The sequence below is a fragment of the Narcine bancroftii genome, chromosome 3 (assembly GCF_036971445.1).
Source record: "Narcine bancroftii isolate sNarBan1 chromosome 3, sNarBan1.hap1, whole genome shotgun sequence".
Lineage (NCBI taxonomy): Eukaryota > Metazoa > Chordata > Chondrichthyes > Torpediniformes > Narcinidae > Narcine > Narcine bancroftii.
Genome location: NC_091471.1, coordinates 300270643 through 300414821, shown reverse-complemented (window position 1 = coordinate 300414821; position 144179 = coordinate 300270643). Strand labels below are relative to the sequence as shown.

Here is a 144179-nt window from a genome sequence, read left to right as displayed (position 1 = left end):
CCCTGCCCTTTCCATTCACAGAGCCAGCCCTCATCTCCCTGCTGGTTGGTGAGCCCTCCCTCATCCACCTATTATGTCCTGCCTTTGGGACCCACCATTTTGTTCAGGTGCCTGCCAACATTTTGTCCATATCTTGATGAAGGGCTCAAGCATGAAACATTGGTTATGTATCTTTATCTTTGCTACATAAAGTACATTGTTTGACCTGCTGAGTTTCTCTAAGTAAAAAACACAATACACCTCTACCCACAATCACAGCACACTAATAACAGGAACAAATAAGCAAGTGTTTAACTTCCACAGTACCCATCCACTCTACTGACACAGCCCGCTAATAAACAGCAAATTAATTCAACTAACAATCAAACCAAATGAACCTAGTTTCCAGCTTCAACCATAGCTTGGGATCTAAGACAGACCCATCACAGTCAGCCCTCAGTGCAGTCTTGACTTCAGTAATGGTCTCAAGGTAACAGCAAAAGAGGACAAGTTGGCGCTACATGTGGCTTTTCAATTCAAGGCCTGTTCACGTGACTTGCTTGGACCAATTGTGTAGCAGCCTCACCTGAGGGCCGATCTAACAATTGATTGACACCCAAAGGACCAATCGCACTTCAGTTGCATGTGTCAGCCTCATAGATCTAACCCTTGAATGACAGATGAGGTCGCTTCCAATCTCAGGACCAATGGAGAGTTCACATGACCCTCCACAATCCACATTCCAACCAAGAGGTCATATGACCTCTTGGTCAAACCACACCATACATGCTGTTCTTGCTTGGTACAAATTGATCATTTACTTTTCATTATAACTTTATAATCTGTAAGTTGTCCTCTTCTGCTTTAATTAAGCAGTATTAATGTTAGGACTAACCTGTGAGACTGCTCACAGAAGAATTGTTCTCACTGTACCAAGTATAATGTGACAAATAAACTTAACATATATTGAAATGCATTTCCAGTAATGGTTGTGGCAAAGTAATATTATTTTCTGCTGGGGTCTTGTGCAGTATATAAAAGTACTGGAGAAACCCAGCAGGTCACACAGAAAGCACAAGGTGGTTGATGTTTTGGGCCTGAGCAGATGCCCGAATATAAAAGATGGATTTGGAATCATTGGTAATGCATGAAGACGAATAGACAAGGTGCCAAATACCAAAGTAAGACTGGAAAATTCCTCAGAGATTCTCCCATTCCACAAAGGCTAAACAAGGTTTCTATTGCACTTCCAGAGAAGGAATACACTGCAATGCTATGAGCCATTTCTTAACCTTAGCTTTTAAACAGAGTTCAAAGTACTTTGAACAAGTATTCAAAAAATGTCTACTTCTTATTGTGGTTTCCTTTACTGAGAATTGTTCAATCCCACAGTAATATTTTTAACCAAAAAATCACATGGGCATCCTCTGTTAAAAATATTGCTAGTTTTGTTAATATTTTAGTTGATCTAATTTCAATAATTAAGTAATAATCATAACGTATTTTGCAACGAGTATGATTTTAAACTCATTGTGGTATGAAACGGAATTCTAATTTCCATTAAATTATGCTCAAATAATTGATCCCACAACAAATGTTTTAAGGATCCATAAAAGGTACCATAGTCTGAAGATGGCAGGTTCTTTGGCAAGATACGACTGTGTTCCAGAGTGCTGATAAGTCATGCTTCTGTGGAAGGTACCATCGGTGCCTCCACCAAGCAGGTCAATGACGCAATTGTCTTTAAAATAGTACTTTGGAGCATATTAAACTTTGCGGAGATTCTGCCATAGAGTTAAACATCTTGCCATGCTGACCAAAATGCCTCATCCATAGCAATCTCACCTGCCTGCGTTTGCCCCATATCCCTCTAACCCTGTCCTATCCACCCAATTTTTTACTACCTGCATTGACCATCTCCTCTGGCAGCCCGTTCCATACCCCCACAGCACCCTCTGTGTAAAATAGTTATTCCTCAGGTTCCTGTTAAATCTCTCCTCCCACACACTGAACTCATGTCCTGGGTAGAAGACTCTCTGCCTTCACCTCCTCCCCAATAATTTCTTGAAAGACACTTTCTGAAGACATGTACCCAACATTAGATAAACAGATCCTTCCTCTCCGTCATCAGATTTCTGAATAAACACTGAACCTATTAATGCTACCTCACTTTTTTCTCTCTTTTGCACTAATTATTTATCTCATTTATGGAACTGTAATTATAGCAATTTTGCACCTGTAATACTGAATTAGAATCATAATATATTGTCATGAACATGTCACAAAATTCATTGCTTTTGTGGCCGCATCACAGTGCAAAGATTGATATAAACCACTTTACAAAATTTTAAAAAGTAGTGCAAGAAAAAGACAGTGTCTGAGGTTCATTGTTCCTTCAGGAATCTGATGGCAGAGGGAAAGGAGATGTCCTTGTGTTGCTGAGCTGTCGTCTTCAGGCTCCTGAACCTTTATCCCGATGACAGCAGAGTGAAGAGGGCAAAATGTCAAATTTCGTGGCACACGTTCATGACAATAAACCAGATTCTGAATCTGAAAATGGTGTCACAGGTAGTTCAGGTCGTAAAGAGACCTTTTGGCATATTGGCCTTCACAAACCAAAGTATTGAATATAGGAGTTGGGATATATTGGAAAAGTTATATAAGACATTAGTGAGGCCAAATTTGGAGTATTGTGAGCAGATTTTTAAATTTAAATTTAGAGATACAGGAGACAAAAGTCAAAGAATTTCATGTATGTTACATTCTTAAATGTAGTAGTGCATGACAAATAACGGAATATTAATCTCTATGTCCTATGTTCTGTGTTACCTTCCAAGTCACACAGCATGTGAACTTGGAAGTCGGTCAGCACTCTGTCGTCATCACTGTTCTCTCAGGATTATAGAACACCATTCTGCGAGCACCTTCCCTACAGGGACTACATCAGTAGAAGGAGGTGTCTCACCATTGACTGCTGACGGCCTATCCAGGTGGACAAGAAATGCTGGCGTCTTGGGCCCTTTCGACCCAAGAGCCTGTGCAACCCAAATACACCTAATTGAACAGTGAAAGGGAACTGGAACATCCAGAGGAAACACATCACAGAGGGAGAACATACAAAGTCCTTACAGACAGCAGGAGATTCAAACCGTGGTACCAGTCACAGGCACTGTAACAGCGTGGCGCTAACCGCGATGCTAACCGTGCTATTCTTGGCCACCTACCTACAGGAAAGATATCAATAAGATTGAAAGGATGCAGAAAAGATTTACAAGGGTGTTGCAGGAACTTGAGAAAGTGAGTTACAGGGAAAGGTTAAACATGTTAGGGCTTTATTCCCTGGAGAGCAGAAGAACGAGGGGAGATTTGATAAAGGTATTTAAAATTTTGATGGGTATAGACAGAGTAAATGCAAGTAGGCCTTTTTCCACTGGGGTTAGGTGAGCTACAAATCACAGGACATGGGTTAAGGGTGAAAGTGGAGAAGATTAGGGGAAACATTCAGGGGTTTAGTGCGGCGGAGTGCTACTCTGGCACGTCAGCGGGCAGCTTCAGGCACCTCGTGGGGGTGTCTCTGGCACTCCCTTGTCACTGTTTTTGGTGAGCTCCGACACCAAAAAAAAATTAGCACTGCCCCCCTGGAAACATTAGGGGAATTTCTTCACCCAGAGAGTGGGAACGTGCTGCCAGCAAGTGATGAAAGTGGGCTCAATTTTAATTTAAGAAAAATTTGAATAGGTATATGGATGCCAGGGGTATGGACGGATATGGAGTGGGTTCAGGCCAATGGGACAAAGCAGAATAATAGTTTGACACAAAGGGCCAAAGGCCCTGTTTTCTATGCTGTCATGTTCTATGGTTCTATAATTCTAAATATTAAAGGTCTGGTGGAGACTGGCCAAACACATTTAGTTCCTCTCCAGGACTCTCTCAGCAAGGAAGTACATTTCTCGGGAGGTTTTAATTCAGTTCATTAACCAATTTTCTATCCTGCTTCTCACACCTTTCATTTAGTAGATTGCATCTGGAATAATAGTAGAGAGTGTACTTTTATTGGAAATGCATGTTGCCAAGGCAATAGACTGATTAGCTTGAGCAGGTTCTCTCACTGTATGCAGCTGTGTGTCAGATAACTGATAAATCATATTTCAGTGGTATCTGCTGAAAAGCTTTATTGCCATTAGAATACTAACACTAAATATGTGACTCTGCGCTCCCCTGCCTACTCCAGAGGCTCTGGCGATGTGGTTTTATGTCCCCAAGACTTTCACCAACCAGCTGGAAACTGAATCCTTCACATTCAGCCTTTTCCCCGGTTGTCACGCCACCTCTCCCAATCTGCCTTCTCTTAGTCTTCTTCCAACTTTATCTTTTTTGTTCAACGATACTCACCATTTTTCTACTTTGGGTCCAATTAGCAAAGGCCCACCTCTGACACACAGACTATTGACCCATGGCAATCCATACAACATTAACGGAATAATGTTTACTTCCCAAATCCACGATCACCACAATTGATATATGAACAAACCTACCTACAAGGAAGATATCAATAAAATTGGAAAGAGTACAGACAAGATTTACCAGGATGTTGCAGGGACTTGAGGAACCGAGTGACAGGGAAAGGTTAAACAGGTTAGGATTTTGTTCCCTGGAGCATAGAAGAATGAGGGGAGATTTGATAGAAGTATACAAAATGATGATGGGTATAGATAGACTAAATGTAAGTAGGCTTTTTTCTTACTTGTGGACACTTAGATTGAGAGCAGACACATGGAATGCTGTACATTACTGTACGTTACAGAGCCAATACCTCTTTCCCGGGGCGGGGGTAGCAAACACTGGAGGAGATCTGTACAAAGTGAAGGGAGGAATGCTTAGGGGAGACATCAGGGTATTTTCTTTTTACACAGAGTTGTAGGAAATCATTGCCAGGGGTGGTGGTGGAGGCTGAAACATTAGGTGCATTGAAGAAACTCTTAGGCAAATTGATAAAAGAAAAAATAGAGGGTTGCAAAGTAGGGGTTTAGTTTTTTTTTTAGTGGGAATATATAAGTCGGCGCAACATCAACTAATAGCCTGAATACACTTGGGATTGTCTGATCTTGGAAGTTGAGCAGGCTCAGGACTGGTCAATACTTGGAGGGGAGACCACAGAAGAACATCAGGTGCTGTAGGTTTCTGTGAGGGGCGCTGAACAAAGTGACGACTCTCTGTCTGCCCTTACAGGAGATAAAAGTCAAAGAATTTCATGTATGTTACATTCTTAAATGTAGTAGTACATGATAAATAACAGAATATTTACCTCTATGTCCTATGTTTTGTGTTACCTTCCAATTCACACAGTATGTAAACTTGGAAGTCGGTCAGCACTCTGTCATCATCATTGTTCTCTCAGGGTTATAGAACACCATTCTGGGAGCACCTTCCCTACAGGGACTACATCAGTGGAAGGAGGTGTCTCACCATTGACTGCTGACGGCCTATCCAGGTGGACAAGAAATGCTGGCGTCATTGAGTTACATAATTTTTTTGGAAAAAAAATCATGAGTCACCCCACCTCTGCAGCAAAAGAGAGTCAATGGATCTTAAAACAAGGTAATTAATGCTGCATCTTAAACTAACACTCCAGTGGGCGAAATGGAAGGAAAATACACCAACCACTTCCCTTCATGGATGCTGCCTGACTGGCTGAGCCCCTCCAACCTCTCTTTGTTCACTCATGGAAAATGCATATCATGGATCTCACCTAACACGGGATCACAATGTTCAAGCAGCTGCTCGTCCGTGCCTTTGCCCTGTCAGATATTCCTGTAATTCATCGTCTCCTGCCTCCACTTTGTTCTATAGACTGGTTGCCACAAAGCCTGTGACTATAGGCAGTGCTACTTGTAATTTTTTTTCTCTGCAATCAATAAGTTGAAACCTATGTCATTTTATATGGAAAATAACAAATGGCTGAGAAGATCTTACGAGGCTGTGACACACTCGACTGGCTGAAAATTATAACTTAAACCACGCTTGAGCTGTTTATACAGCAGTTCAAACCCATGAAGTGTTCTACAGTATTAAAAAATGTACAATCATCACTGATATTTCATAATGCTGCTCTTCCTTTTGTTAAGAAGCAGCTTTTCCTGGTCACTCTTGCCAGTTGAGCTGGCTGAATGGTGTTAGATTATTTAAAAAATACCCGATAAACCAATATAAATTAATAGCAAAGATTTCAGTATGATTCAAACATTGGAAATGTCTGTTTATATGGTACTCAGCAGCACCGATATCTGACCCTGAAGTACACTTTATAATTTCTCTCTGGATGGAGCCTGGATGAACTGCACCATTCACATCCACAGCTGCACAGGGCTGAAACACGTGTCATACCAACACAGTGTGAAGATCTACCCCGAGGCTACCAAGTCAGAGGCAATAATGTTTAGCTCCTGGATTGTCTTCCCTTGACGTTCTACCAGCTGAGCCATTCAAGTTGAAAGTGATGAGAGCTGGAACTAAAAACAGGAGCTTTTGTGAATGCTAGAATCAGAAGCATGGGACACAGAAACAGACCCTCTTGGCCCTGATAGCTGTGGTACCCACCTTCACGGCTGCCTGCATAATCTCTCTACCCCTCCACAAGCAAACAATGAGAAGTTGAAAGGACTCAGCAGGTCAGACAGGAATCTTAGAGAAAAATGGTCAGTCAATGTTCTGGGTCAGGACTCTTTATCAGGAACACTCAGATTCCAGCATGGGCAGTCAGGTTACAGAGAGATTCAAGACAGAAACTGATCCTTTACCCCAATGGTACCACATTGACCATCAATCACTCATCTACACCAATCTAACATTAATCTCATTTTATTTATTCCTTTCCCCCCCCCCCCCCCCCCATTCCTCTTAACACCACCAGGGTCTGCCATTCACCAACACACTAATTTACAGTGGCCAGTTATCCCACCAGCTCACATGCACAGCAAGATGCGGGAGGCTCCCAGTTCCCTTGTCAGGTATAGAATTAGAGCTGAAATGCTGATTGGACATGTTTCTTCCAGTATGTGCATTAGACAGGCGAGTCAGCGGTGAATAGGCCTTAAATTCAGCTTCTTACATCAGTTTCACTGAAAGTCAGCAGAAACTTTCTTATTTGATGTATTTTTGCATTTTCCCCCAGAATTTAACAGTGATTCCGTTGGAGGGGTCAAAGAGTGAATGGTGCAGAAACCTCATTCTTACTGCCTTGAAGAACATAAACATAAAGCACAAGAAAAGGCCCTTCAGCCTATCATGTCAGTGCTGACCAATCTAAGTAATTCTATCTGATTGTAACAATCTGCCTCACACGAATCCCTCTATGGCTTTCCTATTAAAGTTCAAAAGTTCAGATTTATTGACAGAATACATGCATGACATCGCATATAACCCTGAGATTCTTTTTCCCTGCAAGCCAGGCAGAATTTCTACTTATTGGTAGAACAAAAAAACTGTACTCAAGTATACAGAAGAGAGAAATAAAAACTAAGAAAGAAATGTAAACAAACTGACTTGCAATACAGAAAATAAATATTGAATAATAAATAATGTGCAAAATGAGAATCCTTAAATGAGTCCCTGAATGAGTTTGTCATTTAGGAGTCTGATCGAGGAGTAGCAACTGTTCCTGAACCCGGCGGTGTGAGTCTTATGGCACCTGTACCACTTTCCCATCCAAGCACCTGTCCAAATGCCTTTGAAACATTTCTTATTAGATATTTGATATTTTTGAAAAAAATATTCTCTTTGTTTCTCTCTCTACAGTATTTGGTGTTGAAATTGCCCACCATAATGCAATTCTCTTTGTTCAGACCCCATACTGTTCAGTTCATATTGTTTCAATCCAATGGAGTATGACATTCAGCTCGCACCCTGTGAATAAATGTAAAAATCAACAAGGAGGCTGTGTTATTAGGTTAAAGAATTGGATCTGAGCATGAGCTCAAATTAAAAGCATATCTCTAATGAAATGTTTATCTGCTGTACAAGTGCTGTTAGATTTCTTAGACTTTGTTTCTTCCATCGAATTAAAATTTTTTTTTATACATATATTTCAATATGAAGCGTGGTGACAGGCCATGAGCCTGAGCCGCCCAATCCCAATTGACCAACCACCCCCAATACATTTTGAATGATGGGGAGAAACAGGAACACCCAGATGAAACCCACACAGACTCGAGGAGAATGTACAAACCCCTTACAGACCACACGCGATTCGAACCCAAGTCCCGATCGCTGGCACTTTAATCGTGTTGAACCAACTGTGCTGCCAAATTAGCTACTTTTAGCTAACCTAATTAGCTAACCTAAAATGCTCTCATCTACTTGATACCTCGAAGACAAAGGACATTTAGCGAGAAATAGAGTGTTACAGTTGATATGTAAATTTATTTGATGATTTTTCTTTTTAATGGCTGAGCTAAGAGTGAGGATCATGGAACAATGTTTAGCATTTCATTAACGCCGTGTTGTTTAAGGCATTTGTAGATGTGAGAATCTAAATGTTCATTATAACAAGTGTACAACGGCAGTAATTATGAAGATACAAGAGACTGCAGACATTGGAATCTGGTGCCAAAAAAAGAGAAATCATCTGCTGGAGGAAATCAGTGGGGGGTCAGTCAGCATCTGGGATGGGTGGGGGGGGGGGAATAAATGGTTGATACTTTGGGTCAAAACCCTTCATCAAGACTTGTCATGTTTTATGCATGACAAGAGTTAAACATGACTGCCTACATTTTGCTCACACCTTGATGAAGGGCTCAAGCCCGAAAAGTTGGTTACGCATCTTTATCTTTGCTATATAATGCACACTGAATTTCTGCAGCATTGTGTTTTACTTCACGCATTACAATCTGAAATCTGATTTAGTTATACATTCCAAAATGGGTTAATTGTACAATACATTGGCGGCTATCCGACTTCAATGTTTCAGATTCCTGAAGAGCTTGAAAGGACTTGAAAAACTGTGGGCTAATTGAATACTTCAGACCAAGACCTTAAAATTTCCCACCCTGCTATCATATCTCCATCACCCTGTTATTGTTTTATATGTTCAGTGGGACTGAATGCTCTGGATATTATCCTTCTGTGTAATTATCACACAATTGTTTTATGGAGGCAGAATGCCCAGCAGATTAAAGTTTCCAGCTCAATGGGTCCAAGGTTGAAGGAAGACTAGTATCTTCTCATCGGTTAAAGAACAAAACAGAAAAAGGTATTAGTTCAGCCTCAAGACTCTCTTTAGGGAGCACACACAGCTTCAGTGACTGGAGTAACTTGAATCATATTCATGGTAAATCAGGCAAAAAATCCCCAGCAGCAGAATACATGTGAGACTGTGTTTGTGAGAAGGGGAGTAGACATCTGATTATTCACTGTGATGTTACAAGCAAATTGCGGGGGATGACAACATCTGATTCGCTTTTCAGGATGAAACTAATGGATGTGAAAGAGCTGATTCAAGGAAGGTGCAGCACTGTTGTCCCTTTGGAAACTAAAGTGCCTGTGTTTCGCAACAAAAAAACTCATCTGAAGTGTGGAAAAGGGAAATATTATAGACAGGAGTTCCTCAGACACAATTACAAAATGAAAAGCGAGTGTTTCTTGGCAGAGTAAAACCTTTCCAATGAACCATAACCATATAACAATTACAGTACGGAAACAGGCCAATTTGGCCCTTCTAGTCCGCACTGATCCAAGTACCCTTCTCTAATCCCACTTACCAGCACTCTGCCCAAATCCCTCCATCCCCCTCCCATCCATATACTTATCCAACTCTTTCTTAAATGACAAAATTGACCCTGCCTCCACCACCTTTCCTGGAAGCCCATTCCACACAGTAACCACTCTCTGAGTAAAGAAGTTCCCCCTCATGTTACTCCTAAACCTTTGCCTGTCAACTCTCAACCCATGACCTCTTGTATCCATCTATCCTACTCTCAGTGGGAAAAGCCTTTCCACATCAACTCTATCTATCCCTCTCATTATCTTAAACACCTCTATCAAATCCCCTCTCAGCCTTCTATGCTCTAAGGAATAAAGACCTAATTTGCTCAATCTTCCTTGTATTCCAGATGCAGAAACCCAGGCAACATTTTTGTAAATCTTCTCTGCATTCTCTCTATCTTGTTACTATCTTTCCTATAAATCGGTGACCAGAACTGCACACAATACTCTAAATCTGGCCTCACCAATGCCTTGTACAGTTTCATCATTACTCCCAACTCCTATATTCTATGCACTGATTTATATAGGCAAGCATACTAAAGGCCTTCTTCACCACCCTATCCACATGCGCTCCTACCTTCAGGGAACAATGCACCGTTATTCCTAGATCTTTCTACTCCACTGCATTCTTCAATGCCCTCCCATTTACCAAATATGTCTTGCTTTGATTATTCTTTCCAAAATGAAGCACCTTCCACTTATCAGCATTAAACTCCATCTGCCATCTTTCTGCCCACTCCTCTAAGCAGTTTAAATCCCTCTGTAATCTTTGAAAACCCTCTTCATCATCCACAATTCTCCCTATTTTAGTATCATCTGCATATTTACTCATCCAATTTACTGCCCCATCCTCCAGATCATTAACATATATGACAAACAGCAACAGTCCCAATACTGAACCCTGAAGTACACCGCTTGACACCGGCCTCCATCCTGACAAACAATTATCTACTACTACTCTCTGGCACCTTCATTCCAGCCACTGTTGAATCCATTTGACTATCTCCAAATTAATACCCAGGGACTTAGCCTTCCTAACTAACCTCCCATACGGAACCTTATCGAAGGCCTTACTGAAGTCTGTATAGGCAACATCCACTGCTCTACCCTCATCAACATTCCTAGTCAGCTCTTCAAAAAATTCAACAAGATTGGTCAAAAACAACCTTCCATGCACAAATCCATGTTGAGTGTCCTTGATCAGACCCTGTCCCTCCATATACTTATATATTCTAACTCTAAGAAAACTTTCCATCAATTTACCAACCACAGACATCAAACTTACAGGCCGATAATTGTTAGGCTTGCTCCTCAAACCCTTTTTAAACAAAGGAACCACATGCACAACACGCCAATCCTCCGGCACTATACCCATCTCTAATGACATTTGAAAAATCACTACCAGAGCCTCCGCTACTTCCTCACTAACTTCTCTCAAGGTCCTGGGGAAGATCCTGTCAGGACCTAGAGACTTATCCACCTTTATATGTTTCAAAAGCTCCAGTACTACCTCTTTCTTAAACACTATAGTCCCTTTGCTTCCTTTACCCTGCACAGTTCAATGTCCTTCTCCTCAGTAAATACTGAAGAAAATAAATTGTTCAAGTCCTCTCCCATCTCTTGGCTCCACACACATTTGTCCGTACTGATTCTCTATTGGACCAATTTTATCTCTCATTTTCCTTTTGCTGTTTACAAATTTGTAGAAACCCTTTGGATCTATTTTCACCCTGCTTGCTATAACCACCTCATACCTCTTTTAGCTTTTCTAATTTCTTTCTTAAGATTCTTTTTACATTCAATATACTACCCAAACATCTCCTTTTTTCCCTGTTTCTTATATTTATTGTAGTACTCCCTCTTCTTTCAAACCAAGTTTCCAATATCCCTTGAGAACCATGGCTCTCTAAAACTTTTGACCTTACCTTTCAACCTCACAGGTATATAAAGATTTTGTACTCTTTAAAAGTCCTCCATTTCTCTATTACATCCTTCCCAGAAAACAAATTGTCCCAATCCACCCCTTGTAAATCCTTTTGCATCTCTTCAAACCTGGCTTTTCCCCTCTCAAAAACTTTCACTCTAGGCCCAGACCTATCCTTTTCCATAATTCTTCTTTTCTTCTTTGGCTTGGCTTCGCGGACGAAGATTTATGGAGGGGGTAAAAAGTCCACGTCAGCTGCAGGCTCGTTTGTGGCTGACAAGTCCGATGCGGGACAGGCAGACACGATTGCAGCGGTTGCAGGGGAAAATTGGTTGGTTGGGGTTGGGTGTTGGGTTTTTCCTCCTTTGCCTTTTGTCAGTGAGGTGGGCTCTGCGGTCTTCTTCAAAGGAGGTTGCTGCCCGCCAAACTGTGAGGCGCCAAGATGCACGGTTTGAGGCGTTATCAGCCCACTGGCGGTGGTCAATGTGGCAGGCACCAAGAGATTTCTTTAGGCAGTCCTTGTACCTTTTCTTTGGTGCACCTCTGTCACGGTGGCCAGTGGAGAGCTCGCCATATAACACGATCTTGGGAAGGCGATGGTCCTCCATTCTGGAGACGTGACCCATCCAGCGCAGCTGGATCTTCAGCAGCGTGGACTCGATGCTGTCGACCTCTGCCATCTCGAGTACTTCGACGTTAGGGATGTAAGCGCTCCAATGGATGTTGAGGATGGAGCGGAGACAACGCTGGTGGAAGCGTTCTAGGAGCCGTAGGTGGTGCCGGTAGAGGACCCATGATTCGGAGCCGAACAGGAGTGTAGGTATGACAACGGCTCTGTATACGCTTATCTTTGTGAGGTTTTTCAGTTGGTTGTTTTTCCAGACTCTTTTGTGTAGTCTTCCAAAGGCGCTATTTGCCTTGGCGAGTCTGTTGTCTATCTCATTGTCGATCCTTGCATCTGATGAAATGGTGCAGCCGAGATAGGTAAACTGGCTGACCGTTTTGAGTTTTGTGTGCCCGATGGAGATGTGGGGGGGCTGGTAGTCATGGTGGGGAGCTGGCTGATGGAGGACTTCAGTTTTCTTCAGGCTGACTTCCAGGCCAAACATTTTGGCAGTTTCCGCAAAGCAGGACGTCAAGCGCTGAAGAGCTGGCTCTGAATTACCTTGAAGCTAATGGCACTATGATCACTGGACCCGAAGTGCTCCCCCACACATACCTCTGTCACGTGACCCATCTCATTCCCCAACAGTAAATCCAACACAGCTCCCTCTCTAGTTGGTACCTCCACGTATTGATGTAAAAACCTATCCTGCACACATTTTACAAACTCCAACCCATCCAATCCTTTCACGGAATGGGTTTCCCAATCAATATTCAGAAAATTTATTACAAATATCTGCTATCTCCCTACTAATTTGTTCCTCTAATTCACATTCCCCATTTGGTGGTCTATAATACACCCCTATAATTGTAACTTCCCCTTTCCCATTCCTCAATTCCATCCAAATAGCCTCCTTGGATGAGCCTTCTATTCTATCGCACCTAAGGACCACTGTAATATATTCTCTAACAAGTAGTGCAACCCCAAAGCAACTAAATCCAGGAATATTTATCTGCCAGTCACATCCCTCCTGTAACTATGTTTCACTAATCACTACCATGTCATACTTCCAAGTGTCAATCCATACCTTCACCTCATCCACCTTCCTTACAATGCTCCTAGCATTAAAATATATGCATTTTAGAGATTTCTCACTCTACTTCCTTTATGCCCCTATCTTTACCAATACCTCTCTTATGATCTTTTGCAATCGACCTCTGTCCATCTTTGTATAAAGCATCCCCCTTTTCTAACACCTGCCTTTCCCCCATCAAACACTGTCTACACGCTTTTTCTGATTGCACTCTAACCTTCTCCTTGCTGTTCTCCTTCATTTGGTTCCCTCCCCCCAGCCTCTCTAGTTTAAAGTCTCCTGAGTAACCCTAGCAAATATCACTGCCAGAATCCTGGTCCCCCTAGGATTCAAATGCAACCCACCCTTTTTGTACAGGTCACACCTACCCCAAAAATGGTCCCAGTGATCCACAAACTTGAATCCCTGACCTCTGCTCCACCCCTTCAGCCATGCGTTCATCCTCAATCTCATTCTCTTCCTGCTCTCACTGTCGCGTGGCACAGGCAGTAATCCCAAGATTACTCCATTTGCGGTCCTTCTTTTTAACTCTCTACCTAACTCCCTGTACTCATTTTTTAGGACCTCTTCTCTATTCCTCCCTATGACGTATCTTCATGTACCATGACTTCTGTCTCATCTCCCTCCCCCTTTAGGATGTCCTGGACTCGAGCAGCAACATCCTGGACCCTGGCACCAGGGAGGAAAACCACCATCCGCTTCTCCTTGCTCTGTCCACAGAATCCCCTGTCTATACTCCTGACTATCGAGTCCCCTATGACTATTGCCCTCCTCTTCCTTTCCCTACTCTTCTGAGCCTCAGAGGCCGACCCAGTGCCAGAGGCACAGCCACTGACGCTTTCACCAGCTGGGCTGTTTCCCCCAACAGTACCCAAAGAAGAGTACCTGTTGTTGAGGGCCACAGCCATAGGGGTCTCCTCTACCACATCACTATTCCTCTTCCCTCTCCTAACTGTGTCCTACCTGTCCTCCTCCTGTGGACCTGGTGTGACCACCTGGCTGTAACTCCTATCTCTGACGACCTCACTCTCCCTGACCACAGCGAGGTCATCAAGCTGCAGCTCTAGTTCCCTAATGTGGTTCCTGAGGAGCTGCAGCTCAGCACACCTGGTGCAGATATGGATGTCAGGGATGCTAGAAGACTCCATGACTTCCCACATCTGACCCAGAGAACAAAACTGCTCTCACACTCATCCCTTCTCTCTCCTCCTTCCTCAAATAAGTAGAATTACTAAAGAATATGAAAGCAATTAAACAGTCTTACCTTAACTTGACAAGCTCGACCTTAGCCTCTGCTCACTGAGCCTGAATTCCCCACTCCTTCCCTGTCCACTCCTTGCTGGCCACTCCTCACTAGCCGCTCCTCGCTGGCCGCTCTTTTACCTTACCCTCTTTTTATTCACCCTCTACCAGTTAACCCTGTCAGTCACTCCTCACCCCGCCTCTCCTGGACGCCTCTGAGCCTGACTCCAATGGCTCCCTGCTCAACCTGCTAGGCCCAAGCCCTGGTAAGTTCATTAATACTGCAGGGGGCAACCTCTGTACCTGTAGGAGTGTAAGGGGACAGGACAACACCTGGCCGACTGTCAATCACCTTCCGGGATATAAGCTTGCGCCGGCCTCACTCAGAGTTGCTGCAGCCACAGCTAGCCTAGCTCTGTGGAAGTCTTTATGGATTAAAGCCTTTATCTTTGTGTGTGTCTGATTCTGACTAACAGTGCACCATAATTTAATCCACAAAATTTTTCCTCAGTAGCTATGGAAAAACTCCTGAGCGCAGGGAGCCTCGAGCTCGACCCATGCCACCTGGAAGCCCAGACATGCTTCAAGATCTAGCAGCACGCGGTCGAGGCAATCATCGAGGCACACGAGGGCGACACCCTGGACTCCGATCGGAAGAGATTGGTCCTACTCCGGTCAAAGATGGGTCCCTGCGCCTTCCAGGTAACCAAAGGCTGCTCCACATATAAGAGCGCATGGACACTCTCGAGAACTTGTACAAGCCCCCCATGAATGTGGTCTGTGCAAGGTACCTCCTCAACACCCGAGCTCAGCAACCTGGGGAGACGGCTGAGTCTTACCTGGGACACTTGCGAGAGTTGGCCCGACCGTGTCTGGCTGAACCCAGGGTAGGTGTAGAGGAGGTCGAGAGGCTGATCTGGGACGCCTTCATTTGAGGGCTATGTTTGAGGGCCATCCGGCAGAAGCTGCTGGAAGTCAACATCTATGGCCTAACCAGGACTATGGAAGTGGTCCAAAGCCTGGAAGCAGCAGTCCTGCACGTCGAAGCCTTCGATTCCAAGGTCCCCCAGGCTCCCTCATGGCCCTCTCACACTGCAGCTGCAGCCCCAGGCCGAGCTGGGGAGGAGAACATTGCTGCAGCAGGCATCCGGCGTCCCTGTAAGTATTGTGGGTCCTGGTGTGGGTCAAATTGACGATCGTGCCAAAACTGCCCAGCTAGGAACCAGTATTGTTCCCGATGTGGCAAGAAAGGCCACTTTGCAAAAGTGTGCCTCTCTAAACCTGCTGGCAGCTCAGCGGTCCTCTATGACCTCCCCACCTCCGCCGCGGACACCCCACCAACGTACGCGTGTGCGGCAGCGCCCTTGTCCCCGTGACAACTTCCCCTTCCCCGACTTCAACCGCGCAATATCCGGCCCCGCCAGTGACTGAGCATCTGTACCAGCCCCCGCCCTCGCTGCTCACTGAGAACTACAGCGACGTCACTTCCAGCTCATGGTGTGACATCACTTCTGGCTGATGTAACTACGTCACTGCCACTGGCCTTGATGACATCACTTCCCCGGCGCAGCGGACACGACTGGGGAAGGAGGCCAGCCATGCAACATCCCCCTCACTTACCGCCGCCATCTTGGGCCAGGCAGCGCCCGCAATGACATTGAGAACGACGTGGTCAACATGGGCAATGACCAGGCCGCCCTACCGATGCTCCCAATGCCTCCGGGTGCCATCAGCTGCTGCATGCCGCACCCAGTGACCGACGGCAACGTGGTCAACATGAGTGATGACCAGGATGCCCTATCGACGCTCCCCACGCCTCCAGATGCCATTGGCTACTGATGCTGCACCTCACGACCTATGTCGATGTGGTCAACATAGGCGATCACCAGGCTGCCCTATCAATGCTCCCCATCCCTCCGGATAGCGACGACTCCGACTCTGTTACTGTCCTGGCCGCCACCACACTGACCAGGGACATCCCCCATGATCTCGGGTACTCAATGTTGGACGTGCGAGTCAACAGGCAGTTAACAATGTGCCTGTTGGACAGTGGCAGCACCGAGAGCTTCATTCAACCGAGCTCCACTAGGGCTTCGGCCTTGTGTGTCAGTACATGCTTATGCAGAAGCACCGGTCCCGGGGACATGCTGCCCCAAGAAGCTCATGTTCTATCGCAGAATTGTATGTGACTATTTATTAATGAAATTCACTGGACGTGGTGTGGTGAATGCTCCTGCTGGTGCCAGGTCCCTGGTTGAGATGGTTTCCTCCCTGCCACTGCCGAACCTAATGTAAGCATAGTTATGGTTTAGCATGAAGGAGGAAAACTTGCTCCACCAGGGCTTCGGCCTTGTGTGTCAGTACATGCTTATGCAAAAGCACTGGTCCTGGGGACATGACCCATGCTGGGAGTGACATTCCAGTCGCCGAGTGGCATGGAGCGCCTCGGGCAGGGCATCCTGCCAGTACTCAACAACCCAGAGAACCAGGAGGACTGCCTTCCGAACCACCCCATTCTTGTGTTCCACTTGCCTGTTGCCTCTCGGGTTATAGCTTGTTGTGCGACTGGTCGCGATGCCACTCGCTGTCAGGTGCTGGCACAGCTCGTTGCTCATGAAACTAGACCCCCAGTTACTGTGGATGAAGGCGGGGTAGCCAAACATAGTGAAAATCTGCCCCAAGGCCCCGATGACGGTGGCCGTGGAGGTGTCCAGACAAGGGATGGTGAAAGGTAAGCGTGAGTACTTGTCCACTACCGTGAGGAAGTAAACGTTTCGGTTCGTGGAAGGCAGGGGCCCTTTGAAGTTCACGCTGAGATGCTCGAAAGGCCGAGTAGCCTTTATAACGTGAGCCTGGGTGGGGGGGGGGTGGGGCGGAAGAAACGGGGTTTACACTCCGCACAGACCCGACATGCCTCCGTCATGTTCCTGTTGTCCCTGATGGTGTACGGCAGATTTCAGGACTTAACAAAATGGAACAACTGGGTAATGCCTGGATGGCAGAGGGATTCATGCAATGCCTACAATCTGTCATCATGCATAGACGCGCAGGTGCGAGAGAGTGCCTCGGGGGAGTTGTTAAACTTCCTGGGACGGTACTGGATGTCGTAGCTGTAGGTTGGCAGCTCACCTTGAGCATTGCTAGAAGTTATGGCATGATGAGGAGTGAATTGGAGTGAAAAGGAAAATGGAATTGACCCTAATTCCAACCTTTACCCAACCGCAACCCAAATGTTAACCCCAACGCTAAACTCAACATTAATCCCAAACCCAATGCCAACCCTAACCCCAACTCCAACCTAACCCTAACACAACTCCAATCTGAACCCAACATTAACCCCCAATGCAAACCCCAACCCCAACCCTTTCCCAACCCCAATCCCAAACTCAACACTAATCTTAACACCAACCCAAACCAAAACTCTAATCCCAACCTCAACCCTTACCCCAACCCAACCCCTGAGCCCAAATCCAACTCTAACCTGAACCCCAAACCCAATTCCAACCCCAATCCTAATCCAACTTTGCCCATCTTAACCCCATCCCTAAACTCATTCCTAACACCAACCCAAATCCAAAACCTAATCCCAAACTTAACCCCAACCCCAACCCCACCCTTAACCCAAGTCCACCTCTCTTCTAAGGAGCTTTACCAGGATGTTGTCTGGATTGGAAAATAATCTTATGAAGCAAGGTTAGCAGAACTCAGACATCTCTTTTGAACATAGAAGGATGAGAGAGACTTAATAGAGGTCTACAAGATTATGAGAGGCAAAGTTAGAGTGGGCAGCCAGCACCTTTTCCCCAGAGCAGGAAAAGCAAACATCAGAGGACACATGAAGGGAGGGAAATTTAGGGAAGACATCAGGGGTGAGTTTTTCTTTACACAGAGAGTTGTGGGTGCCTTGAATGCCTTGCCAGGGATGGTGGTGGAGGCTGAAACATTAGAGTCATTAGGGGCGGACCAGTGAGCGGGTTCTGCAGCTGAGAGATCAGTGCATTTGGCAGGCTGCTGGCAATTTGAGGCGAGGACTCAAATTTGAGACAGCTATCAGGTGACTTGATCCAGGCTACAGGCTGCTGGAGACTGGCTCGAACTGGCTGGATGGGTACCAGATGTTGGAACCGAGATGTGAGGTGATTCTGAGGGTGCTGAAGGGTTCCTGACCATGTCAGAGGTTCAGATCTGGAGCTTGGGTTGTCATTGCTTGGACTGGACTCTATGTAGCTCGGGGGGTGCGGAAGCACTGGAGGCAAATTTACAGACATTCGGTGACTCTGGGGGGACTCTCTTTTGCTTCTCTCTGACTCTAAATCTGACTGTATGACTATAAGAGATGCTGAGGCAATTCCTGCCAGTGGCAAATCTTTCTAGGCAAAAAGATATTTAATGTAATATGACACTGTTTTATTAGTAAGAAAATAAATTGAATCTTGTATCTTAAATTTAAGAGATTCTTAGACAGGCACATGAATGGAAGAAAAATAGAGGGCTATGGGGTAGGGAGGGTTCAGTACATTTTTTTAAGGAATATATGGGTCGGCAAAATATCAAGGGATGATGGGCCTGTACTGTGCTGTAGTGTTCTATGTTCTATCTCTGTTCCATGTTCTATGTTTAGAAATTTATATTATTTCACTGTTCAACCTCAAGAGGCATTCACTGTACAATTAATATCTTGGAAAAAGGCCTTTCAACTTTTTGATAGTCCCTTTGCATGTGGCCTAAACTGACCAGATGATAATCTCCCCAGCACCCAAGTTGATGTTCGCCTTGGGTGCTGGGGAGATTACTTTTCAAGTGAAAGGATATACAGTGTAAAATTATCCACATGCTGGCAGTGCCATTTGAAGAAGTATTGGCATAGTTAAAACAAATCCATAATGATTTAGTTGTAAAAGTAGGAGGTTAATACTCCTTGTTGTGACCGAATAGACAAAGATTCATAGCATACCTGTTTGTAACTCATTATGTGTCACATGAGCTTATGAAGATAAATAGCTTATTGGTTCAGTTGGAAAAGTTGACCACTGAGATCTATATCTCATCCCTAACCAACCTGCTGAATGTTTGCTGCATGCTGTCTGGACTTCCAGGAATCTCACCATGATTCCCTTTTCCTCTGCACTGAGTGCATGATCATCCTCTTGCTCCTCCGTCTGCTTTGGGTATGTATGAACTAATCTATACTTCAATGGGAGAACAATAGTTAAAAAGAGAGACATCCTCACTGACCACTGGATCCCCTCCTCTCTGAAAGGAAAGGATTAGTAATACAAGGAGGACACCCCAGCCACTATGATTAATATTTAACATGGATACATTTTTAACATGATGAAAATCTAAAATATGTGTAGTGGATGCTGTTGCCAGCCTAGGCAAGGTTGATCTATCTCTTTTTGGAGATGGTGAAAGAAGTAAACAAACAGTCAGCTTGTTAGAAAGGCTGGCATTGCTTTAGTCTCTATGATTGCATCTTGACCTGTCCTCCAGCTTTTAGCAATTGATCTACCAGGATTTGTAAATCCCATTTTTTTCTGGACAGCCCTTAATCTCTCACTGCTTTGAAAATGTTCCAGTTTTTCTTTTTTTCTGCTCCAAGCACATGACTCTTGACAACAACATTTCCATTACCATGAAGGGGGCTGTATTCCCGAACTGCTGTCAGGAAGCTGTTTTAAATTGCATTGAATTATCTAAAGACATTGATACTGATGACTGCCTACTGTTAAGGAAAATAGTGATAATAATTGTCTGTTTCTACTCATGTTGTGTCTCTAATATCAACCAAATATGTAAGCAAAATGTGTAAGATGAATGTGATAGTCCAGATTCTATCACCTATGTGTATATGTACATATGTACAGATGGTAATGTAGGATGACTGTGATTGGCTGAGAGGTCTGGCAGGTCTTAGCCAGACGAGGTCATACTGGACTGATTGACCTACTTGTGATATGCTCCAGTCTTTTAGTTAATAAAAGCCTTGGTTTGGATCAACAAGTCTTTGGTTCTTTTGACGCGCATTACAAATATCGTCAAAGAGATAGACAACAGACTCGCCAAGGCAAATAGAACCTTTGGAAGACTACACAAAAGAGTCTGGAAAAACAACCACCTGAAGAAACACACAAAGATCAGCGTGTACAGAGCCGTTGTCATACCCACGCTCCTGTTCGGCTCCGAATCATGGGTCCTCTACCGGCATCACCTATGGCTCCTAGAATGCTTCCATCAGTGCTGTCTCCGCTCCATCCTCAACATTCATTGGAATGACTTCATCACCAACATTGAAGTACTCGAGCTGGCAGAGTCCGCAAGCATCGAATCCATGCTGCTGAAGACCCAACTGCGCTGGGTGGGTCACGTCTCCAGAATGGAGGACCATCGCCTTCCCAAGATCGTGTTCCAAGGTGAGCTCTCCATTGGCCACCGAGACAGAGGTGCACCAAAGAAGAGGTACAAGGACTGCTTAAAGAAATCTCTTGGTGCCTGCCACATTGACTACCGCCAGTGGGCTGATATCGCCTCCAACCGTGCATCTTGGCGCCTCACAGTTCGGCGGGCAGCAACCTCCTTTGAAGAAGACCGCAGAGCCCACCTCACTGACAAAAGACAAAGGAGGAAAAACCCAACACCCAACCCCAACCAACCAATTTTCCCTTGCAACCGCTGCAACCGTGCCTGCCTGTCCCGCATCGGACTTGTCAGTCACCAACGAGCCTGCAGCAGATGTGGACATACCCCTCCATAAATCTTCGTCCCTGAAGCCAAGCCAAATACAAAGAAAGACAAATATACTATTTAAAAATAAATAAATTAGTGCAAAAGAAGTGAAAGCAAGTAATATCTTTGGTCCACCGGTCATTCAGAAATCTGATGGCCAAGGGGAAGAAGCTATTTTTGTAACTTTGTGTGTTTGTCTTCGGGCTCCTGCACCTCCTTCCTGATGGCATGGCCTGGGGAGTGATGGTCCTTGAGGAATTAGGCTACGTTTTTGTCGGTGGCCCTAATGGAGTGAAGACTGACACCCATGATGGTGTTGGCCAAGTTCACAACTCTCGATAGTTTTTATCTGTCCTGTGCATTGGCACCTCCATATCTGACAATGATGCGACCAATCAGAATGCTCTCCAGGGTACATCTGTAGACAGTCTTTTGTGACATACCAAATCTCCTTATGAAATATATCCACTGGCGAGCCTATGTAAAACACATACATACTCTATATCATTTCCTCATTGTAGTGCACGTTGAAAGAACCTTTGGATGAGAGCTCTGAGGAAGAAGAGTTTGAAATGGAGAGTGGTGATTGGGCTTCACACGAGGCACTGTGTTTGATGGCAGCCATTTTGGAGTGACAGCAAAGTGGCCATTTTTAAGGCACTTCTGGCACCTGGCTTTTCTCGCCGGGCACTGGGACCTGCTGTGCTGGTTCCTCCCACAGAAATAACACTTTGGGGTTGCATCAGCCTGGGTAGCAGCAGTATTAGAGGGAGGGCATCCTACTTACATCAGAGTGTGGGGTCCAGCCCCAAGAGTGCACGTCCATACTTAAGACCGCAACCTCCATCGTTTCTGCGATCCGGATCACGTCCTCTAGGTTTTCTCCCTCATGCTCTAGCAGGTGCTGCCTCACCTCATTCAATTGAACCCCGGCCAGATAGACATCCCGAATCAGATCGTCTGTGGTCTCCGCAGTAGTTCTGTCTGTGCAGGCACAGTCCCTGCCCATTGCCCTTAGTGCCTGAATATGAGCTCTACAGAACTCATTGGGCTGTTGCCTCCTTGAGGCAAGCTTGTACCGAGCATAGACACTGTTCACCGGACGCTCGTAGAGCCCTTTCAGCACCTTCATGGCTGCGGCGTAAGTGGTCGCGTCCTGGACACTCTGGTAGACTCTCTGGGACACCATAGTCCTCAATATTAGTAGTTGATGGCTGTCCTCTATCACGGCAGGGTCAGAGAGCTGTAAGTATGTTTCGAAGCATCTCACCCAGTGCTTAAAGTCATTCGAGGCTGTAGCTGACTGTGGGTCGATGTCGAGGCGTTCCAGCCGTAGCATATGCTCCATCCCTTCAAAATTTTTAAGTTAATAAAATTGTAGAGCGCGTTGAAAGAACCAAAGACTTGTTGATCCAAACCAAGGCTTTTATTAACTAAAAGACTGGAGCATATCACAAGTAGGTCGACCAATCCAGAATGACCTGGTCAGGCTAGGAGCAATCCTTTAAGACCTGCCAGTAGGTGTGGCTATGCTCTCAACCAATCACAGTCATCCTACACTACCATCTCTACATATACACATTGGTGATAGGATCTGTACTATCACAATATTTACGGAAATGTAATTTATAGACATTTTTGCACCTGTAGTGCCCAATACTGCTGCCGCATAACCACAAATTTTGTGAATCGTGTTCATACCAATAAACCTGATACTTATTCAAAGGAGCAATTCTCCCCTATTAGTTAATTTCAATCATTTCAAAAAAGGCCTTAATTTTTCTGACATTGAGCTTAAAGTTGTTGTTGTTACAACGTTCAACAAGCTGATCTATCTCCCTCCTGTATGTTTACTCATTGCCATCTATGTTTCTGCCATCAACTGTGGTGTCATCGGCAACTTTGTTGACAACAATGCATACAGGCAGATATTGGTAGATAATATATGGTTTTTTGCTTAATATTCTGAAAGAGTTCACTCAATTGCATAGGATATTTTTATTTTTGAAGTACCAAGTCATGAAATCTGGTGTTTTGTGTCAGCATCATCGTGCAAACATACATATTATTACCATCTTATAACATTACTATAAAGAATAAATAAAATAAAATAATAAGAAGAATATAAGTGCACGAACAGCAAGGCAGTGTCCTTGGTTCATCGATCATTCAGGAATCTGATGGCAGCGGGGAAGAAGCTGTCCTTGTTCCACTGAGTGCTCATCTTTAGGCTCCTGTACCTTTTTCCCGATGGTAGAAGAGTGAAGAGGGCATGGCCTGGCTGGTGGGGGTCTTTGAGGATAGAGCTGCTTTTTTAAGACAATGTCTCATGGAGATGTCCTTGATGGAGTGAAGTCTGTTGCCTGTGATGTCGTAGGCCGAGTTAACAACCCTCTAGAAATTTATTCTGGTCCTGAGAGATGTCTCCTCCATTCTAGGCAGTGATGCAACCAGCCAGAATGCTGTCCACTGTACGCATGTAGAAGTTTACGAGAATATTCGGTGACATACTAAATCTTATCAGACACCTCACAAAGTATTGCCACTGACGAGCCTTCTTTGTGATGGCATCAACATGGAGGCTTCAGGATAGATCCTCGGAGATGTTCACACCCAGGAATTTGAAGTCCTTGTCCCTCTCCACTACTGAGCCATCGATGAGGACTGGGCTATGTTCCCCTAACTCCCTCCTGAAGTCTACAATCATCTCCTCAATTTTGCTGACATTGAGCATAAGGTTGTTGTTACAACGTTCAACAAGCTGATCTATCTCCCTCCTGTATGTTTCCTCATTGCCATCTATGTTTCTGCCGTCAACTGTGGTGTCATCGGCAAACTTGTAGACAGCATTGGAATTGTGCCTGGCCATACAGTCATAGGTGTATAATGAGTAGAGCAGTGGGCTAAGCACGCAAGCATTAACCAGCAATGAGAGAATAATGGTATTGAAGGCCAAGCTGTAGTCTATGAAGAGCAGCTGTATGTATGAATTGCTGCTTTTGAGGTGATTAAGGGCTGAGTGGAGAGCCAACGATATTGCATCTGCTGTGGAGTAATTATGACGATAGGCAAGTTGCACTGGGTACAGATCTTTACTTTGGTTCGTTAATTCTGGACATGACTAGCCTCTCCAAACATTTCATTGCAGTAGAAGTTAGTGCTACTGGGTGATAGTCGTTAAGGCAGCCCACACTACTCTTCTTAGGCACCGTGATCATTGATGCCCTTTTGAAGCAGGTGGGAATCTCTGACTGCCACAATGAGAGGTTAAAAATGTCCATGAACACTCCAGCAAGGTGGTTGGTGCAGATTTTCAATACCCTGCCAGGTACATCATCAGGGCCTGATGCCTTGCGGGATGTGGATGGCTAAAATCACTTATCTTGTAAAAGTGAAAAAGAAACTGCTGGAAATAGGAAAACAAAATGTGGGCAACAGCTTACCAGGCCCGAAAGTAAATGTAGAAAAAGAAATGGCTAATTTTTCTACTCAAAGGGCCCAACGAGAGGTCTTTGAACTGAAAAGTTAACACTGTTCCTACAAATGCTGTCTGGTCAACAGTTTTTACTTTTCTCAACAGTCTTGTTATAGTTTCCAAATCCATGCTTTGATTAGCCAGGGAATCAAAGGTTGTGGGGAAAAGGACAGACAGTGGGGCTGAGTTGTTCTGATCTTCAGGATTGAAGGATATCAGCTTGGAACAGAATTGCAGAGGAATTTCTTTTGCCAGAGGGTGGTAAATCTGTGGAATTTGTTGCCACCTAGGGTTGCTGATGCCAGGTCATTGGGTATATTTAAGGCAGAGATTGATGCAGTTTTGAATAGCCAGAGCATCAAAGGTTATAGGGGGAAGGCCGGGGAGTTGGTAAAGGGATCAGCTCATGATTAAATGGTGGGCGACTCGATGGGCTGAATAGCCTGTTTCTGGTCTTATGTCTTATGGTCTTATGACTGGTGAAAATCTATGCAAATGCACCGAGTGAGCAAAATTGGAAATACACTTACACTATAATGTACTTCGTAGCATCAGCAAATTTGAAAACCTCACACCAAGTCATTTATGCAAATTACAATCATTCTAATTCTTAGCACCACTGATCGTTTTCTGCTTTTCAAGCAATTTCACATGCTGTCCTCTGTCCTTTTCCGTGGCTTTTAACTTAATTAGCCCTATGGAACCATGTCAAGGGCTTTCTGAGGTACATTAAGCCAGCTTTATTTGTGGGGCCTTCAGAAAAAAGTCAAGGAAGTGTTTAAATGGCAAAATCCATGCCAGCTGTTCTTAAGCTGCTCATTTACTTTTAAAAATAGTTTATGTTTAGATGATTGAATCATGGAGGCAGCCAAGAGTCAACAATGCTAATAGAACTGGGTAAGGGTGGCAGATTTTCATTCCTTGTAGACAACTAGATTTGTTTCTTCTTTATGGCCCTGGTCACTATTACTGTTAATATATTTTTAATTCCAGAATTATTTAATTGCATGGATTTAAATTATTCAGCAGTTAGATTGTGATTTAAGTTTATGTCACTGAATTTGTCCTGTTAGATGTTAGAGGACACATGAATCTCCACATTTCCACCAGGTTCCAGAAGGAGCGGCTACATGACCCTCCACAATCCAAATTCCCACCAGGTTCCAGACGGAGAGGTCAAATGACCCTCCACAATCCTCATTCCCACCAGGTTCCAGACGGAGAGGTCACATGACCCTCCACAATCCTCATTCCCACCAGGTTCCAGTCAGAGAGGCCACATGACCCTCCAAAATCCACATTCCCACCAGGTTCCAGACAAAGAAGCCACATGACCCTCCACAATCCACACTACAGCAAGTCAAGGCTTTTTTTCACTGTAATCATATTTCTTCCGGAATATGGAAACTGAGAGGTTCCTTAAGTTACACACGAGTAAACTAATTATCATCTTTCAAAGTTCTGTTAGAGTGTGTTTCCACAACCACACCCAACGACTTTGCTGTAATCATTTCCAAATCTCCAAGGATGGGTTTTGACTTGTATTTCCCCTTCAGTATTTCCAGAAAATAACAATCCATTCATTTTAGTATCTTAAGTCTTTGCTACCAACATTGTGACTATATTTTTTGATTCTTAAGTTTGCCAATTTATTAACTTTCCCTACATCTCGATAAAGGGTTTCACATTCACCTTTTTCGATTTTTATTGCTGTTACATAATTAATTCACTATTCAAAGGCTCCTCCTTGGCTCATATATTTTTCTTCTTGGGTGTATCTTGCTTATTCAGCATTCTGATGTGAAAAACATTCCTTTATTTTCCCAATGGAAAACCTTTCCTGCAGCAATTCCCTACCAGTTGCTTTCTTCCTCCCTCCTGCAATTAAGGTTCACCTTTTCTACAATTGCAGATCCCCTTCTGCCAAATGCTGGATAATTTTAACCATACTTTGGCTACTGACACCTACAGGTTCTATTTTTTCCTAGAAGAGGACTTGTGTCTTGATTTCTTGCTCAGTAGACCAGGATGCTCCCACAGAACCTTGCACTTCAGAAATTAGTTGATCTCCCTATGTTTCACGTTGGTTGAAGGTCACATCAGGGCCACAAATTCAGTACACAATGATGACAATATACACTAAAATACCCCAGTATCCAGCACCTATGGGGATTGGTAGATACCGGATAAGTGAATTTTCCGGTTGCTTGAGGCCATGTGTTGCATGATTAGTGAACTGACTGCTAGTGTTGCCAATTTTAACTGTTGGTATTTTTTTTTACCTATTTATTTTCCATGATTTGTTTGCTGGTTGCTTGAGGCTGAATTGGGGAAAAAGGGGATTTTTGGCATCGTGCTCTTTTTCCAGTGTTCTCCTCAACCATCTGCTTCCACTGGTCAATGAACTGCCCCCGAAATACAGTGAGTGTTCCACGCATCATCTCCAAGGAGAGCACCAATTAGTATTAGGGGTCTTTGAGAAGGAATTTGCAGTTGAGAAGGAACTTGGGGCATCCTCTCCAAATAGGGCTGCCCCACACCAATAAATTTGTTTCTATCTTACAGCAGTTCAAAGCCATAATCTTTCTCATTGGATCCAAAATGGACCAATCCCAATATGAACTATTGTAAAGCAGGGATACCTCACAGTTCCAACACTTTACTCAATCTTCCTAATAGCAATTCTATGCTTTATATTTAAGAAACATAAAGGCATAGATAAGGCCCATTCGCTCTTCAGCATGCATTGTCATTCAATACAATCATGGACAGATCATACAACTTCAGTACCCTATTCTTTATTTCTCACCACACCCCTTGACCTCTAAGACAATAGGGGCATATCCAACTCCCTTTTGAACATAACACTAAGCTGCCTCAACAACTTTTTGTGGAGGGAGTTCCACAAGGTTATAAGTCTGAGTGAAGAACTTTCTCCTTATTTCAGTTCTAAATGGCTTTACCCCTCGTTCTGAGGTTGTGACCTCTCGCTTTGGACTTCTCTAACATCCGGAACATTTTTCTTGCATTTAATCTGTCTAGTCCTCTTCAGATTTTATCCCCTCTCATTCTTCTAAATTCCACTGAGTATCTGGAACATCAAACATGAAATTTGTTGTGTTAGTCTTTAAATCATTTGTGATTGACCCTTTCAGGCCTTTTTCCTTCCTTGATTATATTTTGACATCTAATGGAGGTGGGGGTGGGGGGGGGGGGTGGGCTGGGGCTTAAGTTTGAATGATTTACCTCTGTGATCTGTGTTCACACCATGGCCTTCTGAACCATGCCTGGCAGATACTACGGTTGCGTTATCATTTAATGTTGCCTCATGCAGCCATGATTAGCTCATCAACTTTAACCACTATGTTGCAAATTCCACCCTGACCTCAAATTCAATTTCTCCATCTCAAGCAACACTCTCCCTTTTCTCAGTCTCTCTGTCTCCATTTAAGGAGACATCTTCAACAACCCACCAACTGCCACAGGTACACCCCTTGATACACTGTCCCCTGTAAGGATTCCATTCCTTTCTCCCACTTCCTCCATCTGATCGCAAGATGAGGTCTTCCATGCTAAGGTATCAGAGATGTCCTCCTTCTTCATACCACATAGCTTTCCATCTACCACCATCAACTTGGCCCTCACCTGCATATCTTCCATTACCTGCACATCTGCTCTGGCCGCCTGCGTCCCCACATGCAACAAGACCTGTCCTCGCATATCTTGCCACCAGTCTCCATCTCCAACATATCCTCCTCCACTATTTCCGCTACCTGCCATGTGATTCCACCACCAGACATATACTCCCCCCTCCTTCCTTCTCTGGCTTCCACAGGGACTGGTCCCCTGTCCACTCCTCCCTCTGCACCAACTGTCTCCATGGCACCTACCTCTGTGACTGCAGGAGATGCTCTACTAGCACCCATACCTCCTCCCTCATCACCATTCAGGGTCCTAAACAGTCCTTTAAAGTGAAGCAACACTTTGCTTGTGAATCTGCAAGGGTCATCTACTGCATTTGGGGCTCCTGTTGTGTTCTCCTCTACATCGAAGAGACTGAGCGCAGACTGGGAGATCACTTCATTGAGACTTTGGCTCTGTCCACTGCAATATCATGTATCTCCCTGTGGCCACCCATTTCAATTCCCTGTTCCATTCCCTTGCTGGCATGTCTGTCCATGGTCTCATGCACTGCCAGACTGGGACCACCCCACAAAATGGAAGAACAACACCTCATTTTCCATCTGAGCACTCTCCAACCGGATGGCATTATCATTAACCTCTTCAGTTTCCACTAAACCTCTTCTTCTTCCCCCATTGTCTTTCACCCAGCTCGCTCTCTCTCTCTCCCCCTTTTTTCTTCTGTCTCAGAACCAAAATAAATTTGCAGCTTTCCTCATTATATCCAATAAACACCTTTTGGCAGTTGGTCTGGATTCCGTCCCCTCCCATTCTTCCTCCTTTCTCTCTCCATTCTTTAATTCAAGTGCCCTGATGAAGGGCTCAGGCCCAACACATCAGTTTTATATATATATATATATTTATCTCCCATGGACGCTGCGAGACCATTTGAGTTCCTCCAGCATTTCAATGTGTTGCTACGAGAAAATACTGTTAAAGTGTTTGATATCAATTATACTTTTGGATTCATAAATAGGAGCTAATTACTCTTTCAGATAAAGGTTTTTTTAAATACACAATTTACAGTCCAACAATGGTGTAAATTAGTCTGGAAATTTTTTTTTAAAAACTGCCGATGTGGAGATCCAAACTAAAACCAGAAAATAGTGGAAACACTCAGCAGGTCATGCAGCACCTGTGGAGAGGGAAATCGTTAATGTTTCAGGTCAAAGATCCTCTGTGAACTCTGTTTCTCATGAGGAGTGCTCAGGACCTACTGAGTGCTTCCAGAATATTCTCTTTTTATTTGAAGTAGTTAGATTGAAATGTGATATTCACAGAATATATTAAAATATAATCACATGCAGCCCAAGAGCAAATGCCCTCTGTATATTAATATTAATTCAGTTAGACAATGTTGTCATTCACCAAAAATACACCAGAAATTCTACTGAGTCCATTCTTTTCTTTTCTTCTCCTTCCATCAACTTAGGTAATGTTTGTTCCCGGTAGGTTTTCGCTATTGTATTTAATGTAAGGCTCCCATACTTGTTCGAATATTTCAATATTATTTCTTAACCAATATGTTATTTTTTCTAATGGAATACATTTATTCATTTCTATATACCATTGTTGTATTTTCAAACATGTAAGAGAATTAAAACCAAACCAGCTTCCTGTATTCTAGATTCCTTTTTTCTGGAGCAAGTCATTGGGAGGAGGGGGGTGGGGAGAGGGGGGTTGATGAGAGCATAAAACAAGCCTAAATGATCTCAACTTGATTTACAAATTAGCAGCTGTACCAAGGGTTAAAATCAGCAATGTTTATATCTTGTGTTTTTCCTACACCAATGTTCCTCTGTCTTACATTTGTACCCGCAGAACATGAATGAAAAGTGCCCCGAATTCTGTGTATTCATTCAATAATTAATCAGCTCCTTTCCAATAAAACATCAAGATCAAATCATAATAGGGGCTCTGGTATTAAATTTAGATAGATGATTTCCTCCACTTATCTTCCTCCATTTATCTCCTGAATTTTACTGGGAATGTTTGGTTAACTCGACAGGGATTAAATCAACAGAACAGACAATATTTATCATGTTTATATTAAAATAGTTTTGTGTGCCCGATGGAGATGTGGGGGGGCTGGTAGTCATGGTGGGGAGCTGGCTGATGGAGGACCTCAGTTTTCTTCAGGCTGACTTCCAGGCCAAACATTTTGGCAGTTTCCGCAAAGCAGGACGTCAAGCGCTGAAGAGCTGGCTCTGAATGGGCAACTAAAGCGGCATCATCTGCAAAGAGTAGTTCACGGACAAGTTTCTCTTGTGTCTTGGTGTGAGCTTGCAGGCGCCTCAGATTGAAGAGACTGCCATCCGTGCGGTACCGGATGTAAACAGCGTCTTCATTGTTGGGGTCTTTCATGGATTGGTTCAGCATCATGCTGAAGAAGATTGAAAAGAGGGTTGGTGCGAGAACACAGCCTTGCTTCACGCCATTGTTAATGGAGAAGGGTTCAGAGAGCTCATTGCTGTATCTGACCTGACCTTGTTGGTTTTCGTGCAGTTGGATAATCATGTTGAGGAAATTTGGGGGACATCCGATGCGCTCTAGTATTTGCCAAAGCCCTTTCCTGCTCACGGTGTCGAAGGCTTTGGTGAGGTCAACAAAGGTGATGTAGAGTCCTTTGTTTTGTTCTCTGCACTTTTCTTGGAGCTGTCTGAGGGCAAAGACCATGTCAGTGGTTCCTCTGTTTGCGCGAAAGCCGCACTGTGATTCTGGGAGAATATTCTCAGCGACACTAGGTATTATTCTATTTAGTAGAATCCTAGCGAAGATTTTGCCTGCAATGGAGAGCAACGTGATTCCCCTGTAGTTTGAGCAGTCTGATTTCTCGCCTTTGTTTTTGTACAGGGTGATGATGGTGGCATCACGAAGATCCTGAGGCAGTTTACCTTGGTCCCAACAAAGCTTGAAAAACGGTCAACCAGTTTACCTATCTCGGCTGCACCATTTCATCAGATGCAAGGATCGACAATGAGATAGACAACAGACTCGCCAAGGCAAATAGCGCCTTTGGAAGACTACACAAAAGAGTCTGGAAAAACAACCAACTGAAAAACCTCACAAAGATAAGCGTATACAGAGCCGTTGTCATACCCACACTCCTGTTCGGCTCCGAATCATGGGTCCTCTACCGGCACCACCTACGGCTCCTAGAACGCTTCCACCAGCGTTGTCTCCGCTCCATCCTCAACATCCATTGGAGCGCTCACACCCCTAACGTCGAGGTACTCGAGATGGCAGAGGTCGACAGCATCGAGTCCACGCTGCTGAAGATCCAGCTGCGCTGGATGGGTCACGTCTCCAGAATGGAGGACCATCGCCTTCCCAAGATCGTATTATATGGCGAGCTCTCCACTGGCCACCGTGACAGAGGTGCACCAAAGAAAAGGTACAAGGACTGCCTAAAGAAATCTCTTGGTGCCTGCCACATTGACCACCGCCAGTGGGCTGATAACGCCTCAAACCGTGCATCTTGGCGCCTCACAGTTTGGCGGGCAGCAGCCTCCTTTGAAGAAGACCGCAGAGCCCACCTCACTGACAAAAGGCAAAGGAGGAAAAACCCAACACCCAACCCCAACCAACCAATTTTCCCTTGCAACCGCTGCAATCGTGTCTGCCTGTCCCGCATCGGACTGGTCAGCCACAAACGAGCCTGCAGCTGACGTGGACTTTTTACCCCCTCCATAAATCTTCGTCCGCGAAGCCAAGCCAAAGAAAAAGAAGATTAAAATAGTTGAGGAGTTTTTATTTATTGACCTATCACAAATGGGAACCAAACATGATTGTATCATTTAATTGGGGACTAAATATTTTATAGAAATTTTTTAAAGTAAGGTTTAATCTTTGTGGTTCTGTGAAAACACGTCATTTGCAAAAAATATGGACTAGTAAGGTGGAATGCAGTATTTTGAATAAATCAGGTAAGACAAAATATTGGCTTCCAAACTTTTGGCTGATTTAATTATTGTTGTTTTATATTCTGATTTGATTTAAAATTCTCCACATCCAGCGTGCTCCAAGGTATTTTTTAATAAGTATGGGCAAGGTCATCTCAATGTAGTCCCTGTTTGTAAAGCGTATGACGCTGCAGAAAATCAGCTCGTGCGGACAATTTATACAAAAACAAAAACATGCACATTTTAATCTGATTTAATACTCATAAATATATGTGAACCTCTCCCTGGTCTTTTCATTAGATCATCTGGATTCAGTTTTCTGAATATTTCATCTTAAACTGGAAATCATTTATAACAATAGAGTCAAAAAAATGTTGAGGCGTTTTATTTATCTCGTCAATCCACTCAGATGTGTAAATCAGTTTTACAATTTTGTGATTAATTTCTAACATTTACATAGTTCACAAAATCAAAACGAGTTCTGCTTGAATTCATTCACTGATGCAATGTGACATTTTGCAAATACTCAGAAGGCCCTTTAATTAGAGCAACCGCGTGCATTTCTTTTAAAGGACAGTCTCCAATCTAGCCATCAGTGATAAAAACCTCTGGGACATAAGGTCATGAATGAGCAAATGTTTGAGCAGCCAACCCCATGTAAATGAGGGAGAAATGACAAGAACAGGCCCACGGGGAGTGGTAAATTAAAATATTTCAAAGAAATAGCTCAATTATATTGAAACGTCCAGTTGCTTGGAAGTTTATACCTTGGCTCTTACAAATTTTTCTCCAACCAGTTGAATGAGTTTACCATGAATGCGGTCTTCTCTCATTATCCAGGAGTATGCAGCATCATAATGGCAGAACATCTGAGGTGGATGGTGCAGTGAGAAGTTTGCAGAATCTTCTTGTGACATTGTGAGGTTCTACCTGACCAAGGACTCAGGCCCAAAACGCTAGTTACCCTTTACTCTGGATGCTGCATGACCTGCTGAGTTTCTCCAGTACGTTTGTGTGATGTACTTGGTGCTCTGGTTTTTTCCTGCACCCCAAAGGCCTGTGGTTTGATGGGTAAATTGACCATTATAAATTACCCCTCTTGTGCAGGCAATTTGGGGTGAGACGAGGATAAAAATTTGGGATTGGCATAGAATGGGTGCAGATGGGTGCTTGATAGCACATACATGATAGGCTGAAGGGCCTGTTTCTGTTCGATATGACTCCAAGAGCCTCTTACTGAGATGTGATGCTTTTTCTATCAGCTGCATGCTTTATTTTTCCAGAGGTGTTGCTTGGTATCCTGAGGAGAAAATATTTTCAATATCAAGGACTTTAGGCAGTACATGAAAGGAATTTCCTGGCAACAGTGGGCAGTCCCATCTGATGCAAGAACATCAGATGGAATTTGTGACCAATGATTCAAGTCATATTGCTCATCAAGAAGAAATCTGCAGATGCTGCGGTCTAGTACAGCATTCAATAGCGCTGGTGAAACTCTTCAGGTCATGCTGCGTCCATGGAAAGGAATAGACAGTCAAAATTTCTACCTGAGCCCTTCATCAGGATTCACCCAAATAAGAAGGTGGAGCGAGGGATGGAGGGGGAGGGGGAGGAGCACTGGCTCTCCCTATCACCTCTCAACTCCTTTCTCCTTCCCCATCCACCTGTATCCACCCATCACCAGTGCTCCTCTCACTTTCCCTCTCACCCACTTTTTATTCGGGCAGCTGTCTGATTTTTGGCACTCCTGATGAAGGGCTCAGGCCCTAAATATTGACCACCTTTAATTTTCCATGGATCCTGAGAGACCTGCTGAATTTTCCATCACTTCCATGTACCCCGGGTAGTTTTGCCAGTTTTATTACGAGGACAGCAATACTTCTTCTGTCGTAATCTATCAGATGATTCACCCCTCAATAACTGAGCAACAACCCCACAATTATCAACACATTCACACAAATAACATTCAGCACAAAACTGCAGAGCATAAAGGTCAATAAACAATTAATTCTTTCACGCTGGAATATTATTGCTTCTTTGATTGGAAATCTGACAAATATTTCAAATAGATTTAACCACTTTCAGAAAAACCCTCATTTAGTGAGTGGGTTTGGTCATTATGAGGCTATTGTGTATTTAGGGCTTCCTTGTTAAATTAGATAATCTTAGCACATAATTGCAAAGTTTTTTCTAAGCAGCACTGCAGAGGTTAATAGACCTGTGACTACTGTGGACCTGTGGCGCAAGATGGCAGTGCCTGTGCATGGCAGTGGCGACGAGGTGCTGTGGACTATGGGGGAGTAGCAAACTGGGGCAGGGCACCAGTAACAGGGAGAATAAGCTCCATTGAGAAGCAGAAGCAGAGGAGATGTCCATAGGCGGAAACAACGAGGGGCTCTCGCGCGCGCGCACACACACACACACACACACACACACATACATACATATACACACACACACACACACACACACACACACACACACACACACACACACACACACACACACACACGTCAACTGTGGGGAAATAACTCACACAGGCGAAAGGCTGCTGGTGACTTGAGGTCAGAGGGCACACCAGCCTGTGGGCTGCTGGAGACTGAGAACCAAGGGCCAGAACTGGGATTCGAGAGTGCGCTGAGGGCAAGAAGGCCTCTAGGTGCTGGCTTCCTCAGGGAATGATCTGCAAGGAGGAGTGTTACCAAAGCAAGATGGGCTCTGGATGCTGGCTTCCTCGGGGAATGATCTGCAAGGAGGAGTGTTACCAAAGCAAGATGGGCTCTGGATGCTGGCTTCCTCGGGGAATGATCTGCAAGGAGGAGTGTTACCAAAGCAAAGGGCAGGGAATAGAGAAACGTCCAGTGAAAAAAGTGCCAGGGCAGCATCTTTTATCAATGAGAGGTGCTTTCAAGAGACTGATAACAGCAGGAAAGAAATTGTACTTGGATCCAGAGTGTTTTCATGGTCATGTATCCTCACCCTCGAAGTGGAACTCTTTGAGGTTGTCAAATGGAAATGTATGATGGGTATTAATTTAAGCTTAAACTGGAATGAACAGTTTCAAAATATAGAAGAGCACTTAGAAATGTTAATTTAAATTAGTTTAATTTATTTAATTTAGTCATACGGTACAGTAACAGGCCCTTCTGGTCCATGAGCCCGTGTCGCCCAAATACACCCAATTAACCTAGCACCCCTCCACGTTTTGAAGGGTGGGAGGAAACTGGAGCACCCGGACACAGGGAGAACATATAAACTCCTTACAGTCAGTGCCGGTTTGAACCAGGTCGCTGGTGCTGGTAAAAGGATTGAGCCAACCGTTATGTTAAATCTTCCATTAAACCAGATGAGGAGAGCATGCTGTGAGAGAGGGTCTATCCGGCATTTTTTTTAAGCAGGCACACAGCATCCAGTATTTCTGTGTTAGTTGATTATGGGAGAGGAGTGGGAACTGGAGCAAAGCAGAGGAGGGTGCCAGACAGGACAGAATGAACTGGATCACCAAGCTTGCCTCAAATAGCTCGTGCTCATCTTAAAGCATGGTCACCTGCCGTTGGTCAGGAAGCTTGAGTGTCCTGTTGCCAAATAAGCCTACTTTTGTCCTGGATGCTTACTGAGTAGGCTGCCACCTGCAGGCCGCACAAGCTGCATCGGACTTTTTGGAAGTACCACAGATTCCATCTGGTTTTCCAAAACAATCAAAACAATGTGCGACACCCTGGAAATTTGAGGCCAAGCACTTTCAGGAGGTACAGGAGGGTGTCCATCGGAAAAAGGTGATGGAATAAAATAGGGAACAAAACAATAAAGGACATGAACCTGGAATTATTTCAGAAATAACAGGCTGCAGCAAGTTTAATGAGGGGAAGGGAGGATATTGGGATCTCCATGGAGGAATCAATCAGGATGGGCTTCCTCATCTATAATTGACCGGCGATTTTGTAATTATCATTAGATAATTCCCTTCAGCTAAAGGGAATATTTCTGTTAAAGGCACCCATATATTTCCAGAAAAATCTTTATACAATTTACAAGTGGTGCAGTGAATATAACTCTTACGGAATTAATTAGTTTTCTTTTCTCAATTTTCAGTTTTATTGCTTGTTGATGAGTTGTTCTGATCTTGTGAATTGAAGGATGTCCACTTAGAACAGAGAAGCAGAGAGATACCTGAGGGTGGTGAGACTTGTGGAATTTGTTGCCACAGGCAGTTGTGGGGGCCAGGTTATTGGGTGTATTTCAGGCAGAGATGGATAGATTCTTGACAGGGCATCGAAGGTTATGGGGAGAAGGCCAGGCAGTGGGGCTGTGTGGGAAAATGGATCAGCTCATGATTAAATGTTGGGGCAGACTTGATGGGCAGAATGGCCTAATTCTGCTCCTATGTCTTATTGTCTTAAATCCTGTCAGAATTTGGATCTGAGCTGGGGTTGCCAATGGTTTGAACTGAGGAGCCTTGTGCGGTTACAAAAGGTGTGGGGGAACTGGAGGTGAATCCACGAGAACTCAGTGACCCTGGGCCGACTCTCATTTGCTTCTCTTTCTCTGACTCTAAGGGGTGTCAGGCAATGCTAATGGCGAATCTTTGTCTTTGTGTAATATTACATTTCTATTTATTACGTGACAATAAATAGTATCTGATCTGATCTAATCCGTAGAACTGTAGCATCAAGAAACTGCAATAATAGAAAAATTGAAATAATTTACTACAAACAAAAGTGGATTGTGGACAGTAACATTAGAATCAACAGTTGAAAGTTGAATTGGAGAAGGATGTAAATGTTTATAGATTTTCTCATCACAAACACCTAATCCCATGAGCTCGGAATCCTATCAGCATCTTACAGACCAAGCTGTGTATAGCCACCAGACAGGAAAGACTTACCTCAATAAGATCAATAAATGTTACCTGCATCAACTTCAAAACCTTTAAGCCAATATTCTGACACCACCCCTCTTTTCTTACTTTGTTTCCAAAATAAGAAGCACCATTATTGAGCATAAGTCAAGTTTATTGTTATCTGATCGTACACCGATGAAACAGTATTCTCCAGCCCTTGGAGCAAAATACACAGACATACAATCAGACGCAACATACATACAGACAGATAATCTACATGCAGGGCAAGTATTTCATCTATACCAGTGGTTTTCAACCTTTTTCTCACTTACTACTTTAAATATTCCCTATGCCATAGGTGTTCTGTGATTAGCAAGGGATTGCTTAAGGTGGTATGTGAGTGGAAAGAAAAAGGTTGAAAAGCGCTGTTTTAATTGGACCTCATTGACTCGTTATGTGCACGGTTTCATAACTCCAAAGAAAATGGGCCAATGACAATTTTTCTCAAGCAAAATATTTGAGTAACAATTGGGTTTAGAGCAGGGGTCCTCAATCTTTTTCCCCACTCACATTCCATCTTAAATAATCCCTTAATTACAGAACACCTATGGCACAGGGATTACTTAAGGTGGTGTGTGAGTGAAAAAACTTTGAAAACCACCTATCTATGCAAATAAATAAATAAATATTGTTTCCTGAATATGAGACTCTTGAATGGTTAGAGTGAGCAGTTCCTTTCAGCATTCTCACTGCCCGTGGGAAAAATCTGTTCCTCAGCCTGATGGTACTGGCTCTGATACTCCTGAATTTCTTTCCTGTGTGCAGGGTGGACGGGGTCTTCAATGATCCTCTTCAGACAACGATCCCCAGAGATCACATCTATGGGGGGGGGGGGGGGCGAGGAGACTCCAGTGATCTTCTCTTGCGGTCCTGTGGATTGACCTCTGATCCATTTCAATGCAGAAACCGTACCACACTGTGATTCAGCCAGCCAGGACACTCTATAACCAGATAAAAGGGGGATTTTCCACCCTGTTTAATTCATTGAAGCCAGTAGGGTAACAGAAATGAGTGAGCTGTGGCAGAAGCATGGGGAGCATGGATTATAGGACAATGGGAGATTGCTGTGGTTGAATTTATTACACTGGTGAGTGGCTGAGCTGTGGTAAGCAGCATGTGACCTGGCCTCATCTCTGGGTAGTGCTAGGACACTCTGATGCTACCGTCCACCTTACTGCTCCTCTGGGACAGAGCAGACTGAATAATGAGCTCTGCTTTCAACATTATTAGGTTCTGCATGATGATGGGCTGAGAAATGTTGGAACATTAGGAAAAATACATACTCTGAATTGAGCAATTCAGAATGCTATTTCCTTCATAGCAGCCCAAGCTGAGCTAAGTTGCTTATTTTTAAATACTCCAGCATATGTCTGGGGTGGTGGTTCACTCTTACCATAACAACATCCATTTATTCATTTAATCATTGCTGATATCTGAATATATCAACTGCAAATTTCACTCTGGTGAACATTTTTTTTATATCAGTTTAGTGGGCAGGTTCCGATTACTTTATTCTACTTAATCAGACGTTCAATTCAAATGAAACTGACAAAGAGATACTGTAAATAGATAAACGATTGAATGGTGGTGTCACACAGTGTTTCACGGTGACACATCAAGGGATCAGCCACAAAATGAATTGAAATACCAAGCTCAGTTTGTCAAAGTCTCCTGAAGGGTTGGATGTGTTACTCCATGAAGTCGGACACCAATCATATAATTGATTCTTAGCTTTCTTTGCAAATTGGCAGGAAGAAATCTGGAAATCTGCATTCACAAACAATAGTTCCTTCACAAGTAAACCAGGTCCTGTTCTCACAAATTCACCTAACCATGCATACAGAGGTTTAATGCTGTTTTGTTGGAACAGTGGAGGAAATTAGAGGATTGTTGATGCAGTGTGTATTTTGTAACCTTAAGGTGGATTTTATTTCTATTTCTGTGCATATTGGAGCCAATAGTTTGTCCCCATTTACTCTGCTGGCAATGTGGGTTGAACATACTGGCCTTATATCACACAACACCATAGGCGCAGGGGTGGCCAACCCTTTAATTTTTAATTTAAACATTCAGCACAGTAACAGGCCACTTTGGCCCATGAGTCCATGCCACCCAATTAACCTACAACCCTAGTATGGACTCGTGAGCTGAAATGGCCTGTTACCGTGCTGTATGTCTCAATTAAAAATTAAAAGGTTGGCCTCCCCTGCTAGGGAGATGGGGGAGATTCTTTGGTAAAATAAATGCTTCTGGACCAGCTCCTCGGGATTTTGAACGACCTGATATTTTATTACATTACAGTCCCTGGCATTAAATCTTAGCCACTGTGAGGTAAACTGATATCAACACCACAACCGTGGACCAATTTCAGATTTCAGATTATTGTCAGAGAACACACAACACCACATACCACCCTGAGATTGGTTTCCCTGAAGGCAAGGCAAAATTACCACTTGTTGGTCATGCAAAAAAAAGGACTCATTGTAAACATATAAAGAAACGTAAACAAACTGACTGTGCAATACAGAGAGAAAAAAAATCAATAATGTGCAAAAGTAAGAGTCCTTAAATGAGTCTCTGATTGAGCTTGTCTGATGGTAGAGGGGGAGCAGCTGTTCCTGAGCCAGGTGGTGCGAGTCTTGTGGCACCTGCACCTCTTTCCTAATGGCAGCAGCGAGAACAGAACGTGAGCTGGGTGATATGGATCTTGGATGATTGCTGCTGCTCTTTTTAAATTGGACAATGATCCTAAATAAAACTTTGCTGTAATGCCTGGTTTGGTTACATGCAAAACTGTGTGTAAAAAGTAAAAAAAATGTTTGCTCCTACAATAGCTGAATGTCTATTGGAAAAAGATTGAGAACAATAAATAACACCACATTCAGGTTGCCAAAGGAGGTAAAATCAATATTGAAATGAAACTCTCAGCTGATCCTTTGAGTGAGGTTTTTTTTTATCCATCACCTCTTCCTTTTTATGCTGGCACAAATAATTTCTTAGCAACTGGCAGTTCGTATTTCACATGAAGTAAAATGACAGAAGTCAACAGCCTCCATGAAGAAAAAGATGCTCAGAACATAAAAGAACTGAAGCTGGCCAGCACGTTACCCGGAGCAGGTTCATTGGCATACAGATTCCATGGTTGGAGACTACATTGTATGGTAGCAAGCATTTCTGAATTTTTTGTGGATAGATATTTACAATCAGAAAATGAAAAGGGGGTCAGTCAAGGAAAGCATGGGAGACACAGTTAGTGCAGCAGTTAGCGCAACGCTATTACATCCAGGTTCGAGTCTGAGGCTGTCTGAAAGGACAGGATTGCATGTTATTTGGGTGTAGTTGTGTGGCATGGGTTCAATTGGCCAGATTCAGCTTCTACCATGTGGTAAATAAAAATCAAAAAATAATGGACCGACTTGCCTGGGTAGCACGCAAAACGACGTTTCCCATTGCATGTTGGAGCACGTGACAATAAGCAATTCAATTGAATTTATAAAAGAGACACATTAGAATAGCAAGTCTAACCTTTATGAACCAGTAAGGGTCCAAACTCTGAAAATGGGCATTCATGTAAATGTCAGACCATTGAGGTAAAGAGATCATTGCATAAAGCTGTAACAGGAAATCTAATAGAAGTAAAACCTTTGAAACTAAAACAAATCAATTCAAACAATTTTTTTTTCTACTTAACGTAAAATGCATGATTACTGGAATAGTCTGTAGGGGTGCATCCCAACCTCTGACTGCAGATACTTCCTTCTGTTGATTAAAAACATCTCCATAAACCTTTAAAATCAATAGGGTGTAGCTTTAAGGGAAGTGTGCTATTCAGCAGCAGATAACAGGGTTGTGTGGTAATTGGATCACATCCCTTCTGCAAATTAATTCAATTTTTTCTTTTCACATGTACCCATTTAATGCAAATACTGGTGCCTGTTGTATGTTTATGTCGTTTGCATACAACAATTAACAAAAACCTAAATCAAACTGCAATGCCAGGTTTTAAAATCATAACTTTGTCAAAAAATTAGTGCTGTGGCAATATCAATGAGTACTTAACCTGCCAATTCTTCATCAATAGAGAAATTAACTGATTTTTTTTTTGCGATATTAATATTTGAAGCAGTATTTTCCAAATCTGAATTAAACTTTGGTTGATCAATGCAAACCAGTGGAAGTAAAAAGTGAAATCAGAATGATACCAGTGTAATTTTAACCATGTCCAATGGTGTAAAGAGGACATGATTGGATAGGGTACCATCCCACCTAAACCTGGATTGGGGCGCATTAATACAGATGGTTTAACAGTGAAACCAGCTTCATATCACTGGCGAAAACTAGTTTGCAGTTGCAGCAGGTAATCAAGAAGGAAAATGGGATGTTGGCTTTCATTACTAGAGAGATTCATTTGACAGCAGGGAGATTCACCTGTGACTGTACTGGTGAGGTCACACCTGGAATATTGTGTGCAGTTCTGGTCTTCTGACTTGAGAAATGATATACTGGTATTTGGAGGCAGTGCACAGGAAGTTCACCAGGAGGATTCCAAAAACGAAGGGTGATTTGATGGAGAGAATTTTGAGTAGCTAGGGACTGTACTCTGGAATTTAGAGGGAGCATCTTACAGAGACAAAAAAATTATCTATAGACAGAAGCAGGGAGGCTGTTTTCAGTGGCAGGGGTTTCTACTAGAACTGATGTTTCAGCCTTAAGATTCAGGGGAGTAAATTTAAGACAGAGTTGAGGAGGAACTGCTCACCCAGACATAAGTGAATCTGTGGAATTCTCTGCCTATGGAAGCAATAGAGGCTGCCTTATTGAAGGGTGAAGCTGTGGGCAAGGGTCCCTTAAAATCAATACTAAGCCCTTCCATAGGTTTTGTTGCTTTGATAAGAGTCCCTCCGTGGGTGGTAGAACTGAGGCTTCAGTTCAGCACAGACTGCATGAAGCACAAATCTTCTAGACATCATCTCTAGAAAAGAGGAGATTCTTTGCTCTAACAAAATGCAGCAGCCAAGTTATTCCTGGATGACAAAGTCTGTTGTGAATGTCAGTGAGTGTGGACGTATTAAAGGCTGAACAAGTGTATGCCCGACTAACTGCGTCAGGGACCACATTCTCTTTCCCAGGATGGTGTAACTAAATGGTGCAAATTCCAGCCTCCAGTCTTGAATTTTTGCGTTCTTTATCTTTGTACGCTTTTTAACCATCAAACATAAAGGCCATTGACCTCCGATCAGTAACCAAGCTAAAGTGGCACCGTGCCAGGTAGTAGCTCCATTTACGCACAGCCTCAATGATGGCAGTCACTTCTCTCTCAACAATGTGGTAGTGCAATTCACTTCCTTGACATGAATGCAATGGGCCATCTTCCTTGGTTAAGGACAGCAGAAACAGCCACATCAGATGCATCACACTCTACCTCAATCTACCGAGTGCAGGGTGGCTTCCTCCAACTCTCTCTTTAGTAAGTTAAAGGTGTTCAGGGCCTTTTCCTCCATTGGATACTTCTCTGAATCTACCATCAGTTGAATCTTGCTAGAATCCACGTGGCGTAAAAAGCAAACATCCCGAGGGCCCTTTGTGAGGATCACAAGTTTTCACATGGAGGAGGCTCTTGTAGTGGGCGAAGTCTCTCAGGATCTGGCTTAATGAGACCCTTCCCCACACAGCATCCAAGGGTATTAATGGAATTCACAGACTCCACAGTCTTTGAATCACTTAGTGTTAGATACCTCTGACTGATGGTCTTTACATTTACATTTTGATCATGTCCCTCTTGTGTATGCCCAGCAATAATATTATCAAGGTAAGGGAAGGCACCGTGCAGTTTTTCTTCTCTAACTAACTTATTCATAGCTTGCTGGAAGGTGGCTACCCCATTTATGACTCTAAATGGAGTCCTAGAAAATTAGTATAAACGTCCATTTGTTTCAAAAGTCATATACTCCTTATCTGACTCCTTCAGTGACACTTGGTGGTAGGCACTTTTCAGGTCAAAGGTAGAGAACATACTATATTTTGTCCGTTCTTGTAAGGGGTAAACATCCAATTCCTGTATTGATTGATTGTCTGTGAATAATCCACACATATTCGCTTCTTGTATCGGTGGGTAGGATCCTTCACCACTACCTTGGGCTCGCCATGGTGATATGCATGTCTCAATTATGCCTTCTGAAAGTAATTGGAGAATTTCCTCTGCAATGAAGTCCTGATCATCTTTTCTATTGGTTTGCAGCTTGGTGATCAGTTTGGGAAAAGGGATGGCTCTTCTATTGTTGCTGCCGTCAGTGTACAGTAATGATCAGCACCATTCACCGTTAGCTCAGACAAGGGTCCTCCGCATTCATATTTCACACTCAGATGCTGACAGTGGAAGTCCTGGCCAAGTATTAAGACAGAACAATAGGCCCTTCAATACACCAAGTAGTGTATTGACTGGCTATTAAGACTAAGAGTTAGATCAACAAAACGTATCCCTGGGAACAGGTGTTTAAAGTTTTCTGAGCCAATAGTGTAATGACTTTACTGGATTGGTGAACCTTTAGTTTTAGTTCCCACGTGACTTTCTTGCTAACGTAACTATCAGTGGTGCCTGGATCCAACAGAGCACTTAACCTTTTACCACTCAGTCACAAAGGTTGCAACTTGAGCAAGGCCTTATGGCATATTAGTAAGTGTAGCCAGTACCTGAGAATTGGCCACTGTTGCCACTGAACTTGGTGAGGCCTTGGATTTGCACATCATGTCCCTTCTTGGCAGATTTATTACAAGTATCCTCGCCTGCTGGACACTTATCCTGTGACTGGTAAGAGAAACCACAGAAGAAACATTTCCTTTTTGTGTTGTAAGTGGTAGCCACAGCTGGTTTCTCAAGAGCAAATGGAAGGTTATCAGGCAGCCCTGATAAAGAATCCTTCTCACATACCTGCGATACCTGTGATGGTTCAAGCTTCACCACTGCAGCTGTATCGGCCGCCGGGGTAGCGTATGCATCATTATTTTGTTGAGCTACGTCTAACGCAGTAGCTTGGTTTTAAGGAGATTGTAAGTCCAGTGCTTTGTTTTCTAAGATACGCTGGCGTATTGCAAGTGAGGAAATGCCAGCGATGAATGTGTCATACATTGCCTCGTTTCCACACTGGTCCGCACGAAGATCTCGAAAATTGCATTTCTCTTTAACTTTTCCCACTCCCTGAAGAAATCATCTCATGATTCTCCTAGCTTCTGCCTGGTAGCCAGTAAATGTCTGGCAAAAATTTCATTGGGAGTCTTAGAGATAGCTGAGTCAAAATTTTCACATCCTTCCATGTACTCTAAAGTCTTCCAATTCACACAGCTTAATGGTGTTCTGTACTTGTTTGATATCTTGTCCCCATAACGTCGACATATTTCACGAAAATTGTATGCCAGTGTTGCCACTCCTTGGCAGCTGTCAGTGAACTGGGGTTGATGTCTAAGTACATGGGGCACCACGCCGTCTCCATGCTTGTCAATTAAGTTGAGTAGATTGTTGTGAGAATGAAGAACTTGGTAGCTGCTTTCCAAGCTTTACTCAACGGAATTGTACAGTTACAATTGGAATTTAAAAGAAAGGTGCGAGGTAGCACCTTTGGAGGAAGATGAACAATTAAGAATAACTTTGTAATATTACACGCAGATAGATGAAAGGGTTCTGGGAAACAGTCAAGGAAGTGGAGCTGAGTCCACTGCCAGATCAGCCTTGATCTACTTGTAAGGTGGAGCAGATTCAATGGGCCCAAAGAACTCCTAGTTCTTGTGCTCTGATGTTTTAAATCAGCCATTCTCAACCTTTATTTTTGGCTATGGCCCCCTGAGGACTCTGCTTAAAGTTTATAGCCCCTCTTTCCTGTGAAGCAACCTATTTTAGTTGGTTTCTTCTGTACTTCTCTCCTACCAACTACGGAAAAATTATTTAATGATTTCAAACTGTGCCCTCCTTTAAATGTGCTGTGGCCCCCAGGGGGGCTGTATGGCTCCTCTTGAAAATGGCTGTTTTAAAGCAATAAGTGACGTGTGTAGATCTTGCCAACTTTTGTTTCCAGAAACAAGTTTAAAGCTATCACACAGCACTGAAATGGCAGCACCAACCCTTCCATGAAAGCTTTGTCAAAGAGCATTGATTGACTGTTTTGGTGGTTCACTGGGTGTACAGATTTGCCTGCTCCAACAATCACGTTCAGGAACGAACCTAGGAGAACATTTCAACTTGCTTTTTTTTATTATTGATGACCAGCAGTCCTTAGTGGGGTCACTTTGGGGGTATTGCGTTGAATCAGAGTACTCTTTTTACAAGAGAATGCTGTTCAAAATGCAACGTTAACACAAGTTGTGTTATGATCTGGGACTAAAACAAGGAACTTGACCACAAAATTTAAAAAAAATTAAACTCCACCCAAAAACAAACAAAATCTCATTTGACTTCCACCACATTTTCAGTCAACATAAATGTAGATTCAAAACTTCAAAACTGAACATCATTTCAGGAGTCATGTTGCTGAATTTTTCTCTCAGCTTGTTTTAATTCAAATGTCAAAGACAGGGAGTAACTTTGCTCAGATTACTTAACAATGGAACATTTAGAAAGAAGGCAGAACAATAATCCCTCCCCAACTCTACAGAGACTCAAGTAGAATCAAAGATGAAATGGTTTTTAACCAATCTTTCATCAACAGAAGTAAACATTGCAATGTTCCCATCAGATTCCCATAGGTAAGGGTTAATTAAGGAGCTAATTGTTGGTTTCGATGGAAAAACATCTAGACTTGGAACTGAGGTTCCTGCATAAGACACAAGAGTAGATGTGGCAAAGTTGTTTCCCAAGGGAGGGAGTCTGGGTCAAGAGGACACAATTTCAGGATTGAAGAGCACCCATTTAAAAGAGAGATATGGAGGTATTTCTTTAACCAGAGATGGTAAAGCTCTCAAATCAGCTACCATAGGTGGCTGTGGAGGCCAGGTCATTGGGTGCATTAAAGGCAGAGCTTTATGGGTATCTGAATCATCAGGGTATCAAAAGTTATGAGGAGAAGGCAGGGGAGTGGGGCTGAGTGGGAGACTGGATCAGCTCATGATGGAATGGCAGAACAGATCAACGGGCCAAATGACCTACTGCTGCTTCTATATCTTATGGTCTTGTGTATGACCAAGATATCTTAAGAAGGTAGAAATAACTTATGATAGCTTTTGAAGATACATTCGAAAATCAAGTTCTCTTGCTTAACTTGGCTTAACAGAACTTTCTTAAATATAACTAACTTTGAAAATCAACAAAGAAACCAAGAGCAATATTTTTCTGCCTATTACTGTTGTTTTAAATCTATTTTAAGGAATGGTTTTTGATTTTCTTTTTGCTTGTTTGGGCACCTACCTACATTTTGCTCATACCTTGATGAAAGGCTCGAGCCTGAAACATTGGTTATGTTTCTTTATCTTCGCTATATAAAGTACATTGTCTGACCTGCTGGGTTTCTCCAGCCCTGCATTTTTACTTTTATATGTTACTGTTTGGAGGCTCTGAGACTATAATGGATGGAGAGACATGATCACCCACGCCGAATGGCAAGGCATCTGAATGAATGATGCAACTGTTATCGGTTTTGCAGAAAATCATCTTCTAAACTTGGGTCAAGCTTAAAGTTACACAGGTGTAAATTTGGCACACAAAGGTTCTGCAGATCATAGAAATTGGACCAAAAAAAATAAGCTGCTGGAAGAACTCAGTGAGCTGAGTAGTATCTGTGGAGGCAAAGGGATGGTGAACATTTTGGGTCTTCATTGCATGAGAAAGTCCCAAGGCAAGCCCTTGACCCAAAATGTCAACCAGCGCCTTGCCTCCGCAGATACTGGTTGAACACTGGCAGGATCAGTTGTAGTACAGTCTTTCTCATGGCCAATGGTGCCGAACAAATACAGAATAAAGCAACACACTGTGTCCCTTGCTCTGTTCAACTCATTCGTGAATGATGGGTGTAGACCTCTTTCCTAATTACCCTTACTTATAATGATGCACCAACTGTGTATCAGGCCTAATGAGCACAATTAGTAAATATGTTATCCCTAATAGTTTTCTGATTACACCTTTGTTAAAAAAAAGGACTTGCTGCGTATGAGTTATCGAAGAAAGTTTACTTTCTATTTTCATTTGTATTTGTGCAATTAGTGTAATTGGTTAATATATTACAATCGCAAATGTTTTATCTATTGGTGGTATCTAGATGGATAACATTTTAATACAGCAGGTAAATTAGTTGCAACCACTGCCTCCCAATTCTTCTTTATTCAAAAAGCCTGTAAAAGTTTGTGCCAGACTACAGCAGGTGCAGAAAGGAACAATATTATCCTGACTTTCAGAAACTTCTGTTCAGTGTAGTGAGAATAAAAAGTGGTTTCACCCATTATATCAATTGACAACTATTTTGTCATAAAGCATCCATGTGATTGGATCTCAGGGGTGTTTTCAATCTTCTGGATCTCGAACATTTCAGGGAAAATGAAGCATTAATATGCTCATCTCTTCCTCCCATCAGCAGCGCTTGCTGCTCCTCAGTTTAATTGTTTCCTCTCTGGGACTTTATCAATACATATGGCTCCCTCCATTTTCATTATTCCCCTTGATTACTGGAATCTATCATGGTGGAGACAAATCAACAGCTTAAATTAGAGAAGCACAATTTCTTCTGTTTCAGCTGCTGACCTGCCGTTCTCAATGACTCAGAGAGATGAACATAGAGTGCATCCTCCTCCAGTTAACTCAGTGTGACATGGGGAAAGGACTGCTTTCACTCGCCGCATTTCTTGCCGGCATGAAATCGCTGAAGAATTCCTCTATGTAAGCCAGCAGCGGGTGGTCATACGATGCATTCGGACACAATGGAAAAGAGAAAGGAATCCAAAAACGATGACTGGTCCCCTCCAATCATTCCCATTCCTCATTGGTTAACGACAGAAGAGATTATTGAAGGTTCGATTGGGCTCAGACTCAATACTCATTCTCTCGTTCAACTTGCCCATTGCCAAACTCCTTCCTGACTTCAAGAGGTGAAAATTTATACTGTACTTCCACCACCATCCACACCACTTTGTCACTGTTGTCTCTTCCTCTGTTAGCCAGGGAGAATAACCTGGCTAAGAAGTGCATGATCAAAGCTCCTTGAACTGACTCTTGCTGCCACCAGCATAGGATCAGACTCCAGGTATTGTTTGAACCTGACCGAATGGCTGAAAGTGTAAGATCATGTAGCTTTGGTCAGGAGTTTCCCCTTCCCCCTACCCCCCACCCCAGGTCACGATGAGAGAAAGAAGCAACAGCAGGGCTGTGGTGAATTTCAGACTCTCACGAGTTTGGAGGTAGGATCTGCACGTAGTGGAGCACAGGGTAAGTCCTGCCTGGAGCCACGCAGCAGCGAGGGCTTAGGTCAACTTCCAGGAGGGGAAAGATGAGGCCTGGGCTTTGGGGGAAGACAGAATGTGCAGCGTTTTGGAGAAACATTTGGTGCAATGGCAGACTTGCAGAAAGCATGCCCTCAAGGTCAAAGAGCATGAGTGTCTCCAAACAAGATGACCTCCTTACTTCGGTACTTAGTGCCCTGCCCAATGAAAGCAAGTGTGTATATGTCAATGTGGAAGTGCTGACCAGTTCCATTTGAACAGTTGCAAACCCAAGCCTGGTGTTGGTCAATGTCTCAGACCCAACCGCAGCACCGGCAGAACGCGCACAACGTGGGAATGTTTCTGCAGAGCATCTCCTACAGCCATGTATCCTCAGACCACAGTCATCCAGTCAAAGTGACGTGGATGCCATGCAGACAGTTCTCCTCCAACAGATTCTGTGTCCTTGCGTCCCACCAGGAGAGCCACCACAGGATGAGAAACCAGGCACCATTGGTATTTGTGGGAGCATTCCACGTGAAAACTGACAGCAATGTTCCCCTAAATTTACCACAATGATCACACAAAAATATGCGTAATTGGATGTAATGCAGTTATTTCTAAGTGGGAATCTCATCCACTATACTTCAAAGTTCAAAGTTCAGATTTATTGTCAGAGTACACACATAACATCACATACAACCCTGAGATTATATTTCCTGAGGGCCAAGAAGAATTTCTACTTATCAGTATTGCAACAAACTGTACTCAAAAAACGAGAGAAATGCAAACAGAAAATAAATATTTGATAATAAATAATAAGAAAGTAAAAGTCCTTAAATGAGTTTCTGATTGAGTTTGTTCTTTATACTTATACCTGTGACCGTCTGTTCCCACAGAAACAATGTACTCAGAGTTGGAGGAACGAATGAGCCATTGAATGGAAGCAGACAAAAATAGAAGAGGCAACCATTGTTAAAATTCATGGCAGTGATCAGATCAGTTCTCAAACGTTCTAAATAAAATTCTCCTGTCTCGGAATAACATTTCATGTGCCACATAGGTCAGTTTTATAGACTCCATTTGCTTGTTCACTTGGAATAAACTGAAAGTGTGGTCATCAACAAAGAAATAATTTCATTAGAATTCAAAATCAATAAAGAGCAGTGGCTTAGTCTCACTCTCCAGTAAACAGCATCACAATGTCCTCAAAATATGTACCAGCATTCTGACGTTAACAAATGTGCCTCCTGCCAGCTTCAGAGAGCAGGATATCACCAGCATTGCCATTCCACACACACACATTCCAGGCACCCCCATCTCAACACATCCCCCTACTACTACACACATACACACACACACAGACACACTCACAGACACACACACATGCATATGCACACACAAGCACACATAAACAAAAATGCATGCACAAATATACATGCCCACATATGTACATATTTGCATCATATCTGTACATACATGGACACACACACACACACTCACACACAAAACACAAGCATTTGCACAAACACCTACACAAATAGCCCTGAGTTTTCTTCTGTGTTTTAAACCTCCCCTCCCATCGATGTAATCTACCGGGATCATTGTCCAAAGAGGGCGTGCAAAATCATTGAGGACCCTTTTGTAGCGTGATCAATAACCACAAGCAGATGAAGAGAGTGATTAAAGGCTTTAATAGCCTAAAACACAGGCAAGTCAAAAGTTGCTGGCCTGGTTCCAAGCTGGTATGAAGGGAGGAGATTAGGATGGCTCAGCCTTTATTGGGGAATCTTATGGGAAGGAGTTACAGAGTTGGAGGCAGTTCAGCCTGTACAGTGTACATGCAATGCTGTGTTCCACCACATTCACTCCTTTTTAAATAAAGTCCGATGGGGTGAAGTCCAGCCAATCCAGTGGCTTCATCTGCCACTGTGATCGCCGCAGCGCTGGTCATGTAGTTGTTTGCTCCTCTGAGAACTGAACTGTATTAGTCCAAACAGGTTCAGGGGGCATGGGGGGTGTTTGGGGTTCAGTTCGTGGTTGCAGGGGTGGTGGGGGCGGAGGCTCGAGGGGTAGTGTTGGTGAGTTCAAACACTTGTTTCTCAGCCAGATACAAGGGACTGGCTCGTTGGTGGCTCGGGCTCCCGGGTGTGCTTCCGCTGCATGAGCCAGGTCCCGGACGGATACTGTGACTTCCCGCCCATCCTTCACATATAGGACATGGACTTCCTCAACCAGCATGTCTGCCTTGTGGTTCCTAATAGCCTGCGGAGTAGCATCAGCCCCAGGGTCGTCAACCAGACCAGCAGTGTGGTTCCTGACACTGACCTCCTGGGGAAGGAGAACAGATTTTCTTGTGGGGTGGTATTCAGAGCTGAAAACAGCAGGGACCTGGGGGCATGTAGAGCTTCTGGAAAGACCTCTTGCCAATGGGAGACGGGTAGGTACCCCTTTTGACTTTAGGACCAAGAGGATTGCCCTCCAGATCGTGCCATTCTCCCTTTCTACTTGCTCATTTCCATGGGGGTTGTAACTGGTGGACTTGCTTATGGCTATGCCCTTGGCACAACACCTCACTCATGAATGAGAACCCCAGATCAATGTGAATGTAACTGGAGTATCTGAAAAAGGTGAAGAGGTTGCAGAAGACTTTAATGACCGTGGGCATGGGCATATCCGGACAGGGAATAGAAGCGTGAATACTCATCCACGATGTTGAGGAAGTACACGTTCTGATTCATGGAGGGCCCTTGAAGTCCATACTGAGACATTTGAAGGGGTGGGAGGCATTGATCAGTTGAGCCTTCTCCAGCGGTAGAAGTGAAGCTGACACTCTGCACAGACCGAGCAGGTACGGGCCAGCTCCCTGATCTCCTCCACTGAATAAGGGAGGTTGCAGGCCCTCACAAAGTGGTAGACCCAGTGACTCTGGGGTGACAGAAGCTATCATGGAGGGCCTGGAGGCAATCTGCTTGAGCCTTGGTGCAAATAACCCGGGACAGGGCATCGGGTGACTTGTTGAGCTTCCCAGGCGAGTACAAGATCTTGTAATTATAGGTGAGCAGATTGTCATTTTTGATCTTACCCTGCTGTCCATTATTAAACATGAATGTGACGGCTCTCTGGTTCATCAGCAGGGTGAATGGTCTGCTGGCCAAATAGTGCCTCCAGTGGTGCACAGCTTCCACTATGACTTGGGCCTCATTATCTATGGGCAAGTGCCTGAGTTCAGGGCCCTGGAGGGTCTGGGTAAAGAATGCCATGGTCCTGCCTTTTTGGTTCAGCATGGCGGCCAGGGAAGTTGGAGGCATCCCTCTTCATGTGGAAAGGAATGGATTCATCTATGGCGTGCATCGCCGTCTTGGCAATCTCATCTTTGATGCCCTTAAAAGCCTTCTGGGCCTCCACTGATGGGGGAAATGTGGAGGTCTTTAGCAGGTTGTAGGCCTTGTCTGCATAATTGGGGACCTACTGGACATAGTATGATAAGAACCCCAGGTCACTTTTCAAGGTCTTGAGATTTTGGAGCAGTGGGAGTACTAGGAGCCAGCGCAAATGGTCAGGATCAGGGGCAATAACACCATGCTAGTATCGCCATATGTGAAGTGAGGAACACACACTTCTGATTATAGGCCAAATTCAGGGCTTTGGCCATAGGAACTTCTGCAGGTTTGTATTATGTTCCTTCTGGTTATGGCTGCAGATGGTGACGTTGTCCAAATACGGAAATATTGCTTTCAATTTATGGTCATCCACTATGCAGTCCATCTCCCTCTGGAACATGGACACGCCATTCATGAGGCCGAATAGGACCCGCAGGAGATAGTAGAGGCAGCTTTCAGCTTTCAAAGCTGTGTTCGAGCGGTCCTCAGGGCAGATCGGGATTTGGTGATAAGCCAACTTGAGGTCAGTGGTAGAGAAGACCCTGTTCACCATGTAGGATATGTGTGGAAGCGAACTGGTTGATGGTCTGGCAGTAATCAATGAACATCCGATGTTTCTCCAAACTGTTCATCCCCCTCGTTCCCTCCAGGGGCTTTTACTGGGCTCTATAATGCCCTCTGCTAGCAGATCCCCTACTTCTGCTTTTATAAACTCTCTGACCCAGGGCTGTATTGCTTAATTTTTGTGGTGACTGGTTTACAGTCTGAGGTGAGATTCTGGAACAAAGGGTGTGTAGGCACCAAGAGGGTGGCCAGATTGCAGGTCAGGCGGCCCGGGCGGCATTCTGGCATCTGATTGCCCATGTGCGGAATGAGGGGCAGGCTCTCCAGGAATTGGTTGTTTTGGACCATGAGGGGAGGATAGAGCCAGTCAAACTGCAACTGGCACTGGAAATCCAGTCCCAGTATGACTGGCATGCAGGGGTAGGGCATGACGAGTAGCTTGAAGTTTGTGCCCCTCACGGTTAGGTTCACTGTGCAGCACCTGTGGATTGGGATTTTGACATTAGCGCTACTTTTCACCTCGCACAGTGCCCGAGTGTATGAAACTTTCGTGCACCCCATGTCGAAAAGGCAGCCCATGGCACGACTGTTTACCTCTATGTCCGTAATGGATTGCATTCGTTGATGTGGCTTGTCTTCCTTCCATGGAGGGGTCCAGAATGCACAACCAATGTTTCAGGCTTAAGTCCTTCCTCATGGTTGATGAAGAACTCAAGCCCAAAATGTTGGTTTTGTATCTTTATCTTTGCTATATAAAGAACACTGTTTGACCTGCTGAGTTTCCACAGTGTTGTGTTTTTACTTAGACCCAAGGTGGAATGTGCGTACACAGTCCTGAGCTGAGGTACGTACATACAGAATATATATTGTTGAAATGGAATTCACTTTGAAGTCCCCAAAGACCAAGTAATTTTAATAAATTACTCCAGGTTAAACCTATTTAGTTGTCAGGTATGACACAAGGATTCCAATGAAGTAATGGAAGCTGTTTGCTGATTTAAAACACATTGTTTTAAAAATGCATGAGCATTATGACAGAATATTTAGTTGGATATTAATTTTGAGTGAGATTGCTCTCTGAGTGACTGAGAGCCTTCACATTTCTTCATGCAGTTGGCCTTAGTGTTGAAGCAGGAGAATGCTAAAAGCACTGCCTGCCGTAAACCATTGAGATTAATGTTATTCACACAGTAATTTCCTTAAGATATAGGAGCAGAAACATGCTCTTCAGTCCATTGAGTCTGCCCCACCATAACCTTTGATGTCCTGGCTAATCAAGAACCTTTCAACCTCTGCCTCTTCAACCCAATGACACCCTCCACCACCACCTGTGGCCAACAAGTTCCACAGATTCACCACCCTCAAGCTAAAGAAATTCCTCTGCATCTCTGTTCATTCCCCGAGATCAGAAAACTTATCAACAAACAATAAAATTGAGAGTTGGGAAAACAAAAGTTATTAATTTACACTTCTCCACGTGTAAATTACATAAAAAATTTTCTGGAAATGTATCTGCTCCTCTAACAGAAATATTCTCTTTTGTTGAAGGGAGTATCCAAAATCACAAGGTAATTTTTTTTTAGTTATAATTTTTAATTTAGACACACAGTTATAGGCCCTTACGGCCCACAAACCCGTGCCACCCAATTATACCCGATCGACCTTACGGTCGATTATACCCAATGTACCCTCGGCACATTTTGAATGGAGGGAGGAAAGCAGAGCACTCAGAGGAAACATGTGCAGACACAGGGAGAACATACAAACTCCTGACAGACAGCATGGGCTTCAAACCCTGGTCGTTGGGGCTGCAACAAAGTTGCGCTAACCGCTGCTCCAACCATGCCGTAATTTTAGATGAGGAAGCCCGTCCTGATGAATCCCAATATCCTTTCTTTCCCTCATTAAACTTGCTGCAGCCAATTATTTCTGAAATAATTCCAGGATCATTTCTTTTACTGTTTTGTTCCTAACTTCATTCCATCGCCTTTATCTTGTGGGCCCCCTGAAATTGCTTGGCCTGGAATTTCCAGGGTGTCACGCATTGTTTTGATTGGCAGCTTGGTGGTATCCCTTTTGAAAACCACACGGAAGCCGTAGTACTTGCAGGAAATCCGAAGTAGCTTGTGTGACCTGCAGGTAACAGCCTACTCAGTAACCTGTAAGTAACAGAGGCAGGCTTGTCTTGGGAACAGGTCACGCAAGCTTCCTGATCGACTCCGAGCAGGACTCTCTGATCTACACGCTGTTCCCAGGGACACGCTCTGAGCCTGACAACCAGAACCACTGGAAAACCATCAACTCAGTGAAAGAAGCCTGAAACCAGTTGGTCTTTCAGCACACTGAAATGTTGGTCCGGGGACGCTGCCCAGTGGCGCATTCCAAACTAGAAGTTTACATGCTGAGGGATGCACTGAGCCAACACGAGGGTGCTGTGGGGAAGGACTAAGGGGCTGAGACTGAAGGGAAGCTCCTCAACTAATGTGGTGTTGGGGGGGGGGGTAGAAACAACAAGGTGCCACAGTGGAAGTACTGAGGTGTTGAGAAACAAGGTAATAATATGACAATGTCCATTGATGAGAATGTATAGATATGACTGACATTATGAGGGTAAAAAGACTAATTCCTTGTTTATAAAAAATGTTTTCTAGACAAGATATGTCAAAGGACAATATATAAAAAGACAAGGTGCCACAGTGGTGGTGGTGGGGCATTGAGAGAACAATGTAAAATATACACTTATGAGAATGTATATAACTGACTATGAATATAAAACATCACGAATGTTTTTTTCTGTTTTTTAAGTAATTTACTGTGAATAAAGTATATTTATGTTAAAAAAATCTCTGTGCCCAATGTAATAACTACCGCTTTAAGATGAGCACCTGCTGCTTGAGCTAAGTTTCACTTGGTGATCCAGTCCCAACACTTTTCCCAGAAAACCTCAACATCCTGCCCTGTCTGACTCACTGTCCGCAGGGTCTGCTTTGCTCTGGTTCCCACTTTTCTCCCACAATCCATTACTTGGATCTTAACTCAGAAACACTGAATATTGTGTGTCTGTTGAAAAAAACATACCAGTTAGTCCTTCTCTCACAACATGCTCTCCTCATCCTGTTTAATGGAAGAGTTAGCTTCGTGGTTAGTGCAATGCTATTACTGCATCATTGACCGGGGTTTGAATCCAATGCTGTTGTGAAGGCTTTGGATGTTCTCCCCATGTCTGCATGGGTTTCCTCCGGGTGCTCCAGTTTCCTCCCACCCTTCAAAGCATACTGGGATTTTTGGTTCATTGGGGTATTTGGGCAGTACAGACTATTGGGCAGAAGGGCCAGTTATTGTGGTGTATGTCTAAAGTAAATTGAACTAAATTAAAGTTTCTAAGTGCTCTTCTCTAGATTGAACCTGTTCATTCCAGTTTAAGTTTAACAATAACCATATTACATTTCCCTGGAGAAATTCAGCTACTTCCCCTCCTAGGGTAGATCATTCATGGCCGTGAAAGTACAAAGCTCTGGATCCAAGGACAGTGTCTTTTCTGCTGTTATCAGACTCTTGAATGGGCCTCTCACTCATAAAAGATGCACCGTTTTAACTGGACTTCTCTCGATACACTGCCATTTGCTTTAGTAATAATTCACCTTGCAGATCATTCCCCAACATCGGATCAAGTGGTTCTACACCGATTGCCTTGATGTCTTTTCCCTTCATGCTGTCTTTGAGCTATTGCAGGGTAAGTCGACCAGGCTGAGAACTTGAAGATCAAAAATTCGGCAGATGCTGAAAAACTAAATTAAAAGCTGGAGGACAGAAGGGAGAGCTCACAACGTGAAGAGTAATCATCAGACATCTTGTGCCTCCACCCATGGATATGGCCTAACCTGCTGAATATTTTCAGCATGTTCTGTTTAAAACATATTCCCACCAGACTCAAAGGAAGTATTCAGCAGGGATGAGTAGAAGGGATCAAAACAGTTGGTGTAACTATTTATCTGTGGATGCACAGGAACTATCATCTTGACTCCTCGCATCAATATAGAGCATTACAGCACAGTACAGACCTTTCAGTTCTCGATGTTGTGCCGACAGAAATATTTCTGCCAGAAAGATACTAAACCCTTCCTACTTCATAACCCTCTACTTTTCTTTCATCCACTTCTGTCTACGAGTCTCATAAATGCCCCGATTGTTCCAGCCTCCAATTACCACTTCTGGCAATCCTTTGCAGGCATTTATGACTCTCTGTGTAAAAACACAGATGTCTCTCCCAACCTCCCCACCCCCCTTCACTTTGTACAGACATCCTCTGGTGTTTGCTTCTCCCGTTCTGAAATAAAGGCGTTGGCTGTCTTCCTTATCTATGCTTCTCAGATCTTGTAGACCTCCATTAACTCACTTCTTAACTTTCTTTGTTCCAAAGAGAAAAGCCAAAGCTCTGCTAAATTTGCCTCATAAGACTAACTTTGCAATCCAGGCAACATCCTGGTAAGTCCTTTCCATAGCTTCCACATCCTTCCTATAATGAAATGACCAGAACTGAACACAATATTCTAAGTGTGGTCTCACCAGAGATTGGTAAAGCTCTTGTTTCTTGAACTGAACCCCTTGATTAATGAAGTTCCATTGGCTTTTTTTAATTATCCTATCAACCTGTGCAGCAACCTTGAGAGATGTATGGATTTGGACCCCAAGACTGATGAACCCATTAAGAATATTCAAATAATTAGTTACATTCAGGCAAAAAAAAAAATTACCTTCCTTTTGCTAGCTAAAGGATGCTCACTGATGGTCATGCAATGGGGCAACATCAAATTTGAAACTGTAGAATGAGAACAGGTTCACACCAGGATAGCCAGTCACTGCACTTTGGGACAATGCACTTTGAAGAAGAGCTCAGGCCCAAAATGTCATTTATATTTCAAATTCCTGTAGTCACCATCTCTGAAGATCTGTCCTGGAGCCTCCCTGTTGGTGCAATCATGAAGAAGGCTCATCATTTGCTATACTTCATGAGAAGTTTGAGGAGATTCGGCATGTCACCAAAGACTCTTGCAAATTTCTACAGGTGTACCATGGAGAGAGCATTCTGCCTGGTTGCATCACTGTCTGGTATGAAGGTGCCAAAGCACAGGACTGGAAAAGACTGCAGAAAGTTGTGAACTCGGCTGGCGCTAGGATGGCATCAGTCTTTTGTCCATTAAGGACATCTAAAAGAAGTGGTTATCTTAAGAAAGTAGTCTTTATTCTCAAGGATCTCATCACCCAGGCCATGTCCACTTCATACTGCTACCATCAGGAAGGAAGGTCAGGAGCCTGAAGACAAGCACCCAATGGTACAATGAACTAACTTAATTTTCTCTTCTTTTGCACTAATTTATTTATTTAAAAATGTAATTTATAGCAATATTTGCACCTGTAATTCTATCGCAAAACAACAAATTTTGTGACATGTTCATGACAATAAACTCTGATTCGATATATCTTTACCTCCCATGGATGCTGCAAGACCTGCCGAGATCCTTCAGTATTTCCTTGTTTTTACTACATTCACAGTGTCTGAAGACTTTTGTGCTTCACAACTGTGAAACTGTGATACTCTTAATGCAGTATTACATGGGTGTGGCATCAAGAAACCCATCCCAGAAATGTTGAATCAATGTGTGTAATGTATAGTGTGGGCTTGCTTAAAGCAAAGGTACATTGGTTTAAATACTTTGTCCCACTGACTTGCTGGCTTGTTCTTAGAAACCACCGTGAAAGAGGAAGCAACCGAGACTGGGGAACGTCGTTAGATTGCTTAAGCACGTGGTATCAAAACAGAATAGGAAAATATAGCAAAGAATGATTTTCCTCAAGAAAAAAAATTAGTATGTACTTGTGATAGTCCAGATTCTATCACCAATGTGTTTATGTACATATGTACAGATGGTAGTGTAGGATGACTGTGATTGGCTGAGAGCGTAGCCACACCTACTGGCAGGTCTTAGTACAGATTCTATCACCAATGTGTATATGTACAGATGGTAGTGTAGGATGACTGTGATTGGCTGAGAGCGTAGCCACACCTACTGGCAGGTCTTAGTACAGATTCTATCACCAATGTGTATATGTACAGATGGTAGTGTAGGATGACTGTGATTGGCTGAGAGCGTAGCCACACCTACTGGCAGGTCTTAGTACAGATTCTATCACCAATGTGTACATGTACAGATGGTAGTGTAGGATGACTGTGATTGGCTGAGAGAGTAGCCACACCTACTGGCAGGTCTTAGTACAGATTCTATCACCAATGTGTATATGTACAGATGGTAGTGTAGGATGACTGTGATTGGCTGAGAGTGTAGCCACACCTACTGGCAGGTCTTAGTACAGATTCTATCACCAATGTGTATATGTACAGATGGTAGTGTAGGATGACTGTGATTGGCTGAGAGTGTAGCCACACCTACTGGCAGGTCTTGAAGGATTGCTCATTCTGGACTGGTCGACCTACTTGTGATATGCTCCAGTCTTTTAGTTAATAAAAGCCTTGGTTTGGATCAACAAGTCTTTGGTTCTTTTGATGCGCACTACAATACTTTAAAAGAATTAAAATATATTTACTGTAAAAATCCAAAAGTCTTGATGCCAGAAATCTGGATCACCTGAGAATCCGGACTCGCAAACCTTTTAAATTTAAGGGGTTTTTGCGTGTGTAAGCGCCACAGTTGCACAGCGGCAACAAGCAACCACATTTAATGCAGGTAATCTCATCACAAATAAATTAATTTGTACACTGTGTTTTTCTTTTAAAATGCTTATTTTTAAACATAATTTCAAGCATTACATGCTTTTTTTTTACTTGAAAAAATTCATGTTTACATTTTTGTCAAGTGTTGACTTTATTTTTCTTTAAAACTGCTCATTTTAAGAAACGAGGCGCACTGCATTTGCTAGTGAAATAAACTATCAAAATTTACCTGTTCATCTAATACTTCTTAAAATTAAATTCTGAAAGTACTGCCCGAGAATCTGGAAAATCTGAACTGTCCCAATTCCCGAGCAGTCTGGATTTTAGGACTTTAACTGTAAAATTATGAATATTACCATTTTTTAATAATGTCATAGTTTACCCTTTAATTCATACTACATTTTGATTTTAAGATCATGAAATATTTAACACAGGAATAGAAATCTACATATCAACATTGAAATGAGCGATTAATATTAAATGAATGGTTTTTTTTTGGCTCAGCAAAAACCACGTCAATGATTTGCTGGTGAGATATTTATAACTGAAATAAATCTGAGAATAACTCTATGCTCTTCCGATCCTTTTCAGGAAATAAGGAATGGTGGTAAATGCCTGGACGAAGGATTGGTTTCAAGGCCTATTACCGAGAACGGACATCTTTATTGAGGCTTTGATTTGTTTAAACAAATGAATTAATATTGACAAAACATCAGCAAAGCTAATAAATTATTAGTTAAAGCAATGCATACATCAAATTACAGTTAACACAACAGAGTGGTTAATTAGTTCTAGAAAGTCCTCTATTATTGGAGATACTGGATTGCTTTTTGCACAGCTTGGTGATCAAATGCTTCCTTGCTTGAGTTTGCTGTAGAATGTACTCACTGTCCTCAGTTGGGCTCTGCTGAAGTCATTTATTTTTGTTGTGTTTTAGTTTGCTGCCATCCCACTAGATGTTGCAGAAAGCTTCAGTGAGTGGGTGTATCTGGTTCTAAATTATGACATACAGAGTTCTTGTGGCAGGGAGTTATTTCTCTCCAACAAGCCCATTTTGAGCATTTGGAAGGGATAGGATAAGAAAAAAAAAAGCCCCGTATTTATGACCAGTTAGAAACAAGACAGACTGCAGATGCTAGAATCTGGAACATAAATCAATCTGTTGGAAAAACTGATGAGGTTGAGCAGCTGCTATGGAAGGAAAAGGAACTGTCAATGGTTCAAGTCAAAACCTTGCACCAAGACTGGCTACGATAGTCCTCTTTGTGCGCCCTGGGGAGGAGATAGAAGCGGGAAGTGTGATGACAAATCAGAGGCTGTAGAGGGGTGATTTCCAGATACGATGAACATCTTGCCTAAAACATTGGCAATTCCCTGATGTCCAAATGAACTTGAGGGGATTTGGTATGTCACCAAAGGCTTGAAAATTTCTACAAGTGTACACATGGAGAGCATCCTGACTGGTTGCATCACTGACTGGTTGTAAGAGTCAATGCACAGGACTGGAAAAGACTACAGAGAGTTGAGAACTCAGCCAATGCCATCCTGGGCATCACACTTCACTCTGTTAAGGACATGACTAAGAAAGTACTCTGTTTCATTAAGGACCCTCACCACACCTCTTCTCACTGCTACCAACAGGAAGGAGGTACAGGAGCCTGAAGACAAACGCCCAGTGGTACTGAAACAGCTTCTTCCCCTCTGCCACCAGATTTCTGAACGGGCAATGAAACACAGACCTAAATTGCTTTCTCTTCCTTTGCACTAATTTATTTATTTTATTTTTTAAATGTAATTAGTAGTTATTTTTGCACCTGAGGAGTTGCCACAATACAACAAATTTCACGACATGTTCATGACAATAAATTCTGATTCTGATTGAGAACTTCCTGGGCACTGTAGGGCTGTAAGAGCAGAGTTTTCCATCATATTCCTGAAGACATATTTGTAGATGGTGTTATCAGTCTCTGACCTGATTTCATGGTGACTGGAATATTGAGTTGCTGATAAGTGCCAAGTGATACGCATGCAACACAATGATAGAGAATGATTCTCTTCAACAAGAAAATGTCTGACCCTCTATCCTTGGCATTCAACATTACTATTCAGACTAGTCAAGCCACTGCCTCATGGCACGAGAGATGCAGGTTCGATTCTGACATTGGACACTGAGTGAGCTGCTCTCCCTGTGACCATGCAGGTTTCCTCCAGATGCTCCAGTTTCCACCCACATCCCAACGGCCTGTCGGTTGATAGGTTAACTGGTCGATGTAAAGTTTTCTGAGAAAGATGAGTGAGCAAATCTGCAGGTGTGGTTGGGAATGTAGGAGAATACAATGGTGGACTCGTGCAAATTGGTGGTTGATGGTCATCTTCTAGCAGGAGGTCTGAAGAACTTGTATCCATGCTGCATGACTGTAATGTCCACGCTACAGTGTCCAAGTTCTCACCATCAACATCCAAGAATAAACATTATCACAAAATCAGGTCAAATACCCACACTCCTGTTCGGCTCCGAATCATGGGTCCTCTACCGGCATCACCTACGGCTCCTAGAACGCTTCCACCAGCGTTGTCTCCGCTCCATCCTCAACATCCATTGGAGCGCTTTCATCCCTAACGTCGAAGTACTCGAGATGGCAGAGGTCGACAGCATCGAGTCCACGCTGCTGAAGATCCAGCTGCGCTGGGTGGGTCACGTCTCCAGAATGGAGGACCATCGCCTTCCCAAGATCGTGTTATATGGCGAGCTCTCCACTGGCCACCATGACAGAGGTGCACCAAAGAAAAGCTACAAGGACTGCCTAAAGAAATCTCTTGGTGCCTGCCACATTGACCACCGCCAGTGGGCTGATATCGCCTCAAACCGTGCATCTTGGCGCCTCACAGTTTGGCGGGCAGCAACCTCCTTTGAAGAAGACCGCAGAGCCCACCTCACTGACAAAAGGCAAAGGAGGAAAAACCCAACACCCAACCCTAACCAACCAATTTTCCCCTGCAGCCGTTGCAACCGTGTCTGCCTGTCCCGCATCGGACTTGTCAGCCACAAACGAGCCTGCAGCTGACGTGGACTTTTTACCCCCTCCATAAATCTTCGTCCGCGAAGCCAAGCCAAAGAGAAGAGATAGGCAATTAACTCCCCCCCCCAAAAAAATTTTACAACATCTACATCAGAAGTTTTCAAACTGCTCCCCCTAAACTCACATACCACCTTAAGCAATCCCTATGCCATAAGTGCTCTGTAATTAGTAAGGGATTGTTTAAGGTGGTATGTGGGTGGGAAGAAAAAGTTTGAAAATCACTGTTTTAATCGTTCCTAATTGTCTCGTTATGTGCAGGGTTTCATAACTCCAAAAGAAATGGGCCAGTGACAATTTTTCTCAAGCAAAATATTTCAGTAACAATTAGGTCTAGAGCAGTGATTCTCAATCTTCCCTTCCTATTCACATACCACCTTAAGCAATCACTAGAATTTTGGCATTGAATTGCTTAAGGTAGAACGTGAGTTTTGGAGGCAGTTTGAAAACCGCTGATCTACAAGTGAGGCCTCAGCTGTGTGGTGGGAATACTCTCCGCATTCCTGGACAAGTGCAGGCTTGGGAAGGTAGCCACCAAGCAGGATAAAGCAAACCCATTTGATTCACAGACCATCGTAAACATTCACCTCTTCCACCACTGGAGGACCAACAAATCACTGTCATTGTCCTATATTTCTCCGACAGCACTTCACAAATCTGGAACACCTCAGCACTAAGACAACTGACGGCAGTGGGTACACAGCAACACCACTGCCTACTGGTTTGCCTCCAAGATGCATCTTGCCCTGACTTTGAAATATATGGCTGCTTCATCATTATCACCATTTCTGGAACACCTTCCTGATTGGCATTAGCACTCTTCCCAGATCCCCCAAAAGATGACATGGAGAAGAATTGTAGGACATGTCTACATCTTAAAATATTACAAGATTCCAGTGACTATTTAGTGGGCACATATCTAAAACAATTTGTCAATTATCTACAGTTTACAAACCTTTTTACAAGAAATGTGGTCTCTTCCTACAAGCCTAATACTTCATAAGGTACAGTGGTAATCACTTAAACTGCTGAAAATGTTCCCCTGAAATAGGTTCAGGCTGTTCTCCTCTTCCTTGCACCAACATTCACCTTTCCCATGAGAAAAGGTCAAAATATCTGGTCTTTGATACCACGTCTTCAATTTTCTCTTCTTCCCATTGTTTCAGTCTTCTTAAGGTTGGATATGTTTTCTCTGCACCCCTACTATATTTCCCTTCAAGGTCATCCATGCTTTCAAGATATTAAATAAAACACTGTTGACCTATTTAAAGGGCCTTTTAAAGCATATTTGGGTCATTGGCATCAGTTGGGGAGTAGGATTCTGCAGAGGAGTGATGTGTCTCTGCTCCCTGCTCCCCTGCAACATCCCCCCCCCCAGCCCCCAACCTGGTCCCCACTAGTGCCAGTGTGGTTCGTGGACCTTCTATGGAGCAACCAGTACGGTCCTATATATAAACTCAAAAAAACCTGTAGGCAGCGTGGTATACAATTTTGCAATTCCATTTTCTATCCATTCAACCCCACATCATTGTCTAATTTCCACGTTACCACCATACATTTCTTCGCTACTGCTATTGCTACATTAAAAAAAACTTCCTCTGATAAATATCTAACTTCATATTAAGAATATCGCCTAACAAAGATATTCTCGGATCTTTTGGAACTTGTTTCATCTTAATTTGTCCCAATAAAGTACTCATATCCTCGCAGAATTTTTCTACTTTATTCACATTGCCATACTGCATGTAAAAAGGATCCTACCTCTTTATTACATCTAAAACATTGATCAGAGCAATTGGAATCAAGTCCATGTAATTTATGTGGAGTAGAAATTAATTGATTTAAAATATAAAATGGTATCTGACATTAACTGTATTTGTTACACTCTCATAGCATAATTTTGACCATATTTCTTGAATTTGTATATTCAGATTTTTTTCCCATCTTAATTTAGATTTAAATAAATCTTTTTTTCTGGATAGTCTCTTACAATTTTATATACCTATTAATAATAAATCTTTTAATAAACGTATTGGTTATTAAATATTCAAAATGACATTGTTCAAGTAATCTAAAATTTGATCCTAACTTTCTTTTTGAATATAATTTAAATTGATAATAAGAAAAAAATAGTATTATTTGGTATATTATACTTATCTTTCAATTGGTTAAAAGACTAAAAAACAGAGCCCTGCTGGAGAATACCTTGATGAAGGGCTCAACCCGAAACGTCAGTTATGTTTTTTACATTTGGTATATAAAGGACACTATCTGACCTGCTGAGTTTCTCCAGCGTTGTGTTTTAACTAGATAGGTAGACACATAGATTTTATTAAATCAGTGAGCTCCAAGGTGTTGATTATAAACTGAATCATTGATAACCAGGCACACCTTGTGGCTCTGCTTTCAATAGGATTGCAACATGAACACATGCACAGGAACACATGTTCTACTTTAAGCCACACAATACATTAGTCAAGTTTTTTTTTAACCTAACGGAGATAGTTTCATTAATTGAACCACTCTGAGAATCCAAGTAATGTGTTGTAAAGATTGTGAGTTTTTCCAAAAGGCTTCAGCTCATGACAGTACCAGGGATTTCCTTCAACCTTTTTACTTGTGTGTAGTCTGCATCCAGTGTACAGATAGTAAGCGAGTCTGGTTAATTATGAGCATTTAGTTGTGACCCTTCAATGCACAATCATGTTTTCCACTGTGCAGGGAGTCCCAGCAGCCTCTCACGGCAGCTGACCTGCGGTTGGCTGCTTTTCCCTTTAACACTGTGAGCTGGGATTGTCTGCCAAAAGTAGCCCCTCCTTTTGAAATCCTAGGATGACCTCCTGCTCCAAATTCCAAGGCCAGATGTTTCCAACCGACCATTGTTACAAATCACTTTCACGTCTTTAAATGTTTGCCAGGCATGTTCTCAAACTCAGCTCCTGGCAGTTACTGGTAACGTGATGTTGTCCCCTGGCTTGGTGGAGGGGGAGGGTGTTCCCTAGGTCAAAGCTCAGGCCAATAGGACAGAGGTTAGGTCAGGTCAGGTCAGGTCAGAGCAACATCTGCTGATTTGTTGAAGAGGTTTCCATATCAGCTCAGAGATGTGAATATTTAAAATAAATATTCAGCTGCTCATTTATTTCAAATCACAGAGATCGTCACTGTGTGCCTCATCTTGTAAGTTCAGCTCCTCGTTCCCCCACTCATGGGTAGTGGTCCCTGTGTGGACAAAGTTGGTTATGACACAGAGAATTGAATGGACAAAGGGTCGTTAGCAGAAGGAGGGGCAACTTCTTCAAATGGACTCCTCAGCAGGAACAGCTTAATTATGAGAATAAGTTTATTGTCATACACATTGTACAATGAACATAGACCAAAATTCTTACTTGCTGCAGCTGAACACGTACTTACAAAGAAAAAAAATGTAGTAAACATTGAATTAATTTAAAAGAGGCAATAAACACACCAGATACATCAATAAATACATAATTTTAATCAGGTAACAGTCACTAAAGCCTTTGCATGACCTCTACATACTGATATTCCTGGGAAAAGATAACATTAACAATTTTATTAAATTACCTTTCAAAAGCTTTCAAGGCTCCAGATATACTACACCCACTCAATTCAAGCCCCAAATTGTCCAACAACTCATCTAAAATGTCCTGTGATTTAGGTTAGTCGGTGACCACGTGTCAATACTACTGATATATTCTCCATCGGAAAAGCACAAAGTAAAATGTATCCGCGAATCCCAATTAGCAATAAATTAAAAGTGTTCATATAGAATGCACGTGCTGCAAATACTGTACAACAAACCTCTGTCCCTATTTTTTCTCACATTCTTTTCCCTTGGATTCTTTCCTGAAAGAGTTACCAATATTTACTTGTATCCAACCAATGAATTCTTCTACTCTGATCAATTTTATGGGTTCTGTTCCTGGCCTTTAACTCTTTCAGGCTAAATGTTCAGAACTGCGAATCTTTTTTTAAAAAGTTTTTACTACCTTTTTGGTAATTTAGTAAACTAAACAAAAGAATGTTACAAAAACAGTGTTAAAATTTTAAAAAATTTTTACGATTCAGTCATAAAGGCCATTTCGGCCCACAAGCCCAAGCTGCCCAAACAACTCCAATGACAGCCACTTGCGCTGTAACATCTTTGCACTAACCACTACGCTAGCACTGACACCCTTCGCCTTCGCCATCAGATTTAAGAACGGACAATGAACGTTTGGGCACTACCTCACTTTTTCTCTTTTTTTGCACTAGTTATTTATTTTTAAGAACACTGTGTTTACAGAATTGTAATTTATAGTAAGGTTGCTTCTTGTACTGCAAAATCCTGCTGCTGCAAAACAACAAATTTTGTGACACATGTTCAGGACAATAAATCTGATTCTGATTCTGTGAAGAATTTCAGTATATCTGTATGTTACACTCTTGTATATGACAATGACACCTCATCTCTCTGGATCCTCTCTCCTAAGCCTATTCTACTTTCCATTTTATTCAGCTTTGGATGACAATTGCTCTTTCTGTCCAGCTCTACTGTTCTTAGATTTATTGGATTAAATCCTGGCACAAAGAACGAGAAGATAGAATTGCCCGCAATGTGGTGGAATTTAGAAGAACGAGAGGCGGACGGGACAAAAAATAAGATTTTGTGGGTGCATTCAGGGTAGATGCTGAGAAATTGAGACTCCTCCTGTGGGAGAATTGAGAATTAGGGGGAAGTCACTGATTAAAATGACTCTGCCTAGTTAGCATTCACACACAAGGGGAAAAATAGGGCTCCCATATTTAACGCAGAGATGAGGCGAGTTTTTCTTTTGTCTTTCTCACTGTCACCGAAAGGCAGATGGTACAGAAGCTTGAAGTCCGTAACCTTTGGGTTCAAGAGGTAGGCTTCCCAACAGTCATCAGGCTCTTGAACCTCCCTGTACTTCCCTAATCCAAACCATAAACTACTCTGGGTCCACCAAAAGATCTGAATATTATTGAAATATCACTTTTTCACTTGTATTAACTGTGACTAATTATCTCCCTTATATTCATTACCTTTTTTTCTGACTTGGCTTATTATGGTAGGTTAATTCATACCATTGTTGTTGGCAGATTTTGCACCTTGTACCTGGCTGTGTGGCTACAGCAAGGAAGAATGTCAGTGCATCTGTACATTGTACTAGTGTATATGTCACATTGAAATTCTCATCTTTAAAGGGATATGAAAGCAGAGTATTTGAATATTTTAAGAAAGATGGACTCTTGATACATAAAGGGGCAGGTTTAGTCATATGTAGGTTAATTGGCTAATTTAATTACCTCTTGTGTACAGATGAGTGGTAAAATCTGGGGTGGGGGGGATGTTGGAAATGTGGAGAGAATAGAATGGGATTAGTGTAAATGGGTGGTTAAAGTAACGTTTTGCATTAGCATGGGTAATTTATGGACGGCATGGACTTCAGGCTAAAGGGCACTGGCATCACTAGGGGATGCAGACCGCACCAGGTGACACCAACAGAGGGGGTGACACCAAAATGACTGTGTATAAAATTTGTGTGCTGCTTCAACAGAAATTTATCATTTTTTATAAAAATATCCCTGTAGTTAGTTATAACAACAAAATCATTTTTTATAAGCCCAGCTTTCATGTATCAATATATCTACAAGGCTAAAACTCCTTGCTAATTTACTTTTGAACCTTCTAATGCGCTCCGGCCAGAGCCCCCCCCACCCCCAATCAGCGCTGCAAACACCACAGACATACAAAAAGTAGAGACCTGTTCCTTCTACGCTCCAATTGCAGGGGTGTGTGTGTGTGGGGGGGTGGGTGACACCGTAAGTTACTGCACCGGGTAGCACCAACTGCCACTGCCAAAGGGCCTGTTTTCATACTGTTTGGCCTTAGCAATCTGTCTTCTCCTCTGTCCCTGAAACCACAGGGACTTTGCCTCCTGCCCTGTCTTTAAAACTCAAGCAATGGGAAGGTTCCCACTTCATAACTTTACTCAAACAGCAGTCAACACTTGGTTTTGATTACATGAGGGGCATGGGGTTTGGTGAGGGTATGAAAGTAATTCTGACCTGGCATGATAGTCTTTCAATCTCAATGTCAATGATAATTAGGAGATATAATTTTAGTTATTAAATGGCCAGAGGATTTGTATATCAAAAATAGCATTGTGACACCTCAGGGTAATTATTGTTATATTCCATAGGATCGACTGTTAATCCACTAAACTCAATATGACACTATTGACTACTGTTTATCATTATCTTAATTGTTCTGTTATTTGTATCACAGTGTAATGTTGCCATATTGTATCTTTTTTCAGTATCACAGTTAGCGCAATGGTGTTACAGTGTCAGCAACATGGGTTCAAATCCGGTGCTGTCTTTACGGAATTAGTACATTCTCTCCATGTCTGCATGGGTTTCCTCCAGGCGCTCCGCAATTACAAAATTTAAAATATATCACCATATTTTGCTTCCAAAAGAGACTTGCATTGACTTTAATCTCCTCACAGTGGATCAAGGAACCACATTTAATTAAGTTACTGCCACTGCTTTTGGACGTTCAGGTAAAGAACTTCAATGTGTACTAGAAGCAAGTGAGGCAAAGGTTCTATTGAACCTTCTCCTCTAGGCCCAGTTTGAGATGTTCATTTCAGTGTGGCACTCCCCCTGCTGGCTCAGTGAGCAAACCTCCGCCAGCAGATCAATCAAGTCACATGAGCACGTCCACAAAATTTATTGTTTTGCGGGAGCATTACACTGCAAACGTTGCTAGAAATACAATTTAAAACCGAAATAAATTTGTGAAAAGAAGAGAAAGTGAGGTGGTTCGTTGTCCATGTAGATGTCTGATGGCAGAAGGGGGCGAGACGCTGTTTTTTGTGCCGCTAAGTGCTTATCTTCAGGTTCCTGTATCTCTTTCCTGATGGAAAGAGAGCATAGCCTGGGTGGTGAGGGTCCTTGAGGATAGAGGCTACTTTCTTAAGATACCGCCTCTTGAACACGTCTTCAATGGAGTGAAGACTGATGCCCATAATGGTGCTGGATCAATTTTTATTCCGACCACATTCTCCCCACTTACCTGCACCTGAGGGGAAATTTAGAATCTTTCAGCACAGAAACAGGCCTTTACCTTTGAAGCAGGGATCACTACAGCACATTTTCCAGGGTCACAAGGGGAGGAGTTACCAGGGAGCGAGTACCCAGTGGGGGACTGACCAGCTACCCATTGACAGTCACATATACACATATTTGTAACATCACAATGGTAATGTTGCTTCAGATATCACAGTCTTTATTGGAAATAGTCTTAAAATGTTTGACGGCAAATATTTCCATGTTTACAAAAACTCACTTTGTACATGTATCACGTGATGAGAACACCTTGTACTAAAACGATAAAACCTAAAATAATGGTAAACAGTAAAACCCCCTGATATCTGGCACCTATGGGGATTAGTAGATGCCGGGTAAATGCATTTTCTGGTTGCTTAAGACTTACTCTTACAATGTCTAACTAATACACCTCCATTAAGAATAAACAGTAATACAATACTGAGCTCATATTAAACAAACTTCACTTGCATGAATATATAAACCTTAAAGCATTTTACTTTATTTTCAGTCACATTTTCAAAAAACATTTAACTGTTGCTGCAATTGCAGGTTCTTTCCCCTCCACAGGGCTGCCCGAAAGACGAACAGTAACATTATAGATAATTAACCCTTCCATTCCCCAAGTTTACAGATAAAGCCTCTGACCAGGGTGACTCTTACTAAGCAGGGATACGGAGAGACTTTAAAAGAGTTACCCCAATGGTGAACGGCATTGACCAGCTCTTCATCCTGGGCGACGTTGTTTCACTCAACTTTATTCAAACAGCTGAGAGGAGCCAAGCACGACCAAGGCCCTCCACTGGCTGAATATTTTCTCCCATTTTCAACAAAATTTTAAGTGAAATTCAGAGAGAGTTTACTTTTACAATTTTAAATGTACTTCTTTTTAAACCTATTATTTTATTCTTTTTTTAAAAATTCATTTTCCTCAATCTTTTTGCCGGTTGCTTGAGGCTGCCGTTACTTAAATTTGGATATCCGGTGTTTAACTATATAAAGATAATCAAAACAATGTTGGAAATTTGAAATAAAAATGAAATATTCAGCAGGTCGGGCAGTATGCAGAGAGAGAGAGAGAGAGAGAGAGAGAGAGAGAGAGAGAGAGAGAGAGAGATTTAATCTGACATAAAACACTTCACTATGCCCAGGTTTTAATTCACAGAGGTAATATTCTCTTTGAAAAAGTTATCCTTGGAAGTTATCTAATGCAATAGAGAAAACTCTGATAACCTGTGCCTCTTGTAGCTTTGCGGATGACAGACTAAAAGGTTTTATGAACTAGTAGATGTTGCACCTGTTCTTCCTCAAATATACTTTTATTATTGAAAAACATGTTGGAAATACAAGTCAGACTGCAACTGTGGGAAGAGAAACAGTTATGTTTCAGGCCAAAGACTGTTGGAACACTTTCATTTCACTTTTCTTATATGGTGCATAGCAATCAAATAAATTTTATGACACATTAAGACATAGGAGCCGAAATAGGCCATTAAGTCCATGAGGTGATCCATTTTCCCACTCAGCCCCACTCTACGGCTTTCTCCCCATAATCTCCAATGCCCTGACTAATCAAGAACCTATCAATCTCTACCTTAAATACACCCAATGTGGCAAGAAATCCCACAGATTTATCACCCTCGAACTAAAGAAATTCCTCCACATCTCTGTTCTAAAGGGGACACCCTTCAATTCTGTTGTGGTGCCCTCTTAACCTAGATTCTTCATGGGAAACAATCTTTCTATATCTACTCTGTCCATGCCTTTTAACATTCAAAATGTTTCAATGAGATCCCCCCTCATTTTCCTAAATTACAATTGGTACAGAGCCAAAAGCTATCAAACGCTCCTCATATGATATCCCTTTCATTCCTGGAATCATCCTTGTGAACCTTCTCTGAACTCTATCCAATGTCAGCACATGCTTTCTTAAATGAGGAGCCAAAACTGCTCACAGTACTCCGTGAGGTCTCATCAGTGGCTTATATAGCCTCAAAATCACATCCCTACCCTTGTATTCTATTCCTGTTGACATGAACGCCATCTGCCTTCTTCACCACCCATTCAACATACAAGTTTACCTTCAAGCTATCCTGCATATGGAGTCCCAGATCCCTTTGCATCTGGGTATTTTCCCATTCTAAATTTAGAAATTAGTCTGCTTGTGAACTAGATGAGTTTAAAGGAAACAGGAAATATATATGCCCTCTTGACCCCTGCTCGAGCCGCAAACTCACCCATGTCCCTGATCCTGTGTTTCGTACCCAATCTCAGCTTAGGTCACCTATTCAGCGGACTTTTCAACCCTAGCCTCACCGTGGGTCTCAACTCTTCTTGTGCTCTCTGCTTGAACTCTGAACTCCTGCTTCACATTCCAGACTGATGATTCAGCCAAACACTGAACTGTCAGGATTTCTGAACAATCGGATGTCGGATAATCAGGGTTTGATGGTGAGTCAATCGGCTCACATCAAACAAGAGCTAACTGGCTCTCAGTTCAAATTTGTTTAAAGTAGGTACTGATGTATTCAGAGGTGTAAGCGGACTTGCCTGTATATTTATACATAATCCATAATATTGCTTAAACAACTCATTATTGCTTGAACCTAATGATATTTTCTGTACATATCCATCATAGCAAATGGTTTCTACAATCAGTAGAAACCATTAGTTAAGTTGACTCTCAATTAACTGAAAAAGATTCCCAAAGAGTCAAAATTACCATGTGCAATGCATCTACCAGTGATGGAGTTGGTCCATTTTTAACCTGGCAGAGAATGATTTGATGCCATCAATTCTTTGGAGCTCTGAATTGGGTTTCAAATATGGAATCAATGGAGGTTTTAACAGAAGCTCTCTGCAACAGCTAAACAAGAATTGGGGATCTGGGCTGCTCGGTTTCTTTTTACACAGACTTTTCAAGGAAACAGCCTGTGTTCAAAATCTGCTTCATTTATTGGTGACAACATATTTGAGAGTGCAGGTGTAACTCCACTTTAAAAAAAAACTCAAAGAGTGTAGAAAATATATACAGTAAATTTAATCACTATATTTATGTAACTCATCTATGCAGCCCTCTTATTTGAAACTGGTTGTTGGTCACAAACCTGGTGCATTAAAGACTTAATGAAGAGTTCTGGCCTGTCCTTCCCACTGTTGCTGCTCTACCAATTAGCCCCAGTGCCTGCACTCTCAGACGCACAAAGCATGGTTACAGAATTATGGAGGACACAGGATTTCTGACTCCACTAATTGACTCATTTTCTTACATTCTAGTGAGAGGAATGTGTGGGCAGAAGAATTTCCAGGTAAACGCAGATAGTGGGAAGAAGAGGCTCTGGAAGATGAGAACCAGGATGCACGGTTGAAAAGAGATCCATAATCTCGTTTGTGCTGTCAAGGTAAAATAGTTTATCCTCAATTCCCCTGAATGCATGGCTGAGAATGCAATAACATCCCAGCTGCAGTCCTGAAGACCTATGCTCCCAAACTATCTGCTTGTCCAGCATATCGCAGCACAGTTACATGTATAATTGTCCAGTAATGTCCTGTTCATGAAAGGCAGGACAAATCCAATCAGGCAAATTCCCACTCAATCATTCTACATTCAACTGTCAGCAGTTGGTGCTAACCACAGCACTCACTCATTAATAACTTGCTTAACTGTGTCCATTTTGGGTTTGCCAAGAACATTCAGCTCCAAACCCCATCACATGTTTAGACCAAAGAGCTGAATATCTGAGGCAAAGTGACTGTCTTTGTCAATTTTTAAAAATTGGCAAATAAATGTGGTAATCTGAAGTTAATAGTTTCTGTACCAAGTGAAGGGAATAAAGTTTAGAGAAGACATCAGGATTTTTTGTTTTACACATCTCCCATGCATATCGGGTCAAGCCCTGACCCCACCTCGGATACTCAGACCACATCTCTGTAATACTAATCCCAGCATACAGACTGCTCGCTAGACACTCCAGACCAGTCCTGAAGCAGGTTAAAACCTGGCCAGCAGGGGCCATTCATGCACTTCAAGTCTGCTTTGAGCTCATCAAATGGCACATGTTCAAGGAAGCAGTAACCATTGGTGACTGCATAAATCTGGAAGAGTATACGGCAACAGTGACCAGCTACATTAGTAAGTGTACTGACCACGCCACTGTGCCTAAGTCTATCACTACTCATTTCGTGAGAAGCTATGGATGATTGTGGAGGTGCATGTTCTGCTCAGGAACAGAGATGCTGCCTTCAAACAAGGCAGCCCTAGCAATTGCAAGAGCCAAGCTGCCTAAGGCCATCAGGAGGCAAATCCTGCACACGCCCAGCCCATTCACAGTCACTTCCAGGACAACGAAGACACACAACAAATGTGGAAAGGGATCCAAGATTTCAATAGTCACGAGACTACACCATCCGCATCTGCTGGAGATGCCTCCCTCCTAGATGAATTGAACAACTATGCGCAGTTTGAGGTGAAAAATGATGTGGCAGTGGAGAAGACCACCCCTCCTCCAAACGATCAGGTGCTGGATCTTACAGGGGTCGACGTGAACTAGGCAAAGTCAACTCAAGGAAAGCTGCTGGACCAGGTAACATTCCCGGCAGTGTGCTCAGGGGTTGTGCGATTCAGCTAGCAGATGTTCTCACTGACATCTTTAACATCTCCCTGAGTAGCGCTGTGGTCCCTACGTGCTTCAAAGCTGCCACCATAGTCCCCGTGCCGAAGAAGTCACGTGTCCTGACACAACAATGTCGCACTCGCGTCATGAAGTCCTTCGAGAAGCATATCATGGGGTACATCAAGCACCTGTTTCCCTCCCTCTGCCTCGCTGGATCCCCTGCAGTTCACATACAGATCCAGTCACTCCACAGATAATGCTATCACCACCGCCCTTCATTTAGCCTTCACCCACCTGGAACATAAAGACTTGTATGTTCGATTGCTGTTTATCGACTCCAGTTTGGCATTCAACACGATCATACCTTAATGAAGGGCTCAAGCCTGAAGCATTGGTTACAGTGCTTGCCTCCATTTTGCTCATACCTTAATGAAGGGCTCAAGCCCGAAACATTGGTTAGGCATCTTTATCTTTGCTATATAAAGTACACTGTTTGACCTGCTGAGTTTATCCAGCATGGTGGTTTTACTTCAACCACCTGCAGATTTTTCTGTTTCACTTCTGCACAGTCTATTTTGACCTGACTTTTATTTGCATTGTAGCCAAGAATGTAATGTAACAGAGAGAAAGCAACAAGGCACCATCATGGAGACAGAGCTGTCCAGTTGTTTTGATATGGCATCATTTATTTGCATTACAACTGCTAGAGAAACCAAGAGAAAAGGGGATTGGTACACTGCCAAAAGTGGATTGGAATTAAGAAGGAAATAACCCTTCCTCAATAGAACAGCAATTAGGAGAATACTTTTTTAATTCTTGCCTGAACTGATATTTATTGAAATAAGCCTTTTGAATCAAATGATTGGAAATTACAGCTTGGCACTCAAATGCACAAGCATTAATTATGATCCTGGCATTTCTCGAAATACAGAATCATCTGGTGTCACTCATTTATATTAAACGGCAATGTCATTTTAATGTATTAAATGCTTATACAATAATACAGCAAGCAATAATTTTTCAGTCAAATATTGTGAGACAGCCAAGTGGCTAACACTGTGTCATCAGTATTTCATGGTTTCCTGAATCGGAAATTAACCGATGCGCACCCATTAAGAAAGGAACAAAGATGTTTAATTGCTGCTTCCGATCCCTCATTTTCCCTCACTGTTTCCTCTCATTCAAACCTGCCTCAAAATCCTTCCTTACATCCTGCAGTTTGACTTCCCCTCCCCCTCCCACCCCCATCTTCGCAGCCGCTTTCTTTGTCTGAAACTCTTCAAGCAAAGCAGCCTCTTATTGTGAAGCCATGATGGCAATTCTCCCTCCAATAACCGGGGCATTTCTCTCAAAATTGGTCCCAATTGCATCCAAGCCTTCCCCAAGCCATGCCCCCACACCTGGTCATACCTCGCAACTCATTATTACCCGAAGAACCTTCATTGGCAACAAGCTTCCTTCTCCTAGTCCCTCAGCTATCTATTGCCTTTGGACCTAATGTCCATTCAATGTCATTAACATTTTGTTCCAAACTTTGTTACAGTTAAGCATACTAATGCCTTTGAATTTCTGATTAATTAGCTCCCTGACTTCAATGCAGCAATGAATGAAATGACTGCACCATCCATAAGACAGTGAGGCTCTGTGGTTGGTAAAGGATTACTTAAGGTGGTATGTAAGTGTAAAAAAGAAAGTTGAGGACAGCAGCCTTAAGACATAGGAGCAGACGATTCCCTGGCTAGTCCCTGTAACATCATTTCCACATGACCCCACCAAAGTTAAGTGCCCCAGTTGTATGTATGAATAGATTAAATAAAAGGGATTCTGGTCAATCTTTTTAGATATTTAGACACACATTCAATGTGGTAAAAGGCCCATTCGGCATTTGAGCGCATACCACCCAATTACACCCAATTGACCTACAATTGAGTACCTGGAGGAAGCCCACACAAAGCACAGGAGAACATAAGAACTTCTTACAGACAGTGCTGGATTCAAACGCAGCTGTTACTGCGTAGCTCTAACCATGCCACCCTTTTTTACCCCCAAAAAGATCTTGTTAGAATTAGAGCAGAGGGACACAATTTATCGGTCAGGGGATTATGAGCAGGAGTTGGCTATCTGACTCCTCAAGTCTGCTCCTTCAACATCATGGCTGAACTTTCACATCAGCACCATTTTTCTTCTCTGTGCCCACATACCTCGACCCCGTTGACATCTCGAAATTATCAACCTCTCTTCCGAATGAACTTAACAACTGAATCGCTTTGAATTGACAATTCATCACCCACCTCATGAAGAAATATCTCCTCATTGCAGTCTGAAGCATCTTGTCTTAGTCTGAGACTCTGACCTCTGGTTCACCTACTTTTTAAAATGATTAAGGCTATACACATATCCATAAAAGTTTCTTTTAACCCTTTGGTTTCTAGATGAATTTGGAGTTTTCCACTTTAATTTGATTTTCAACCAGTTAAGCATTGTGTTTTTCTGTTTCACCCACTTTTGTAAACGAAACTTGGCACGGAAAAATAAGTCTTGTCGTTCCAAACACAAGGACCTTGGCAGCAATGTGCCAATCATATCCCAAGCAACTCAAAACAAACAATTACATGTGTGAACTTTTATTCTTTTACTGTTGCATTTTTTTAAAAATTGGTCAAACTTAAAATTGTTTTTATCCTTTATCTGAATTCAATCTTTGTTTCGGTGTTTCGTTGGGATGCACGTACAATCAGATGATAATAAATGAACTTGAACTTGATATAAAATAAATAAATACTGTTTAATAAATTGTAGCACCTCAGAGGGTTTGCATGAGCAGTTCATTCAGTTGTTCAGCATTCTCATTGCTCGCAGGAAGAAGCTGTTTCTCAGCCTGGTGGTTCTGGCTCTAGTATTTGTGTATCTCTTTCCTGATGGGAGGGGCTGAAAGGTGCTGTGTGTAGGGTGGTAGGGGTCCTCAATGAATTTGAAAGCCCTCTTCAAACAACAATCCCAGTAGATCCCATCGATGTGGGGGAGGGAGACTCCAGTGATTTTCTCTGCTGCTTCTATGGTCCTGTACTCTATACTCGACAGCAAATGTACCACACTGCGATGGAGCCTGCCAGGATGCTCTTGATAGAGCTCCTATAGAGGCTGATATGTTGGTGGCTGGTAGTCTGACAAGTGAGGAGATGTGTGACCAGGATAGGTCACTTCTTAAATGGACTTCAAGGAGCTTGGTAGCGGGCTTTTTTTGTGCTTGAATGCCTACATAATCCCAACAGATGCACAAAGGCAACAAGTAGCCACTTTATTTTTCTTTAAAACTGCTCGTTTTGATAAATGAAGCATGCTGTATTTGCCATTGAATAAACTATCAAAATTTACCTGTTCATCTCTTCTTTATTCCTCCTTAAATGTGAATTTTAGCTCTCCACTACCGAGCTATTAATTTGTAGTGGTGCTTGGTTATCCCTGGACCTCCTGAAGTCTACAACCATCTCTTTTGTCTTATTCACATTGATACTCAGATTCGGTATTAACTGTTCCTAATGTTGTCATCATTCAGAATGTAATTAAGGATGGATGTAAAACATTGGTTTGGCAAATGACACTCACATCCTATGAATAAGTAAACAAAAAAAACTATCAAAATCTCACAAAATTAATGGAGGGCCAGAATGTTTATGGATGCACATCACAGAGAGCACTGCAACACAAAAGAATGGAATTAGTGTCTCCAACAGCACCTTCACATTTGGCAAGTATTTTTCATCTAAAATTCTTGATAAGAAACAACTCCCTAGTACAAAGAGGATTCAAAAATTGATGAATGTCCAAAGAACTACAGAGATACAGAATGATTTCCTTTATCCACCTCATCAGCAGTTATTTATTGAACAATTAATCACAAGCTGTGCTTAATATTTTATGTTGCAGGCATCCCAAGCTGAAGTACTTCAGTATTAATACGTTTACACGTGTATCTTGCCGTGAATTATTTTGCTGAGATTGTGTTTTTAAATTATGAACTAAAGCCCATGTTATCATTATGACAGAACAATAATTTTCTGCCCAGCCTGTATGGGAAGTTGTTAGTTACTGCAGCCAAAGGGAACATTTTGAGGAAACCTGTCACTTCCATATATAGGAGAGTCCGAAAATCCAGGCTGCATGTGGACTGGGTCAGTCCAGTTTTTCCAGATTCTCAGGCAGTACTTTTAAAATTCACATTTAAGGAGGAATAAAGAAGAGATGAACAGGTAAATTTTGATAGTTTATTCAATGGCAAATACAGCATGCTTCATTTATCAAAACGAGCAGTTTTAAAGAAAAATAAAGTGGCTACTTGTTGCCTTTGTGCATCTGTTGGGATTATGTAGGCATTCAAGCACAAAAAAAGCCCGCTAAATTTTAAATATTCAAGAGTTTGACAAGTCCAGATTCTCAGGCACTTTGCTATTTTTCTTCTTGTCTTTCAAGCTTGTTTCTTTTTCCCTTAACATAGAAACATAGAAACATAGAAGATAGGAGCAGGAGTAGGTCATTCGGCCCTTCGAGTCTGCTCCGCCATTCAATGAGATCATGGCTGATCTTAAAGTTCAGTACCCCATCCCCGCCTTCTCTCTGTAACCTCTAATTCCCTTATACTGAAGAAATATATCTAATCCCCTCTTAAATATATTCAATGAACCTGCCTCTACTGCCCTCTGTGGCAATGAATTCCACAGATTCACCACCCTCTGGGTAAAGAAATTCCTCCTCATCTTGGTCCTAAAGGGTTTGCCTATTATCCTCGAACCATGGCCCCGGGTTCTGGACTCCCCCCACCATTGGAAACATCCCTTCCGCATCCATTCTGTCCAGTCCTGCCAGAATTTTATACGTCTCTATGAGGTCCCCTCTCAATCTTCTAAACTCCAGGGAGTACAATCCCAATTTGCGCAATCTTTCCTCATAAGTCATTCCTGCCATTCCAGGGATCAGCCTGGTGAATCGCCTCTGCACTCCCTCCATTGCAAGAACATCCTTCCTTAGATAAGGTGACCAAAACTGCACACAATACTCCAGGTGGGGTCTCACCAAGGCTCTGTACAGCTGCAGTAAGGTATCCTTATTCCTATACTCAAATCCTCTTGATATGAAGGCCAACATACCATTTGCCTTTTTAACCACATGCTGTACCTGCATGCTCGCCTTCAGAGACTGATGTACAAGTACCCCTAGGTTTCTCTGCATTTCCCCATCTCCCAATCTATTGCCATTCAAATAGTAATCTGCCCTCCGCTTTGTATTACCAAAGTGGATAACCTCACATTTATCCACATTGTAGTGCATTTGCCATGTATTATTATCCAAATCACACTGGAGCTTCTTGACCCCCCTCTTCAGTGCACACAACCCCTCCTAGCTTAGTGCCGTCTGCAAATTTGGAGATATTACATCCAATCCCCTCATCTAGATCATTAATGTAAATTGTGAACAGCTGGGGCACCCTGTGGCACCCCACTGGTCACCGCCTGCCACTCAGAAAATGAGCCGTTTATCCCAACTCTCTGTCTTCTATCTGCCAGCCAGTTCTCAATCCACATCAATACCTTGCCCCCAATCCCATGAGGCATGCCAGTCATTTATGTGGAACCTTATCGAAGGCCTTTTGGAAGTCCAGGTGCACCACATCCACTGGTTCTCCCCCATCTATTTTACCTGTCACCATCTCAAAGAATTCCAATAGATTTGTCAAGCACGATTTACCTTTTGTAAATCCATGTTGACTCTGGCCGATCCCTTCTCTGCTAGTCATATGTTCCGCTATTACATCCTTAATAATGGATTCCATCATTTTGCCCACTACTGATGTAAGGCTCACCGGCCTATAATTCCTCGCTTTTTCTCTACCCCTCTTTTTAAATAGTGGGGTAACATTAGCTACCCTCCAATCCATGGGTACTGATCCTGAGTCTATTGAGTTCTGGAAAATAATTCTTAAAGCATCTGCTATCTGAATGGCCATTTCCTTAAGTACCCTCGGATGTAGATTATCAGGCCCTTGGGATTTATCTGCCTTCAATCCCATCAATTTCCCCAAGACCATGTCCTTAGAGATACTGATTTCTTTCAGTTCCTCCCTTGCATTAGTCTCTACGTTTCCCAACATCCTTTGGAGGTTATTTGTATCCTCTCTTGTAAAAACAGAACTAAAGTAAGAATTTAATTGGTCTGCCATTTCCTTATTCCCCATTAGATATTCCCCTGATTCTGACTGCAAGGGACCTACTCTGGATTTCACCAATCTTTTCCTCTTGACAACTTTTGCAGTTGGTTTTTATGTTTGCCGCAAGCTTACTTTCGTAATTTATTTTTGCCCTCTTGATTAATCCCTTTGTCCTCCTTTGCTGCATCTTGAACTGTTCCCAGTCTTCGGATTTGGTACTTTTTTGGCCAATTGATATGCTCTCTCTTTGGCCCTAATGCTGTCTCTAATTTCCCCTGTTATCCACAGTTGAGTCACCTTTTTTGGTTTATTTTTATGCCAAACTGGTATAAACGATTTCTGCAATTCTTCCATTAGATCTGTGAATGCTTTCCATTGTCTATCCACCGTCAACCTCCCCCCCCCCACCCCCCCCCCATAAACACCACCCAATCAATCTTACTCAACTCTCTTCTCATACCATCATAATTCCCTTTATTTAAATTCGGGACTTTAGTCTCGGTTTTAATTTCTTCACTCTCCATGTCGAGTGAGAATTCGATCATATTGTGATCGCTCCTACCCAAAGGGCCTTGTACAACCAGATGCTGATTAGCCCCTTTTCATTGCATAATACCCAGTCTTCATTTTTTTTTTAACTTTTACATCTGTTTTTATTTCCAAGATAAACTAAATGAATGGGCGTCTGGATGCTACCAGAATTGTAATGTAAGCAAAGACGATATGCAAACTGTAACGATTTTTCTGCTGACAATTTGTTAAACAGTAAACTACTAGATTTACTGTCTTCATATAAATATCTATGTTTTAAAAAAATCTAATGTATGCACAGCTGTATACATTATTTCTACTCTTGTGTTAAAGACATTTTTCCAATAGAGAACGTCAATAAAATCTACTCCAGAAAAATACAATTCCTAGGATTCCCACCAACCTAATTAACTTCTTTGTTAAATCTATTATTCCTAAGCACCAAAACTCTGTGCTCTACATAGAGTAAGCAGCCTTACAGGAAGTTCTCATTATAGACAATTCCTTACCCAAAGTTACAGTTCCAAAGCTTCCGTAATCCAAGAAGCAACGTCTCATGTTTTGCCTCTGTCATCAGACAACTCACCATTGTACCTCTCTGACACATCACCAACTCCTACTCCACCTGGTGTGTAATTTTGTACCTGTCCAAATTTCAGCCACAACAAGCATCATCTGGAATTCAGGGAAGGCAGCCACTGTGACTATTATTTAAAATGGTAAATAATTTTGAGTTCAGTGTGCCCCTATTGGCACAAATGCCTTTTTTAATTATAAGTAATATTTCATCTGATTTTAAAGTCAAAAATCCTAAAACATTAGCTGTATTGTCTGGTTACAAAAATGTAACATTCCTAATCCTTATAATCTGAGCGATTTGAATAATGACGAGGAATTTGGACTGATCCTTACCATTTCTGGTTTAGGTTCTGTTCCTCGTTGATCCACACCAGTGTCAACCAAAAGAGCACGTTAGAGAGCAAGGGAATTCCCCATATTAGAGCTGCAGATGCTTCACAGCACATCTCCAGAATGATTAACTTACATTGGGAGAATGAAGACGAAGAGGAAGTCATTTTTGAATTGAAAATCCTGACCCAATTTCCCTTCCACAGAGACAGCAGTCCTTGTCCCTTATTCCCGTGACATCTAAAGTGGGCAACCTGTCAATGATCTCAGGGACAGGAATCACCCATCCTTTAGGCATCACACTTAAGTGCCCTGCTCTAAAACTGTTGATGAATCACACCCAGTTGGCATCCTGAAATTCCTACGTTGGAGTCATAGTTTTACAGCGACCACTTAGGACGGAGGAATTTCTTTAACCATAGGTGCTGAATCTGTGGAATCTGTTGCCACAGATGCCAGGTATTTAAGGCAGAGATTGAAAGGTTCTTGATTAGCCAGGGCACCAAAGTTTATGGGGAAAAGGCTAGGCACTGGGGCTGTCAGAAAATGGATCGGTTCATGATTAATTAGCGGGGCAGATTTAAAGGGCTGAACAGCCTATAGCTGCTCCTACTGTATGTCTTATGGTTTTATGGTCTATGGCAACATGTTCTTCTGCTCAACCAAGAAGTCTACTTCAGCTAGGCTTATTTGCCTGTGTTTGGCTAAATCATTCTAGACCTTTCTAATCCATGGCTCCCTGTCTTTTAAACATTTTAATTTCAAATTATACATTTAAATTAGACATGTGGCATGGTTACAGGCTCTTCCAGCCCAATGCCGACCCAATCAACCTACAAGCTCCTGTATGTTTCGAAGGGTGGGAGGTGTGACCAGGGAAAACCCATCAGACACAGGGAGAATGTATGAACACCTTACAGACATTGCAAGATTCAAACCCTGATCAGCGCTGTAATAGCATTGTGGTGACCACTACACTAATCATCCCTACCTTTACCCCTTCCCGCAACAGTTCTCTCCACATCCCCACCAGCCTCTATGTGAAAGGTTGATTGTTCAAGCAGATGATAATAAACTTGAACTTGAAGTTTTATTCCTTTATGAGTTTTAACCTAGATTAACTTTTTTGTTTGATGGAATAAATTATTATTCTTTGGTTTCTACATCATTTTCATTTTAATAAATTATATATGTAAAAATATTGAAGATCTTGTAGAATTGCAGTTTCAAGAATTGATTATTTTGATTGAAAATGGATAATGTAGATAAAGCTGGTGTTTTTATTCTTTACTGAATAAGGCCAAAACACTTGATCCCAATTATATTGTTAACACTTCTTGTCATCGTGGGTCTTCTTCTTTTTCCTTCAAATTTTGTCAATAAGATCATTCATTTTTGTAACTTGAAACAAATTTAACATTGTGTTTGATAGCGACCTGTCAGAGCCATTATTGGAACAAATTCAGAAGCAATAGGGTCTAATGTTTTGGGTTCAATTAAGCAACATTATAATCAGAGTGGAGTGTAACACAAGCATTGCTATAAGCAGTTTATCAATAATTCTATATGCCATGCTAAAAATGTTTTCATATCACTTACATGATGTTTCGAATAATGGTTAGCTCTCCTTTTCTCTTCTAGAGATGCTTTAACAGCATCTCTGATCAATTTTCAAGATGATATAATGTACCCATGATGCAGTTCGCTTCCTTTCATCTTTCTGTCTAATTGATACTTAAAAGCATAATGATTTCACTGGCATAGCTACTCAGCAGAATGAATCGAAGACACTGTTACACTAAGATCCTATTGAAGCTTGTTATCCATTTCATGATATGCATTTAATTAAAGATCAAGAGGGAAAGGGGTTGTCTCCACAGTGATTGAAGAGAGGTGAGCTGGAGAAATAGAACTAGATGATGTTGACGTTGATTTTTTTCCTTACAGAGCTGAGTTTGAAACGAATTTCGTGACACACGCTCATGACAATAAACCTGATCCTGATTCACTTAGAATTGTGACACCTCTCCAGCCCTGACTGCTCTCATTAGCACCCCTTAAAGAAAGGTGCGAAAAATAAACAAATAAATAAATAATAAGTAATTTTCTTCAGCTTTCCTGAAAGTCTCACAAACAAATTAAAAAATATTCTTCTTCCAGACATTACCCTCATCAAGCCAGCAGAAACATTGGACTTGATAAAGCCATGACAGTGAGGGACAATTCCTCACAGCCAATCCTCAGAAGAGGTGCCACTCCCTTCTTATAGCAACATAGAAAGAGGCCATTGGCTCTCAACAGATCTGTGCTTGTTCCTGGGGGTGTGGGGAGCAGGCTCATCAGTCCCATTCCCCTTTCACCAGTTTGCTGCTGCCCTGTGACCTAGTCTCCCTTCTACCCTGCTCTGATTTGTTCCAGTATTAACATGCACTGAGGACAGCTCTTGGCCTGTACTCTTGTGAATTTAGGAGAATGAGGGGGAAATCTCATCGACACATTTCGAATGTTGAAAGGCATAGTCAGAATAGATGTAGAAAGGTTCTTTCCCATAGTAGGAGTATCTAGGACAAGAGGGCACATCTTCAGGATGGAAGGATGTCCACTTGAAGCAGAGACACGGAGGAATTTCTTCAGAAAGAGGACAGTAAATCTGTAGAATTTGTTGCCACAAGCGAAGCCAGATCATTGGGTCTATTTATGACAGAGATTTTAGGCTTTGCAGTGGCGCACATCCTTGTGGCAAACAGGCCCCACTGTACCGCTGCGCCGGCGGGGCAGTGGTGAGAAGATGGCACCACCGGGGGACCTCTATGCCACATGGGTTTTGGCAAGGTGCGCGCCTTGGGCGAGCATGGTGATGTCACCGCTAATGCGGGGGCGGAGCTCACACTGCCCTTAAATGGACGTGCGTGAAGTTTGAATAAATCAGTTAGTTGAAACCACCAACATGGTCATGGTGAGTTTCGATCTGTGTAGCAGCTGCTACAGCTTCTTTATTAGCCAGGGCATCAAGGGTTACAGGGAGAAGGCTGGGTAGTGGGCCTGAGTGGGAAAATAGATCAGTTCATGATTAAACGATGGGCTGAATAGCCCAAATCTGCTCCTATGTTTTAAGGTCTTAGAGGAGTAATTCAGTCATCAACCTATCAAAACATGAGGCTTTATATTTAACTTTTAAAAGTTAGCACGATGACGGGCTATTTTGGCCCACGAGTTTGTGCCATCCAATTTACAACCAATTAACCTACACGTCCAGTGCGTTTCGAACAGTGGGATGAAACTGGAGCACCCAGAGGAAACCCATGCAGACTTGAGAAGAATGTGTGGGATTCAAATCCTGGTCCCAATCACTGGTACACACCAAGGATGTGTGTTTAGCCCACTGCTCTACTCGTTCTGCACCATGACTGTGTGGCCAGGCACAATTCCAATAACATCTACAAGTTTTCCGATGACACCACAGTTATTGGAAGAATCACAAATGGCAATGAGGAAGCGTACAGGAGGGAAATAGATCAGCTTGTTGAATGGTGAAATGACAGCAACCTTGCGCTCAACATCAGCAAAGCCAAGGAGATGATTGTGAACTTCAGGAGGAAGTCAGGGGAATACAAATCAATCCTCATCAAGGGCTCTGTAGTGGAGAGGGTCAAGAACTTCAAATTCATGGATGTCAACATCTCCGAGGACCTGTCCTGGAGCCTCCATGTTTTTGTTTATTTTTTTATTTTTTTATTTTTCACACTATAAACCATATTGATCAAGATACATACATTTCCTTCTTAAATATATACAGTGTCATTTTCTCCCCCCCCCCTTCCCTCCTCCCCTCCCTCCCTCCCTCACCTCCCCTCCCATTTATTTACAGTTCAGAATGTTGATGCCATCACAAAGAAGGCTCAACAGCGGCTATACTTTGTGAGGCATTTGAGGATATTCAGTATGTCACCAAAAACTCTCAAAACTTCTACAAGTGTACCGTGGAGAGCATTCTGACTGGTTACATCATTGTCTGGTATGGAGGTGCCAGCTCTTAGGACATGAATAAATTCCAGAGGGTTGTTAACTCAGCCTGCGACATCACAGACACCAGATTTCACTCCATCGAGGACATCTACTTGAGGCAGTGTCTTAAAAAAGCAGCCTCTGTCCTCAAAGACCCCCATCACCCACGCCATGCCCTCTTCATTCTGCTACCATAGGGAAAAAGGTACAGGACCCAAAAGACGAAAGCATTCAACAGCACAAGGACAGCTTCTTCCCCACTGCCATCAGATTCTTGAATAATCAATGAATCAAAGACACTGCCTTACTTTTTGTGCACTGTTATTTTTATAGTAATGTGTAAGATGGTTATAATATGAATGTTTGCAGTATAATACTGCTGCAATTTCATGACTTGTTCATGACAATAAATTTTGATTCTGATTCGGTAAAGACATTGCATTAACTGCTACGCCAACTGTGAGAATCAACCAAGTGGAGAATTGATAGAAGTAGAAGGAAGAAAGACACAAATAAAATGAGGCACCATTTCCACAGAATGGAGATCTCCAAAAAGGAAGGGCATGAGTTGCAAACTGAGCAAAGGAGTGAGAAGGGATCTGAGGAGGAATTTTTTCACACAATGTATAGTTGGAATCTGGAACTCATAGCCTGGGGAAATGGTGGAGGCGGATATTCCCACAACATTTAATAAGCATCTGGATGAGCACATGAATGGCCAAGCCAGGGAAGGCTATGGACCAAGTGTTGGTAAGTGGGATTCGTATTGATGGGTGTGCTATCCAGCCAAGTCAACCTCCACGTCATATAGCAAGTGGTGCAAGAATTTTTTAAAAGTGTTCCGATAAAATAGAAGAGTCAGGGAGGAATGGGGGGCCTGTTTCTGCATTGTAGAACTCAATGCCTTGCATCTTGAAGATGTGAGAAGAAACTAGAGTACCTGGAGGAAATCAGTTTAGTCACGAGAAAATGAACAAACTCCAGACACATGGATGCTGAGGTCAGAATTGAATCAGGTTTCCAGAGCTTGGAGACAGCAGCACAAACTGCCGCTGCCATGCCATCCCTGTTTTCCCATAGTTCCTATTCAATTCACTTTTGAAAAGCATGACTGATTCTGCACTCAATCCCTTTACAGGCAAGGAGATCAGGTCATAAATACATTCTGCCAAAAACTATTTTTCTTCATTACCGTCCTATACTGTATCTTTTCCCCCCAACCTTAAAATTGTTTTCTTAATTCTTGGGACAGATTCCTTTCCTTTACCCAGTCTCTTTTAAAAAAAAATTAGACATACAGCAAGGTAACATTTCAGCCCATGAGTCTATCCCATCCAATTTATACCCAATGAACCTACACCACCGGTACATTTCAGATGGTGGGAGGAAACCGGAGCCACTGGGAAAAACCCAAGCAGACATGGAGAGAATGTACAAACTCCTTACAGACAGCACAGGATTCAAATCCCGTTCCCAATCGCTGGTGCTGTTAAGGCGTTGCGCCAACCGCTACATCACGGCTAGCCTGTGTGCATCTTTATCCAATCTTTCTTCCACCTTCTATGCTTAAAGAACAACCTCAGCCAGCTCCCTTGTCAAATCTAACAGTTGAAATACAGCAACAATCAGCCCTTTGTCTCTTGCTCTCCAATCCGAATTTATGGCTGTAAAAATGCCCAAAAAGCTGTTGTAAAAACCCTGCTGATTAATTCGAGTTCTTTAGTGAGGAGGATGGGTCTCCTTAATCGGCCTAATTAACCTACAACCCCCGTACATTTTGAAGGGTGGGAGGAAACCGAAACATCCAGAGGAAACCCATGTAGATACAGCGAGAACATCCAAACTCCATATAGACAGCACCTGATTCGAACCAGGGTTGCGGGCACTGTAATAGCATTGCTTTAACCATTACACTAACCAGGCCGCCCCGATGCTAGCAGTATCGCCCCGTGAGCAGAATTTTTATCTATCTCTAAAAGTTGTTAAATAGATAGCAAGCTAACTTCTTGATCTGTTACTATCCTTCTGGTGAAGTTCTGTTGGGAGAGGGAGTTCAAGATTCTCTAATGAAATATTACATGAAATTGCCTTTAGTCTGCTGTAAGGCAGACAAAGAGCTACCATTAGTGTTGCCTGGCACCCCTTACAGTAGGAGAAAGAGGAAGAAAAGAGTGTCCCTTCAGACTCACTGAGTGTCCATGGATTGGCCTCCAGCGTGTCCGCAGCCATAAAGACCCCTGTTCTATCTGTTGGCAACCCAAACTCCACATCCAAACCACAATACAATCAGGAAGCCTTCAGGGCTTTGGGAGCTTGGTCCCCATGAACCAATCTCCTGCAGCCTGTGTGGGTCCTTCAATCATGTCGCCTACAGCCCATCAGTCGCCAACAGCCTGTTTTGGTCCTTCAGCCACTGAGCCCCTCGTTGGTCCGCGATGGTGGACAAGCATTCATAACCAGTGACAGCAAAGGAACGGTGATGCCTTTCCAGGTCAGAGTGGTGTGTGAATAGGTTGGCTGGCTACCTGCCTGTTCCGTCCGCTGCTGTTATCTTTCTTTGTGGTAGAGGTTGTGGCTTAGGGATTTGCTGTCAGAATAACCTCATCAAGTAACTGTATTTAAATATTCAGTGTGCATTAGGCTTTCAAAGGAAATTGTTCACCAACTATCCATTTGTCAGCTTGAGTGAGCAAATTGAAATCATTCAGTTCCACAATACACTAAGTCTTTTGCATTGTTATCTGAGTGACTTATCTCTCATTGCAAAGCAAATGATTTTCCTGACAATATTGCTTCTGAGCTGAAAGAGGAACTCCCAGTGTGAGCAAAATAGAAATTGATGCCCAGGAAGCCTGTGTGAAGCTGCAGACCAGCAGATGCTGGTGCCAGGGTAGGAGCGGAAACTTCATTCATAATTATTGCAAGTCCATTATATGCAAGTGTGGAATTAGACCATTCAGTCCATCAGTCTACTGTGCCATTCCATTATGGCTGATTTACTATGTTTTCAACCCCATTCTCCTGCCTTCTCCCCTTGATTCCTTCTCCATTCAAGCACCTATCCACCTCCCTCTTAGATATAGCCAATGAACTCCGCAGCACTGAATTCCCCAGATTCGCCTCTGGGTAAAGAATTTCCTCCTCATCTCTGTTCTAAAGGGACATTTTTGTATTCTAAAGTTGTGCCCTCTGGTTCCAGTCTCTTCCACCACAGCACATTTTAAGGGGGGAGGGGAATGGGGGGGGAATCATAAAATAATTTACGTGGTTGGTAGGAGAGAAGTTTGGAAGAAACTAAACTTGGCTGCTCCACAGGGAAGGGGGCCCTTAATCTTTCAGCAAAGTCCAAAAGGGGCCATAACTAATAAAGGTTGAGAATGGTTGCTCTCGAGCAATGGAGGCTGAGGGGAGACCTTATAGAGGTTGCCACAATTATGAAGGGCATGGAAAAAGTAAATGTTCACAAACTCTTCCTCAGGGTAGAACTAAAGAGCGTATGTTTATGATGAGAGGGAAGAGATTGAAGAGGAGCAATATTTTCTCTTAGACGTTGGTCCGTGTCTGGAATGAACTGTTAGAGAAAGCTATAAAAATGCCACAATTAGTACATTCAGAAGACATTTGGAGAGATACATGGAGGGGAAGGACTTTGGAGGATTATGAACCAAATGAAGGGACTCTTTACTGCCCAGCATCCAATTTGGTCGGCATAGCCAACTTGGACTGCAGGGCCTCTTCTCTCCAGAATTGCTCTGTGACTCCATGATGCTTTAGCCTTCATCATACTAAACCAAGGATATATAATGGGGAATATCCCAGGGAGCAGGAATGCAGATCTTCATTGCCCACAGAGATCAAGTTCCCAGTCCAATTATCCTCATTTCCTACCACAATGCCTCTTGATATGCCCCAGATGGCCAACTTCAGATCCTAGCTGTGATGTTTTTATGTTCAATATAGCTTCATTTTCAAAGCTGCATTGGACTTTTCCAGCAAACCCTCATTTAGTAGTCTTTTGGAAGTAACCAAGGCCAAACAGAGATACATCAGATTCAGATTTTACTTGAACATTTTTTAAAATTTAGACATACAGCACAGTAACAGGCCATTTTGGCCCACGAGCCCATGCTGCCCAATGACACCAAATTAACCTACAACCCTGGTACATTTTGAACAGTGGGAGGAAACCAAAGCCCCTGAGGAAAACCCACACAGACACAAGGAGAACGCATCAACTTTTTACAGATGGCATGGGATTCAAACCCATGTCCTGATCGCTGACACTGTGACAACATTGCGTTAACTACAACGCCAGCTGTGCCGCCCTAATATCATAGCTTAAAAATACTTTGGGAAGAACCTATAATAATATGCTCATGTCCTCAACTATTTTAGTACATCTGTGTTTTAATTTTCTCTCCCACCTGCATGGAAATATATTTTTAATCACAGATTATCTAAATGAATACCAATGCAGTTGTTCACCAAATCATCATTTTCTTTATTTATTGTGGTTTTTATACTCTTATTTTTACAAATTTTAATTTATCAATAAAATTCTTCAGGCTCTCTAAAGTATAACACTGCCTCTTGTGGACAGCATTCTCTTCAATAACAGTTGTTACCGTAGTGGTTGGGAACAGTGTGCCATTTTCTATTCAAGAAGCTATTTATGAGCCTATCTCTCCGAGACGGAGAGTCAGCAAGGCATTTTAGATCAAGACAAATAGGCCTAGACTGATACGCCAAGACCATTTCATAATACTGTACAGAATTTAATTTACTTTCTTGGATGAGCATAGCTTCCTTATAGATTTCTGGCATAATGTGCGGACATGAACAGTGACAGCCAATGGTTCTGCAGATCAGAGATGAGTGCAATCAATAGGCAAACTCTGACCTGATCATCTCAGGCCTCACTCAGCACCGGTCAGTTCCAATCCAAAAATCTATAATGAACCACAGATTTGAGGAGAAGTGCACTTTCAGGATACTCTTCACTGAGGTGATTATCATCACTCCCCAGTCTTATCTCCCTCCTCCTGCTTCCTCAAGCTCCATCCATTACCGTGTACACAATCAAGTGTGGCCTGATGGAATAAGCATCTAATCAGCTTCAACACCAACAGTCCTGCCGACTGCCAATGCTGTAAACAATCTGATGGCGTAAAAAGTGATCAGCCCTTTGCTTTTACCTGTTAATACGCGCAAGCCCTATTTTCCCTCTGAACCGGGAGATACGTCCATTTGAAGATGTTACTGAGAGAAGTCAGTGTCGTTGTCTTTGCCCCAAGGAGATTATTTTGGTGAACAGGCGAAATCAGGTGCTAAATGGGTGCCAAGCTGTTACTGAGGGGCCGGGACCATGCAACAGGAATCTGAGGTTGAAGAGAAAAATAAAAACTGCCGATGCAAGAACCTCGAGCAGGCAATAGGCTGCAGGAGGAATTCAGTAGGCCGGGTAGCATCTGCAGGGAGAAACAGTCAGCCAAAATTTGGACTGGGACCCTTTATTGAGACAATCAACACATTCTTTGGCTTGGCTTCGCGGACGAAGATTTATGGAAGGGTATGTCCATGTCTGCTGCAGGCTCGTTGGTGACTGACAAGTCCGATGCGGGACAGGCAGGCACAGTTCCAAGGGAAAATTGGTTGGTTGGGGTTGGGTGTTGGGTTTTTCCTCCTTTGTCTTTTGTCAGTGAGGTGGGCTCTGCGGTCTTCTTCAAAGGAGGTTGCTGCCCGCCGAACTGTGAGGCGCCAAGATTCACGGTTGGACACAAAAGAGGAGGATGGCTGTGGTTGGTGGAGTTACTGAATCAAAGGTTAGGGGGAGAAGGCCGGGCGGGCAGTGGGGCTGAGTGGAAAAATGGACCAGCTCATGATTAAATGGCGGGGTGGACTCGATGAGCTGAATAGCCTATTTCAGCTCCGATGTTTATGGTCAATCATCCCAATCCCAGCATATCATTACAGCCCTTCCAGCCCATGAGCCCGTGGCACCCAAATACCCCTACACCCGATACCTTTTGGAGGGTGGGACGAAACCAGAGCACCTGGAGGAAAGCCTCGCAGACACGGGGAAGAATGTACAAACTCCATACAGACAGTGCAGGATTCGGAGTATTAGATCATAATGTCGATGTCAGGAAACACACAAGTCTGCAGATGCTGCGATTGTAGTAAGAAGACGCAGAAATGCTGGAGGATCTCGGCAGATCCCGCAGGAGATAAAGATATATAACCAACACTTCGGGCCTGAGCGCTTCTTCAAGGAAGTAAGAGTGCCTAAAAACATATCTGAGCGCAGTAATTTGGGGAGGATCTCAACACAGTATCTTGTCATCTTGGACAGTGATCTGAAAGGAGGCATCTCACGCCATCTCCGACATGCTTCTCCAAATTGCACAAATCCTGCCTCTTCTTTCCCAATCTAGTAATCAGTGATGTCACTAGGGTTGGTGTCGCCCACTGCGGTAACTCATCATGTCACCACCACCCCCCCCTTCCCACCTCCATCCTCATGGACCTCCTCCAGTACCAGGCCATACAGAATCCTTAGTAATTTTTTTTTGTACTAATGTCACTCATCAATTGTAATTCCCATATATCACTGATGTAACGGCAATAGTAGTGAGATAAACGACTAGCAAAATTAAAATTACACCCTTAAATTACAATATCATACCTAAATGTATATATTTCTATATAGTTGTAAAAATATAGAATAATACGTGATAAATATAGTTGCAAATTGCTTAAATGTAATATTCCTTTGATTTTATGAATACTAACAACAAAAATGCTTTGTAAAATCTTTCTACATTTGTAGAGCTCGTCGAAAGAACCAAAGACTTGTTGATCCAAACCAAGGCTTTTATTAGTAAAAGACAGGAGCTCTTCACAGGTGGCCGACCAGTCCGGAATGATCCGACCTGGCTAGGGACACAACCCTTTAAGGCCCAGACAGTAGGCGTGGCTTAGCTCTCAGCCAATCGCTGTAAGCACAGTCTAGATACTGTAACTATATACACTATATACATTGGTGATAGGTCTATACGATCACAACATTGAATTACAACATTAATAGTAAACTGAGTGGGTCTTTTTTGATTTTTCTCCTCTTCCTTTAATTACTACTTCACTCTCAGAAAAGTTACTGATAAGTATTCACAAGTACCAATGAGCACAAGATGGTAGCTAAAGCATCAGAAAGTTTGACAAAAGCAGCAATGAAAACAACAACATCTGCTTGTCACGCATGCAGACAAAAACCATGTGATTCGAAATGTAATTTTAATTGGGTAATAATGAAAGTTCCAACCAGAGCACATTAGAAGGTTCATAAAGTAAATTATGATCGAGTTTTAGCCTATTAGGCATATTGATACATATAAGCTGGGCTTACAAAAATGTTTTTGTTGTTATAGCTAACTACAGGGATACTTTTGTAAAAGATAATAAATTTCTGCGAAACACTGCACACAAAATTCGTACACAGTAATTTTGGAGTCACCCTCTCCGATGGTGTCACCCGGTGTGGTCCGTACCCTCCCCCCCAACCTATCTAGTGATGCCAGTACTACCCATGAGACATAAGGGCTAGGAATTCCTCCGGCTTTCATTGATTTAGTTGGTCAACCAGGGCAACATTTTTGGGATGAGTGTGCCTCAGCTGAGATATGATGGAATCCAGTTCCTGCTCCAACCTTTGCTTCTTGTGTTCCTATAATACTCACCTTCAATGTGAAGTAGACCATTTTACAAGTTCCAATTTTTTTAACTCAATGGGGGAACAGAGAAAACTATGTAAAGGCTGTCAATTTGCCCCAGTCCGAGCTTGGTCAACTTGCATTGACAGGAGCATTGCATAAAATTGCACTGGCAATTTCTGGGACGTTATACTGTGCAGTCAATTTTTTTAATGAAGTTAAGAATTGTTTAGGTTAACCTGTGATTCTACAATTTTCTCCAGCACCCTGCCTTAACCTTGAGTAATTGGGTTCCTTAACTTGACTATCTTGTCATCCAGTGCTGAGAATGTTGGTTGAGGGTGGAAATGGACTCAGCTGTTCTGTCCTCACAGTCTGAAAATCATCACCAGGCTTTTAACCTGATAATGAAAGACAAACAACCACATACATGTATAGTGAGTGAAGATCTTCATCGAAAAGTTTAAAAAATATAGCGTACGTGTACTTTCTAGAGTCAGTGAAATTGGCCATAACCTTTTCAATTGCTTTTGTTGTTTTTAAAAAGAAACACACAGCTGCAGCATTCCAAGAAGTTGTTCCTAATTTCATGGAACACAGCCTGTGTAAAAAGATCGGAATGGGAATAACAATTTATTCCTGTTATGACATTTTACCTCCTTGACCCCTAGTTATTTTCACAGATCGCCTGCAGTCTAAACTGAACTACTGGTGAATGACGGGCTAATGAATAGGATGTCCAGCCTCCTTAAATACTGTACTTCAGGTATTCTGCATAAACCCGTGGTGTGATACAGATATTTGGAGTTTTGGTTGTTCCTGTGTGAACGGCCACTCCCGGAAGGGAGGGAAACACTTCAGAATGGAAAAATCATGCAAGTTTTATGTAAAAAAACATAAATGAGTTCCTTTCACTTCTCTATTTTCTTTTGTTCTTTCACACCAATCCAAAACCCACCTATAGCACTGATGAAAAAAAAAGATGACCCAGGAAGTACTTATGATCATTTAGACAAATGGGGTTTGGAAAAGTTAGTCGTAAACCACAAAGCAGAGAGATAAAGTTATGCTGGTTCAGTTCATTCTGTGTGAATGGAACCAGACCCATGTTTTGGGGGCATGAAGAAGGGGTAACACCTACCACAGAAATTGCCACAGTGGTCTACCAGCATACTAAAGACAATAAGACCCAAAGACCATTAGACATAGGAGCAGAAATAAATAATTCAGCCCATCATCTGCCCTGCCATTCAATCATGAGCTGATCCATTTTCCACTCAGCCCCACTGCCCGGCCTTCTTCACATAACCTTTTATCCCCTGGCTAATCAAGAACCTATCAACCCCTTCTTAAATATACCCAACAACCTGGTCTCCACAACTGCCGGTGGCAACAAATTTTAAACATTTTCCACCCTCTGACTAAAGAAATTTCTCGGCATCTCTATTCTAACTGGAGTCCCTTCAATCCTGAAATTGTGCCCTCTTTTCCTCGATTCTCCCATCATGGGAAACAACCTACTCTGCCCTTGCCTTTCAACGTTCAGAATATTTCAATGAGATTTCCTGACCCCCCCCACCATTCTCCTAAATCCAAATGAGTAAAGGCCAAGAACTTTCTACATCAGCCTCATTCACAGACGACCAATCCAGAGAATTAGATGAATTGAAGCTGATGTTTAATAGGCTGTGAAATATTTCTTTATCTCCCTTCATCCTTCATTCCTTCATGATATCGAGTGACAAATTAGAAAACTGCTTTGTGTTGTGCTCAACCACATTGTATGCCCATTTTTACAGCATTGCCGGCTTCCTATTCCCAATTGATTTACTCCTCCTGATGTCAAGTGTTCCCATGGTTACGAGTCTTGGTTAGAAATTCTCCACCTCCTGTTTTTATTGACCAGGAATTCTGGTTGCTCCTTTATACCTTTTGAAGATCCCTGGAGCCTCAGCAATGTGTTCTAACATGGCCCAAGAAAGATATTTATAATTAGCAGCACTCAGCTCAACAAAACAACATGCATTCACACCAAGTTGGTTCATGTATGACAAAGATATTTTTGCCATCAAAGCCATTAAGTTGGAAATGAATTTTCAACCCTCAAATACAAGTATGTTTCCCCAAAAGAGGCATTAATCCTGTCATTAAATTTGCACCAGTGCATGATAACATTGAGACCATTGGTCTTCTTGAAGAGCATTAATAAGTCGGGAGATGTGTGTTGGCAGATTGTAAATGTTCTTGGTCATCTTCTATTCTCCCGCAATTCTTGGCAGACACTTCACAGTCCTGCTGTGATGTAAAGAAATGGTCAACGTGGAATTAGGCCATTTAACCCATCAAATCATGGCTGATTTGCTATCCTTTTTTAAATCCATTCTCCTGCCTTCTCCCCATAACCCTTGATTCCCTCCCTGATGAAGAACCTGTCTGCCTCCCTCTTAAATCTACACAATAACTTGGCCTCCACAGCCATCTGTGGCGATGAATTCCACAGATTCACCACCCTTTGGCTAAAGAAATTCTGCCTCATCATTCGTATATACACAGGTGCACATATATAATGCATGCATACACACATACACACTCTCTCTCTCTCTCTCGCTGGAGTAGTCAACTCAGAACAGGACAACAGCAGCCAGTTGACCAATGGGGAACATTGAGGTTTGCAGCATGTTTGCATCCAAGCCTTTTCGCCAGACCCCATCTCCTCTCTTTCCACAGCTCCTTCTGTCTTATAGAACCAGCTGTTTCAAGCCTGCCCCTCTTGCCCTCTCCCTCTCCATGCCATATGCCGGTGTCCTCGACATTACAAATACAGACACACAGTAATATCAGTCACAGCAGCTGCAGATGCACTTTAATTGATTTCCTTCGCTGATCAAGCCTTGAGGTAGAAACAACTGTGAGCGAGAGTTAAAAATTATCAACTTAACTTATTTTGTTTTATATGATATATTTTTGTAAGTGTTTTTGCCATTGTGGTTCTTTCAAAATGTATTCCTATTTTTAACCACTCGCAGATTGATGAATAGACGTACTCTCAGGGCCCTATCTAACTAGTTACAGTATATGTTTCATTCACTGGCTTTGCTAATTAGTCTTAATTGAATCTAAAGAATGTCTCTTTGTTAGCTGCTATCTTCATTTTCATGTGTACTGTTCAACCTTTTATTGGCAATAATTGGTCACATTTCTTTTCCACATAAGCTACCCCATGGGTTCCTCCTGCCCAGCCAGACTGCCTGATGGCTCAGAGCAAGCTTTAAATGGCCTTTCAGGGAGCCAACGGTGTTTTATTCAAAATCCTGTGACTGCAGGTTCTGGGCCTGAGATGGTGGTGCCCGTGGTCAGCAGCGGTCACGAGGGGTTGCAGATTCTGGAGGAGCAGAGGACTAGCGCAGGGCACCAGCATGGGGAGAACAACCCCGGTGTGGAGAAACAGAGGAGACGACCCCCAAGGCCACAGTGACCACGGTGGCAGACCAGCGAGGGGCTCGGCGACTGAAGGACACGCATAGGCGATGAGCCGTTGGTGACTTGTTGGCTGTTAGCAGCTTCAGGTCAAAGGACAAACCAGGCCACGAGCCGCTGGAGACTGGCTCGTGAGAACCAAGTATCGGAACTAGGATTCGAGAGGGTGCTGAAGGCAATGAGGGCTCTCGAAGGGCCTTGGCACCGAAGGCGACCTCATCATGTTGGAGGTTTGGATCTGGGCTCGGGTCACTGACAGTTTAAATCGAACTGAAGGATGCAGAGGCCGTGTGAGTGCTGGAACTGAATCCACGGACACTCAGTGATTCTAGGGGGACTCTCTTTTAATTCTCTTTCCCTGGCTGTCAGGGGTGCCTGGCAATGCTAATAGCAAATTTTTGTCTGTTTTATGGCAGACTAAAGGCAATTTCATTTAATATTACAATTCTGGTTTTTTTTACATGGCAATAAATAGTATCTGATCTGATTCAATAAATATTTTAATTGCTTAAATGAGGAACCCAAAACCTCTCCCAATACTCCAAATGAGGTCCCATCAGTGGCTTATAAAGCCTCCACATCATATCCCTGGTCATATTCTATTCCTCTTGGAATGAATGCCAGTGTTGTATTTTCCCTTGGATCAGGACAAGTTGTTGGTGACAGTTACGCCTGAAAGCACTGCACTTCACCAGTATTAATACAGAAGAAAGTGTCTGCCCCATCCCACTTCCTGAAGTCTTTGAGGAAACTTTACTTCGAGGAATCATCATTATTCTCAATCAATAGTTTCAGTAGATATTCTGAAGTGCATGCAAAAATGTTTACTGTTGTCTTCTTGCTGTTTCAAAACTGTAAAATATTAGCCAATGTGGATCATTATGTGACTGCTTCTATTTGTTCAGCTTTTTTATTTTTGTAATTTGGAGATAATCTGTACAACACAATTAAGATCAGAATTCAGGAAGAGAGTCAATGGAAAAGACGAACGCCTCTCAACAACTAACACCTCAGAGTATCTACTAAAACTACTGAGATCAATGATAATTCCTCAAAGTTTCCACAAGACTTCAGGAAGTGGGATGGGGCAGACGCTTTCTTCTGTATTAATACTGGTGAAGTGCAGTGCTTTCAGGCGTAACTGTCACCAACAACTTGTCCTGATCCAAGGGAAAATACAACACTGGCATTCATTCCAAGAGGAATAGAATATGACCAGGGGTGTGATATCGAGGCTTTATAAGGCACTGGCCCACACCCCTGTAAGAAAAAGCCTTGTTTTCTTTTCACCTCATGTAATATTTTTTTACATTTTGTTATGTAGTCAGTAGGAGAGACATACAGAAGAAACCAAAACTTGGCTGCATCACAGGGAAGGGGGCTCATAAAACTTGAGCAGAGTCCTGGGGGGGACAATGGCTGAGATAAGGTTGAGAATGGCTGCTTGAATACCCTGTGGTAAACCCTGTGATACAGTGATCTATGTAAAACACAGTATCAATTATATCTGTTATCATACAATGTGCACGCTTTCCCTCCATACAAGACAATACGAACATTATGCTCTGAATAAATAAAAATAAATAGTGTTCAATTTGGACACTTTTCCTCAGGATGTCTTCTGTACAATAGACAATAGACAATAGGAGCTGGAGTAGGCCCTTCGGCCCGTCGAGCCAGCACCGCCATTTTATAGATCATGGCTGATCACTACCATCAGTACCCCTTTCCAGCCTTATCCCCATAACCCTTAACTCCTTTTTTTTTAAATTTTTTATTTTTCACACCATAAATCACAATAGCCATGATATACACTTTTTCTTTTTCACACATTTACAGTGACTTTTTCTCCCCCCCACCTCCCTCCTCCCAAGCCACCCCCCCACCCCCCCCCTCATCCATTTTAGGTATACAATCTAGGTTGCATTAATTCAGTCAGACAATGTTGTCATTCAACAAAAATACACCAGAAATTCTACAGAGTCCATTCTTTTCTTTCCTTCTCCTTCCATCAACTTAGGTAATGTTTGTCCCCGGTAGGTTTTCGCTATTGTATTTAATGTAAGGCTCCCATACTTGTTTGAATATTATCGCGAATGAACCTCACACCAGAAAAATAAGGTTGCTTTGTTTTACACATTGTACAAAATGTGTGACACTGGATATGAGCCAGAATCACCAGGCTGAGAAACGACTTCTTCCCATAGGCAGTGAGACTGCTAAACGATGAATTAACTGATCACACGAACCCTACGAGATTCTTCGATATATTAAACAAAATTTGTTTACTTTTATATACGTAATGATTGTTATGTCTGGATATGTGCTTGCATATTTTTGCATTGAGGACTGGAGAACACTGTTTCATCGGGTTGTACGAGTACAATCGAATGATAATAAATGAACTTGAACTTGATATAATCTGTTCACTTGTGCACAGTGTTTAATCTGTGTAATTTGTTACATGCAAGGCATGAAGTGTTGCATTGAGGGTTATAAAATGTATGATTTCTATACCATTTATTTACATGGTTCAATGTGTTCATTGCGTTATACTCAGTATGTACTAACATGAATTATGTGTATTATAGTGTGGTTACTAATACAATAAACACATGATAACCTGCTCATCTCACTCATTCCCACCTCTTATTTGAAAACCATAAACTCTCCCCCCACTTTGAGGAAGGGTCATTGATCTGAGACATTACCTGGTTTCTCCTTCCACAGGTGTTGCTTGACTGCCTGAGTTCTTCCACTGTTTTCAGATTTCGAGTTTCGGATTCCAGCATCTGCAGTATTATATATTTCTAAATCTACATGCTGTATTGCAGTCAGAGTATAGAGTATATCCTGCGTTAAACACCAGGTTATGGCTTATGTATGATGGGCAGTGGAGTGTTTCAGTCATGGAGGTGGATGGGATGAAATGGAACTTTCTGGAAATCAAATCACCAACAGTGTAACCCATCATTTTATTTTGCATTAAATGTCTGTAAGCCGAAGGGAAAGTTGAAATCATGAACAAATGAAATCAAAGATTGGAGCAAATGCATAAGCAGGAATAACATTGCTGAATGCTTGGAGGAGTAGACGGGTCACACACCAACAGCTTAGAGGAGAAGGGAATCAATACATCAAAAGCAGCTCTGAATTATCACTCGGAAGCAAATCTGGCTGGAGAGTGACCCAGAGAAAGTGTGCAGTGCGCACTTTCCTCGTTTTTGGCTGCATCCTGCAGTTTGTCCCCTCCTGACCCCAGCCCACACCTCCACCTTCAGGTTACTTAAATCCTGCAATTGACACCGCGTTGGCAGTTTACTGCACGAAAGATATAGGAAATAAACCACCTCTAAAGAATTCTGACGCCGTGAATCATGTTACAGAAATGCAGTGCCACAGGAAATCAATGTAGATTGGAACCCCATTAAACTGTAATGCTACAATTAGAAGTGTGCAGACCAACAACCTTTTATCCTAAGTAGATAATGCTTACATCTACTCTTCAGCCAGCTTGGAAATGCACCACTAGCATATTCTAATTATTTTTAACCTTTCAGATTTCACAGATTACTGGAATTTACAGCATCAGGCAGGTCACTAGGTGTACATGATAGACAGGACACAAAAAGAGCATTGAGAGAAACACATTCCGGCAACTGAGAATGTACAGTATTGACAGTTTAGCTCAATATCGTTTGAGTATGATATTACATTAGCAAATGATCGATCAGTCTGGTTGAGTCCAAACACCAATTTATATTGCCTCCATTGGCACAGGCCTAGTAACCGACCAGCAGTAAAGTAAGCGACGGTTATTATCCCTACCATCTGTGCCGTGAGGATCTTTTCTCCCATTTTCTGTCAAAGCTGCCAACTTCTGTCCATCTTAAATTGAGCCTGGCCTGGAACTTGAATCAAAAGGTAAAATTAATTTTGCTCATTCCCACATTTACATTATCTCAATTAATGGCAGTGAGTAGACGAGAGGCAGGCAGAGTGGAATGGTCCAATTGAGTGGGTATCATATACCAAGGTATCATAGTATTGTGACATTCAAAACCTGCAACAGTCATCCTGGCTGTCTATTTTACAGTGGTATTTATGAAAATCCATATTCATAACTATCGAGTTAGATCCACATGAGTTCTGTCTTTTTGTGAAACAAGAGACTAATATTTGATAGTTTTAGTGATCAGGTCAAATGCTTTCTGCACCGTTTAAATGCCAATATTAGATGAGGGTATTTAATCAAGGCTTTGACTGGGATGCTGGACTATCTCAGTTGGGATGGCCTCTGTGAATATTTGTTTGGAGGCTGTTCCTTCCAGAACCCCACTCAAAAATAGTGTGAAGTTGAAATTTAAATGGAAGAATGGTAGGATTTATTCCTGTGATTCCCTTCGTAGAGAAATTAATAAATATTTTTTTGAGTGTAAAACATTGCTAACATATAACATGCTATTACAATATTCCTGTCAGAAAATTAAATTCCCATGAAGGGTGAGAATATTTATAAAAATTAGATATGGTTGGTGTTTAATGATGCAGCTTTCCAAAGGTTGTACAGGTACAGTACGTTGTTTTAGACATACAGCACGGTTACAGGTCCTTCCAGCCCATGAGCCTTATTCTGCCCAAATACCTTGATTAACCTACAACCCCCACATATTTTGAAAGGAGGGAGGAAACCAGAGCATCCAGAGGAAACCCACACAGACATGGAGAAAACATATATTTCATTATGAACTTGAGGAGATTTGGTATTATCGCCAAAGACACTTGAAAATTTACACAGGTGTACCGTGGAAACCATTTTGATCAGTTGCACCACTGTCTGGTATGGAGGTGACAATGCACAGGACAGGAAAGGGCTACAGAGAGTTGTGAACTCAGCCACCGCCATCATGGATATTAGTCTTCACTCCATTGAGGGCATCTACAAGAGGCTGTGTCTCAAGAAAGCAGCCTCCATCAAGAAGGACCCCTTCCACCTAGGTCATGCCCTCTTCCCATTGCTACCATCAGGAAGGAGATACAGGAACCTAAAGACGAGTGCGCCCAATGGTACAAAAATGGCTTCTTTCCCTCTGCCATCAGATTTCTGAATGGACAATGAACCACAGACACAACCTTGCTTTTTTTGAACTAATTTATTAATGTTTAAGTAGTGTATTTATGGAAATGTAATTTATACCCATTTTTGTACTTGCAATTCATAATCCTACAACAAATTTTTTGACACATGTTCATGACAATAAATCGAATTCATATTCTTAAATGGACTGAGCTGGGGAGAACTTTATGAGCCAAAAATAGTGTCTGGTGAGGAATGAGTTTCTTTAGCACTATAAAATTCTATTTGATATGCATGACTACAAAATTTCTGATTTGATTTTCTAATGCAAAGTTCTGCCACAGGTAGGTTTGTGATGTAAATATTCTACATTTTTGAGAAATCAAGTTTTTAAGTCATAATGCATCCTTTGAAGAGCAGAGCTAGATTTAAACCTGTAGTTTACTCTTGCCGCTAATTCTGCAGCGCCAGTGCATCGAAAGCATGGTTTTAAATCCACAGTGTTGTGCAACACAATCAGGATTAAAGATTAGTGGTTTAAAAATCAATGGCTCAAACTCAGGATTGTGATGTGGCATTCAACATCGGTGATCTCCTCAAAGGCCCGTCACCAAACAATTGCCAGTCAGATCATGACTTGATGTTTAACCCCTCATAATCAGAATCAGGTTTGTTGTTATGAACAAGTGTCATGAAATTTAAATTTAGACATACTGCATGGTAAGAGGCCTTTCCAGCACATGAGCCCGTGCCACCCAAACGTCCCAATTAACCTACAACCCCCATTAGTTTTGAAAGGTTGGAAGATACCATGCTGTAGATTTGAATTTAAATTTATAATCTTAAAAATTTCTGTTTTGTTTCAATTGTAACTTGAGTCAAGTTTAAACAGAGGTAAATTTTATATATCCATTCCTGAAACTCTGTTCAATTTCATTTTTCAGTATTTTGTGAAAGTGTTTTTCTTATTTTTAATTTTGAAAATCTCCAACCAGTATTTAAGATCAAATGAGAAACTGACTTGGGAAATAGAGAGGAGATGTTTTCTTATGTACATCAGTGATGGTGAAGGGCATTGCTTGTAGGAGTACACGTCACCAACAATCCGCACTAGTCCAACCACGGTGATGTCATAATCCAGAAAGCACAGCAAAATAATCTACTTTCTCAGAAACCTGGCACAATTCAACATGCCATCGAGATCTCTTATCAACCTTTCCAGTTGTACCATAGAAAATATGCCGTCTGCATTGATCACAGCTTGGGTCGGGAACTGCTCGACCCAAGGCTACCAGAAACTGCAGAGAGTTGTAAATGCAGTTCAGGCATCACCTAAGCCAACCCCATCTATATTAGTTCTCAATATCTCCAGATTAAAAGTTAAAATCACAATGCTGGAAAACTCAGCAGGTCAAACAATATATTTTATAGGGCAAAGATAAAGATAGATAGCCATCATTTTTGGCTTCAGCCCTTCATTAAGCCCAAGATTAACACTGTACTTTTCTCGTTAGCCTACCCCCCACCCCTCTCCTTTCCTCAAGCTCTCTCTCTCTCTCCTCCTTTTCACAGTCATCTTTCCTCCATATCTGCATTCAAAAACCCCCCATTTAATTCTCACCTTTCCTCTCCTGTCCTTCTATCCATGTCCAATTGTCATCTTTTATCTGTTGGCCTGTGCTCCTCCTCTTGCCCTTTCTTCCCTCTTCCCTCACCCTTTGAATGTTGCTTTTTGTGTCGTACCTTGATAGGGGGCCCAAAAAAAAATTGATTACATTCCTTTACCTTCTGTGGACGCTGTGACACCTGGTGAGTTCCTCCAGCGTCTCTGTGTCTTTACCCTGCCCTACTTGACAGTGCAACACTATTCTATGCCCTGCCATCTTATCTATTTATTTGCTCGTTTGTTTGTTATTATTGCTGTCTGCATTGCATACAAAAGCGAGCATTTTTGTTGCTTCTTGGTACACAAGACAATGAAATAATCTAAAATTCCGACTGCTGCAGATGCTGGAATCTGAAGCTAAAGACAATTTTCTGGAGGAACTCATCAGGTCGAGCAGCATCAGTAAGAGATAAATAAGGTTTGGTGTTTCAGGCTGGACCCTCTATTCAGATTCATCACCTGAGTGTCTAGCTAAATTCAAACATTCCTGCATGGAATGGCTTTAACCACTACCTCAGGAGATGAGTGTAAACTACTTTCAAATACAGTTAAAGACTCAGATGACTAAAAGGTTGGGTACAAAACTGTACGGCATTGTATTTTTCTTCTTTGCTCAAAGATCTATGTGAGGCATATTATACTTTTAAAATTAAGCTCAGCTCCCTATAAAAAGAAAGATGTTCACAGATACATTCTGATCTATTGAGTTTTATTTTTTCCCCAGCATTTTCTTTTTTCAAGCAGAAAGGGGCTTCAACCTCAACTAAATACGGTGTTTATTAAAGGAATGGGTTCAGCATCACCACGCACTCACTGTTGTGCTATTCAATGAGTTTTACTCAGCAGACAACTCTCAGATACTGAGCAGAATATCCTGTAGTAAAAAAATCAAATCCCAGTTGACAACACCTATTACAAAATATATAATTTTGGAGGTGTTGCTCTTTGAACACACAGTACCATTTGAAACAAAAGGATTAAGAACCAAAAAAAAATCAAATAATAGAACAAGAGGAGCACAAAGAGGGTTATTGATGAGAACTTTAGTGGTGAATTATTATCCACAATACCAGCCAAGGCTTTAGCATTTTGCTACCCAAATTTCCAAACACCTCTGGTTGAAATGAATTTGCTTTATAATTAAGATAACTCTTTGCGGCAGGAAGCCACACAAATTTGTTTTAAAAAAGTATTTGTTTAATCAAATCTCAAGTAAAATCAATTAGACTGTGCTTTTAATTGACTCAGTCAGAGAAATACAGTGAGTTAGGATCTCACTATATGGCTCTTCACTCCATAAAACAGTCCACATGCAACCTTTCCCCACATCCATAAAGATTTTTTTTTCTCTCTATTGAACTGATGATGTGCAGAATGTGACTATATAATTGAAGAACCATTGTTTATTAAATCCAAACTTTATGGAATAGAGAGCATTGAAATATCAACAAATAGACAGTGTTTTGAGCCTCAAGGTAATCAAAATATATGCCTCTGACATAGTGAGCAGAGAATTCTTTTCCCAGTAACTCAATACGGTATTATTGACAATCTGCAGATAAATAACATTGGAAAGGACGCACTCTGATCGGAAATGTAATAGCAATGCTGGATGGAGTTGAAACTTTGGACTCTGGTATAGGATTTCTTTTTAATGTTTTTATTTTCAGGTACACAGTGCAACTGATTGAGGCTGTAGTGTCAAGCCTGTAGTGAAATCAGATTCTTTTTCGTACAGCACAAGAGCCTTAAGAGGATTGAATCACCCACATGCATTGTCCTATTCAAGAGGCATACAAGAATATCCACAAACTGAAGAGTCAGTTGGATTTACCAATTGATGATTGTCGTTGGTGAGACATCCATTCATCTATCACCAGTAGACTTGCCTATAAGCTACTTTAAATGTTTAGATATAATTTATATAGTTCATTACATAGATAGCTCATATAGAAAACTCATGGATTTACTTCCAAAAAGTGCATTTTGCCTTTCTGCTTTGACAGCGGATGTTTTAAAAATGGTGATTTAAAATCGCAGGAGCAAAACATGAAAGTCTGCAGACGCTGTGACTGAAGTAAAAAGACAATGCTGGAGAAACTCAGCCGGTCAGACAATGTACTTCATAGAGCAAAGATATGACCAACATTTTGCTCATACCTTGATGGAGGGCTCAATTCTGAAACGTTTCTTTGTCTTTGCTCTATAAAGCACGCTCTTTGACCGGCTGACTTTCTCCGGCATGGTGTTTTCATTTAAATCTCAGGATCAAGGATCGCTTTAAAATGAAAACAAACCTGGGTAACAGAAGAAACACAATTTTCAGCTTCTCCAATGAAAATTTATTCAAAAATTAAAATAAACCCCAATGAAATGTGAATAACATGGTCATATCACAAAACGGTTTCTGCAAAAAATGATCAGGTTACAGTGGATAAAATGTCTTGCTGTGTAAATATTCCAAATCATAACTGCACAATTCACTCAGTATGAATAAATTTAAATATATTTTGAATTGCCAATTTTTCTTCATAATTCATTAAAAATGCACCTTCAATATCTGACATAAGAATCATCCAATTTGTACCTTCAAGCAGTGGATGCAGAGATATTTAAGAATTGATTCCCAGTTATTTCCTGTGAGCTCTATTATTTCCAAGTTATTCCATTGCTTAACACAAACAAATGATGTGAAACCAATTTATTTGAATTGCATAGTATCTGTAAGGATAAAACCTGCTAGCGTTTCACTTACAAAAATGTCAGGCATTAGAATTAGTTATACTTGTTTTGTGCCAATTAAAAGAACTTTTATCATCTTTGGCTCAAAACAAACATGTTCCGCTTATGTCTGCAAAATTTATAGCTGAAGGATCAAACATAACTTTCAAGAACAGATTAATAAACATGCTTAAAACAATGGCACAAAGTGAAAGATCTTTCTGCACCGTTTGCAAAACCTCAGCTGGACATTGGTCTCTGAGAGAGGGGGGGGAAAAAAATCCCGTTTCCTGAACAAGGCTCAGTAAACAAATCCTCTGTTTGAACAGATATAGATTATTGGCAAACCAATGCAGTTTGAATGCATGTGAAGGCAGACATTGGTTCAGCATTCGAGGGCTCGTGTGAAACTGGGATGAAGTGTGTCATTAGTAATTGATAATACAAAGCAAAAGAGCAGCATTTTCAGCTTGGCTGGGAATGAAAGCAGGCAAACTCTTAAACGTGAGAGAAGTTCTATTTAAGATGATGCATTTTTTTGTTTGATTTTTATTGAGATTTGGAAACATTTCGGTCGATTTCAGAGGTTAGGATCGTTCAACTGCTGAGTTTTCAATCTATTACAGCTGAATGATTTTAAAATCTCTCCTTTCCTGAAAAGCCAGTACAAAACATACCCTTCTTCAATTTTAATGCACAAGTTTTTATTTTAAGAATTTAGCTCAAATTGTACGTAATTTCCTACTTCTAATAAATATTTCAATTTTGAAAGTGTAAAATTTTCTGTTCTTTTTTTCAAAAATAAATATTTCATTTAATTTTTCTAGATTCAGTTACCAAATACAAGACATCAATGTGTCCATTTATGCTGTTGTTTGAAAGACAGGATTTAGAAAACTACAGATATTTGTAATATTCTGATTGGAGTTAAATCCTTATAAATAAAATGCCACTTCTACTATCTCTGAATTAACAAGAAATTTTAATAGCCAATACTATAATTACATGTCTCTTGAATTGAAATATTATGTATTACATTTAAAACCAGATCATGAATTTAAATTCAAATAAAAATATACTTTGGGAATAGTTTCCCAAGGTTAATAATTATATGACCTTTTATCTCAATTAATTTAACATTGTTGAATGAACAGCACAGAGAGGAAATTAAATCTCTATTTATTTTAAAAATAATTTATTCACTATTTAAAAAATAGAAAAATTGTGAATGGTATATTGTAGTCAACCAAAAATATAATAAGATAAAATATTCTCATGTCACTAAAATAATTCCAGGCTGCAATTATGCCCTTGTTAAAATGTTTGTTAAATTTAGATTACTTTTCTAAATAGCAATTTGAATCCACTCTTATTATACATTTGCAAATATCAGCATGTCTTGTTTAAAATTATAATGAAACTGAGTTGTGATAGTTAATAAAAGCACAACGCTGGAGAAACTCAGCAAGTCGAACAGTGTGCTTATATAGCAAAGATAAAGATAAATAACCAACATTTTGGGCTTGGCCCCTTTATCAAGATGTGAGCAAAATGTAGGCAGGCTGACTTGCTGAGTTTCTCCAGCATTGTGTTTTTACTTCCATTACTTTTGTCTTTTACTTGATATTTAATATAGTGTTAAAAATAATCAATTCTTTTGACAAACTGTGTTCTTCAAAAACACAATTCGGAATAAACCTCCAACCCTACCTAGCTACACACTGTACATTCAAAATAGCTGTCTCCTCTTATATTATTTGAATTTGTTGATTGCACCTAAGTTTTGATAATAATCTCGAGTTATTTCCTTATAATATTTAATAATTCAGCAAAATGTACCTCAACATAATGTATAACTGTATCTGGTCCGTGCCCAGGCTTGGATTTCTATGCTACACTTGAGATATTGCTAGATTTTAGCATCAATTTCCTGACTCCATTCAGTTCAATAGTATAGACTGCGATGGTTTAGTAAGATTAAAGGCTAGCATTGGGCTAAAAATAAAATTGCAGTAAATTGTGAGTCAGTTTAAAAAAAAGTGCACCTTTTTATGGTTGCATTAAAACCCTGATATTTATGCCATTGTTTTAAACAGTAGAAATAGGGGATTACTCTGTTATTTTCATCACCTTTTTATTTAAAGAAAAGGTATCCATTATTTAATGAATTTAAAATGTAAGCAAAACTCATCTGACAAACCCTGTCAGGACAACATGAAGGCATTAATAATAAGCCGTGGATCCGATAATTGTTCTGTGTCCAAACAATTCTACCATTGTACTATTTAAGTTTCTTTTAAATATTCTGTCACGGTGGTCAAAACGCTAATCTTCAAAGTGTTGCTAAACTACCTTCAAATTATGGCACAACTTCTATCTGGTTTTAAAATAGCATTCAACAGCACAACAATGTAAGGCTTCAATTATTTCAAATGATCGTTTTAACACCAGACCTAAGAAGCCAACCTTGACTAAGGCGCAGATCTTGCACAATAACCACTCTTCACTGCATCGTTCTATTCCTTTTATAATTTTACAGAAAGGATTGGGCTTTTTCTTCCTACGAGTAATGGCTGCAGATCCTTTTGTGCATGGTTTATAATAGGCAGCTGATGGAACACTAAAGTGTATTTAATAGGTCACCAAAAAAAAAGCTATTACCCATTGTGTCATTTTGGAGAGGTAACACTTAGCTTCATAAAGAGGAAACTTCTTCAATCTCCCCAAGACAAAAAAAAAGCCCTGTGGTGCGCTATTAGCCAGAATCAGACACACACAATGTAAAGACTGTACAACAGGCTTTAATCCACAAAGACTTCCACAGAGCCAGGCTGGCTGTGGCTGCAGTAACTCTGAATGAGCTTCGGGAGGCCGGCGCAGGCTTATAATCCCGGAGGGTGATTGACACCCGACCGGGTGGGGCTTGATCCCTTCAGGCCGACTGATTGACAGCTGGCCAGGTGTTAGCCTGTCCCCTTTCACTCCTGCAGGCACAGAGGTTGCCCCCTGCAGTAGGCTGGTGGTGTACCACCACATTCACCCACTTTAAAATTGTCTTGGAGTCGGGGGGGGGGGGTGGGCAGTAACAAGGAATCACACCCACTATATACAAACAATATTTACAGGTTGAGACGATCCGGCAGCCACCAGGGTCTCTGTGACTGTCGTAGGACTGGCTCCTGGTCACTGGTCAGAGGGGAAGTGGTGGGGCTGGCGGCGGGGGTCTGTGTGGCTGGTGTGGTGCTGCGCAGAGGGGTGGCCGGGGTTGACGTATGAAGGTTGTATTGGATGGGTGAGGCTCATGGGTCCCTGGTGGTCAAGTAGGTCCTGAGTGCCCCATAGCTCATAGCTGCCTAGGGACAGGGATGTATGCCCGGTCAGCGTTGTCCTGGGCTGGAGGATGGTGTGGAGCGGTGGGTGCTCCTGCTGGTGCCAGGTCCCTGGCTGAGATGGTGTCCTCCCTGCCACTGCCGAACCTAATGTAGGCGTAGTGGTGGTTTGCATGTAGGAGGAACACCTGCTTGACCAGAGCTTCGGCCTTGTGTGTCCGTACGTGTTTACGCAGGAGCACCAGTCCTGGGGATGTGAGCTATGCTGGGAGGGACATTCCACTTGCTGACCTCCTGGGGAATGAGAACAGACGTTTGTGAGGGGTCTCGTTGGTAGCCATGCACAGCAGCGACTGAATGGCATGGAGTGCCTCGGGCAGGGCGTCTTGCCAGTACTCAATGGCCCACCCTTTTGACCTGAGAGCCAGGAGGACAGGTTTCCAGACCACCCCATCCTCGCGTTCCACTTGCCTATTGCCTCTCGGGTTATAGCTCGTCATGTGACTGGTCGCGATGCCCCTCACTGTCAGGTACTGGCGCAGCTCGTCACTCATGAAACTAGACCACCGGTCACTGTGGATGAAGGCAGAGTAGCCAAACATGGTGAAAATCTGCTCCAGGGCCCTGATGACGGTGGCCATGGAGGTGTCTGGGCAAGGGATAGCGAAAGGGAAGCGTGAGTACTCATCCACTACCATGAGGAAGTAGATGATTCGGTTCGTGGAAAGCAGGGGCCCTTAGGAAGTCCATGCCAAGACGCTCGAAAGGCCAAGTAGCCTTTACAATGTGGGCCTTGGGTGGGCAGAATTAGCAGGGTTTACACTCCGTGCAGACCTGACAGGCCTCGATCATGTCTCTGACATCCCTGTATGGCAGGTTTCGGGACTTAATAAAGTGACACCCGGATGGCAGAGGGACTCACGCAATGCCTGCAGTCTGTCATCGTACATAGACGCGTAGTTGCGAGAGAGGGCATCGTTAAACTTCCTGGGGTAGTACTGGATGTCGCAGCTGTAGGTTGTCAGCTCTACTCTCCAGCGCAGGATCTTGTCGTTCTTGATCTTGCTTTTGTGGGTAGTGTTAAACATGAATGCCATGGCCCGCTGGTCCGTGAGGAGGGTGAATCTCCTGCTGGCCAGGTAGTGGTGCCAGTGGTGGACCGCTTCCACAATCGCCTGGGCCTCCTTTTCAATGGTGGAGTGCCCTAGCTTGGAGCCGTGGAGGGTCCTGGAGAAGAAAGCGATAGGGCACCCCCCTTGGTTGAGAGTGGCAGCGAGGGCATCACTCTCCACCTGGAAGGGGGAGTCCTCATCCACAGCCTGCATCGTGGCATCTGCAATGTCTTGCCTGATGCGGGTGAAGGCTGCCTGTGCCTCAGGTGGGAGGGGAAAAGTTGAAGCTTGGTTTAGTGGGCGGACCTTGTCCGAGAAGCGAGGGACCCACTGCGAGTAATAAGAGAACAGGCCAAGGAACCTGCGGAGGGCCTTTAGCATGGGGGGGGAGGGGTAACTCCATTAATGGGAGCATTAATGAGATCCTTTCTGGATCTGGCCAACAACTCCATGGGCCATGATGTACCCCAGGATGGCGAGGCGGGTGGTGCTAAACACACAATTCTCCTTGTTGTAAGTGTGGTTCAGTTCCCCATCCGTCTGGAGGATTTTTTTCAGGTTTGCATCGTGGTCCTGCTGGTCACGGCCGCAGATAGTGACATTATCCAGGTACGAGAACGTCACCTTCAGCTTGTGCCAGTCTACCATGCAATCCATTTCCCGCTGGAAAACTGAGAACCCTTTCGTGACTGGTACAGGTGCCCGTCTGCCTCAAAGGCGGTATAGGGCTTGTCCTTTGGATGGATGGGGATTTCGTGGTATGCTGACTTCAGGTCAATCGTGGAGAAAACCCAGTAGCGGGCTATCTTGTTGACCATGTCGCTGATCCTCGGCAGGAGGTAGGCATCCAGCTGGGTGTACCAGTTAATGGTCTGGCTGTAATCCACGACCATCCTCTGCTTACTTCCTCCTTTGACAACCAGGACTTGGGCTCTCCAAGGGCTGTTACTGGGCTCTATGACGCCTTCCGCCAAGAGTCGCCGCACCTCCGCCTTGATGAAGCTATGTCTGGGGCGCAATAACGCCTACTACTGGCAGCAATCGGTTTGCAGTCTAGTGCAAGATGTGGGAAGAGTGCCGGTGGGGTGATGCGCAGTATGGAGAGGCCGCAGGTTGGCCGGGGCTGTTGGCATGCTGCGTAACGCGAGTGGAGGTTGGGCCCCCGCCGAAGGCAAGGGTGACACTCTGCAAGTAGCACTGGAAATCTAGGCCCAGGAGGACTAGGTCACAGAGGTTGGGCATGAGCAGGAGCCTGAACCCTGTTTAAGTCTCCCCTCCCACAGTTATATTAACCGAGCAGCACCCGAGGGTACCAACAGTCTTATCCTTGGTGGCGAGGACGATCGAGCAGGTGATGGGGTGGACTTTTGATTTCAGGGAGTCCAATTCCTTGATGCATCTGTATCATCGCTGTAGTCCTCTAAATCCCTACCACAAGTTAAATACTCTATGCAGACACATATGTACACATGGTGTGCACACACACACACACACACACACACACACACACACACACACACACACACACACACACACACACACACACACACACACACACACACACACACACACACACACACACACACACACCCCCCTCCCATATACTTTGCTGATTGCTGACAGGGCAACTCAAGGGTTGTCTTGGTTTAATGGTAACTGAGACAAATCAAGGTTGTTGAGCCTTTGAGCTTCCATCAAGTAAACAATGAGAATATCGAATCAATTCAACTGAAAGCTTTCCATCAGACAGCCATGAAAGCAGCAGGAATTGGAAGACACTGGCTGCACTGTCCCAAATATTTTGTAAAAGGGAAAGGAAGGAAAATAGTTCTGAATAACTGGCTGGAATTTTGCAAGTGTTGTAATTAAACTATCACATATTCACATGCATGAAAATGGAATATTTTAGATGTTTAGTATTTTTTGTGGTCAGAAAGTTACCTTCCCCTTGCTGTATATTGGAAAGGAAGTCCTTGGCACCATTTCCACAAAGGATGTTCTTGTAAACCAGTCATGATGTCAATTAACTGTTGCTGCATGAGGATGGGGGGGTGGGGGGGGGGAGAGGTTTACATCATTGCATGCCTTTAGCATTGATGAAGTTTACAACATTATCAGAATGAGCCTCTGTTTATTGTTTCATAGTTCAGTTTAAGTTCATTGTCACATTATATCTGCTACAGTGAAAAGGATGTAGTTTGGGAGCATTCCAACAAGCCAACTCTTGTGCAAGTAATACAAAGGTGCTGGAGAAACTCAGCAGATTGCACTGCATCCACAGGAAGTTAAGGCTATCAAAGGGCTTTGGTCTGGGGTCCATTGTCAGGTGGATTCTGCATGACCAATTGAGTTTCTCCTGCACCTTTGTCCGTTGCACTCGTCCCCAGTTTCTGCAGACTGTCCTGTTTAAAGTAGACAAGCAAGAGCACATTATGGTGTGTAGTATTACAGTGAAAGATCAATTTGGGCATAGCAAGGATAGCATAAGAACATTATATTGAGGTTCATTCAGGAGTCTGATAACTGCAGGGAAGGAACTATCTTGAACATATCACTGTGGGCTCATAGTCTTGAACCTTTTCCCCAATGGGAGGAGGGGGAACAGAGTGAGGCTGGGGTGGGATGAGTCCTTTACTATGCCAGCTGCCTTTCCAAAGCAGTAGGAAGTGTTGATGGAGTCGATAGAGAGGAGGGAGCTTCGCATGACCTTCTAATCCACACTCATCACTCTCTGTGTTCTTCCGATCTTGGGTGGATCAACTCCTGTCCCACTCTGTGATGCTTCCTTCTAGGATGCTTTCAAAGTTGCACTTTCAGAAGTTATGGAGGGACGTGGGGGACACAGTGAACTTCTAAGAAAGTAAAGGCAATGGTGCACTTTCTTGGCCATCGTGTGTCATTCTTGATCTAGTTCAGTTCACTGGAAGTGATCACTCCCTGTAATGGTCTCCATTTCACTGCCATTGATGTGAACAGGGCACTGGGCTCTACCTCCCCTCTTTCAATGTCTATAATTAGCACTTTTAGTGAACTGGGATTCACTAGAAGTGTGTTGTACTAATGACTGGTCTCGACTCCCAGCACCTCCTCCAGGGACCCATAGATAACCCTGGTTTCCCGCCTAAACCCAGAACCCTACACGTGCAGTAAGCTAATAAAAGTGTTAGTTCCCCCTCCAGTCGAGTGTGAGCTTTTATTTATGCTACACACCTCTGTGTTACTGACACTGTGAAAAAAATTGTATTTTGGCACCAGGCCACTTGACTCAGGTTGTGTTGGGTAGTAGTGGAAGAATCAGATACAATAGTGGTATTCAAAGTTTTCTAGACAGCCAAATGAAAAAGCCAAGAATAGAGACTGCATCATGTGCAATCAGCAGAAATTGAGGTCAATTTGGGCCTCACTCAGAAAGACCCATTTCTGTTCCATGTAGCATGCTAGGAAGTGGAGGACAGAGGGTCCTTGGAGTACAAATCCAAGAATCTCTGAAGGCAGCAGCATAAGCAAATAGAGCGGTTAAGAAGGTATTCAGGATAATGCCTTTATCAGCTAGTGTAAAGACTGGGAGAGCAGGGAGGTTAGTTCAGACTTTGCTTTTCAGGATCAAGTCAGGAAGCAGCTTGCACCATCCGTGCATGTACAAGTCAACAGGAAAATGAAGAGCTGTTACTCCACAAGCTTTTCCATGCACACATCCCAATGAGGGACTCAACGCTGTGATACTCAGCTGGATGTAAATAGGTGGTTTCTGTTTTAAAACACCACCTCAATAAGTTGGATCTGAAATGACACTAATAATGTGCACTCGCATCACTAGGGAGCTGTGGTGTCACTGAGTGACACCATAATGAGTGTTTGAAATTTTTTGTACAGTGTTTCAGCAGAAATTTTTTATTTTTTATTAAAAAATCCCTGGAGTTAGGTATAGCAACAAAAACATTTTTTGTAAGCCCAGCTTACACATCTCAATATACCTACAAGGCTAAAACTCTGTGCTAATTTACTTTTTGAACCTTCCAATGCGCTCCAGTCAGAGCTGTCATTATTACCCAACGACAATGACACTTCGAATCACGTGGTTTCGTCTGCACGCACGACAAGCAGGCGCTGTTGTTTTTGTTGCTGCTGGAGTTTTTATAGTCAAATTTTCTGGTGTTTTAGCTGCAAGATTGTGGTCATTAGTATTTGTGAACCTACATCAATAACCTTTTTGAGAATGAAGTAGTAATTAAAGGAAAAGAAGGAGAAAAATAAAAAAGGCTTTCACTCAGTTACTAATAATGTTGTAACTCGATGTAGAAAGATTTTACAGAACAGTGCATATTGTAATTTAAAGATGTAATTTTAATCTTGCAAGTTGTTTATCTCAATGGGCAAAACCAACCCTCGTGGCGCCACTGATAATATGCAGCTTTAATTGCTATAAGAATTCCTGTTCAAGTGTACCAAGTTGAGTTGTCATCACTTTAGCAATATTTTATTCCAGAATTGCCTTTGTCTGCTGCAGATTCACCATCTGCAGAAACCACCTTCTGCTCTTACAGCCAGAGAAAAACAAAAAGAGAATCTGCCCAGATTCACCGAGTGTCCTTGCATTCGCCTCCAGCGCTCCCACAGGCCTCCGCAGCCACACAATGTCCAGACCAAATCATCAGTGACCTGTGCTCCAGATCCGAACCTATCCTATGATCAGTAACCCTTCAGCACTCTCGGCACCCTCTCGCATCCCGGTTCCAATAGTGGATACCCCCTTCAGCCAGTTTCGTACCAGTCTCCAGCAGTCCACAGCCTGGTGTGAGTCCCTTGACCACAGTCTCCAGCAGTCCACAGCCTGGTGTGAGTCCCTTGACCGTTGTCTCCAGCAGCCCACAGCCTCCATGGGTTCCTCACCTTGAGTCTCCAGCAGCCTGTGTGAGTCCTTCAGCTGCTAAACCCCTCACCGTCCACTGCCGAGATCACAGTCATCTCTTCTGCGTCTCCTTCTCAAACAGGGGGTGTTCTCCCCATTTTCTGTGCCCTGCGCCAGTCCTCCACTTCCCTGGGGCAGGAGTCAATGTTTGGGGCCCCCAGATTGAGCCAGTCATAGACATATTTGTGCATCATTCCAGAATATGTTTCCTTCTTCATAAATCTGTGCTTTTACACCTGGAGTTGCAACTGCTCTAATCCTACAATTAGTTAACCGACCCCTAATTTCTAGAGTTCCTTCCCTCAACATCTCCAATTGTTTTAATTAAAATATTCTTTCAAATGAACCTCAAATCAAAACCTCTGATTATCTGTCTCAATCCAATTTTGTGGTCCAATTAGCTATATAAAATGAAATGAAAATTTGCTTGAATGAATTGTGAGTGAGGCTAGAACTACATTTCCCACAATTCTCTGGGATGAGATGAAATGCGGTTAAAGCCAATATTTTCACAATGCTGCGTCTTGGCTAGCAGTCAATCCCTAAATCACTGGAGCCCAGTAAATATCATAAATAACTGAAGATGAGAGGCAAAGCTCAAAAGTTTCTGAAGTAGCCCTCAATCGATCACCTAATTTCTTTTCACCACATTTCTTCTGTGGATTCTGTGATGTTGAGGCCTAACACACAAGGGTTACTTTTCCTCCATGTTCATTTCTGAAAGAAATCCCCAAAGAGCATTCTTGGCAATTCTTCACACCATCGTTTAAAAGTAAAGATTTCATATGTCAAATCGTTGCCTTTGTCTGAAATTGGCCCACTGACCATTTAAGATTTGAGGTTTACTGACAGTTTGTTATTCATTAACTGCCCTTAACTATTGATCATTGGGCATTCCACAAGGTTTCATCATTTACTATAGGGATATAATGATACAGCGCAAGACAGGAATCATGCAGTGGTAGAGTTTGCAGAGGTATTGCCTCACACCTCCAGAAACTGTGATTCAGTCCTGATCTCCAGTGCTGTCTGTGTGGAGTTTGCATATTCTCCCTGTGTTCTTCGGATGCTTCAGTTTTCTCTGGGGGATGGGGAGAAAAAGAGGGTGTAGGAGAGGGTCTGACTGGATAGGAGAGAGAAACAGGTGCAGTAAGGTGGATTGACCATGGAAAATTAGCCTTCATGAACTGCTGAGTGAATCTGATGGGAATGTTTGTAAAGTATAAATTGAAATGAATGAAGGATGAGCATAAATGTGGAAATGACGGTCGATGAGGGCTCCATGGGCTAAAGAACCTGCTTCCATAGAACATAGAACAGTGCAACTCAGGAACAGGTCCTTTGGCTCATGCGCCTAGGCTGAACATGATGGCAAATTAAACTAAATCTCTGCGCCTGCACATGAATCACACCCCCTACCTTCCCTGCATATTCATGTGACTATATAAAAGCCTCTCCAATACTACTATCGTGTCCACTCCAGGCACCCACCACTCTTGGTGTACGAAGCTTGTCCCGCACATCTCCTTTAAGTTTCAATTCTGCGTCCCACTCCCATTCTCACATGTCTGTCCATGGCCTTGTGTACTATCCCAGCAAGACCATCCGTAAATTGGAAGTAAACACTTGATTTTTATGTCTGACATTGACCTCCAGTTTCTGCTAACCTATTCTCCCCTAGTCTCCTTCCCTTTAACTCTCCACATCTTCCCTCTCCATTAACATCCATCCCTTCTCTATCTGCTTTCTGCGGTGCCCTCCCTCCCTGATCCATGTTTTCCCTCCTGACTTTGGGTTCTTGTACCTCTTCCTACCCCTCCCCCCCCCCCCCCCCACCATTTTGTTCTGGCGCCTTTCGACAATTTTCCATACCTTGATGAAGGGCTCAAGCCTGAAACATTGATTATGTATCTTTATCTTTGCTACATAAAGTACACAGTCTGACCTGCTGAGTTTCTCCAGCATCATGTTTTTACTTCAACCACAGAGTCTGCAGACTTTCGAGTTCTACATCTGTGGGTAGAAATGGTCAGTCAACCTTTTGGGTTGGGGCGCTTTATCAAGACTTTCAATGACCTCGACCCAAAATGATGACCGACTATTTCTGCCCATGGACTTGGCCTGACCTCCTGAGTTCCTCCATCACCTCGTTGCTTTGCTCAGGTCATTGCAACACTCACTACATTAATTACTGTTGGGTGGCACAGTTAGCACAACACCATTACAGCACCAGTGACCTGGGTTCAAATTTGCCGCTGTCTGGAAGGAGTTTGTACATTCTCCCCATGACTGCGGAGGTCTCCTCCAGGTGCTCTGGTTTCCTCCCACCTTCTGCAGACAAATGGGGTTCATATGTTGATTGGTCACATGGATGTAATTGGGCAGCATGGGGTGGAAGATCCTGTGACTGTTCTGTATCTCTAAATTTAAAATAAAATTCTTAATTAAAAAAAAAATCATCTTCTAAGCAATTTGCTCCAATCATTTTCTGATGGCTTCAACCCATTCATGAGGTTAGTTTAGTTTGCCTTCTGAACATCTAATGGCCATTTTTATCAGCTGATGCATTGTGGATCACATAATTAATTTTGAAGTGCCTGTGTGGTGCACTGTTAGCCAGAATCAGACACACACAAAAGATAAAGACTGTACAACAGGCTTTAATCCACAAAGATTTCCACAGAGCCAGGCTGGCTGTGGCTGCAGCAGCTCTGTGTGAGGCCTCGGGAGGCCGGCGCAGGTTTATATCTCGGAGGGTGATTGACACCCGACTTGATCCATTTAGACCGACCGTTTGGCAGCCGGCCAGGTGTTGTCCTGCCCCCTTACACTCCTGCAGGTACAGAGGTTTCCCCCTGCAGTAGGCCGGTGGTGTACCACCACAACCTGTACCATGGTCAAAGCCACAACTTGTGCCAGCTCTGAATGCGTCAATGATGCAATGACTAGGGCAATTCTGAAGGAGTATGTGGGTCTGCCATTCTTTCAGTTGTTGCAGCATCTTACACCATTCCAATAGACTCGCCCCCCCCCCCCACCCCAAATCAAATTTTGTTCTAGACAAGGCACTTATCAGAATTCATTGCCAAGATAGAGATACAACAGACTGCAAATGATGACATCTAGAGATAAACAACTACTGGTGGAACTCAGCAAGTTGAACAGCATTTGTGCAGGTAGTGGGCAGTGCCCAGCCTGATGCCTCCTCAGATGCTCTGAGCTCCTCCAGCCAGTTGTTGTTTTGCTCATTGCCAAAATTTTGACTGTGAATAAAGATCTGATCTTTCAAAAAAGGGTCAGGAAACGATAACAATATTTCCAAAGCCTTTGAATCCAGAGGTTTCAGTTAACTTGAGAATTGTTAGTTCAAAATTTCAAATTTTTTGTCAGGGTATATAGATATCACATATAACCCTGAGATTACTTTACCTGCAGGCCTGGCTTAATTTATCAGTAATGCAAAAAGAGATATACTCAAAAAAATGATATGTATACAAAAGAGGGAAATGTAAACAAACTGTGTGATACGGAAAATAAATATTCAATAATAAATAATGTGCAAAGTAAGCGTTCTTAAATGAATCCCTGATTGAGCTTTTCGTTGAGGAGTCGGATGGAGAAGGGGTAGCATCTGTTCCTGAACCTGGGGGTGAGATTGTTGTGGCATCTACACCTCTTTTGTGATGGCAGCAGTGAGAACAGAGAGTGTGCTGGGTGATGTGGATCCTTGATTTGCTGCTGCTACAACTTTTTTTTCAAGTGAAGGGATATCAGTAATAGCCACAGGTTAGGGAACGCTAAACCACAGTCAGACGGATGTGAACTAACTTGGGTTCAACAGATGCATGCCTTGACTGACAAACTTAAAGTTCCGTTGATTTGAATTCACCAAAGTAGTTTGTTGTTGAAGTTAAGATACAAGATAATAAATAGAATGTGAGTCCAATGAAAAAACATAAATTACATAATGGGAATCATGGAAATGGAAGTGAAAATAAAAATAAAAATGCAAAGCCGAGAAACTGAAATAGAAACAAAAAATTCTGGAAATATTCAACAGGTCAGGCAGCATCTGTGGGAAGACAAACAGAGATCTCGTTTCACGTCACAGGTCCTTTGGCAGAAGTGGAAAGGAGAGAGGAGAAGCTAGTTAAGGTGTGAGGAGTTTGCGAGGAGGGAGGTGTCTATGGCAAGGTGAAAGCAAACAGGTAAAATGCACTGAGTAATCTGGTCAAGGAATGCCTTCTTCCATAGGGTGCAAATCCACAACACTAAAGAATTCTTCGAAAAGCATCATACTTAAATTTTCTGAAAACATCAACATGTTTGTAAATCATCTTAATTGAATGTGTTTGCCAATTCCGACTCGAATGTGTCTCAGTGACATGTGGTTTGAGGGTAAAAACGTAGATCACAGAACATGGACAACATTCTGAGGGATGGGCAGAGAAGACTTGCCCATCAGATCAGGCTGGGCTTGTCTCAACTTCCCCACAGGGGAAGGTACATTGAAGTGATAGGCTGCAGATGCTGTGATCATAGTTAAAATACAGAAATGCTGGAGGAACTCAGTAGGTTGCTCTGCATCCACAGGACACAAAGATATATAACCAAATTTTCAGGTCTGAAATCTGAGCAAAGAGCAGGCAGGTGCCTGAAATAAAAGGCTCAGGAGAAGGAAAAAAAAAGGGCAGGGGGAGGAACATGGGCCAACAGACAAAATGTGTTAATTGGAGATGGTTAGGAGGACAGCAGAGATGAAAGGTGAGAAATGATCAGGGAGGGAGTGATGGGGTGGTAGTGAGGATAAGGGGGATTGTATGTTTGTGGCATCTGGGAGCAGAGGGGGCCAGGTCAGATGAGTGGGAAATGGAAGAGATGTGGGTGAGCCCTGAATTGATAATGGTGGAGGGGAAGCCATGTTTGTGGAAGAAGGTAGACATTTTGGAAAATTTCTGCCACTTACAACAGGATCCCACTACCAGATATATCTTCCCCTCTCCTCCCCTCTCTGCCTTCCATAGGGATCACTCCCTCTGTGAATACCTTGAGCACTCATCCCTCCCTACCAATCATCCCCCCCACCACCCCAGGCACCTTCCCTGGTGGCCGTAGGAGGTACCACACTTTGCCCACACCTCCTCCGTCACCACAGTCCGGGGCCCCAAACAGGCCTTTCAAGCAACACCTCACGTGTATCTGCAGGACTGATGTATTGCATCCAGTGCTCCCTTTGCAGCCTCCTCTACATCGGAGAGACTGGGTGCAGATTGGGAAATCGTTTTGCTGAGCATCTTCGCTCCATCTGCACCAGTGACAGAGACCTCCCAGCAGCCAACCATTTCAGTTCTGCATCACATTCCTATGTCTGTCCATATCCCACCAAGACCACCCACAAATTGGGGGAACAACACCCGATTTTCTGTCTGGGCACTCTCCAGCTAGATGGCAGCAACATTGACTTTTCTGGTTTCTGCTAACCTGCTCTCCTCTTTCCAGTTCTCTTCCTCCCCCCTTCACCGGACCTTCCCTCCTTCCCTGGATTGTTGCTGTCCCCTCCCTCCCTCCCCTCTCCACATCACCACCTGCCTTTGTGACCACCCCTCACCTCCTACTCTTTTTTTCTGACGCCTGCCGGCATTTTCCCATACCTTGATGATGACCTCAAGCCAGAGACGTTGGTATGTATTTTTACATACACTGGTTGACCTACTGATTTTCTCCAGCTTTGTGTTTTTACTACATTCAGTCATAATAAGTCTGTTGTGACTGAGTTGTACTGCGCTTGTGAGAGTGTAAGCTGTTACTGGTATCGAGAGTGTTATGTCCGATATAACTGGTTACACTGTATTGTGTGATTGAAAATATATGGGTGTGTTATCCCCGCTGCGATCCCTTCACCCATGTTTCAATAAAGATTATTTCCACTATCAGCCTGTATCCAGATCCACTGTTTTTTGAACCCACCAAACTTTTCCCTTCCCACACAATAATGTACTCAGAGGTTTCTTGGAGAAGCACAACATTCCCACCAACTCTTTGGAATGTGTTTTCTATGAGCGCTTGAAGAGGAACAGTTGCACTCAGGATGGTCGTCGTGCCCATTGGAAGCCCAGAGAAAACCAGTGTGTGCCACAGGAGAGCGCTGTCTTACAATCTCCTTGCCTACTCAGTCCGTCTGTCACCTTCTACCCCACAGGTGCAAGGGTCTGCAGTTCTAAACCAGGTTTATTAATCACCTGAACACGGAAAACTGGAGTCAAAGGATAAAGAAGGGTTCAGAGAAGATTTACTAGAATGAAAAGGTTAGCACATGAGGAACTTTTGTCTACTCTTGCACTTACTGGTGTACAGAAGGATGAGGGTGGGGGGGAAACCTCAAAAACATTTTTCAAGGCCTGGACAGAGAAGACGTGGCAAGGTTGTTTCCCATGGTAGGGAAGTCTAGGACAAGATGGCACAATGCCAGGATGAAACATCAATTTAAAACAGAGGTGGAGAAATTTGTTCAGGCAGTGGGCTGAGAGTTTGTGCAACCAGTTTCCACAGGTGGCTGTAGAAGCAAAGTTATTGGGTGTATTTAAGGCAAAGATTGACAGGTACAGGTATTTGATTAGTCAGAGCATCAAGGGTTACGGGAAAGGCCAAGGAGTGCGACCGAGTAGGAGGAGGGATCAGCTCATGATAGAATGACAGAGCAGCCTCGATGGGGAGATTGGCACACTTCTGCTCCTGTATCTTTTACTTACTGTCCCTTGTGCCAAGATACAATAAAAACTTTTGTTTTGCATGCTATCCAAGCAGGTTAACTTATACGCTGTACACCGTAAATGAAAACAAATGTCAATGAAAGCAAGTATAGCACTGAAGAAAAAAGTTCAACATGCAAGGTGGCATCCCTTACTCATGGGTGGTCCATTCAAGAGTCTGATACCAGCAGGAAAGAAGCTTTCTTTGAATATGGGGGGGTTCATCTTTTAAAACTCGTTCATCATCTGCCAAATGGGAGGGAGGCGAAAGAGTGTGACTGGAGAGGGTTTTGTGCTTTAATATGTGGGCAGTTTTCCAAAGGCAGTGGGAGATTGTACTTCATTAACTAGAAGACTGGAGCATATCACATGTAGGTCGACAAATCCAGAATGACCTGGTCTGGCTCGGAGCAATCCTTTAAGACCTGCCAGTAGGCGTGGCTACGCTCACAGCCAATCACGGTCATTCTACACTACCATCTGTACAAAACACATTGATGATAGAATCTGTACTATCGTGGAGATGATGGGGAGGAGGTTGGTCTGTGTAAGGCAAGAGATACAGGAGTATCAGAGTCTAGTGCACGTCGAAAGAATCAAAGGCTTGTTGATCCAAACCGAGGCTTTTATTAACTAGAAGACTGGAGCGTATCACATGTAGGTCAACCAGTCCAGAATGATCTGGGTCTGGCTAGGAGCAACCCTTTAAGACCTGCCAGTAGGCATGGCTTTGCTCTCAGCCAATCACAACCATCCTATACCACAATATATACATATACACATTGGTAATAGAATCCGAATGATCACATTCACCCCTTCTTTGAGAACTGACACCAGGGTGAATGGAAGGCTTAAAAAAAAGGGGGGGGGAAACTGGTGGGAGGTATGGGGCTGCAATGGTCGGGGGCCTGATCATCCGGCATGACAGCCGTGGTGCTGGGATTGGTGGGGGTTGCTGGAGTCATGTCACTGGCTGGCTCATTGGGTGTGGACACCACTTTGCTCAGTTCCCCAGTGGCATTGTTGACAGGCTGGCCCGAGTTGGTGGGGTGGGGCTGATCCTTCTGTTCGAGCACGTGACCTAGGTGAGAAGGAGTTGGAGGAGGTTGAGTTGGGTGCACTGCTGGGTCTGATCCGGCTTGGACTAGGTCCCTTACAGAGACTGTGTCCTCCCGCCCATCCGAGTACTCAATGTATCCATAATGCGGATTCGCATGGAGCAGCATCACTTAGTCAACCAAAGGGTCGTTCTTTGAGTACCAGACATGGCGTCACAGGAGGACAGGCCCGGGAACTGTGAGCCATACCGGCGTGATTATTCGCATTTCCTCAGAAAAGAGAACATCCTTTCATGCGGGGGTGGCATTGGTCGTGGTGCATAGGAGGGAGCAGATGGAGTGTAGGGCGCTAGTGAGCATGTCCTGCCAGTGAGCAGTGGGGAGGCCTTTGGACTGGAGGGCAAGTGTAACCACTTTCCAGATGGTGGCATTCTCTCATTCGACCTGCCCATTACCGTGTGGGTTATAGCTGGTGGTCCTGCTCGAAGCAATACCACGCTCCAAAAGCTACTGCCGCAGCTCGGCACTCATAAACGAGGACCCCCGATCACTGTGTATGTAACTGGGGTACCCGAAGATGGCGAAGATGCTGTGCAGGGCCTCTATGACTGAGGAGGCGGTCATGTCCGAGCAGGGCACAGTGAACGGGAAGCGAGAATACTTGTTGATCACTGTAAGAATGTAGGTGTTACTGTTGGTCGACGGTAGGGGCCCCTTGAAGTCCATGCTTAAACATTCAAAGGGTCGGGTGGCTTTGATAACGTGGGTGTTCTCTGGATGGAAGAAGTGGGGCTTGCACTCAGTGCACACCAGGCAGGCTCGGGTCATGGAGCAAATCTCCTCGACCTTGTAGGGCAGGTTGCGAGCCTTAAAGTGCGCAAACCTAGTGACCCCTGGATGACAGAGCTCCTCGTAGAGTCTTTGCAGCCTGTCCAGTTGTATGTTGGTGCAAGTCCCCCTGGAGAGCGCATCTGGCGGGTCGTTAAGTTTACCAGGCTGATACAGTATGTCATAATTGAAGGTGGAGAGTTCGATTCTCCACCTAGCGATCTTGTTGTTCTTGATCTTACCTCGCTGTATTGCTAAACATGAACGAGACCGCGTGTTGCTCGGTCAGCAGTGTAAAGTGCCTGCCAGTGAAGTAGTGTCTCCAACGATGTACTGCTTCGACTATGGCCTGGGCCTCCTTCTCAACAGAGGAGTGTCGGCTCTCAGGGCCCTGGAGGGTCCTGGAAAAGAAGGCTACCAGCTGGCCTGCCTGGTTCAAAGTGGCCGCCAGTGCAAAATCGGATCATCACTCTTTACTTGGAACAGAATGTCTTCGGTTGACAGGAGGATGGAGGTGGTCTTGATAAGTGGCTGTGCCTTGTCAGCATAGTGTGGAACCCATTGGGCATAGTACGAAAAGAAACCCAGGCAGCATCTGAGTGCCTTTTGGGTGTGGGGGGGGCAATTCCATGAGGGGAAGCATGCGGTTAGGGTCTGGCATTACCACCCCGTTCTCCACTACACAACCTAGAATTGTGAGCCAAGTGGTCCGGAAGACACACTTGTCGAAATTGTAGGTTAAGTTCAGCCGAATCGCAGTCTGCGTGTCATGGCCACAGATGGTGGCATTGTCCAGATACGGGAAAGTAGCTGTTAGTCCGTTCTGGACTACCATCTGGTCCATTTCCCACTGGAAAACCACGACACCATTTGTGACCCCCAAAGGGTACCCTGAGGAATTGATACAGCCGCCCATTCGCTTCGAAGGCCGTGAAAAATCGATCTTCTTGGTGGATCGGGAGCTGGTGATAGGCCGAACGCAAGTCAATGGTGGAGAACACATGGTATTGGGCGATTTGATTCACCACATCCGTGATCCATGGGAGGGAGTACGCATCCAGAAGCGTGAAGTGGTTGACTGCCTGGCTGTAGTCAACCACCATCCGCGGCTTCTTCCCGTTTTTAGCAAACACCACGTGGGCCCTCCAGGGTCTTGAGCTGGGTTCAATAATGCCCTCGTCCAGGAGTCTGCGCACCTCGCTTGTGATGAATTTCCTGTCTTCGTAACTTTACTGCCGGCTTTTGTTGGCCACAGGTTTCCAGCCAGGGGTGAGGTTTGCAAAGAGTGCTGGAGGAGTGAACCAGAGGATGGAGAGGCTACAGGTGAGACCCAGGGGCACGGGGGCTGGTGGTGTGGGCTGTCGCTGGCAGGAGGCATCCGAGGTGGAGTGGTTACAGACAGAGAGTGGGGTGTGGGGCCCCCCATATTGCAAGGAATCAGTTCGGACTGGCACTGAAAATCCAGTCCCAGTAATACGGGAGCGCACTGTTGGGGGAGGACTAATAGTTTAAAATTGGTAAATGTGATGCCCTAGACTTTCAGGGTCACCACACAATACCCCTTTACTCCAGTTGAGTGCGACCTAGTTGCCAATAAAATCCTCTGGTCAGTAGGGAGAATAACCAGTTCGCAACGGTGGGCCAGGTCTGGACAGATAAAACTCTCAGTTGACCCCGAGTCAAATAAGCAATTGGTATGGTGTCCATGCACTTTAATCAGTTCCATTGCTTTTGTGAGGGGATGGGGGCAGTCCTGGTCCAGAGTCACTGATGCCAAGACCTGTGCTGGGAACAGTGGAGTCTTACGTGATGATGTCACGCAGCATCAGGCCTGAAATGCACTACGTGTGCATGGTGACGTCACAGAAGCAGTCGGGCTGGAGCTGTCAGCATCGAAGAGTTGGGGCTGCTGCCTGCAGCCTGCTGGGTGGTGTTGGCCAGCCAACAGTAAGTGCTGGGGGTTGCTACTTGCAGTCGGTGGTGGTAGGGTAGTCAGGCGGGCAGTCATTGGCGGTAGCGGTGGTGGGTACTGGATTGATAGCGTCGGTGGGTACCAGGTCAGCAGTGTCAGTGGCGGTGACCATGGCAGCGGGTCCCTGGTCGGCAGCATCAGCAGCTGCAGTAGCAGTTGCCGCAGTGGCGGATCCCTGGTCGGCATCGCCGATGGTGGCGGCCGCGTACCTGGTCGGCAGTGTCAGTAGCGGCGATGGTGGCAGCATTGGTTGTTGAAGTCTGGGCTCAGGCCTGGGTGGTCATTGCTCCATGTGGGAGGTCTAAGCAGGCCAATGTCATCCCGGTGAGGGAGGGCGGGCTGTACCTTCCGTGCTCAGTGCCTACCCCGTGAAGTCAAGCACTGGCGTGCAGTGGAGCCCTCATTCTCATTGAACGAGAGCTCTGAAGAAGAGATGTTTGAATGGGAGGGTGACAGTTGGGCCTCACCTGAGGTGCTGTGTTTGATGGTGGCCATTTGGAGCAACAGACTATAGCAAAGTGGCCATTTTTAAGGCACTTCTGGCACCTGGCTTTCCTTACCAGACACTGGGACCTGCTGTGCTTATCCCTCCCGCACAAGTAGCACTTTGGGGTCGCTTCAGGCAGTGTAGCGGCGGCCGACAGGCCGTCGGTGGGCCATGGGGTAGTAGGGTTGAGGGAGGGCATCCTACTCACTTCATAACATGGGTTCCAACCATGAGAGTAAGTGTCCATACTCAAGACCACATCCTCCATTGTCTCTGCGATACGGATCACGTCCTCTAGGTTTTCTCCCCCGTGCTCTAGCAGGCGCTGCCTCACCTCATTCAATCGGACCACAGCCACGTAAGCATCCCGAATGAGATCGTCGGTGGTCTCAGCAGCAGTTCTGTCTGAGCAGGCACGGGCTCTGCCCAGTGCCCTTAGTGCTTGGCTATAAGCTCTACAGGACTCACTGGGCAGTTGCCTCCTGGTCGCTAACCTGTATCGGGTATAGACCCTGTTTACTGGTCACTCGTAGAGTCCTTTCAACACCTTCATGGCTGCAGCATAAAGTGGCTGGATCCTGGATGCTCTCAAAGACTCTCGGGGACACCATAGACATCAATACTAGTAGTCGATGGCCGTCCTCCTCCACGGCAGGGTCAAAGAATTGGAGGTAAGCTTCAAAATACCTCACCCAGTGCTTAAAGTCATTCGAAGCTGTAGCCGACTGCAGGTCGATGTTGAGCATACGCTCCATCCCTTGAAAACTTTCTAGTTAATAAAATTGTAGTGCATGTCGAAAGAATCAAAGGCTTGTTAATCCAAACCGAGGCTTTTATTAACTAGAAGACTGGAGCGTATCACATGTAGGTCGACCAGTCCAGAAGGACCTGGGTCTGGCAAGGAGCAACCCTTTAAGACCTGCCAGTAGGCATGGCTACACTCTCAGCCAATCACAACCATCCTATACCACAATATATGCATATACACATTGGTGATAGAATCTGAACTATCACACAGAGCCAGCCCTATCAGGCTGAGAAACAGCTTCTTCCCAGGGGAAGTGAGAACACTGAACGACCAAAGGAACTGCTCACGCTGACCATCCGAAACTCTCACATTTCCATAACAATATTTATTTATTTTTCTGTATATATGAATACTTGTCCTGCATTTATATTGTTTGTATGTATGTGTGTGATATCCGCTTGTGTGTCACACTGAGGAACAGAGAACGCTGTTTGGTGGGGTTGTACTTGCGCAATCAGATAACAATAAATGACGACTTGAGCTATGTTCACAATTCTACTGTCTTGTGGTCTTGGGCAGAGCAGTGAGTGCCTGGGCCAAGGTGGGATGCATCCACACAGGATGCTTTCAATACACAAAATGTTGGAGGAACTTAACAGGTCAGACAGCATCCTTGGAAGGCAAAAGATGGTCGATGTTTCAGCTGAAACCTTTCATTGTGACTGTTCCCTGACAAGGATACTTTCCACAGTGCATTTAAAAGAATTGGAAAGGTACTCTTGGGATGTACCAGATTTCTTCAGGCATCTGAGAAGTGTGCTTTCTTGGCCGTAGTGTCAGCATGGTTTGACCAGGGCAAGTTGTTGATGGGGATATTTATTTCTACAAACTGAAAGCTCTCCACCAACTCCACTTCTTCACAGAGGATCCTGAAGCTCTCAATCCCAAAGGATTGTCTAACAAGAAGAATGTGACCCAGCATACCGATCAAACTGTCCAGCTGAGACTGGCAATGATAGGACTTCTGGTGAAGTACTCAGTTAATGAAACTGTAAACTCAGATTTCTGAAGGAATTAAAGGGTTACAAGCATATTGCGCAGAAACAACAGAGCACTATACTAGAGGAGGGACTGGATGAGAAAAACCTTAATGTACAGCTGTAGACAGGATGTCTGGAGCCAGGTGTCAAGTTTGGTTTTAAGCAGATGCGTGTGAATAAGAAACCTGCACCAAAGAGGGATACCTGCTGCTTCAGAACCAGCCGTAATGTTGAGAGTGCATTAGGTCTAGACATGAAGTCCCAGTTAGAATATTTTTTCTGGTCTGTGGAGAAACCATCAAATTGGTCAGAGATGCACTAAAACTCTTTCCACTGTAGCGAAACACAGCAATTTGCAGACTTGACCTTGTGTTTGTTCTATGCATTAAGTAGGGCATAGATACCAGACTGGTAAAATATATGTTTTGTAGACTCTGGACTAAATCCACAAGTGCGGAACTGATCCAAATAACAACTTCATCAGTACAACCCTAGTACCTGGACAACCCTATGTTACAAATTAAATATTTTTAATTAATTTCTCTACAATCATCACCGAAGATCGTTTATTTTTAAAAATAAATATGAATTTGGAATTTAGTTGTGCAATTATGTGTTAGCAGGGGTGGGCAACCTTTTCATTTTTAATTTAGGCATTCAGTACAGTAACAGGCCATTTCAGCCCACGAGTCCATGCTGCCCAATTAACCAACACCCCTGGTATGTACTCGTGGGCTGAAATGGCCTGTATGTCTAAATTTAAAAGTTGCCCACCCCGTGAGAGGAACAATTGAGAGCACGCTTTCCTCCGCTGAGCAATAGCTAGTATGGTTAAAGTTTTAAAGGGACTGTGGTGAAGAAATTATGAAGCACAAAGTATGTGGGCAATGAGCAGGGCAGTTGGACAGTTAAAGGAAATAATGTATTTTCTGTCACAATCCACTTTTACTCAATAGTTCCCAACATGTATGGAGATCTTTATTATTTGTCATTATTAATTATGTCATTTTTTTAATCTTCAGTATACTGTAACTACAGCACAAGACCATTGAAATCTATCAAGAATAATGTGTATTTGATAAATGTTCTTGCTTCTGAGAGCCTCTCCTGTCCTGTTTAATTCCAATTTTATACTTTAACTGTCCCTCTTTTATGAGTTTGATTGTGAAACTAGTGCTTTTATGAAATATTACTAAGCTTGCCCATCAAAAAAGAATATTCTAAGCAAAAACGACAAGTCCAATAAATTATAAATCCTTCCTGCACCCACGCTGAGACTGCCAAACCTCACAATACCTCCACTGCATCAAGAACAATAAGCAAGTCAAAATGGATGCGGAGCTTGGTTGAGACCGAATAAAACTGCAGTAAAGAAATACTTGAATTATTGCTTGAAGAATTAATATCGATTGCTGTGGTTATAGAATACATTGCCATCAGTGCATATGCGGAATATGAAGCAAATAACAGAATTTTAAAAAGCTCCGAGATATGTAACTAAGTGTATGCCTTTAATAAAATAAAATAAAATTCTGAAGTTAGTTTACATTTTTTTCATGATATTTTTGCTGTAATTTAACAATTTGATTCTTCAGGAGTTAACTTACGGAGACGGAATCTTAATACTTAAGAAATGGGTAACTCGGGGTCAGAGGAGTTGTTTGAAAGATCAAAGATCACAAACCCACACTGAAGAACGGGACATGAGGCAGAAAGTGAAACCACTCTCAAGAAGGGACTGATGCCTATCAAACTGAGGTTGACAGCCTCCCGCAACCTCCGTTAGTTTAAGTGAGGCTGGCTGTGTTTCCCAGGTTTGAGGACACTTTGCGGCTGAGCAAAGGTGAAGGGGATTTCGGGGAAGTGAGATGTTCTCCTTGACTTGACTATCTCCCATCTAACCAGACATTTCACAACTGTTTCCAGTTTATGCACCAGAACTCTTCTCTGGATAGAAATCTGTCTTAAAATCACAGATTAAGCCCATTGAAATTAATTGATCCAGATTTCTGACTGTTATTTGTCCTGAAAAACAATAGAAAACAGAAGTGCAGGATATGACACGACAGGGCATCAAAGAATGTAGGGTGCAGTATCACATTGAGTCACAGAGTGCAGGGTGCTGTGTTCCAGTGCGTCACAGAGTGCAGGGTGCAGTGTTACAGTGACTCACAGGGTGCAGGGTGCAGTGTTACAGTGAGTCACAGAGTGCAGGGTGCGGTGTTACAGTGCGTCACAGAGTGCAGAGTGCAGTGTTACAGTGAGTTACAGAGTGCAGGATGCAGTATTACAGTGAGTCACAGAGTGCAGGGTGCAGTGTTACAGTGAGTCACAGAGTGCAGGGTGCAGTGTTACAGTGCGTCACAGAATGTAGGGTGCAGTGTTACAGTGAGTCACAGAGTGCAGGGTGCAGTGTTACAGTGAGTCATAGAGTGCAGGGTGCAGTGTTACAGTGAGTCATAGAGTGCAGGGTGCAGTGTTACAGTGAGTCACAGAGTGCAGGGTGCAGTGTTACAGTGAGTCACAGAGTGCAGGGTGCTGTGTTACAGTGAGTCACAGAGTGCAGGGTGCTGTGTTACAGTGAGTCACAGAGTGCAGGGTGCTGTGTTACAGGGAATCACAGAGTGCAGGGTGCAGTGTTACAGTGAGTCACAGAGTGCAGGGTGCTGTGTTACAGTGAGTCACAGAGTGCAGGGTGCAGTGTTACAGTGAGTCACAGAGTGCAGGGTGCAGTGTTACTGTGAGTCACAGAGTGCAGGGTGCAGTGTTACAGTGAGTCACAGAGTGCAGGGTGCTGTGTTACAGTGAGTCACAGAGTGCAGGGTGCTGTGTTACAGGGAATCACAGAGTGCAGGGTGCAGTGTTACAGTGAGTCACAGAGTGCAGGGTGCTGTGTTACAGTGAGTCACAGAGTGCAGGGTGCAGTGTTACAGTGAGTCACAGAGTGCAGGGTGCAGTGTTACAGTGAGTCACAGAGTGCAGGGTGCAGTGTTACAGTGAGTCACAGAGTGCAGGGTGCAGTGTTACAGTGAGTCACAGAGTGCAGGGTGCAGTGTTACAGTGAGTCACAGAATTCAGGGTGCTGTGTTACAGTGAGTCACAGAGTGCAGGGTGCAGTGTTACAGTGAGTCACAGAGTGCAGGGTGCTGTGTTACAGGGAATCACAGAGTGCAGGGTGCTGTGTTACAGGGAATCACAGAGTGCAGGGTGCAGTGTTAGAGTGAGTCACAGAGTGCAGGGTGCAGTGTTACAGTGAGTCACAGAATTCAGGGTGCAGTGTTACAGTGAGTCACAGAGTGCAGGGTGCAGTGTTACAGTGAGTCACAGAGTGCAGGGTGCTGTGTTACAGGGAATCACAGAGTGCAGGGTGCTGTGTTACAGGGAATCACAGAGTGCAGGGTGCAGTGTTAGAGTGAGTCACAGAGTGCAGGGTGCAGTGTTACAGTGAGTCACAGAGTGCAGGGTGCAGTGTTACAGTGAGTCACAGAGTGCAGGGTGCTGTGTTACAGGGAATCACAGAGTGCAGGGTGCAGTGTTAGAGTGAGTCACAGAGTGCAGGGTGCAGTGTTACAGTGAGTCACAGAGTGCAGGGTGCAGTGTTACAGGGAATCACAGAGTGCAGGGTGCAGTGTTACAGTGAGTCACAGAGTGCAGGGTGCAGTGTTACAGTGAGTCACAGAGTGCAGGGTGCTGTGTTACAGTGAGTCACAGAGTGCAGGGTGCTGTGTTACAGGGAATCACAGAGTGCAGGGTGCAGTGTTACAGTGAGTCACAGAGTGCAGGGTGCAGTGTTACAGTGAGTCACAGAGTGCAGGGTGCAGTGTTACAGTGAGTCACAGAGTGCAGGGTGCAGTGTTACAGTGAGTCACAGAATTCAGGGTGCAGTGTTACAGTGAGTCACAGAATTCAGGGTGCAGTGTTACAGTGAGTCACAGAGTGCAGGGTGCAGTGTTACAGTGAGTCACAGAATGTAGGGTGCAGTGTTACAGTGAGTCACAGAATTCAGGGTGCAGTGTTACAGTGAGTCACAGAATTCAGGGTGCAGTGTTACAGTGAGTCACAGAGTGCAGGGTGCAGTGTTACAGTGAGTCACAGAGTGCAGGGTGCTGTGTTACAGTGAGTCACAGAGTGCAAGGTGCAGTGTTACAGTGTGTCACAGAATGTAGGGTGCAGTGTTACAGTGAGTCACAGAATTCAGGGTGCAGTGTTACAGTGAGTCACAGAATTCAGGGTGCAGTGTTACAGTGAGTCACAGAATTCAGGGTGCAGTGTTACAGTGAGTCACAGAGTGCAGGGTGCTGTGTTACAGTGAGTCACAGAGTGCAGGGTGCAGTGTTACAGTGAGTCACAGAATTCAGGGTGCAGTGTTACAGTGAGTCACAGAGTGCAGGGTGCAGTGTTACAGTGAGTCACAGAGTGCAGGGTGCTGTGTTACAGTGCGTCACAGAATTCACGGTGCAGTGTTACAGTGAGTCACAGAGTGCAGGGTGCAGTGTTACAGTGAGTCACAGAGTGCAGGGTGCTGTGTTACAGTGTGTCACAGAATTCAGGGTGCTGTGTTACAGTGTGTCACAGAATTCAGGGTGCAGTGTTACAGGGAGTCACAGAGTGCAGGGTGCTGTGTTACAGTGAGTCACAGAGTGCAGGGTGCTGTGTTACAGTGTGTCACAGAATGTAGGGTGCAGTGTTACAGTGAGTCACAGAATTCAGGGTGCTGTGTTACAGTGTGTCACAGAATTCAGGGTGCAGTGTTACAGGGAGTCACAGAGTGCAGGGTGCTGTGTTACAGTGAGTCACAGAGTGCAGGGTGCTGTGTTACAGTGAGTCACAGAATTCAGGGTGCAGTGTTACAGTGAGTCACAGAATTCAGGGTGCTGTGTTACAGTGTGTCACAGAATTCAGGGTGCAGTGTTACAGGGAGTCACAGAGTGCAGGGTGCTGTGTTACAGTGAGTCACAGAGTGCAGGGTGCTGTGTTACAGTGAGTCACAGAATTCAGGGTGCAGTGTTACAGTGTGTCACAGAATTCAGGGTGCTGTGTTACAGTGTGTCACAGAATTCAGGGTGCAGTGTTACAGGGAGTCACAGAGTGCAGGGTGCTGTGTTACAGTGAGTCACAGAGTGCAGGGTGCTGTGTTACAGTGAGTCACAGAATTCAGGGTGCAGTGTTACAGTGAGTCACAGAATTCAGGGTGCAGTGTTACAGTGAGTCACAGAGTGCAGGGTGCAGTGTTACAGTGAGTCACAGAGTGCAGGGTGCTGTGTTACAGTGCGTCACAGAATTCACGGTGCAGTGTTACAGTGAGTCACAGAGTGCAGGGTGCAGTGTTACAGTGAGTCACAGAGTGCAGGGTGCTGTGTTACAGTGTGTCACAGAATTCAGGGTGCTGTGTTACAGTGTGTCACAGAATTCAGGGTGCAGTGTTACAGGGAGTCACAGAGTGCAGGGTGCTGTGTTACAGTGAGTCACAGAGTGCAGGGTGCTGTGTTACAGTGTGTCACAGAATGTAGGGTGCAGTGTTACAGTGAGTCACAGAATTCAGGGTGCAGTGTTACAGTGAGTCACAGAATTCAGGGTGCAGTGTTACAGTGAGTCACAGAGTGCAGGGTGCAGTGTTACAGTGAGTCACAGAGTGCAGGGTGCTGTGTTACAGTGAGTCACAGAGTGCAGGGTGCTGTGTTACAGTGAGTCACAGAGTGCAGGGTGCAGTGTTACAGTGTGTCACAGAATGTAGGGTGCAGTGTTACAGTGAGTCACAGAATTCAGGGTGCAGTGTTACAGGGAGTCACAGAGTGCAGGGTGCTGTGTTCCACAGACAAAGTCCAGAGTATAGAGAAAAGTACAGTTAAAGCAGTACAGGGACATCACCTTTTACCAATGGGAGGTCCATTCAAGACTCTAAGAACAGCAGGAAAGAAATGGTCCTCAAATCTGGAGGTTTATATTTTCAAGCTCATGCATCTACTAAACAACTGGAGATGGGAGAAGAGAGTGTGACCAAAGATGTTCAATGTATCCTTTGATATGCTGGCTGCTTTCCTGAGGAAATGGGAGGTGTAGACAGAATTGATGGAGGGGAGAGTGGTCTGAGCAGTGTTCATAACTCTCGACAGTTTCTTGTATTCTTGGGCAGAGCTGTTCCCGTGACATTTCTAACTAAATAAGAAGACAGGATGATTGATATTGTTGATATGAACTTTGGTTAAGTCATTGGACAAAATCCCACAGGGTAGATTGGACCAGAAGGTTAAGTCATGTGATATCGAAAGGGAGTTGAATCCATAACTGATTTGTAATAAATGAAGGCAGATGATACAGTGGCAGGAGGATACATTTCTGATTGGTAGTCTGTGATCCTTTTTGTTTGTGCTGGGACGAGTATGCGGGTGCAAGGATGTAACAGTGGCAGCCTATCAAGAAGAACTCATCTGTGACAGGTCAGTGGCCATTTTCCATTCCAATCACATCCGTGAGTGACTCCTGGAAAAGGGCGATCAGACCCTCCAGAAAGTCATCCAGCTGGCTTGATCATTAGAGATAGCCTAAAAGAACACGGAGGCCTTTTTGGCAAACCACGCGGCTGCCAGATGGGAAGCACGGATACTGCCATCTTGGGACTTGGGGACCCTGATTGACATTGCAGCTGCTGAGTACATGAAGTGTAACTACTGCGGCCAAACTAAACACCCGAGAAAGTACTGCCCGGCCCATAGCACAACCTGTTCAAACTGCTAGAAGGGGCATTACGCCAAGGTATGCCATTCTAAACCTCTCCAGCAGCGCAGCATGCGGACAGTGACCCTCATGGCCATCTTGTGTTGACCCTCTTCCGGGAATGGGAGGAAGATGACACGAGATGACTTCACGTCTGGCATCTCTTCCAGACCATGCCATATGTGATACATAGGGGGCTGCCATTTTTGGGATCTCCAAGGCGACCATCTTGGTGGCAGCCATCCCAATGCCACAGCAGCAGTGACTCCAACAAGTTGACGCTGGCCTCCGTCATGCTAGACCACAACAGGACACACCAGCAGAGATAAATGGTCACACCACGGACTGCCTATTCGACACAGGGAGTACTGAGAGCATATACACTTGGGCATTGCCCATCGCTACACCCTGCCATTGTCCCCCACCAAGTGCAATGTAGCATAGCATCCAAGTCCCACTCCATGGTAATGGATTGTTGCTGCACTGTAAACCTGACTGTTAGGGGCACAAAGTACAAAAACTTCAAACTGCTAGTAATGTCCCATCTCTATGCATAGTGGGGCTCAATTTCCAGTGTTGGCTTAAGAGTGTGCTGATGTAGTTTGATGGGCCCCACCCTCCCTTCATAGTCAGAAATAACCAGTTACTGGAAGGCCCACCCTTCCTTTCAAATGCATTCAATCACACTCTGGAACGCCATTTGGGTCAACCGATCTGCGGGCTGACCAGCCTCCTAGTCCCTCGACCCCCTCCCCTCACCCATAGAAACATAGAAACATAGAAGATAGGAGCAGGAGTAGGTCATTTAACCCTTCGAGCCTGCTCCGCCATTCAATGAGATCATGGCTGATCTTAAAGTTCAGTAACCCGTCCCCACCTTCTCTCCGTAACCTTTATACCCTTATACTGAAGAAATAGATCTAATTCCCTCTAAAATATATTTAATAAACCTGCCTCTACTGCCCTCTGTGGCAATGAATTCCACAGATTCACCCCCCTCTGGGTAAAGAAAGTCCTCCTCATCTCGGTCCTAAATGGTTTGCCTATTATCCTCAAACCATGGCCCCAGGTTCTGGATTTTCCCATCATCGGAAACATCCCATCTGCATCCATTCTGTCCAGTCCTGCCAGAATTTTATAGGTCTCTATGAGATCCCCTTTCAATCTTCTAAACTCCAGCGAGTACAATCCCAATTTGCGCAATCTTTCCTCATAAGTCATTCCTGCCATTCCAGTTATCAGCCTGGTGAATCGCCTCTGCACTCCCTCAATTGCAAGAACATCCTTCCTTAGATAAGGTGACCAAAACTGCACACAATACTCCAGGTGGGGTCTCACCAAGGCTCTGTGACGCACCATCTCAAAGAATTCCAATAGATTTGTCAAGCACGATTTACCTTTTGTAAATCCATGTTGACTCCATCCAATCCCTTCTCTGCTAGTCATATGCTCCGCTATTATATCCTTAATAATGGATTCCATCAATTTGCCCACTACTGATGTAAGGCTCACCGGCCTATAATTCCCCGCTTTTTCTCTACACCACTTTTTAAATAGTGGGGTAACCCTCCAATCCATGGGTACTGATCCTGAGTCTATCGAGTTCTGGGAAGTAATTCTTAAAGCATCTGCTATCTGAATGGCCACTTCCTTGAGTACCTTAGGATGTAGATTATCAGGCCCTTGGGATTTATCTGCCTTCAATCCCATCAATTTCCCCAAGACCATGTCCTTAGAGATAGTGATTTCTTTCAGTTCCTCCCTTGCATTAGTTTCTATGTTTCCCAACATCCTTGGGAGGTTATTTGTATCCTCTCTTGTAAAAACAGAACTAAAGTAAGAATTTAATTGGTCTGCCATTTCCTTATTCCCCATTATATATTCCCCTGATTCCGACTGCAAAGGACCTACTCTGGATTTCACCAATCTTTTCCTCTTGACATATTTATAAAAGCTTTTGCAGTTGGTTTTTATATTTGCCGCAAGCTTACTTTCGTAATTTATTTTTGCCCTCTTGATTAATCCCTTTGTCCTCCTTTGGTGCATCTTGAACTGCTCCCAGTCTTCGGTTGCGGTACTTTTTTTGGCCAATTGATATGCTCTCTCTTTGGACCCAATGCTGTCTCTAATTTCCCTTCTTATCCACGGTTGAGTCACCTTTTTTGGTTTATTTTTATGCCAAACCGGTATAAACGATTTTTGCAATTTCTCCATTAGATCTGTGAATGCTTTCCATTGTCTATCCACAGTCAACTCCTCCATAAATACCACCCAATCAATCTTACTCAACTCTCTTCTCATACCATCATAATTCCCTTTATTTAAATTCAGGACCTTAGTCTCGGTTTTAATTTCATCACTTTCCATGTCGAGTGAGAATTCGATCATATTGTGATCGCTCCTACCCAAAGGGCCTCGCACAAGTTTGCTGATTAGCCCCTTATCATTGCATAATACCCAATCTAAAATGGCCTGCTCCCGAGTTGGTTCCTCAACATATTGGTCTAGATAACCGTCCCGTAAACATTCAAGGAATTCCTCCTCCTCTGTATCCTCTGTTCCAGAACCTTACCCCCAACTGCAAACTCATAGCCATGAAAAGCAGGAGATACAGCGTAGGGGACAGGGAGTTCATAAAAGCTGAAGTGGGGCGTCTGCTAGTGGAGGGCATCATAGAACCTAGTAACAGCCCCTGAAGGTCACAGGTGGAAGTGGTTAAGTGTGGGGAGAAGCACTGGATGGTCGTCGTTTATAGACAGACCACTTTAGATTCAATTTACTGGACACCTACCGTCCTCCCCTGCTAGCTGAGATTGTGAATAAGATCACCCAGTTCTGGATCTTCTCCTCCACAAGTTGGTGTACCGCCAGATCCCGATCTGCACCGGAGGTCCATCCATACATGGCGTTAGAGGCCAACAGCTGCCTCTACCATTTTCATGAAGAAGCTGATATGTCATTCAGCTGATGTGCTGTTATACACATTTTATATGTTTAAAAATGCCTCAGTTTATCCAAACTGAAATTCTTCCTCTCTTATAAATTCTTTAACCCATCGTACAGGGGTATCACTTCTTGCTTCAAGACACATTTTTGTCTCATGCAGTACAAGATAACATTACCTTGAACCAAATCCAACTCTCTCAACAAGACCTTGTTGATAAGCAAAAATTAAAAAATCGATGTTTTCATTCTCTTTCACGATCAGCATCAGAAACATATGATGATGTGTTTCCCGCAAACAGCCCCCCACCTCCTTTTCTCCCCCCACCTCCCCAAGATTCCACCCTGTTTTTGGCATTAGGCTCACTAAAATATTAGATAATTAATTAAAAATTTCATTATGAAATGTAACTAATATTATTTTCAAATCAATCAGCCTGATTTTGTGAAATTTACTGTTCTTTATATAACAAAAAAATATACTTTATTCGCAATAAATTATTTACAAAAAGGAAAACTGTTCAAAGTCTTTTTACAGCCATAAATGTCAGTCATATTCATACATTCTCATCAATGTACATTACATTTGTTCTCTCAATGCATCATTACCACTGAAGCACCTTGTCATTTCTCTCCCCTCCCACCCCCCCAACCCCCCACAACCCTGATGTTTGAGGGACATCGTCTCAGGCTCAGCCCATCAATGCCCGGTAATGGATGGACTCTAGACTGTAGACCTTCCCACATCACCCTCCTCGCGTTGCCTGCACCACCAAGCCTCAGTGCATCCCCCAGCACGTACTCCTGCAGCCTGGAATGTGCCTGTCGGCAGCATTCCTGGACCGACGTCCATTGTTATGAAAGGAGCATTGTAATTTTCCCCTCTTCCTAAGGCCAGAAATAGTCATCAAGCAAATCCCTGCAGACCCTCTTAAAGTGACATTTAACTGACACAGTGGAAGTGTCTCACAACCCCAGACCCACCTCAGGGAGCCCATTTACAAGAAGAACACACAAGATTCCCAAACAGGTAGTCACTAGGCAGCAGATTTCCAGCTATTCCTAATGTAATATGTTACCAGAGCTCCAATCAATGACTGATCAGGGCAGCAGTTAAAGCAATAACATGTATATGTTAAAATGTGGTTACCCTCCTTTATTAAGGTTTACAGGCTGGCCAAGAGTTCCGCTACACTGTGCCAAAATAGAATGAAGTACATTATGAATTTCAATTCATTCGTGAGCTTTCAATGTCCCTGACGACAACTGGTCTGTGATTTAGTGTCTCCATTACAGCACTTTCTTCTCAATCCATGGAATTATACAATCTCCTCAACCAAATACTCTCTACAAAGGATGTAAATATTCAGAGGTCACAATAACATGCATTGGAATACTTGTAATCTACATTTATTTTTTTTTAATTATTGCACAAATTTTTTAATTACAGTAAAACCCGTTATCCGGAATTCAAGCAGCCAGCAAAAAAAGGAAAATAAATTTAAAAAAAATTAAAATAAATAAGAATAAATTTAAAAATAAAATGGTAAAAGTGTAAATGTTCTCTGAAGAAAAACACATAAACCTTTGGTGAAGATGAGAGCAAATATTCAGCCAGTGGAGTGTCCTGGTCGTAATTTGAATAAAGTTGTGTTTGAATAAATTGGCATCACCCAGGATGAAGAGTTGGTTGATGCTGTTCAGTGTTGGGGTGACCCTGCTTAGTCAGAGTTTTCAACCAGTAAGATTCTTAATTTTTATTTGTATATTATTAAATATATTAGTGAGACTTTATCTGTAAACCTGGGGGTAGTGGGGGGGGGGGGGGGGGCGGGATTTAGTTATGATAGTAGCACTGTTAACGTAGTGGTTAACACAATAAGTTATGGGGATTACCTGATTAAAATGAACTTTGCATAATTAAGAACTACAATATTGATTGTTTTTTCAAATTACTTAACATCTTGCACTGTCTTTTTGCCTTTTAAATTGTTTATTCTTAATGCTGGTGTATTACTTAGGCATTGTAGAGTGAGTCTCAAGCAACCGGAAAACTCATTTATCCGCCATCTACCAATCTCTATAGGGGCTGGATTCAGGGGCTTTTACTGTACTGACCTAATGGGAAGAGGAAATTATAGATGTAACTTGAAGTGTTTGTAATGAATAAGCATCACATATTTGTCATTTAAATAGAAGCTTTCTTCTTTCAGAGCCTTGTGTTGGGAACAATGCGAGGAGGAAGTTTGTAGTTCATTTATTGGGAGAATCATTGTGGATGTCCTTAGATTCCCTACAATGTGCAAGGCTTTCCTACAATAAAATACTGCTTTGCTCTTGGAATTTGGCAGGGTTGGAGATCAAGAGATTTCCTCAAATTAGTGGTCCTCTTGGTTGATGTCACTGTATTGGATTGTGTGGCTGTTTCTAGGTCAATTCGTCTTCAAACTGCTGGGTGTGGGTACAGGAAATTCTTATCATGTGGGTCCTAAGGATGCCAGTCAGATTGGTACATTTTGGTACTGATAGGGTGGACAGCCAGGGTGACAATAACAAATACCAGTGAACATCTGTTTGAGTTGAGTTGAAGGATGTTTAGGGGAGATGTCAGAGGTTGGAATGCATCGGCAGGGATGGTAGTGGAGGTTGGTACAATAGGGACATTTAAAATAGTCTTAGATAGGCATATGGAAAATGGTTATGGGTGTGAGGTTAGGAAGGATTGCTGGGCATTCATTTTAAAAGAGAATTGAGGAGGAATTTCTTTAGTTAGAGAGTGGTGAACCCTGGAATTTGTTGCCATGGGCAGCTGTGGAGGCCAGGTCATTGGGTAGAGATATCAAAATAGTCAGGGTATTAAGGGTTACAGGGAGAAGACAGGGCAGTGGAGTCGAGTTAGAGAATGGATCAACTCATATTGGAATGGCAGAGCAGACTCGATGGGCTAAATTTTCTACTTCGGCTCCTCTGACACATTTTCATGGATTATACTGGTTGAGGTGTAGGTTTATATATGTATATTTTTAAAAAAATATTTTATTTTGATTTTCATTGGCTCGCAGAAATCGAGCAGTATAATCTTTCAACATTTATACAATATACAGAGCCTGTGATTATTCCCCCTCCCCACCGCACCTCCTCCCCACCCCCACCCCCACCCCCCTCCCACTCTTATCCCACTGAAAAGAGTCAATTAAATTGTACAAATAGGAAAAAAAACTTAAGGGGATAAGCATCGAGGATGGCTAAATAACCAAGGTTTAAAAAAAAACAAAAAAAAAAACAAAACTAAAAAAAAAACACGTCATCCGCACTACATCCCACTTTCTTGGACACTTTCAATTCCCTGCTGGGACAGATTGCTATTATACCCCCATATCAAAGTGAGGGGGGGGGGGGTGTTAATCTATCTGTGCATCAATGTATTTCAAGTAAGATCTATCTGTGCATCAATGTATTTCAAGTAAGGTAGCCACACTCTAACAAATGTGTGCTTTCTTCCTTCGATTGTATGTGATTTTCTCCAGGGGAATGCAATTCTGCATTTCCATATTCGATCATGTGGTATTTAAATCTATCTATCTACCTCTACCTAGCTACCTACCTCTACCTAGCTACCTACCTACCTACCTCTACTTAGCTACCTACCTCTACCTACCTACCTACCTCTACCTACCTACCTACCTACCTACCTACCTAGCTACCTACCTACCTACCTAGCTACCTACCTACCTCTCCCTACCTACCTCTCCCTACCTACCTCTCCCTACCTACCCCTACCTACCTACCCCTACCTACCTACCCACCCCTACCTACCTACCTACCCCTACCTACCTACCTACCTCTACCTACCTACCTACCTCTACCTACCTACCTACCTCTACCTACCTACCTCTACCTACATACCTCTACCTACCTACCTCTACCTACCTACCTCTACCTACCTACCTCTACCTACCTACCTCTACCTACCTACCTCTCCCTACCTACCTCTCCCTACCTACCTCTACCTACCTACCTCTTCCTACCTACCTCTCCCTACCTACCCCTACCTACCTACCCCTACCTACCTACCCACCCCTACCTACCTACCTACCCCTACCTACCTACCTACCTCTACCTACCTACCTACCTCTACCTACCTACCTACCTCTACCTACCTACCTCTACCTACCTACCTCTACCTACCTACCTCTACCTACCTACCTCTACCTACCTACCTCTACCTACCTACCTCTACCTACCTACCTCTACCTACCTACCTACCTCTCCCTACCTACCTCTCCCTACCTACCTCTCCCTACCTACCTCTCCCTACCTACCTCTACCTACCTACCTCTTCCTACCTACCTACCTACCTGTACCTACCTACCTTTACCTACCTACCTCTACCTACCTACCTACCCCTACCTACCTACCTACCCCTACCTACCTACCTACCCCTACCTACCTACCTACCCCTACCTACCTACCTACCTCTACCTACCTACCTACCTCTACCTACCTACCTACCTCTACCTACCTACCTCTACCTACCTACCTCTACCTACCTACCTCTACCTACCTACCTCTACCTACCTACCTACCTCTACCTACCTACCTCTCCCTACCTACCTCTCCCTACCTACCTCTCCCTACCTACCTCTCCCTACCTACCTCTCCCTACCTACCTCTCCCTACCTACCTCTACCTACCTACCTCTACCTACCTACCTCTCCCTACCTACCTCTCCCTACCTACCTTTACCTACCTACCTCTACCTACCTACCTACCTCTACCTACCTACCTCTACCTACCTACCTCTACCTACCTACCTCTACCTACCTACCTACCTCTACCTACCTACCTCTACCTACCTACCTCTCCCTACCTACCTCTCCCTACCTACCTCTCCCTACCTACCTCTCCCTACCTACCTCTCCCTACCTACCTCTACCTACCTACCTCTCCCTACCTACCTCTCCCTACCTACCTCTCCCTACCTACCTCTCCCTACCTACCTCTCCCTACCTACCTCTACCTACCTACCTCTACCTACCTACCTCTCCCTACCTACCTCTCCCTACCTACCTTTACCTACCTACCTCTACCTACCTACCTACCTCTACCTACCTACCTCTACCTACCTACCTCTACCTACCTACCTACCTCTACCTACCTACCTCTACCTACCTACCTCTACCTACCTACCTCTCCCTACCTACCTCTCCCTACCTACCTCTCCCTACCTACCTCTCCCTACCTACCTCTACCTACCTACCTCTACCTACCTACCTCTCCCTACCTACCTCTCCCTACCTACCTTTACCTGCCTACCTCTACCTACCTACCTACCTCTACCTACCTACCTCTCCCTACCTACCTCTCCCTACCTACCTCTCCCTACCTACCTCTCCCTACCTACCTCTCCCTACCTACCTCTCCCTACCTACCTCTACCTACCTACCTCTACCTACCTACCTCTCCCTACCTACCTCTCCCTACCTACCTTTACCTACCTACCTCTACCTACCTACCTACCTCTACCTACCTACCTCTACCTACCTACCTCTCCCTACCTACCTCTCCCTACCTACCTCTCCCTACCTACCTCTCCCTACCTACCTCTCCCTACCTACCTCTCCCTACCTACCTCTCCCTACCTACCTTTACCTACCTACCTCTACCTACCTACCTACCTCTACCTACCTACCTCTACCTACCTACCTCTCCCTACCTACCTCTCCCTACCTACCTCTCCCTACCTACCTCTCCCTACCTACCTCTCCCTACCTACCTCTACCTACCTACCTCTCCCTACCTACCTCTCCCTACCTACC

General features: G+C 43.3%; 1 long non-coding RNA gene across 1 annotated transcript; it reads right to left on the bottom strand.

Annotated features, from left to right (window-relative positions):
• Positions 1–27679: 27679 nt before the first annotated feature.
• Positions 27680–103821, bottom strand: LOC138756530 (uncharacterized). Its single transcript, XR_011353132.1, has 3 exons — positions 103706–103821; positions 100836–100918; positions 27680–27893 (listed from the first exon to the last, which is right to left on the bottom strand). It is a non-coding gene; the product is annotated as an uncharacterized lncRNA (long non-coding RNA).
• Positions 103822–144179: the final 40358 nt, after the last annotated feature.